This window comes from Perissodus microlepis, chromosome 12 (genome assembly GCF_051167445.1).
Source record: "Perissodus microlepis isolate ML-2025 ecotype Zambia chromosome 12, ASM5116744v1, whole genome shotgun sequence".
NCBI lineage: Eukaryota > Metazoa > Chordata > Actinopteri > Cichliformes > Cichlidae > Perissodus > Perissodus microlepis.
In genome coordinates this window covers 18,435,109-18,550,771 of record NC_140472.1, presented here as the reverse complement: position 1 = coordinate 18,550,771, position 115,663 = coordinate 18,435,109, and the positions used below count along the sequence as shown (strand labels likewise).

Below are 115,663 nucleotides of genomic sequence, written 5' to 3'. Positions count from 1 at the left end.
TCTCAGTGCTTGGGCTAACCTTGAATGCTAAAGCTTTTTTACATTATGTGGGGGTCAGTGATAAACTATACACAGTGAAGCAGCTTTAAAAGCAGTAAATGACAACATCAAAAGAAGTGGCTCTTTGTTTTGATAACTGCTCAGACATTCTTATTCTTTTGTATAGCGCCTCATGTTCCTTTTGTTGGGCTTGCCACACCCTCCTCATAGGAATTTAGTAAACTCTTCTCCGCTCCATTGTGCGAGTTTGAAGAGTGGAATAGAGTGTCAGAATCTGACAAACTGCTGCTGTGTGAAGGTATGTTGTTTCAGCAGTGCATTCATGTGTTTTTGGCACAGAAAACCAGGTTAACAATGAACTTAACTTTCAATCTCTGCTTTGGTTTAGCATAAAATTAGATGTCTTCAAAATAAAATGAAAATTCCAGAATAGTGTCGTGCAAAAGAAAACAAGTGCAGTGATTTATTGAACCATGTGCAAATATTCATGGAAATACAGCATATAAGGCAAAAAACAGACTTTGCACAATTCTATCAAATTTACATTTTTCATCATTGACATGCTGAAAATTGAAGCTGTTGCCAATCAGATGCTTTCCAGATGGTTTTGCAGGGTGGATCAAAGTCTGACTGCACTTTTTTGCTTTCATAATTCATCAGTTTTGACAAGATTACAACATCCCAGCCTGAAACGCACCAAGTTTTTCTGTGTTTTACAGATGGGTGTAGACACTGTTGCACCTCTCTCCCCTGTACATTCTGACAATGATGATTTGAACCAAAAATATCACATTGAAATTCAGTACTCCATAAGTCCTACCCAGTCCAGTTCTTGTATGATTTGGCATACCTTAGCCTTTTTCTCTTTCTTTCCCTTCCATAAGAATGGTTTCTTGACAGCCACCCTTTCACTGAGACCACCTTGTTAGTGCAACAATACTATTTTGTGCCTGTCAAACTGTGTTATCTTGACATTTTCAATAGATTCAGCTGAGTAAATCAGCACAAATTATATGTTTTTGTGACAGGCTGCTATTAACAAAGAGACTAAAGTTAGAATTTAAAATAGTTTCTTTCCTAAGCTGTCAAACAAAACACTGGTTGATCCCTTGAGTTAGGTGTCTTTTTATGCATGGAAGGGTCATAGGTCAGTGTTAAGTGGCTCAACAAACTAAAAGCATAGCTGTGAAAATGATATGGTGCGTGGACTGGACTCAAAAAGCATCCAATGTCCAAAGAATTTTTTTAAAAAGACTTTCAGAAAGCCTGGAGAACTATTGCTCAAAACTACTTTTAAAAAATGACATGAATTCTGGCTCCATTCTTTATATTTTTGCTCACTGGAACCAAAATATAAAGAATGACTCCTGACTTTTGCACAGTAATGTTATGACAGAATGAGAGTTACTGTAGACATAAAACAAACAAACAAGGAAACAGATAACGTCAGCTCGGAACTGTTGTTTATGGCGGTACAAGAAGAGGAGAAAATTCCTGGTGCACCACAGTGGCTTGTAATGGCATGTAAATTGTGCTCAGGTGTCTTTGTAATTCCAGGAAAAATCCGGAGACTTCAGTGAAGTCAGCCTCGAGCGGCATTGGAGTCAACACCTAGCGGCCACACGTGGTACTTCACCTCAAAACTTCCGTGTTGGCTCCTGCTTTGAGGCAAGGATGTGGTCACTTTGTCCCACCCAAAGTTTGTGAAAGCGGCCGTTGTTCTGTGAGACTTTAGGGCAACTGTTTTAGGTAATTCACTTTCATCTGGATGCCTGGAGTTGCATTAAAGCTGAAGATGCATTCAAGGAGCGCACAGTAGATCAGAGAAAACACGTCCAAACGTTCATGGGATAAAGTTACGGAGCAGGCTGTAAACATTTCTAAGAAAATGAAAACTGGATTTACTGGTTAGAGGAAGGTAAGGAATATACCATACTCTTTAACGGCTTCTTCTGCTAAAGAAATAGAAATATTTTACTGTATCTGTGTTAGCTGAATAATTAATGAGAGTTGCGCACAAACTTTTTTTTAAAATAATACCTTAGTGTAGAAAAAGTGATGTGAATTTGTATGTTCATTATTCTTCTTATTAGTTTTCATCATAATTTATTTTTAGCATCGTTTTTGTGCTTTTAAAAATATAAAAACATGTTCTTTTATTTTCTCACTTATGAATAAATATAAATGAGATGTTTGTATTTTTTTACGCTATTATCTTTCGAACTCTTAAAATCTATTTCAACTAAAGACTTACTCAAAATCATAATTCTAATCTTGTTCTTTTGCTTGCTCTTCTTTCCTGCGCTCGTTTGGCACAGTCGTCACGCTCTGTGGCTCTGGATAATGTCACGTTAGCTCTGGCAAAGCAGGAAATCCCACATCCCTGAGGGGACCCTCAGCGTCACTCACACTGAGAAACTTTCAAAAGTGAATTTCTACTTCTCGACCCCATTAATGGATAATATGAGCCTTGGATCAACTTGATGTTTTATGATCCCATCCTATCACTCTGATCCAGAAACCCTTAGTAAAGCAGTCTTTGCTCTTCGTGTTTCAGTCTTCTTATAATCAGGGGCAGCCTTTTGTTATGCCTGTCTTTTTACCATCAAATGCCCACTGAGGTGTAAAGGCATGATAATCCAGTGTGTCAAAAGGGGCTGTGAGTCATTTCTCTTGCTTCAGTGGGACCCCAGGTTTCTTGTTTGTATTGCTTCTTTTACAGCAGAGTTTGGCTTAGATTGATTGGCTGTCTTGAGCAAATTCAGAAAGACCTGTTTTTTTAAAAAAAAAAAAAGTCCATGCTGCACAAAGTGTGAGAGTATGCTGCAGCTGTTTTGTGTGTGTGCGTGTGTTTTGCGTAGAGATACTATAATATACGCATCTGTAATAGGAAAACATTCAGAGCATTCATTTAGTAAATATCCTGTGTTAAACAGGAAGGTGGTGTGATTCTGCCTTCTAGAGAAAACACGCTCAACCGACCAATGGGAGTCAAGACTCGTACTGATGTTGGCATTGCTCCTTTTTTAAAGTTTTCCATACATTCCTCCTCTAAACACAGACACTCTTGTTGTATCACTAGGGACATACCGATGTTTCATCTGTACTCTTGTGCCACTGTTTCACTTGATGCTTACTTTTCTTTGCTCTGCACAGAGCCCACATGCTTTAGCATCATTTCCAGTTTCCCCCCGAAGAGGAATTTGGCACATCATTGTGATAAAAGGGATGAATGAGGTACAGAGCACTCCTAAATGCATGATGTTAAATCTACTTTACACTTTAAATGTGGATTTCAAGTGCCACTGTGGTAATTGCAGTCTTAATACATCTTCTCTTTAGTCAGAATAATGTGTTGCTGAGTGCAGCTTGCTCATCATATTGTCTAATGTTAAAAGCACTGCTGTGCAGCGTTAAATAAAACTGGCATATTACAGTTTAATTTAACCCTGCACAGCAAATGCCATATAAAGTATTTAATCTGGTTTTTATAAATGTATTGATCAGTATCTTGGGATTTTTACCAACTTGTTTTTTAAAATTGCATGTCTAATACCATTTCATACAGACAGCATATAAATGGGAGTCACTGACGCCTTTCTAAGGCTTTTACCCTTCAGCAAGCAGCTTGGCGGTGGTGACCACTGGAGACTGTGCTTGTGTCTTATATCCTCCTTCCTAATGTGACCTGAGAAAATGATCAGGTCCACTATAATTAAATACAGCTCAGCTCTCTCTCTTGTAATAGCAAGCAAGAGCTTGAAATAAAATAATAGTAATAATGAAATGACCAAAGATCCTTATCAAATATTCTAGCTGGCACTTTCTTTATTAATATATTAGAAAAAGTTATTTTTCTACATAAATAAACAGATTTAATATTTATCTTTTTGTTTTAAACAAGACCTTTGTGACATTTAAAGAACCTGCTGCTTCCTCACAACATTTTTATCATTTGTATTCAAGGGGCGATCTGCTATCTTCAAAAGGCGGCACCTTGCCTTGCCCAAGGCCAACACCATCAGCTCTGAACCAACCAGAGACACTCTCTCGGTGGATTTGGGAGACAGTGAGGCTGCTCAGCCTGAGGGTGATGGAGCCTTCCCTTTATCTGAGCTCTCACACCTGTTCGAGAGCCAGGATGGATCCCCAGCAACTCAGGACTCGAGTCAGGAGTCAATTCTGGAGCCGGCCCAGCCGGGCCACCCCGCAGACAGCAGACAGTACCTACGGATGAAGTTCCACGGTGCTTTCAAGAAGGGCATAACCAACCCAATGGACCTCCTGGAATCCACCATATATGAGTCAAATGTGGTTCCTGCTCCCAAGAAAGCACCCATGGACTCACTCTTTGACTATGGCACCTACGGAAGCTCAAGCAACCAGAAGAGACGCAGAAAGAAGCTCCCAAGAGGGTGAGAGAAAAGATCTAAGCTGTTCTCAAACTGCAGCACTTGTGTGCTTCCAGGAAACATGGAAAATGATTCAAATGATTCAAACATCTCGCCTTAGGCGTTTACCTTTCTGTCGTTAAAATATACTGGATTTTTATCCGTGGACAAAAGGGCTAGTTTGGAAAAGTTTTGTCATTAAAAACAAAATCCTCCCACATTCGCCACTCTGCAGACAGAGGTGTGCCACATGAAGTGGTGCAGTTTGAACACATAGAGACGCACTGTGTGTGAAGCACAGTCCCTAAAAGCCAACAGAGAGCATGTTGTTGTTTCCCCTGCAGCCGCTGAGGTAATATTAAGGCTGCTGTCTGTTCCTGGCTGCCCTACCTGCCCCATACGCACAGAGGTCTATTTATTGGAGCAGTGAAGGCTGTTTGATTGTTTATATAGTTTGTAAGTAAAAAAAAAAAATCTTAATGTTCTATCAGTGAAATATTAAAAATTCACTGGTTCACAGGGAGTTCCTGTTCTTGTTGGATCATCAGTTCAGTTGGAACATGTAACGCAACGTAAATCCTGTTTCTGTGTCATCTCAGTAAAACAGAGGCATCCTGTGACGAGAGCCAGAGCTCTGATCCTCCAAAAGTCGTGAAAGTATTCAACCGCTGGCTTCTCTTCGACTGTGTGTCACGTGGAGACCCCGTGGAACTCGAGGGCCTGTTGGAGTACCTGCAAAGTAACAACAAGAGGTTAACCGATGAGGAATTCAGAGGTACGTTTTAAGATGCAGGTGATTCATATTTGTTTCCTACTCTTTCTAATGTTTTTTTTTTTTTTTTAAGTTTTGTCAGCTCTGCGCTCAGCTTTGTCCTCCGGCTCCTTTGACCTTTTGCACTTCCCCGCCTCTCTCTGTCTCTATCTGGTTTTGACTCCGACGATATTAAGAGGAAAAGGTGGAATGACGTTAGAGTCTTTGTCTGACCCAGTGCAAAGCTTCCTGTGTGTGTCTGAGGAGCTTTATGTCAGGCAGCAGAGAGAAATCACAGCAAACTGTGGCCTCTGTGAGAGAGTTTAAATAGTGCTTTATTTTTAGGCTCAGAATCTCATAATAGCTTGTTTAAAAGGGCTTGTTTGATCCCTGTCTTTAACAGCCTGTTACTGTAAATCCCAAATACTGATTTATTTCCAGCAATTCCCAAGACTTGGGCTAATTTATTGTGTACATGTTCTGGGGTGTACTACAGTACATCTGATAGGATTGGGGTAGCCTTGGATGCTGGAGGCCTAAAGGGGTATTGGAAGCTTTTGTATCACACTTAGATTAGATTAAATAAAGAAATAAAATCCCTTTCTAAAAAAAATATGTCTGGATTAAAGTCTTTTCTTTTTCTTTCTGGTGAATTTTTTTCTTTCTACCAGAGCCATACACAGGTAAGACATGTCTGCCAAAAGCTTTGATGAACCTTTATGGCCGTCAGAACAACACCATCCCAGTGCTGGTGGACATAGCAGAGAAGAATGGGAGTCTCAGAGAGTTCATAAATACGCCCTTCAGGGACGTATACTACAGAGGTATGAAAATAATCCCAAAACGACCACATGCAGTTGCAGAAAATGCATTTGTGCTTTAAATTAATGTGATTTTGCGGTTAGTATATAGGGCTGCTGTCCCTTCTTCTTGCCCTGAGTTACAGCTGGCAGTGGAAAATGTGTTTATAGTTAATATGTTTGCAATGTCTTGGAACCCTGAATTGGAGAAATGGTGAAGAAAACAACAACTGTTTACAGTCCAGACACCATTTGTTTGGCTTTCACTCCTTACACTGTTAGCTGTGAGACAGTAGCACCTTGTGACAAAAAATGAGTTGTTAGGTCACTCAGTGTAACCTCTGAGCTTTTACTCCTTTTTGCACTTTTGGGAATTATTGTAGAAGACAGTTACTAAAACTTTGAGCTCCTGAAAACCTGTCCACAAACCCGACCCTTACTCCACATTGATTTAATTAACACAAAGCAGTGATATGACATAACGTAATATTTCTTCTGCTGGGTTCGGTGGCGTTCTCAGGCCAGACAGCGCTCCACATTGCCATCGAACGACGCTGTAAGCAGTATGTGAAGCTGCTGGTGGAAAAGGGAGCTGACGTTCATGCCCAGGCGAGGGGACGCTTCTTCCAGCCCAAAGACGAGGGTGGTTACTTCTACTTTGGTAAAGACCTTTGTAAGCACATAAAAACTTATGTGCTTCTGTTTTTCTACTTTTAGCACACCTATTCCCAGTCCCAGTCAGCCACACATACAGAGTCCTGGAAATGCATATAATATTTATATAATTGGGTGGTTTGTTTGAGGTTTGTATGACTTCACATTTTCAATTTCCACTCTCACTGCTTTGCTCATAAGCGGTTATTCAGCTTTTTTACAATGCAGAATTCACATCAGCGCAACGCAGGAGCTGCCAAGATCAAGTAGTTAACGCATGGAGTATTTTTCTGGCAAATAAACAGCTGTTTCCATGGAAAAATGAAGTGACATTTTGTCAGAGCCAATACACTCAGGGCACTGCTGTGGTCCAGTGGTGAGCTCCACCTTTACCTCTACCCAGATTTTTTTGACATATTGAGGAACTTTCATTAGTGACGCTCTGAAAACACATGAAAAGACGAACCTTATGTCAGCTGTTCAAGGACTGCATCCAGTGAAAGGTGTCTGTGTCCTGCATTTGAGAAATGTAAACATCCTCTGCTGGTGCAAAGCACCTCATTGACCTGCTAACAGCAGTAGGGGAACTACATCAGAGCCGGTAAAGTAAACCCAACACTGCCCTCTGCTGGGTAATGTTCAGATTTTACTAAGGGACAGTATATAACAGGTTTGACATCAGCTGTGTGAAGTACCCAGAAAAAAATGTCTTTATATACATGTTTTAATTTTTAATTGCAATCGAACAATATAAATGATGCACATTGTTTTTCTCCTAAAACGTCAAAAGAAAAGTAGATTTGCTACATTATGGGCTCTATTTTTAATTTTATTAAAAAATGTTATTGTATTTTTTACCCAAACCAAATTTTAAAATTGTCTGTATGGTCACAATCGAGCATCACACTCCTTACTCATCAAACAGGGGATGATTTCTATTTGCACTTAGCATGGCTGTCATTCCCAAATCCCAGCGTGTCCGGGCACTGTGTGAGTAATTTGCTGCGGAGCTTTGCAGTGAGGTGTACAGGAACCTGGCAGGGCTGATGGCTAATGGGATTTAGACTCACGCTAACACTCTGCATGCACCCGTGCAAATCCATGAAGAGGAGCGTTTCTATGCGGGGTGACAAAGTAATCTGTCACCCATGGCAACGGCTCATTTTCAGCAGCTGCTTTTGGCACTCTGGCCCCATTGCGCCCCTCCCTCAAACAACTGCTAATTGTGCTGTTTTCATAGGGGGGATTTAAGTCAGATCTTTGATCCATGTTTTGTATGCTTTGCAGGGACATACAGACACCAGCTACAGTTCCTAATTAACCCTCCTGTTGGTTTGCTTATTTTTAATCTGAAATGCAGCTTTCCTAATAATCTCCTGTGATTTCAGAATTAAGTGAACACACACACTCTCTCTGTCTGTTTGCCCAGGTGAGCTGCCTCTCTCTCTGGCTGCCTGCACGAACCAGCCTGACATAGTGCACTACCTGACGGAGAATCCGCACAAGAAAGCTGACCTGCGACGCCAGGATTCACGTGGAAACACGGTGCTGCACGCGCTGGTGCACATTGCAGACAACACCAAGGACAACACGCGTTTCCTCACAAAGATGTACGACCTGCTGCTAATCAAGACTGCCAAGCTTTACCCAGACTGCAACCTGGAGACAGTGCCGAACAATGATGGCATGTCGCCTCTCATGATGGCTGCCAGATTGGGCAAGATAGGGGTAGATAAAATGTTTTAAGCATCACTTTCACTTATTATAGAAAGTCCAGATCAAAGACGCTTAGGCCACCTTGTTCATGTTCCTCCAGATTTTTCAACACATTATCCGACGTGAGATCAAAGACGAGGAAGTTCGTCATCTGTCCCGTAAGTTTAAGGACTGGGCCTATGGTCCAGTGTACTCCTCCCTCTATGATCTCTCTTCACTGGATACATGTGGCGAGGAGCCATCTGTGCTGGAAATCCTTGTCTACACCAGTCACAATGAGGTAAACAAAGAGAATATTTTCTTAGTTTTTTTTCTTTCAAAACTTGAAATTAAGGTTATTGAGCCCACCGTTTGATTATTAAAACATCTAAACTAAGCATAAAAAAATACACGGGAAACCTGGCACATTGTATACATATACAAATATCAGGATTTATTTATGTTTTTATGTTTTCATCACATCTATTAGCATCATGTTTTTGGTCCTCTGTTGTCAGAACCGCCATGAGATGCTGGCAGTGGAGCCCATCAATGAGCTGTTGAGGGCCAAATGGAAAAGGTTTGCTGCTGTCACTTTTTACATCAGTGTGTTCTCCTACCTCATCACCATGATCATATTCACCCTGGTGGCTTATTACCAACCAACAGATGGAAAGGTAGGTGTGAAATGACTGAAAATGACTTTTCAAGACACCACTTGAATATTTTCATTTATCATTGCAGGGATTTAATTTTATGTTCTGTCTCATGTATAAAATACAATGCATCCTCTGCTATAGCAGCAATTTTATGTTCCATATTTGCTCCAGTTCTGCACTAACAGGAGTTCAGTGCTCTACATTATAAGAATATTTACTTTTTTGGGGGTGCAGGGGATCTGCTTCCCTGCCAAGAGGCAGATAAGGAGATTGATGGCATTCTCATATCTTTACAATAAATATTAAGCTACAGGCAGCTGACAGTTATCTTTGTTTAGCATAAGCAGGAGGGAAACAGTGAGCATACCTCTATCCAAACTTTGAAATGTGAAACTCCAGAGTAAAATGTGACAAATTGACATCTTACGGGGGATTACATGCTAATACTAAACTAAGATAAAAGCTGCAGGCTTGGGGTTTATTTTGATAGATATAAGATTGATAGCAATCTTCTCATCCAACTCTCAGCGAGGAAGTGAAGACACATAGGCCTCCAAAATGATAAACTAATCCTTTAATTTACCGTTTGGTCATAGTCACTTTTTTCCTTATAAACATTCTGCATATGATGCTTTTCGTGTGTTTTGCTAAGATGTTCAGATGTTCTTCCTTCCAGCCTCCATACCCACGTACCACATCGTCTGACTACTGGCGGATGGCCGGGGAGATTGTCACACTGGCATCAGGAATCTTCTTCTTCCTCACAAATGTTAGTGTGTGCCCTCCGACCTCTTGTTATATTCTGACCATCGCTTGGTTGATGCTTTCTCCCAGTCTCTTTTAGCCTGTTCAGCAGTGTTGTTGTCACTGTGGAAATGTTTCTCTCACTTTTTTTCTTTTTGCAGATTAAGGACCTCTTCCTGAAAAAGTGCCCTGGGGTGAAGTCTTTATTTATTGATGGATCCTTTCAACTGCTGTAGTAAGTCTCCATCCTCTGTACTCGCAGGCTCTGATCCTCACCTCCGCTATATCGTTGGCTGGCTTTTACCCGAGGCAAATTTCGCATCCTTTTAATTGAGTCATCTAATTAATTTGTCAGCCTCCTTGCTGGCATGTTTTATATTTTGAATCTTTAATTAAACCCATGATCCAAACACAGAGCAGAGGATGTCGAGCATCCTCTCTGAACTGTGTTGATTTAGATCATTAGCCGTGATGTATACATTCTGTTAAAATGCCAAATGCCAGCAGTCGTATCTTCCTGCCATCCTCCCTACTTCAGTATTACACAATTCACCAGTGATACTGGTTTACTGACAAAGTTATTCTCTGTCCTCTCTAGCTTCATCTACTCTGTATTGATTATAGTCACAGCTGCTCTCTACTTGTCTGGCATTAAGGCCTACGTCTCTGTCATGGTGTTTGCACTCGCCCTGGGCTGGATGAACACACTTTACTTCACCAGGGGCCTGAAGCTCACGGGCACCTACAGCATCATGATACAAAAGGTTAGACTGTGAAAATGGACAGCTAATTAAAAAAATGCAAGAAATCCAAAGGCTTGTGTGTGTCTTAACATTTGTTTTCTTCTTAGATTCTTATCAAGGACCTTTTCAGGTTTCTGCTGGTGTATGTGCTCTTCATGATCGGTTTTGCATCAGGTTAGCTGTTTTTATGTTTGTCTAATGAGGCCACTGGCGCTGGCTCTAAAGAAAGACAACAGCACCTTGAAAAAAATTATACAATCGTCACACTTTTAATAACTGTTTTCAATCTTTATGATAATCACACATTCTGCTGGCTGTAGCATCATATTTATAATAATCAGACTGGTAGAACTTGCCTCTCAGGTGAATGTTCATGTAAGTGCTCACAGACTCTTAGCCAACCTGCCTTTTGTTTCCATCCCACAGCCTTGGTATCTCTGCTGACAGTGTGCCCAGTGTGTAACGGTAGTTGCCCAACCGACCAAACAACCTACCCTGCATGCAGGGACAATAACACTTTCAGCACTTTCCTTCTGGACCTCTTCAAGCTCACCATTGGGATGGGAGACCTGGACATGATCTACAGTGCACAGGATCCAGTCGTCTTTCTCATCCTGTTAGTTACTTACATCATTCTCACCTTCGTGCTGCTACTCAACATGTTGATCGCTTTGATGGGGGAGACAGTGGGTCAGGTCTCCAAGGAAAGCAAAAAAATCTGGAAGCTTCAGGTGAGTCAGTTGTTTGTGGAAGCCGACGAAAAACGAGGCTCATTTAAACATATAATTTAAATGGAAAAGAAATGAAAGCCTTATAACTGTCAGCAGGGGGCGACGCTTCTGCTAGCATAAACGAGTTTGATTACATAGAAGCCAATGAGAAAATAAACTTCCTGCACACTGGATTTTTGACTTTCCTAACACATTTGTGGTCTCAGTGTCTACTGACAAGTTTTATTTTAAAGAGCATGATGATTATTTAAAATTATAGAACCATAACTTACTGTAATACAAAGCACCTCTGTCTGTGTCTTTGTTTTTTTTTATTTTGTCTGCCCGCTCCTCCTACATGATCAACCAGACTTGAGCACAGGTGCATCTTAGGCCCCTGAAGGTTCTTATCTAACTCAGCTATTAGCACAGCATCATGTTGCCTAGTATCTGCCTAGCAACAGACTAAAATGATTTTTTTTTCTTCACGTTTTTTTTATTTCTTCCTGTTTGGACTACTGTAGCTCACTTTATGTGGGGGTCAGTCAGTCGTTGCTCTCACGTCTGCAGCTGGTTCAAAATCCTGCTGCACAACTCATAACAGGAACTCGTAAAAGAGAACACATAACAAAGTACTGAGATCCAGGAGGAAGCTCAGAGAGGGCAGAGCCTTTTCTATTGTTGCTCCTAAATTATGGAAAAACTTTCCCTTGCACATTAGAGAGGCCCCTTCACTGTCCACTTTTAAAACATGTCTTAAAACCCATTTTTATTCTTTGGCTTTTGACCGTAGTGAGACTTAGTTGTTTTTTTTTTAAATTTAATTAAACCGTTTATTAACTAACTAGTTAATTATTTTACTTTTTTTCTTCTTTTATTTGACTTTTATTTATATCTTATGTAATTGTATTATTTAGTTATTTAGTACAGCACTTTGTGTCAGCTGTGGTTGTTTTTAAAGTGCTTTATAAATAAAGATGATGATGATGATGATAAAATAACCTGTTTTTAGCATTTAGGCACCTATAACACCTTATATGACCGTTGTATCATTTTTCATTTCACCAAACTAACGTCATATTTAAATCCAGAAAAGTTGAATTATGTGTGATATATTATTACACCATCACTTTACCTGGCAACCACCTAGCAACAAGCTCACACCTGTTTTTTTGGCTTTAATGCACCTACAACACTTGATGAAAGCACTGAATCGTATTAAATTAACACAGTAACGTCTCATTCATATCCAGAGAAGTTGAATTATACATGCATAACAACCACCTAACAACGGCCTAAAATGACCCATGTTTAGTGTATGAACACCTGCCACCCGTATTTGGTTACTTTCCTCGTTGTGATTAAACATATCAGTATGCCAACAGCACAAACGGATAAAACGACACGGTAGCATGGGCATACACTGGTGGAGTCAAATAGATGACAGAGTTCAGAATATGACTATGTTGTGATTAAGAGGGCTGCAGCATCCCTCAAACGTGTCAGTGAGATCAGGCTGCAGTTCATCCTGTGGAAATCTTCAGTTTGTGAAGCATATAGTTGCCAGAGATTCATTCTCTAGACATAATGATAATAACATGTACAATTTTTTTATGGAAAACTATCATGAACTTCTTGATATTTATTTATTTATGTATACATAAAACAGGGACAATAGATATTAACATTGCTTTAAACAAAAATGCAGCTGATGCAGGAGTTCGCTAATTTGCAGACCTTGTCCCTGGTTAGACACAATATGTCAATACAAATATAACTCAAAAAGCAGCAAATAATAATAATGATGATAATAATAACAGACAGCATCTACTACAAGTAAATCCAACATTTAAGAACAATTTAGAGTGATAGAAGACCCATTTCTGGGATCCAAAATTTACTTTTTTTAGGCTAAAACTTATGAGATCAGTTCATGTTGTTATTTCTGGTGGCAAAGTGCTCCAAATCTGTGAGTATTTAACTGTAAAAGAGCACTGACAAAATGTTGTGTTATATTTCCCCAACTTACAACCACCAGTAATTAAGCTGCCCTTGTGGTTACACCTTTACTGCTGAATTTCAAAATCTGCTTTTTTTACTTCAAATCTTTTTCATAATTTGTACTCCCAGTGGGCAACGACTATCTTGGACATCGAGCGCTCGTTCCCGGTCTGTCTTCGCAAGTCTTTTCGAGTTGGAGAGATGGTGACGGTGGGGAAGAACTATGATGGCACACCTGATCGGCGCTGGTGTTTCAGGTGATCTGTCTGATTCGTAATCTGTGCCACCCAACAGCGCCGGCGCTACATCTAAGAAATCTCATTGCTAATGGGGTCCTTTTATGTAATCAGGGTGGACGAGGTTAACTGGTGTCACTGGAATCAGAACCTGGCGATAATTAACGAGGATCCGGGAAAGAGTGATACCATCCAAGCCAACGGGTTGCAGCAGGGCGTTAGAGCTTTGAGGAGAGGTGAGAGATTCTCGTTGCATTCTCGTGGTTAAGTAAACAGACAGACACAATGTACACTCATCTGGACCACACACTCATTTAATCTTCCTTGTTATCGACCTTAGATCGCTGGTCCACAGTGGTCCCGCGGGCGGTGGAGTTGAGCAAAGGTTCTCAGTCTCATGATCTCGCGGTGGAGATGGAGCCGCTGTCACCCAGGCACTGATTCCCGCAGATGATGAGTGCTGTCCTTGTGATGAGGAGACAGCAGAAAGCCATCAGCATCAGTGAAATCACTCTGCAGGGAACGATTTGGCCAATAAGTGTACTAATTTGCACGCGTCTCCTGTGCCTTTTGTTCAGAAAAGCTGTCGCGAATATAAAAGCAGCACACTCTGTGTAACAGGACAGACGACATGCAGAGACACTGGATAAAGAATTGCCGAGTTAAAGACATTAAATGCTGTTAGAAACTAACCCTGAGACCAAAAAAGGATAACAAAAAATGTGTTTTGTAAGCAGGGAGCTGTAATTTGTTTTGTACTTCTCACATAAGAATGGAAAATCTCACAAAAATGTACTGTACCTCCACTTTTCAGACATTAGTGTCAGAATACTCAGGGATATAAGAAAGCGAGAATATTTCAGCATTTACAGTGCCATATACTTTCGAAAACACAATCGTAGCAGGCTAGCAGAAGCATAATTACAATATTATTGCAATTTTTATGCTAGTAATAAAACTTTGCGCCTATATTTACAATAAGAGATACTTCTTTATGAAAACATATCAATAAATATTTATAGACTTATAGAATTTATAGAACTTTTTCACTTTTAATTTTCTTACTTTGTGTTTTGCAAAGTCCTCCCCCGTGTGTTCTTAATTACGCTCCACATGCTGATTTAAATGTTCATTTTCTAAAGTGTAGGGGAGCAGTGTCTGCAAAGAGGACAGATCTATTATAGAAAGTCTATTTCTTTCCATTTTTATATGATATTAATTAAATAGTTTCCAAACTTTGATAATCTCAGGCTAGGAATTCCAGCTTAGGCAGACACAGCCCTCATTTGGACTGAAACACTATTTACATTATTACACATATACAGAGACATTATTCTGAACATGGTGAGCATGATGAGCAGGTTATAGTTGTCAAGCAAGTATGCAAATGGAAGACAATAGCCTTCCGTGTTCTTTTGCAGCTGGGGTATTTGCATAATCAACTCTCAGTCCCTCCATTATGTACTTCCCCTTATTTGCTGCAGTGTTTTCATTGCAATTGGCTCCTTGCCCTATATAGCTTGTTTTTAAAAACACTGCTTGTTTGTGTTACTGCATTACACAACAGCTGATGGGCAGTACATTTCATTTTCACTTATTCATTACTGTTAAAAGTCACATATTATGTTTACATTTCCAATCTATGACTGTTCATCTTTATACTGTTTGTACGTTGCTGCACAGAACAGTAAACACTGACTGTATTTTATATGTTTTTTGTCTTTTGGGTGCTTTTTCTACAGAAAATACTTTCCAGTTAGGTTTTGAATGATTAAAAATCCACGTTGCTATTTTACTCCCAAAGGTAAATAAAACCTGACATTAGACCACAGTGAGTGAGACGACGGTCTAATGTGGTTTAATCCATCCGAGGAAATGCTGAAAGGATTCCTTTTCTTCTGTGTCAATAATTGCTATCAGTTTATGACTTCTATTGTTTAGTTTACATTTAATAATAGTCCCCAGCCACTTTATTAGTTACACCTTGCCAGTACCTGATTGGACCTCTTATGTCTTCAGAACTGCCTTAATTTGTAATGCGCAGTTTCAAGAAGGTAATCTTCAGAGATTTTGGTCCATGTTGATATGATAGCATCACACAGCTGCTGCAGATTTGCCAGCCGCACATCCATGATGCAAATCTCCCAAAGGTTCTCTATTAGATTGAGATCTGGTGACTGTGGAAGCAGTCAGTAGCATAGTGAGCTCATTTTAATCCTCAAGAAACCATTTTGAAATGATTTGAACTTCATGACATGGTGCGTTATCTCGCCGGAAGCAACCATTAAAAGATGGGTACACTTTGGTCATAGAGGGATACAGAGGGTCAGCAATAATACCAAGGTAAATTGTGAGGTTTGAACAATGATAAGGAGTTCAAAGCATGCCAAGAATATGTCCCCACCCCATTACACCACCAGCATCAGCATGAACCATTGATACAAGGCAGGATGGAGCCACACGTTCATGCTGTTTATGGTAAACTCTTATCCTACTATTCAAAGGTTGCTGCATAAATTCAGACTCATCTGTTTTTGCAATCTTCTTTTGTCCAAATTTGGTGAGCCTGTGCAAATTGTAGCCTTGGTTTCCTGTTCTTAAGCTGACAGGAGTGGCACAGAATGCGGTCTTTTGCTGCTGTAGCCCCTCTGCGTCAAGGTTTGACGTGTTGCACATTCAGAGATGGTATTCTGCATAGCTTGGTTGTAATGAGTGGTTATTTGAGATAGTGTTGCCTTGCTATCAGCAGGAAGCAGTTTGGCCTCCTCTGATCTCTGACTTCAAAAAGGCATTTTCACCCATAGAACTGCCACTCAGTGGATATTTTCTTTTTTCTCTTTCCATTCTCTCTAAACTCCAGAGACGGTTGTGTGGGTTAATCCTGGTGGATCAGCAGTTTCTGAAATACTCAGACCAGCCCGCCTGGTACCAACAACCATGCAATGTTCAAAGTCACTTAAAGCACCTTTCTTCCCCATTCAGATGCTCAGTTTGAACTTCAGCAGGTCATCCTGACCATGTCTGCATGTCTAAATGCAGTGAGGTGCCGGGAGGTGACTGACTGATTTGCATTAATAAGCAATTGAACATATGTACCTAACAAAGTGGCCAGTGAGCGTATGTAGTTAGGCTATTATCATAATAGTTATAAAGAATATTCCCTTTCTTTCCATGAAAAAATAAAATTCTACAATCTAAGATCTGCATTATCTACAGTGTTTTAAAATTACATAAAATGTATACAAAAGTCAAAATTAACCTTAATTTTCATAAACTCATGCAGTATTCCTGACCTCTGCAATCCTCATCTGCATCACTTGCAGTTCCTTCTCTGGCCTGCTGATGGCTGCAGAGCTCTAAATTCCTCTACCGCTGTTGCAAGTTGAGATTCCAGTTGACAGAGTGTTAGCCATGTCTACCGTTGTGACCCTAGGGCATCTATATATAGTATATTTTAATTATAGCTGTAAATAATCAATTGTGAGGGCTAACTGTTATAAAAACATGCGGTAAAGTGAACAGAATGCGGTTCGCCAATGAAATATATTTTCCCACTGGACCTCAGGTCTTATTGATGCCCTTGGAAACACCTGGCCAGTGATTATGGGCTTTTGCCTTCCTAATGAAAGCACAAGCTGGCAACAATTTATGGACTGGTTCATTGCCTTTCACATTTCATCGTTACACCTCACCTTTCCCTATTTAAAGAGGAGCTGGAATGGCAATTCTCACTAATGATAACCAAAGCCTGACTGGACACCTCTTGTCCTTCTCCTCTCTCTCCTCGCTCACTGAGGCCAGCAGCGCTGAAGGACACAGGGAATCTCTCGCCACCTCAGAGAAGAGGCTAATCCTCTTTGCCCCAACTTTAACTGGGCCACTAATCCTCCAGGTTTATCTAAGCAGTGAGCACCTAGCGCTGCTGACAACTTGGCCTTCCCTCCTCTCTGTAGCCTGTTAAGTAGGGCAGGACTCGGTCCTGCGAGTGTCACTGTCAGCAACTCTAGAACCCGCACACTTACACAGGAAGTGTGAACTGTTAACAAAATGGCTCACTCCCTTGCAGCATGTGCATGCTTGCTGCCACAAATGTGTCTCAACAAACCAAGTGACAGCCAAGAAGGATCATGTCGTAACTGCCCTTCATTTAGTAACCACACAAAAGGAAAAGTTGCCAGTCTCAGCAAAGTTTAAGTAAACTAACCACCTTAGATACTGGCAGAACAAATTGTTCCGCTATTGTCTGGCCAGTTAAGCTTTAAGGTGTTCAGGCTGATGAGTGGATACTGAACTGGACTTGGGCCAGCTCATTCTTTAATCACCAAACAACAGCCCAGACTGTCTGATGACTTAAAGTACAACATTAATTGTCTGCCTGAGGTCCAGCAGACCAGCACAGAGAAGAAAGCTCATATTGGTGACACTCCCACTAATCATTTCTCCAACTTTCATTGCAAAAGAGATGATAAATCGTTACTGAATGATGCTCTACAAGGGAAGATTATGTCAGGCTCAGACCTGAGAGATAACTCCAGGAGCATATTTTCTGCTGTATTCAGCCAGTGCTAATTGTCTTTTCGAAATAATTCCTTCCATGATCCCAAGTGAAATATTTCACCGCAGTGGGGTGCTTCTAAACGTAGCGAGCAATCACTTGAAGCACCGGGCGATGAAGAGGAGGAGCCAGGAACATACTGGTTAGGCGGCGTGTGAGATGACCTTTCAGTTCATCTAAGATGAAACGAGGCCGCTGAACCCGAAATGATTCAGAGTGTCTAAACTGACAGGCGAGGGCATGGCCATGGCAGAGTTTCAGCCGGCTGCCCGGCCTCCACAGGCATCTCTCATGATTTATTGTGAAATTGCCAGGGACTCAATGTGGCGTGCAGGTGAATGAGTTTTGCTAATAAGAGAAGCATTTCTGCTCCACAGAGCTCTTTTTCTATCTGAGCAAGCGTGTATGAAATCAGTGTGCAGTCTCCCACTACCACACGCTCTGGTGGAGGCAGCTGGCTCATCAGTCTACGACTTATCTGATGTTTTAGGTGGGTGGAGAGGCTGGCAGTGAGGAGAGAAAAGAGAAGAAAAGTGTCAATATTGAGGTGTTGAAGGTACCTGTGTTGTTCAACATTTAGATTAAGTGTATGCTGAGTTACTTCGAGTGCTGGAAAATTCTCAACACACAATTCCTATAGATGAGTTGATATTAGATTGTTATATAATATAAGCGATGGAGTTAAATATAGTGAAAAAAACAAGTATAAATGGTTTTTGGTGTTTTAACTGGAGGGAATTTTTCAGTGGTTATTTTATAGGTCTGTTCTTTCATTATGCCGCAGCTTGTGTGTCCAACCATCAAAGGAGATGCTTTCACTTTGAAAATTTGTGTATACTGTGACTTAGCCTGCATTTGTCTCTGCTTGAGAGCAAAAAAATAAGAAAAAAAATCAGGCAATCCCACATTATTAAATTACTGTTTCCTTTGTGTCCCAAAGCTTGCCTGGCAACAAAAGCACAAACCACACATGCGTCATGAACAGCGAGGCCTTACCGATGCTGCAATAGACTGCTGTAAAGGTGAAAAGGATTGTCACCGCGGCATATGGCGGTGATGCACAAAGTGAATCCTAAGACTAATATGCTTATCTTCATTACAGGAAGGTCTTCTTCAGGGATTTTAAAAATTGTTTAAGAAAGAAGGAAAGAAAGTAAGGAGTAATGCGGATAACAGGACAGACATAGAAGTCATCTGCTTTATTTACTTATGTCAAACAATAATACATAAGAGACGAGAGGTCAAAAGAAAACCAACCATCTACATTTAAAATAAAGAAATTTCAGTCCTGAGATTGACAAAAAACAGGGAGAACAGACAAAATATCTACTGTGATCGTTGGGATGGAGGAGGGACAGTGGCAGTTTCAGCAAATTGAAGATGATGGTTGTGGGGAGATTAGGGGGAGATTGCAGAACTGGAGAGGGTAAGCAATCACTGGGATGCTTGGCTGTAGGCACATTCAAAAGTTGAAAACCCCACGACTAAAGGATTTTACAGCTTTTTTTTGCTTTTTTTTTCTTTTCTTTTAAATATTCAGACTTCTTAGTTCAAAATCTGAGTCTCATATATTATAATTTTTCCAAAAAAGAAAAAAGGAAGATATTCTTTACATATTTTCATCCTGAGGAGACAAAATCATTTTTAAACATAAATACAACACTGCAGGGAGAACAATAAGAGAGATGCTTTATAGATTTCCCATTTCCATATATATTATTTTCTCAAGGTTGCGGTACCCTCAGACTTTGGCAGCGTTGGTGCATTTGAGATCGTTCGGGAAAAACAGCCCTGTTTGTCCACAGGAACATTCGGAGAGCCTCACAAACAGTGAAAGGAATCAGGAAGAAAATAAGCAAAATCCCCAGACTTTTGAGTTTTGATTGGATACAGCAATATCCCCACAGCGTAAACAAGATGAATATTTGGAGGCCATAAGCTTTCTCAGCTGAACATACATACTTGTGGCGCTGAAGAAATAAAAACGCTCTTGGAATTATGCCCCGCTGCATTGCCTTTCAGAAAAGGGCTCCGAGGCTGTGCCTTTTGGGATAAAGATCCTGATTTATTTCTTCATCTGTGCTGATCTTTTACCTTGCGGTGCATTTAACAGGTGCTGAAAACAAAATTTAAATTCTACGGCGCTCACATGTGACCCATCCAGTTCTATCAGACAGCACTAAAGAGACAGCAGTGTGCTCAACGTTTGTGACAAAACACAGAAAAATCTTTTAATGGTATTGTGCAATACAGCAATAAGGCTGGTGGATTAACTATACAAGCCTCCTCAGAACCATCTGAACTATTGATTAAGGTATTTTCTTGCTAGGTAGGAGCCAAATGGAGAGGAATGGCCTTGTGGATGTAACGTTAAGGAGGGATGCTGGGAAGAACTCTGAGATGAGAGCCCCAGGGGCCCAAGGGCAGCCAGGGGACATGACTGAGGTTGACCAAATCATTGTGGAAGTAAGGGGGCGGGGGGAGCTTGGGCCTTCTCCCCCTCCTGTCATCTGTAGATTAGAGCAGCGCCAAGACTCTACAGAGTGAGCAGCTGCCTATATATTTTTTTTGTCCTTCCCTCCCCTCCCGTTCCCTCTCTTCCGAGAGTGAAAGAGCTGACCCTGCTTTGAACGACCCCGTCTGCTCTCCTTTCTTCTCAGCAGTATTTAAGGCGCATAATATGCAACTAGACCTTTACACTGGGTAAAGGTCCTCGTGGACTTATTGGGATTTACTAAGGGATTTTTACAACCAGCATAAGTCATTTCACCTTCGTTCTGCCCTCGGGCCATCCTTGAGAGCATCTCACTGCCCTTGAAAATGTGTTAACAGTCAATATCTGTCTGTTGCTACAGCGATAAATTACAGATCCAAATGTCCTCATTCAGACTGGGATTTCTGTGTCATTAATAATTTCCTGGACAAAATATTTGTTGAAGTGTTAAAAAGCTTAAAGTGAAGTTTTTGTTTGTTTGTTTTTTTACTTAGGAAAATCAGATTGAGGCTCAATAAGTCTTTCAGCCAGAGAGGTGATTTCAGTTGGCCTTCAATCTGATATGTGACCGCAGAGCCAAATAGGGGAAGCTTCAACCAGCACCAGGAATATGGCAATTATCCTGATTACTGATGCTTCGAGGCTTCTCTGACCCCCAAATCCTTGCCCACATCCTTTCCTCTCTCCAACCCCCCCTTTTTTGTTTTTTTGCTGAGACCTGTCACATTGCACAGGACCCATCAGCCAGGCAGAGAACAACCATATAACCATATATAATCCAACAGAAAACAAATCCCCTCGATCAAACACAGCCCAGCCTTTAAAGCAGGCCTCTGAGCCCAGGTGCCAGGGTGCAGTGCTGAGGCCCTCAGAGAAGCCGCGGAGGCTGTGATTTAGCAGCCTCCCCCCACCCACTCACCCACAGAAAACAGTTCTATCCTCCTCTTTAACGCCAGCCAGCCAGCCAGCCCTAACCTTCAGTTTGTTTAAGCACTGCTGAACCCAGTTGGCCCCGGACAGGGGGAGGGTGGGCTTAGATAATGACATGCCATATGCCACTCTGCCTCTGCAGCTGAGTGAGCCGTGGCTGGATCAGCCCAGGCACAAATCTATTTGAAATTTAATTCTATTATCCTAATATGGGCTAAGCGTCCATTGTCCAAATCAGGAACAGAGGAATGGACCACAGTTCCAGGGATAAGATGCATCCCATCAATAGAAGCTCATTAACGTGTGTAAAGGACCAAGGGGACAGACAGTTTGGAGCCTGTACATAATGAACGGTGGCCACAAAGGCACAGAGTCACCTTACGCTAAATAAAACTGTTGTTGTTTTTAACTTGTATTTTTCTAAATGACAAATGATCGTATTCACGTGGATTTTTGCTGTTTATTCGGCTGAAGTTGGCTTCAAATGGCCAGATTTCTCTCAGTATCTAAGAGGAAATCCTTTACTATTTGAAAGGTGTTTGATTTCAACCCTTTGACTGAATGAATACTCTCTGCTGGCTGTGTCCTGTAGCCAGACGTCACCCAATATTCCCATTAGTAGAGAGGCCTGGTGCCTCAGACCTCCACTGGTGGGAAAGGCCAGACACTAGAAGCTCCACTGCCTCAAGTGTCTCCTCTTCACTTCAACATCATGTGACAGGGTTTAATGCTTGGATGCCGAAGCCAAACGGAAGGGATTTTGGGAAGGGATGTATCTGTAAATCTGTCAAAATATTTCTACAAGACAGAAAATATGCTGGAATCAGACCGCGGCTGGGGCATTAAGCTGTTGAAACAACATGAAAAATTTCACTGGAATGTTAAAGAGGCTTACTGTGCAAATTTAAGCCAAGGGGCTTGGTACTCTTTAGACTGGAATCTCTGTCAGCTTTCAGATACAGTGGCATGCCTACGAACACCATTACCTCAAAATTTAAGGCTCATCGTTAATAATTAAGGGAAAAGATCAAATCATAACGATGCTTTTTCTTCTTTTAAATATCCGTCGCATTTCAGTATTAACGGTTAATGTTTTCCAGCAGTGATGTCTGTCCTGTATCTTTGGATGGCCAAAGTGTAAACATTTAAAAGACGATCATCTAAATGCACTACTACTACTACGTTTATCATTACAGCACATTATCCGAGCGATATCACACACCGTATTCCACTCTGGGTCTCACAGAGCTGCTGTAACAATATCCCAAGCTTCCCACTGCCTTTTAGAGGTCACATGTTAAAAAATAATCACAGACTTCAAAGCCGAAATGTGGCTTCTGAATAAATTTTTAAAGAAATTTATTTTACACCTCAAAACAAAAGATGGATAAGGATTAGGGATGTGGTACATTGGGAATGTATTGACAACTGTAGTTTACATTTTTTTTTGGTGTAAGCTCAGAGAAAAAAAATGTTAATACAGTCATAATAATTGCACTTCATAAATCTAGACTAATGCCAGTATTTCCCCACAACAAAGCTCTGGTTCTTTCTCCCTCTGCAGTTAATAAATTCAATTTACTACTCAAATTTGACTGACAAAAGAAATGCTAATTTAAGACCAGAGGACTGCTGCACTGATCCAATTTTTCTCTTTCACTTGAGTCCCACAAGGCAATAAAACATCGCAGTAATTTAAGTGCAGTACATTCAAGGGAATCTCACAGTCATAATAAATATTTCACTGCTCTGAATCATCAAGTTAAGACTGGCCTCGGCTAAACGCATCCCAACCAGGGGCTGAAATGGACAATGAAAAGCAGTGAGCTTTGAGTCTCATTTCATCTGATGCCAGAGGACAGGGCATGATTGTTTTCATTTGTTTTTGTTTGCAGGATTAGGGGTGAATAGCACCCCGAAGATATGATCTCCATTTGTTTCCACCACTTTCTCATGATGATAGCACCTGACAGATGAAGAGGCTGTAGTGCTGTAAATACAGTCATAAAGGAGTCACGTGAGAAAATGCTCTCTAGCTCCACTGAAAATCTAAAGCCTCCAAAAATAAAAATTTAATAAGAGGGGTTGGATTTGCAAACCATCTCCCGTACATTATGCAGATATAATGTTTATGGGACCGGTGACTCAGTCTTTCGGTCTTGGTGGTAAAAATCTTGTAATGACAGAATTTGAGAAGAAGAAAAAAAAAGTCTGAGGATTTTGAAGAACACAAATTTAAAAAAGAAAAAGACAAAGCACGCACACATGCACTCAGCCACATACACGCATTAACATACATGTGAGGTTATGCAGATAACCTCCCAGTCACATTCTTCATTGTAACAATTCTTTTTCTTGTAATGTTTTTTTTTTCTTTTTTGCAATGTTTTCTTTTTAAATAAGTATTTATTGTATTGTATGATTCCAGTGTTGGTTAGGAAAAAAAACAGCTCTCCAAACAGGTTCTTACAGAACCAAAGCAGCAACTATGCCTCACACCAGGACATAAGAAACTGCACGTCAGCCAGAGGAGAAATTATTAAGTCATCAAAACAAAAAGTGGAAAATAATAAAATTAAATTGAAAAAAAAAAAAAAGCATTTGAGACACTTTTCCCCATAGCAGCCCAATACATATAATATACCTACAAATATATCAAACAACAAAAAATAGGTTCAAGTTTTTCAAGTTTCTTAAATATATCATATCCAAACTACCCAATTCCAAACTTCAAAGTTAACAAAATTCAAGCAGTGCAATTTATGTATCAATTATTATAACAGCAATAATAACTAATATCGTACTAGCCTTTTAATTCAACCTTATGATCCTTGTACATAACACCCGAGTACAGCCTATAATCTTCTCACTTGTCAGTACATGTTTTGTTTTTTTGTCTTTTGTACGTGTTCACGTGTGTGTACTGTTACAGAGTTTGGATTTTGAGAGCAGCCCTAAATATTGGCCCTTTTGTGACCATTTCAGTGACAACCTACACAGTAGCTTCATCCTTAGTATTTAGAATGGGGATACAAGTGGCTTATGCACTTCATGTCAAGCTATGATTCTGGTCAAAACAGGTTCAGGCATGAGAAAAAAAAAACAAGAAACAAAACAAAAACAGGAGACCAAAAAATATAATTAATTCAAAATCCTATTGGCAAACCACAAGCTGGAACATCAGGAGAATCATGAAATCCCTTTTCATTCCCACTGGCAATCACTACCACTTTTTGTATTTGGGATTTCCACAGCCTACCTTGAAACCACCAAACCTAGGGCCACACAGCACGACAACTGCTCTTCTCTAAGCACCCACACTAGTTAAAGCAGTGGCACTCGCATCAACCCCCTGTCCCCCCCTCCCAAAAAAAACATCTGGTTTTTTTTTTGTTTTTTTAAACTTTGAGATTCTTCACAAATTCACAACTCTTGATTCGTTTCCTTTACTTCCCCCTCTATCTGTAAACAGGGAGGCGGATGTGTGCATGCTGGTGGTCTAAGAGACGTGGCACAGACACAGTCTCGTAGCCTTTGCCAAGCATCTGCTCCTTGATGCAGGGTGGGTGGATGTCGTTGATCAGGTACTCCAGAGACTGCAAGCTGCTGCTCAGCACAGACGTGTTGCACAAGCTTTTGCTGGGCAGGCTGCAACACAAACCTCCCCCGCTGTCTATAGCAGGGTGGTGATGGTGATAGTGGTGATGGTGGTGAGGGTAGCCCATCTCTCTGTGCCCTGTGGCCGGCCCTCCAGTGGAGGTGCCCAAAAGCTCCTGGGGATTGTAGCAGTCACTGTCAGGTGTCACCAGCACGCTGTTCCACGGCGGCGCAAAGTACTGACCCACTGAGAAGTTTCCGTGCATACCCACGCAGTTCAAAGGGGAAGAGCTGACTTTGTCCAGCCCGCCTCCTCCACTGGCACTGGCAGTCAGGTGGTAAGGTCTAGAAGAAGAGGAGGACACCTGGGCACCCATAATCCCTCCTCCTGGAACACAAGTTTCCGGGGACTTGCTGATGGCGCCCCCTCCTCCACTGCCTCCACTGTACATGCGGAGCACAGCCTGTTGCTGCTGCTGTTGCTGCTGATGTTGCTGCTGCTTCTGCCATAGTATGTAGTCCATACCATCTGCGTACACACCAGTCTTCATCGCCTCTGAGTTCTGAGCCGGCAGCCCCTGACCTGTATATACCATGTTAGCCTGGGGACCCATTCCTACCACATAGCCTCCACCGGAGGAGTTAGAAGAGACCCCCATGACAGCCGCGCCCTGCTTGGAAGGGCTGGAATTCGATGGTGCGGTGGCAGCCCCTTGACACACCTGCTGCAGAGCCTGGGCCTGGCAATGTTGGTTGATCTGATAGATGATGCTCTGAATGGAGGGAAGGTTGGATTGCGTGGGCAAGGCCAGGCCTCGGCCCCCCGTTACAGGGATCACTGAGCCAGCTACAGTGACATTTGGGGGCACTGACAGTCTGGGGCCTTCTGGAGGCTTTGAGGGCCCAGTGTGGTATACCATTTGGCCATGGCCACTGGCTAAAGTGCTACTACTAGGGGGCGGGTATGGGGCAACAGCTATGTGGGCTGGAGAGAGCTTAGTCCGTCTGCCTTCGGAGTTCTTGAGAACACCTTTTGAAGAGACGAAGGTGGATGTTGACGATGATGACGATGACGAGGAGGAGGACTTAACAATAGCAAGGAGACCCTGGTAGCCCCCTGTGTGGAGGTGTGGGTAGGGACTATAGCGTTGGCCTGTGGTGTCATATCCATTTACAGTCCGGTTAAGGTGCTTGTGCTGGGGAACCCTGATGTTGGTGGGGAAGATCTTGATGGACAGCGGGCTGTTGGCTGTCTTCTGAGCATAGGCATCAAGTTCTGCCGCAGTGGGGTAGCGAGGGGAGTGTGTGGGCACTACTAGTTCACCTGCAAGACACAAAAAAGAAGAAAAAAAAGAATGACTGAAATGAACAAATGCCTGTAGAAGAAGCAAAAGGCAGACCTGGGGTTTAATTACCAGAAATATCAAAGAGCCTGACAGCAATGGCATTCACAAAGCCGGGTCAATCAATTGTAATAACCACTGTTCTCCTGGAATAGTAAGATCTGGCAGCAGCGCCACGGCTACATTGAAAGCAGGTTAAAAGATGTCATCGTGACACAAGAGCAGGCGAATAACACAAGATTACAAACAGCAGAAACACTTCAGAGCAAACCCACACAGAGTTTGAAAATTGTAAATGAGGGCTGGCATTCATTTGCGTTCTCTCTCTCGTCCTCCATCTGAGCTTTCCTTCCATCTCATTTTCTCACCCTCCTGTGGAAGTTCATCCCTAGACAAATGGATCTTTTTAAAAACTCATTCTGTCAAAGCCTGGTACCTTAGGCGCTGTTAAATCAGTGCATTGTGAAATTAATTCGGACTCTCTTTAGCATTGAATTGGGTTAGCCTTGGATACCAGGCAAGGAGGGATGAAGGGGAGGGGATAAAAGCCTGTTTAATTGCAGTGGCACATTTGAGATTTATAAGTGCTATCACTTACTGGGTCTTACCCTTGGCCACAGAATTTTCACGTTTTTTATTCAGTCCAGGAGTACATGAGAGGCCCTAGCAAAAACCTATTAAAAATCCATGGGGAATTAGTAGCCTGGTTAAGGTGAACTATATGAGTCCAGAATACTTGAGTGATGTTTTTTTTTTTTTGCTGAAAGTATTTGTTAAAAAGGCAGAAAACATAAACTCAGTGATGAAATAAATCAAACATTAGTTATACAAATGGTATGCTCATATGTGACAATGAAATATTTCCAGTATGAGGTTAGAGAAGTAAAAAGCTGGCCTCCGTATCCTTGTAATATAAATTGATGTTACAAAAACTATACAAAAATGCTTGATTGAACAGGAAAAAAAGATAAATAGACACCAGTATAGCAAATGTTTTCCTCTCACTTTACGTCCAAATTCTCTCTAAGGTTTGACCAGTGAAACCACTCATTTCAAAAATCAATTGGACACTGGTGTTGAGTGAGACTGGCGATGGTCCTCGTCGTTGAACCAAGGGTTGGTCATTGTGAACTGAGGTGACAAACAGGAAAAAATGCAATTTCTAAAAACCCCACCATGTGTCATTGTTTGGGGGGGCTAGGCACGGAGGTGAGGCACTGCAGTGAGATTGGATTTAAACAACATTATTCAGGCAATTTCATGGCTACTTAGCTCAGTGCAACAAAAAGGGTATGGGGGTGGGAAAAGAACTCAATTTACAAGCAATATATCAGCTGCCACAAATGACTTGCAACCCCTTCAAAAATGACTTTTTTATGCAAAAGCTAACAAAATGCACAAAAATTTAACTGCCATAACTGTGCCGTCAGCAAATGTCCTGGCGACCCAAGGCAGTCTGCGGGGTGCAGGCTGTGACTAGGACTCACTCCATTTGCTTTCCGATTGCAAAATCATTTTAAAGAGACTCCACAGCCAAGTAGTCACAATTCTCATTTCTTTGCTCCCATTACAGAAAGCATGGGGAGTTCATTTCAACAACCCTATGGGTCTCCAACTGTGAAAATGATTAAATCTACAAGATCCATATCATAAAAGAAATAAATTGGGAATTTAACAGCAGACTGGAGAAACTGTGAATATTCCAAGCCAAATTTAGTGCCTGAACTATTATATGCGTGTTGTTTCATCCGACAGGCAACATGCTTTCCAGATCAGAAACTCTACGGCATCAAATTAGGCTTTAAATTTTGTAAAAGAAAGAAAAAAAATGTGCTGACATTAATTATTTAATTTTAATTTAGGGTGTCATTCTAATGGGCTTGTCTGAGTATGCCAGGCTAGCCTATCTAAGATCTAACCAACCTTACTGAGGCAAAGCCCTGCTTCCCTGGTGACAGCAGTGCCATTTGCTTTGATGTTCTGACTTGCAGAGGGAAACTGACAGAAGACTTATTTGCTCAGAAGAAAAAAACATGCTCATTTCAAAGCACATTGCTGGTCCACATGCAAATGGAATGGCAGCATTTTTTCAGATCATCTTTACATGGGGGCAAAAAAAACATCTTTGATCATCACATGGTCTAAATGAGGAAAGATACTTGGCTTTCAGGCATATCAAGGGCCTGTGCCCTGCCGCCCCTATAAGCCCCCAGCTGCAGTATGCCCATCATTCCACCTAATTACTGCCACATGAGGAAAAAAACTATAAAAACAGCCAGGAAATTCATTAAAGGGTGGCTAATTCTATTCCTTCTCACTGACTGAGCCCATATTTTCCATGCCTGAGCCTGCATTTCTTCTGAGAGAGAGAGAGAGGAGAAAGCCTTCTCCCTCCGTCTTTTCCCAGCTTGGCCCTTGTTTGTCAATAGGCAGAGCCTTTGGCACACCAACCTGGCATCAAAGGGTTTCACACTTCACAGGCCACAGGGATTAGAGGCCTTTCAGGCCTACAAAACCCATCTCAGCTCCACAAAGGCTTCCGGTTATTAGAACCCATGGGCATAAAGGAAGAAGAGGAGGAGGAGGAGGCAAATGAGCATCTGGATGCTTCTGATTCTGGCTTCCTCTTTAAAAAGTTCCACGGTAAAAATTTTATAGCAAAGTTGATTACAGTAGCCTAAGTATGGCCACAAACCAGAGCATATTTCACTCTCATACACACATTGTTATTCACACTGTGTGTTTGATGTGCGGGGTCTCTACATTTCTCTCCTCCAGAGCAGTAAGTCTATAAGTGAGGACATGGAGGTTAAAGGAGTGAGTCTCTTTTTAGGCTGGCGCTCTGTGACTTATTGGTTTAGGCTGCAGTAGATCATAGCAATGAGCAGCAGCATACAGATGGTGCGGGCTGATAAACACCCTCTGAGGCCGCCAGTACTGCCTCCTTTGTGCGAGCCCTTACCTCCTCATAAGGTGGGAGGGGGGGTTTCCTGCACCTGTGCACACTCTCTAGCGTGGTCGTGCATGCAAACATCATGCAGAAAAACAGGAAAAAAAAATGGGGGGAGGCACATTCGCATGCATACACACACCTGCATCGGCAGTTGTGTGTCTCATTTGCCATCAGTGGAGCATGTTGTTATCCTCTGCTCAGCGCTCTCTCATGAAATGTAGGGCAGGGACAACAACAGGTGCCTGTGCGGGCGACAGCCTGCAATGCCTCCTGGGCTAAATGCTTCACACTCGCTTCATTTCAACATGCGACAGCCTTGTAAGGATTAATTATTTCCCCTGGGGATGGAAGAATATGCTATTTCCCTTCCTGAGAGCAGGAGGCTATGTGCACTCACAAGCACATGAAATAGCTCACAGTAAATGAACAGCAAAACCTGGGCAAGCGCTGCTTTGAAAAGAAGTAAGAGCGGAAAAAAAACTTTCACATGAAAGTAATGTAAACAAACCAAGCATAGTGTGATTGAACTGCATTGGAGATTAGATAAAAGCTCAGGCAAACACATGCATTAGTACTGAGAGATCACGCGCCAGGGAGCGGAGATGGCAGGGAGGCAATTAATGGGCTGACCTTCGTCCTTAATCACCCAGTGCCTGGCACACAATGCCCATGTGTCAGAGCAGCACATCTCTAAATGCCACCCCTCATTAGCACGATGCACGCCGTGAGAGAGGGGCTATCTGTGCAGTGCTCCACTCTCCAGCGGTCAGACAGAGATAGCAAGGCAGGGATTGGATAACATGGCAGCACAGCACTGAATTGAGCTGCAATAGGCCATGATATGATCTAGAAATCCCATTTCACTTGGAGGATGGGCACTCTCCTTTCTCTCCATTTTTGATTGGCATGAAACTCCCCAAGCGCAACGTCCTTGGTGTACCCGGTGCTGTCACTGTGATTGCGTGTGTGCTTTTTGTGTGATTGCTCTGTGTGTGTGTGTCTGTGTGCATTTGGTGAAGGGGGTACCCAATTCTGAACACTCAATTAACACTCCTTTAATTAGCCAGCAGTACATTTTGAATTCTGATGAACTAATTTTCTTGGTGTGACGGTGGAAGAGGCGGCAGAGGGGGGAGGCCTGGTAAAGATGAGGTCCACTGGGTACAAAACAGCAATAAAGAGGGAACTGGTTAGATTAGACTGTAAAAAATCCATTAAATTCTGTGCACTTCTTCCAAGTGAGAGGTCAAATTGTGTTGATCACAAGAAGCAAAGGCAGACAGAGAGAGTATGAGAGCATGGAGTTAGGTGAGGTGGAAAGAGGAGGGGTAGCAGGGGAGAGGAGCAAAAAAAAGGAGAGGAGATAGGGAGTCAGAGGCTGTGCGAGAGTGCAGCACCAAATCCAGAGGACCACGAGAATGCTTTGCATTTTAATTAGAGGTTTAAATGAATAAGCGGAGGAAAAAGTCTGAGAGAACTGCCTGAAATGCCCTTGCTCCCATTTATTAGTGTTCCAAGTGTTCTAAAATTATGAGCAGGTTGGAGAAGTTTCTTCTTATTAGCGGAGAAAACGCTCCAAAACATCAAAAAGCCCTCAGCATTTCCTCACTCACTCCTGCAAAGTCTACGTCCCTACTTACCACACGCTTTGATCCCCTCTGACCATGCACACTGGTGAGCAGGGGAGAAGAGCGCTTGTTTAGATGAAGGAAGAGGACCATTTGGTTGAACTGCAATTAGGTTTTCACAGAACAACGAGTGTGTAATACACTCTGACTACGGCCAAACAAACAGAGCAGCCTGTGATGAGGTTAGGGCAAACTACAGGAACAGAGATGACCAGGGAGATGAAAGAAAGCGAGAGGTCAGTCTTAGTTCAGCACCCGCTACTTTCGCTGGGAACCATTTCCCCTCATAAAGGCAGACCTCTTTTCTACGCCTTTGCTCTTCATTTATCTGGGTTCTTTTTGAGGACTGGGCTGGCGGGATGCTCCTTTTCCACACTCTCGCAGCCCATTCCTGCACTAATGTACAGTCAGCCATTAATCTCACTGTAATAAATTTATTCAAATTAATAATTCATGACAATTCAAATCCTTCACATCACAATCTCCCAGCTTGGAAAAGGTTTGACCTGTCAAGCACGGGGCAGGCTGAACAGCATTGTCCCTTGAAGGAACCCTTGACCTGTGGCTATTGTTTATCTCTTAGCAGATAGAATCAGCGTCCCTTAACTTGCTGTAAAAGGATGGGCAGGCAGGGGAAAGCCAGAGGCAGCTTCACGTCCTGAACAATACCTGCCTTGTGCTAATGGAGGTGTCATCTGGCACAAGGCTGATTAGTCAGCGATTACAGCCAGGCCTCAATTGCCGTGACAACTGCTGCAAACACAATGGGCCCTGATAGAGCCAGCTGTTTGGTCCTCTGCAATTAACCCTGCATCCCACTCGTCTCCGGCAGAGCGCTGCCTCTAATTGACTATCGGGCACACAAAGCAGGGGCTTTCGTCCAGACCCCCTGGACATAGACCCCCGCCCCTCTGCCGAGGTAGAGATGATAATAATAGAGGCGTCCTGTGGACTCAGCCGCCAGTCAATCAAAGCCTCGGTGCCCCACAGGAGCTTCCTGAGGAGAGGGAGAGAGCAGAGGAAGCTCATGTATGAGCCACTGATCAACAGGGTAGAGCAGCCTTGCAGGGGGGCAGACATGTTGAATATGCCCTCAACCAAAGTACTAATCAATTCAAGTGCACGTGTGGGGAAAGGAAACCCTGCTGCTTGCTTGATATCAAAAAAGCATTTTTTTTTTTACAAGCACTCATCTCTCTCTGTTCATCTCAAGGTTGATTTTCTGTGCAACAACACAGGGAAGGAAAAAAAATCCAGGCAATTATTTGTCAGGCCTCTGCTATCTATAATTGCAAAGATAAAAATCAATCACTGCAATGATTTCTCAGAGGATAGAGCTGTCTGAATTCAGCAGCTGCTTGTGTCATCACAATCATCAAACAAATGCATATTGTGAGGCAGTGGAAACAAAAATGTGCTCACCAGATAACTCTTTTCTAAATACTTCATGACTTATTGATTGGATTTTTTTTTAATACGACTTTGTTGAATCAAAACCGGTTTATTTAACGCATCTTTTTGTTTCCAGTTGCCGTCACTTTATCAAACATCGCACACAAACTTACAAGAAAATTATTTCTCTAATCAAATTAATTGCTATGTAAATAAAAGCAGTAGCTGGACAAGATATTTCAACAGGGGATACCATACTGCACTGCATATTGGGCTTTTAACCTGCCAACATGTTTCACAAATAGCAAAGCGGATAATGAGAATGTTAAAGCAATCTGCACACTGATCCTTCACAGGCACGCAGGCATGGCACCATGTCAAAAATGGATTTAATTGTTAAAATAGATTTAAGCAAAACTTGGACAAAACTCCCACATTTAATCTTTCATTTCATTAAAGACAATCTCATCCAAGATTTAATCTATCTATTTTCCACACAAGCAGATGGAAGAAATACTAAACTTCCTCCTCACTGCAGCATGAGGTCATTTGTTTAGCCTACAGTGAAGCGGCACACGTGTGCGGTAAATACAGTACGCTGATACAGAGATGGGGTCCACAGGTACTGGATAACAGTGAAAAGGAGCAGCAGAAAAACAGAAATGTTTTTCACTTTCTGTTCCGAATGTCTGCATGTTATTACACGTCTTTTAATGTTTTACATATGCGGCTAACGTGTCCAAATCAAAACTGCTAATTGGATTTCTATTATAAAGGTTTCTACCAAAGAAATGTGAAATATTATACCATCAGGACACTGTCGTGTTTACATTTTCTCATTAGAATTTATCTCCAAAGCCAGATGTTACTGAATCAGCTATGAAAATTAATTAGCTGGTTTGATGTGGCAGCCTCATGCTCCTTCTAGACAGACCTGGCTTTTATGGGCTGTAGGGGAAATTACTGAGAACTGATTGATCCTGAAGGACTCCTCTGTACACATGGCCTGCCAGCCAGACACACACACACACACACACACACACAGATCCCACTAACAACTAATTCTAATATTTTACCCTCCCGATGAAACTGATGTTTTTTCTCTTTAATAACATAAATAGCAATTCATCAATAAAATCCATAAATCAGAATTAGCTGCAAGCTAATTGATTTCTTATTAAAAAACCACCAAACAGGTGAATAAACACAATTTAGTCTGAAAAAAGGACAACTCTCAGCCTGAGTGTGTTGACCTCTAAAACCCACCACTCTCTGAAATAATAGCGTTGCCCTCTGACCCATAAAAAAACATTGACTCTCCCTCTGCATGTCTTTGGATCTTTTTTTCACCGCTTTCTCTTGTTTTTCCCCATCCTTTTCATTTCTTTGTGCTCCTCTCACGCTTCATCCCCCTCTCTGTCTTTTCATCCTCCTCTCCGTCTCCTCTGTCTCTTCATCCCCCTCTCAGTCTCTTCTGTCTCCCTCTCTGAGTAAGTGAGTTTCATCTGGGGTGCTTGCCGGGCGAAATCACCTCAGGGCGAACACTTTATTATCTGTAGTCAAAGCGTCACCACAAATACCATTCTACACACACAAGTGTCACTTTCCATTTGTCTGCACTCTGGCTGCATTAGCAGAGCCTTGCCAGCCCAGAGCCTCATCTCAAACGCACCCAGCAGAAGAAAACTAACAGCGTGGGAAAGCACTCGCCCTGCATTCCTGCCCCATTAACACCACTGGCAGCACCAGAGCAGACCTCAAAGGAATTAAGACATTATTATCAACACTGACCTTTCTGAAATATCTTACAATATGACAAGCTATTTAGGCAGGAGCCTTAGAGTCTAGGGGAAGATATCTTAATGTGCATGAAATGGAACTAAGCAGATGAGCCTCCCTTTAATTCAGGAGATCACTGCGCATGTTAATTACTAATGATCTAGCTGAGAGTCTGGTCAACACAACACCAGTGGGTAGTTTAGTCCTCTTTGAGCCGCAAAGGAATGCAGGCTGGCAGCAGCCGTGTCAGGCCTTTTGTAGGACACCCGTGCACCAAACAAACAGAAAAACTGGGGCAACATGTTTACCTCACACTACACGCTGAATTTCATAAACAACAACAACAACAAAATTAATTTAAAAAAAAAAAACACCCAAACAAAAAGAACAAGCTCCGTGTTTGTTCCCATGACAGCCAACACCAAAAAAAAAAAAGAAAAAAAAAGGCATTTCAATGGAAAAATAACCGTCCTGAATATTTCACACTGTGAAGAGAGCTGCTCACAGTCACAGCGTCATTTCAGGCACAAGTTTCACCAGGCTCTTTCCATTTGCAATAATTTATGGGGCTGGATGGGCAACATAATAGATTAATGGAAAAAATAACTATATTCATCGCAAAAATTGCTTTCTGTTTAATAATCAAGGCCTGCCAAAGGGCTTAGTTGAGTGCACGGTTCTGTATAGAAGCAGGTTCTGTGATGAGCCAGCCCTCAGGCCTGCCTGGGCCACCCTCATTGTGCATACAGCATGGTCTAGAAAGCAGAGCTTTATCAGCAAATACCCCGAGTCAGCACAAGCAGCGGGGTGGTTATGTGCTGCGACTGGCACACCAGCCGATATTGTCATGTGCGATTAGGCCTGTGCTCATGAGCCTGTGAACTCATTCCTATGGCATCAAAGTCAACTCCACCTCCTACTCTCCTCCATTTACATCCATTCCTCTCTGCTGCCCTCTCCTCCTTCCTTCCCCAGGTTCTTCCCATTTTACATTCAGCCCTGCCACTTCATAGTGTACCTTCAGTGAACCTTGTGAAAAGCTGTGCTCTGCTGAAAACAGATAGAGAGGGAGAATAAAACAGCAGGTCAAACTGGTTTGATTTCCAAAACAAATCTCGACAGCTTAATTAACTCCATCCAAAAGGGTCATCCACAAGTTAGAGCCAGCCAGCGCAACAAAGGAGCAGACGGCTCCAGTTGTTTTGTTTTGTTTTGTCTTGGTACACCTCTCCAGATGACAAGGCTGATAGAGAGGAACAAAGCACAGCTCACGGAAGACAGAAAGACAAACTATGAGGCCCGTTATGGGGAGACATCAGGAAGAGGAAACAGAGATTAAACCATTCAGCGAAGAGCAATGCAGGACACAGAGCCAAGAAAAAAAACCCAACAAGCTAAAAACCTGACCTGAAAGATTTATGTCAGGCCCTCCTTGTTCTGTCTTTAAGAGAATATGCCACGCTGTGACACCATTTTCTCAAAGGGCTACATGTACAGCAAAGAGCCAGCAGCATTCAGAGTCATGCACAAACGCAAATGGACACAGCAACAACACACACACAGTTTTGGAGTAAAAAAAAAGAAAAACCCAGAGGTAAAGATCGTAAGCACATAAGCACAAGAAAAGGAACCAGTGCACAGAGCAGAGGAGACGGGGAGGTAAGGGAGAGAGAGCGGGAGAGAGATGGAGAGATGAAGGAAGGCTGGAGGGGCCTGGGCAGGCCTGTCAGACTGGAGAAGTGCTGGTGCGCAGGCCTGCAGGTAAATGGAAGAAGAAAGGCGCCTGCAGGCTGCCTGAGGCAAGCCTGGGCCCTTCTGTTCTATCATTTAGGAGACAAGTCCTCCACTGATTCCCAATTAATATTTAACACTGCACAGACAACAAGGCAGTACACATGCCGAGGAGAGGAGAGGAGAAGAGAGGAGAGGAGAGGAGAGGAGAGGAGAGGAGAGGAGAGGAGAGGAGAGGAGAGGAGAGAGCCATTGAAAGGACATGCATAAATGAGAACGTTGTCAAAAAGATTAATCAAAATTTGGAAAAGATTTAATGTCAGTGGAGTTTTTGAAGGAAGGATTTAATAGATGCAATGTTCTATAATGTTAACCATCGCTTAAAGCTGAATGTTTTAATGTTTATTTTTCATCAATAAGGCTCCATCTTATCCAACTATGGGACTGTGGTCAAACTTAAAAACTTGTTTTAAGTATTAAAGTTCAGTTCAACTGAATTCAGTATGCTTTATTGGCATGAATGATGCACAACTGTGTCAAGGAACCCCGTCACCAAAGCGACAAAATTAGGTTATATAGTTTATGTGGTAAGTTAGATCGATGACACCTTAAAGTTAACAGAGAAAATGAGATACAAATGTATTACAAGAACATTGTGAGTAGATCGTCACCCACTATCTTGCTGGGGAGATTCACCAAGCAGTCTGAGTGCAAGTGAAAGCACCATTAGATTATGTAACAGGTAGTGTAGAAGCAACATACTGACAGCTGTATGGTCTTCGCAGACCCATGGCTCTTATTCATTATTATTTAATAGATTCATTTTTATTGCATAAAAAGAACTGACTATAGGCCAGTACAAACTATTACTGATATCAAATTTGAGTTGTATTCTTGCAAGTAAATGTTTTGTTTCTTACTCAATGCACTCCTCTAAATGAAACCTGTATATTTGTATCACTGGCACCATCTGGTCACTGCCATGATCAATTTCCTGAGAAGCCACTTTCATTTGAAGGCCAATCTGACAATCTGAGTTTGCAGATTGTCCTTTGAATTGTGATTGGTTAGGGGAAACTGATTCTTGGGGATAGTCTCTAAAGTCTTTAAGGAACCATGGAAGAGGGTTGTAGCAAGAGGTCTAGGATAAAACGTTAGGGTCAAACCATGGCCTCAAATCTTTAACTATGTAAGTAAATATTCAGATATGAACATCCTAAAATGACAAAAATGGGCTTCATTAGAATGAGCAAACAGCAGACTGCAGTTAAATGTCCCAGTGGATCAATGATTTGATTATTGTGCTGTGGTCAGTTTGGACTCCCATGCTCTCTCTGCCAAAACCTCTGCACTGCTTAGGCAGAAAGAAAAACCAAAGGCAGGAGTGGTATTAAAAGTGCATTGCTGGTTCAAACCAAAACTACACACTGCTACTGGCTCTCTAATTTCAAATTGCTCACACATGACTTCTTGTGCATTTTCTAATCATGTTTACACCCTTCAAAGAACTCGTGCAACAACATACTGATCAATATGTACTCTGTGAATCTGAATAATAGCTATGAGGTTAAAATGCGTTGGCTAATTCACTTAAAACCAAATGCTGCTGAATCCTCCAAAGAGGACTACTTTTATGCAAAATATTGCCAGTTTAGTAGAATTTAAGAGGGTAAATAATAATATCTTGATTTAAACTTTCAAATCTGCTGTAGTATTTTCATTTGGATGAAGCGACTAGACAGAAATAGAGCAATTAATGGCTTGAAGTCTGGTTAAAAAAACTCAAACTTTTCTTCCAACTCGCACACTTTTAAAGTCCAATTACTGGACCAAAATTCCGTTTTTATTTTAAGTTTTGTTAAGACGTGCATGCTCAAAAACAAAATATCCTGCCAGGAGTGTGCCAAACCTCCTGAACGCCTCTCACAGCCAGGCTGTGCTGGGTTTAGCTTTATGAAGACACGATCATTTCCTGTGGGACAGCTAGAGACTGCAGACACTCTCTGTACCCTCGCTCAGATCCTCCAACCCACCCCCACTTTCTGGCAGGCGAAGACAGAGGGTGTCGATGCCTTGCACCTGGGACGCCCAAATGCCAGCTCGGAGGCTTTGGAACAAGGAACCTGTTTTTGAACCCAAGTCCTGCTGCGACCAAAACTACACCAGAGTCCCTTTTCCTCAAGCTCACCTCTCAAGGCAATAAGATTGCTTCACCCCCTGTGTTCACAGCAGAAGGCAGAGGGCAGAGGGAAGGCATGGCTCTGCTGGATGCCACCATCCGGAAATGATTCTCTGTGTGCCAGCAATCAGACGCCAACACGACAGAAGAGGCTGTGGTATGCATGAGGTAAGATATGCACAACTAATATCATATGGCTCTCTCTCTGAAATAAACTGCGACTCAAAATTCTCCGCTTTTCACAATCTAGCAATATTACAGAAGTGCAAATTACACAATCAGTGCAGCTATGCAAAGCCAGCGATTCCTCAAAATGAAACTGCATAAATAGGAATCGAGGATGAGTTATGGAGGAAGACGTGGATAGCTGTCAATCACCTTGCACTGTAAAAAACACCTCGTGACCTCTGCTTCCTTGCTGCAGACAGTGGAATAATGACAGTCTCTGTGGACCCTCTGTGGAATTCCAAATGGGAGTTAGAAATGAGGTAGTTCAATCAGCGGGAAAAGGTCAAGTGCATGCAGATTTGCTCTCCCTTGCAGTCTCCATTCCTTTTTTCCCAGTTTCGCTTTACACCCTCCAGCCCCCGCCACCTCCAGGGTACTGAGGCAATCAGGGTAAAGGCTGTTATTTCTGCTGCTGCAAGTGACCACATTTAAATATTCAACTAAAAAAGTCCCTTCCCTCCCCTTTCTTGCCAACTCCCCCTTTTCCCCCTTGGATAGTAGTTGTTGAAGTATTGTGGTGCAATTTGATACGGCCAGCTAATTCCACTGTTATGTCTCGTACTGCCTCAGACAAGTGTGGAGGAGAGGTGGCAGCAGGTCATTACCTGAGCATATTTCCCTCCCAATGGCAGTGTGGCTTAGGAAGAGAAGCAGCTAAAAGCAAAGAAAACTAATGGCTTTGGCAGCTCTGCCTGCAAAAGCATGGGGCTATTAGGAAAACTACAATCCCCAGGTGTACCTCTATGTCATGTCCTAAGGCTGTATGTGACAAGGCCAGGTTGTCTCTGTCGATCAAGCTGGAAGAGGGCCGAACCTGGCCTGACATAGCATGAACCTGGGATACCAAGCCTTCTGGGAATTTTTCATCTACACCTGGCTGATTGGCACCCCCGGGCCTCCCGGGTGGTGTCACACAGGGTTATGGTTGCAGGTGTGCTTGTGTAAATGTGTGTGTACACATCTCTGCTACAAGAAAAATTCTGGGTTGTACAACAGTTGATTGAAGAGTGGCTTTAGCTTTAAATAATAATTAAAAAAAAGTAGCTTTATGTGTTTGACATAAGTAGAATTGCGTTCATCTTTAAAGGAAAACATTTTTGTTTTAATTAGGCTTAGGTGCAGTGACACCAAAAGTAATTATAAATCACCATTGTGTGCTCATGAGTTGCAACCAGGCCCTGTTGAGGTTAGAGACACAAGGGAACACCCAGGTTTAGCCCAAAGTCTGATCCAATCATTGGACAAATATGGGAGTGGCAGTAAGCTGTTTTGTTAACAAGGGTACTGTAGTATTGACAGCATGCCTGGACAAAATGTGCAAATATGCACACCCATTTTGACAACTGCATCATTACAAAATGTCATGCTGGCACAAACGCAACTGCTAAGGAATGAATAAACAAATTAAAACCTGCTGAAATTTGAAAAGATATTATTTTGGAAAATAGCCAGCAGAAATACCCCCATCAACTACTCAAGTGAAGGATTCTGGACCTGTTATTCTCTAGCGGACATACGACAGAGTAATTGCTGTCTGGGCAAGAGGGGAGGCAGGGTAGTGGTGGGGGCTGCTGGGCCTCCTGTCCAGCCATCTCAGTGTTCACTGGACTGGTCCGCCTCCCCCGTTCCCCTCCGAGAGCGGGGCTTTAACGCTCACCCGTGTTCCCTGGACCTTCCGGACCACATCGAAGGATGATCAAGGAAAGGGATGGGTGGAGAGGGAGGTCACCACCGGCTGAGGGTGGCCAGGGTCAGTGGCATCCATTCACCCCTCTCCCCCTGCAGGGCCTTTCTCTCTCATCTGCCTGGATGGGTGCCCTCTCTGTGGGGCACAACACGATGAGAGGTCCTGGCTCCGCTGCCGTCTCTGCCTTTCATGTCTCCATATAGGGCAGTGGTAGATAGACGTGGAGGGGGAGGACGAAGGAGGGGGCAAGCTACAAATGTCACCCATAAGGGGGGATTTAATTAAAAATGACAGGGGCTGGCGCTGGAGAGTGCAGCCACATATGTGTGGAATTTGGGCGCAGTGAAAGCAAGTGCCTATGATTTATAATTCAAGTAATGCTCCGCACTCCTTTTAATTCTACGGCCAAAGAAAAAAACTATCAAAAGGCTGCCCTGTGAGGCTAATCCAATATGATATTTTTAAGGGCAGGCGGTCAATAGCTTTTTGAAAAGCCAGCTTCTCTGTCTCCCTTTCTGCTTCTCTCTCTCTCTCTTCTCTACTTGTCTGTCTTTCCCCGTGTCTCTCTCTGCTCCTGCCTCCTTTCTCTCCCCGCTCTACAGTACCTCACCCCACCCTCCTGAGCACAGACACAGAGCGGGCTGTGATAATGGAAACATCCCGCTCTCCGCCTCCTGTTTCTCCTGCTAAGCTCTGTGCGCTTGGGGGAAATTGATTGTCTGGCGAGCCGATCTGAACGCTTCCAGCTGATGGTAGAGCCAGTTAAGTCCTTTTTTATTGAGGGTATGAGGGATTTTTAATGGGATTCAATGGGAGTCGCATCAATGAACTGTGCAGCCACTCGGCATCTGCATGCAGGGGCTTTTTCTAAAACCCTCCTCGCGCTCTTATCCCAATGCTCTGCCACCCCACCTCCACTTTCTCTGACACACACACCCACACATACACATGCAGACAGGTTTTTGTGTAAAGGAAAGCAGATGCAAATGACAGAGCTCACCTCTACCTTCGCTGCCACGTAATCCCCCTCCTGCACTTTTACTTACTGTCCATTTCAAGGGTGTATTCTTATATTCAGCTTCCTGTTGAGAGCCCTGTCATTTTACCCACAAACCCATTCCATTCTGGCACAAACTTGGCCACGACCAATCAGTCATGGGACCTGCTCAGCATGGTGACCTGAGTGTGCCCACTTCTGCAGCCAGACCCACTGTCTGCTTTTCTGCAGCCTTTCTAGGCCCGGACAAACAATTGCCTTATTGAGGCCAAGTGGTGCACGATGGTGGAAATCCAACACTTGCCTCCCCCTCCCTCCAGTCCAAGGACAGAAAGGAGGTTATTATGTTCAAACATCCTCATTATGAACCTCAAGTCAGTCACTGCGGTAGTCCTTCAATCAAAGGGTTTAACAGGTGGAGAAGGAGAGGGAGTGACAGGGAGAGTTAGACAGAGAGGGTCAGCGAGAGGGAGGGCAAAGGGAAAGCTGGAGACTGTTCTTTTTCTCTATTGATTTGAGTCCTGACTCCCACTGGCTGCTCTTCAATAAAGGACCTTGAGAGGAAGTGGGCTAATCCTGCAAAATTGGAAGTAGGGAATCGATTAAGAAGACTGCTGAAGACTCCTTCCATTTCTCTCCCTTCCTCTTCATCTTTACCTTCACTAATTTTATTTTCACAATTTCTCCTTCCCCCTCCCCCTTTCACTGTGCCTCTTTCTCTAAAACCTCATTAGCGATTTGTGGTTGGTTCACTAATCTAAAGAGCTAACCCTTCCAAATGCACCCAAGGCTTTGTTTATCTCTCTGTTCCTCCCTGTTTCACGCACACCTATACACCTCCATATCCACACAGACTAGAAAAAACAACAAAAAAAGTCTGAGTACATATATTATACAGTCACCTTTTTGTTTATGATTCTTCTCTCCTCTGCATAAGGAATTTGGAAAGTGACGCTGAGCTGAAGAGTAGCTAATTGGACAGTGAGGAGCTGAAAAAGAATTTGGGCAGTGCTTCATTTCTTCACCAATCAAGAGTTTCAAGCCTTTCACAGGGCTAGTTAAAGGCTTGATACAATGCTCCTCTGATGAAGAAGCCCAGATCCTTCTATTTCCACTAAGCCTTTGTAAGCTTGGGTAAAAACTGCAAGGTTAGTACTCCCCTGCTCTCCATCCGCCAGCCCTTTTAATCAGCTTGAGGTAGCTCGTAGCCCTGCCATGTAAACAAAGGCCAATAAAGAGTCTAGGAGTGTTAAATAAGCAGGAAAGACCTTTCCTCCACTTGTCAGACAAAAAAGGCTTATCCAAAGCTTCAGCAAAGTTAACGAGAAGTTCACCTTCCAGAGGCCTGACCGCTGCAGCTCTCTTTAATCCCAAACTGGTTAGAGCTAGTTTCGCCAGCACTCTTAGCGGTTTTCAGCCCTGGCTCATCTCTGTCCCTTTACACCATTTTGTGGGTGGACAGAGGGTGGTGCTCGGGAGCAAACAGAGCAGCTGTCACACTTTACATGCGGCCGGCACAACCAGGGCCAGACACTGTAAATGTTTACAGACCCTCAGGGTCACCCAGGGCCACTGAGGCACGTTAAACACTGTCTGTTCGGCCCTGTTGCCACGACTGCACAATCAGCACTGCTAAACAGCCTCCCTCACAATGAGTAGCCAAACAACATAGCATTCCAAGGTCTAAGTGCAAAGTGAATGAAAGTGTTTAGAATTCCTCAGAGTATTGAGAGAAAATAGTGCCAACAACAGAAACTGAAAAGTCTATTTTTCGTAACTTCTCAGTTAGGGTTAACAACAAGTTTCTGTCCTTCAGCATGAAGATCAAACACAAACGTCGTTCTCATTCCACTGCTTCAGGCAAGAACTCCTGACCTCCATCGCACCCTCTCTTTGTTAACTTACATTTCCGTCCAAGGGCTTGTGGTGGCTCCAGGGTCTTGCTGGCACACACTGGGTGCTGGGGTTGAGGGTTTTGCCTCCTCTGCAAACAGGCCAGCATGGCGAGGTGGGCACAGTACAACAGCCGGGGGAGTTCTGCGGCCAACCTAGAGTAGAAAAGGGGCAAGAGAAAGAGAAAAAGAGGAACACTGCAGTGAATTAAGCAGGATGATTCGAGGTCAGAGCTCCATGGCCGTGTCTCGTAAGGCTGCAGGAACTCACTCTGGGCTAGATGGGCTAGGTTTCTCACTCACGATTTAATTGGTAAAGCATGCCTACGGCTGCCTGCCCCTCAGCTGTGTGTTGAATGATAAACACACACCTGCATCGGGGCACCACAGTTGACACGGGTTCAGAGCACAGTCCAGGCCAGTCACTCTGCAGCTTCAAACAGCACATCCACAAAGCCATTCAACTGCATCTCCTGTCCATGAAACCATCGTCAAAACAAACACACGGGCTCACACACAAAGTAGCAATACTCAGGCACACTGAGACACATTCTTTCCAGGCCAGTGTGTACGTGGTGATTGATGGCGTTATCTATGGACAGCTAAAAAAAAAAAAAAAAAAAAAAAAATGGGAATGCTGAGAAAACAGCAGTCTGCCTGCAACAACTTAACATGCAACAGCTCTGGGGGACTGTCAGGAAAGGCCTGGGGGGGACTGAGTGGTGTATGCATGTATGTGTAGCCGTGTGTTGAACCGTATGGTTGCATGTGTGTGTGTGTGAGCAAATGCGATGGGCTGGGAGGGGGAGACTGCCAACCGTACATCAGGGCTAGTGACGGCACTAATCAATCTCCCTCTAGGCTATAAATCTCCAGCTCTACACTTCCATTTTTCCCCCACAGCCACCTTCACTCAGGAACAGGGAAGCAGTTGCTGCTAGTTTCTCCTGAAAAAGCCCATCCTAGTCCTAGTGGAAAGCACAGGACACAGTTTTACATATATTATGCAGATACAGGTTATCATTCATTAGAAACTTATGAGTGTCACGTAGCACAATGATGCCTGATTACTTCTACTGGTTTTATAGGCCAGATGAAAACAGCTAAAGCAAACCGCTGAGGTTCCAGAAGTGATTTTATATGATAAGGATCGAGATTCACTTCACCATTGTTTACTCAGCGGATACCGTTCATTTCCTGGAACCACACGCTCTCGCTGTATTGAACACTTTTGCAGCCCAGTCTCACCTACAATGGATAATGGCTGTGTCTATAAAAAGGATTGTGGCCTTAATCTTAGCTCAGCCTGTGTTTGAATGTCTTGTCCAAAATGCATCAATATGAAACACTATTGTTTCCATCTGGGCTGGTCTCCTCCCATATTAAAACAAAGAACAGAGGCAAATATTTCATCTATGCTGTCAGCGCCAGCGTCTCCCGCCATGATGCGTGGCAGATTATTGAAAAATGATTTCTCATGCGCCTGTCACAGGCTTGTCCCCTGTTATTTATTTTCTCAGTGAATCACTAAATGAACATTTAGCCACCTGCCATCAGTCCATTACTTAGTTTTATAGATTATCATTTTAATATGAAAGAATGCAATTACAATGATTACAAGATAAATTAATGGCAGCAAAGCGCCGGCTCCTGTCTCATTCATTTAAAGAATAAAGCAAAACACAGACCAGCAGTGAAAATCGTCAAAATATTAAACCAGTCATTGAAGAATCCAAACAAATCAAGCTTGTAAATGACCAAATGTTCCTGTAATATTTGACCAAAGTGAAAAACCATCATCTAAAGCAGGCTACGTTATGACTTACAAACACTTACAAAGTAAATTTTGTAACTTTTATTGAATATCTGTGACAATGACTTCCAAATGCATAAATACAAATTTGTGCTACGTCATCTGGCCTTAAAACAGAACATCCCCGGCACAGTTTAGGTGAAAAAGAGGAAAATTATAGACAAAATCCTTCCTCTGAGTTTGGCAGTAATTAACTTTCGATTTGTATTTACAGGTGTATTTGTATAAACTTGTGAAATTCCCCACATATATTTTACCTTTTAAAAAAAGGAGATTTAAGAAGTGCATCCAAATGTTCTACAGCCATTTAGCTTTTCGAATGATTCAAGCAAAATTTGATTAGAAGTGTGAGGGTGGAAAATGCAGAAAGGAACTACGATACGCAAACACATCTAGCTGCCTGTAATTAACACTGAATGACTTCCCTGGTTTGAATAGGCAATGATCAGAAACAGGTGTTAAATGCATCCTCCCCGCCCAGAATGCAGTCTTTCACCCATAAAAAGCCTTTTAAAAAAATAAAAAATAAAACAGTTTTAAAGAAATTACATTTGACCTCAGACCCCGAGGCTTGTATAATGCACTTAACACTCGCAGTCACATGTATTTTTAAAGCCTTTTAGAAGCAGCACAAAACAACTCTTTTAGCCTGTCGGTGTGAAAAGGATGTTCACTACAAATGCATCTCTCTAATAAATATGAGTAAACTGCATCTTTAGACTCCGAAGACTCTACTCCCTCTTCCTCTCTCACACACATTTGCAGTGAAGAGAGGGGCCACTCTCTGTCTCGCCAGGTGCTTGAGCAAAAAAAGGTCGCTTGCAGTGCCATTTCCTCTCACACACAGGCAGGCCTGGCCTAAACACACTGGCACTTTGAGCTCATTACTGGCTATTCACATAATCCTTTCTCTGTGTCCTCGCTGTGAGGATACTAATTTCACAACAAGCCCATCCTCACAGTCCATTTGTTCAAAGATAGTGGTTGAGAGAGTGGAAAGGGACACATGGTGTAGATTGAGACTAAAAGCTAGTCTTAACGGGGGATACCGCCGCCGCTTTCCCCTCTCTGAAATAAAAGACAGTCGTCTAACTACCCTCCATTTTTCTCCATTTGCTGCTCACCAAATGTATTCGGAGGCATTATACTTGCTGAAAGAGACCCTCTTTTTTTCAATTCAATTTCAAGAACCAATTTTCCCCTATTATTGCCGTTAAGAGAGAAGCCGAAGGTGCAAGTCTTCAGCTTGTTTGTCATGTCCCTCTTTTCCCCTCATCTCCTCCCATTAGGTTATTGTACTACTTAGCAGATGTCTATCAGTGGCAGGAAATAATCTCCAAACTAAAACCCTGTCATCCATCGTCCAGCTGCCCAAAAAAACAGCCTGTCTTCCTGAGGTCAAATCCCGTGGAGCTGCTGAAGAATGTGCGAGCACACACACTCACTGCCCCCCCCCCCCCCCCCCCCCCCCTCCCAAAAAAAAAAAAACCCCACCTGCACTTCACTCACTCATCAAATCCACTCACAGGTCTCCTATTACACCAGTGCAGGGATATCTCAAAAGCCAGGATGTCTATCGGCTCTTTCTCGTTCTGCTAACGCTGCTGCAGGGTTTGCAATGGGGGCGGAAGATCAGTCCCATGAGATGAGGGAATAAGCCGGAATCAAGAGGCGGTGGGCTTGGCAGAGGGCTATTTCTTAGTTAAAAGGTTCTTAAACTGCAGAGGAGATCAGAAGAGATGGCTCCCTGCGCCCAAAGCTGTCTGCTCAGATAAGCATCCTGCCAAGTGCGGGGTGTAACAGGGTGGTCATGGATGAATGAACGGTGTGTGCGTGTGTTTTTTGAGGTATACATGTTCCAGGTGAAAGAGAGAGTGAGGCAGCTGATACCCAGGACATGTCCATACTAACAGGTTTTCATCTTAAAATTAAAATGGAAAACTTTTGCTCCTTTTTGCCTAACATCCAAACTACTTTACCTTTTTTGGGGGGGCACTGAAAACAGAGATTTTATTTTAATTTAAAAACTCTCCGACTGTGTTTTAGTCTGAAGTAGAGAAACAATGTTGGAGACAACATGTGCAGTTTGATTTGAGTCCTCGTCTGATTCATCACGCTGCTGTCACATTACGCTTTTCATTCGTCTTGACTACCAGCGGTTATTTTAACACGGTACTTCAGGTGTTGCTGACCTTGATTTCTGTACCATCAGAAATCAAGATCAGCAATGTGCTTATCATGCTGGCTCTATGTGCCGGTGGCATGCAGTGTTCATTTTTTCAGGAGTTTATTTATGAACAAAGGTTATTTCTTTGCTGGTGCTAAAATGCTGATCTGGTTATAAATATAAATACATTAAAGTTAAAGTAGCCTCGGGGCCAGGTACTTATGGCTCTAAAAATATATCTCAAGCAGCAAAAACTATCCAAATTAAATGCATGTCCAACCTGAACTGTTGGCTTACTGTGTAATCAGATGGGTGCTGGTTTAAAATACGTTTGCATTAAATGTGAACCGCACTTCTGCAGCTGTTTGTGTTTAAACAGCATTTATCATGTGTAAACTCTTATTTACTGCTATATGAAAAGTTTATCAGTATCACAGGATTTACGCTCATATAAGCCAGTCTGCATCTCCAGCAGCAACATTCTGTATTAATACAGGGCACGCGTATCAAGACTGAAAGCTAACATCTGGCTGTTGGGGTGATTAACAGGTTTGACTGCCATTTCCAAAACCTAACTAAACTAGTCCGTAGCTCCTATAACTGTAACCGCTTTCTTGTAACAATTGATTGGAATAATTAACAATGTATTGATTGGATATCAGCCTGATTCTGACAAAAAGCTGCACTGGTTACAGCCATAATGGCTCCAATCAATCACTCGAGTTCTATTTTGTCCAGTGTTTACTACACTACGCTTCAGCTGCAGCGCACTCGCTCTCACTCACTTACGTTCAGTGTAACACTTGCTGGGAGCTTTTATTGCGCCTACAGCAACATAACTTCTTGTTGTCAACTCTGCTTCTATTATTTCACTTCACCTGTGTAGAGTGAAACTGCTTCCTTCCTTCCCTGAAGAAACAGGTGAAGTCGTAAGTGATAGCCATATTGTTCTCATTTTAATACTTTATTCCCACTGGGTTATTATTATTATGGTCATTGTTTTACTAAGAAATACTGAAACAGTAAATTTATATTCTTGGATGTATCTTATTTAATTTTCTTGTATTCAGTGTGTTGCAAAATAAAGGTTTGTAGTATGATACAACATCAGCACCGCTATCTGCGAGAAGCTGATTTCATGTTTTGCCAGTGTTAGCGGGAAAAATAAACTATTTTCCAGCTCTAGTTAATGTTGCTGTTGTTGCGGTTGTTACCAGTTTACAGAAAACTTCTCATCAAGCTTCTACAGTTAATCGTCTTAAGCGTCAGCAGTGAAAATTTCCCCTCCCATCAGTGGTTCGGGAGCCTGGCAGACAGCCTCGACAATAAGCGGGGGGCGTGGCTTCAGCCTAATTGAATGGTGACCCTGCAGTCTCACTATGGGATGCCCCATGCAGTGCTTTTAACAAGCTGCTGTGTCTCCCCTCTTAATAAGCCCAAACAAGTTAATCCAATCGACACACTCAAACCCTTTCTTTTTCTTTAACAAGGCACTGCCTCTACCCCGTTAATCCCTGGCTCCCCCCTTCTCCGTCACCATACCGTCACATGAATGGAGGGAGAGTGAAAGGCTCCATTAGGGAGGACTGGCAGTAAACCCCTTTCGGCTCGGCACTTTCCACACACCAGCATTAAATTATTTGCACTCATACTGTATATTCAAACACCCACTCACTAATGCTCACATGTATCCGACAAAAAAAAAAAAAGGGTCTATTTGGATGTGGCACACAATGAGAGGGTTATGTTCGCCGACCCTGATCCACATAGACAAGCCAACAACAAAACCACACACAAACAAAAATTCTGAGGGGACGTTTGCCGAAAGGCACGCACTCTGGGACATGAAAAAGGCATTGTTAACAAACCCTCCCATCTCCACAAACAACAGCCACTGATTCCCTAACAATACAAGCCCCTGGATGCACTCACCCACCAGCTCAGTACAACCTCACACCAGCGCGATAAATAACCTGCACAACAAAAGGCCATTGTGTGTAAAAGCCAACAGTTTGGGCATTATTGCCATGATATACAGTGTTGGAATAACATATTGGCAGCAGAGCCTTATATATATAATGCAGCATGTCACTGTTATTGGGGCTTATACGGCCTTGTATGCCGAGCAGTCATATTTATAAGAGGTTTCCCTGCAGATGAAGGGCAACTTGGCAAAAACACTCAGCTGTTAGCTTTCCATATTCCAGTCAGCTTCAATAGCTTCGCCCATGGGATGAAGGGTGAGGAATGTCTGGCAGTCCAATAGCAGCGAGTCGTCTGTCATCTCTAATCAAAACACGCATGCCTAGACTAATGTCAAGCCTATAATAGCAATGAGGACTAATTGACTTCACAGCCAACTACTGCATCTTTGTGCTGAGCTACGTTTCATTAGTGCTAAATAACAGCCTCACAAAGCATTGAGCTGTTACGTGGCAACTAAACTCCAGTGTTTAAAAAAGAGGAAAAGAGACTGAAGTTCAGAAGATAGTAAATGTATGTCCACACAGACTAAGGAGCATCTAAACCAGTTATGAGTGGACATATTAAAAATACTCTCATTTCTCCAAATGAACTGCAATACGAGAGTAAAATCTGAAGGTGGTTCGAGTTGACTTGTCAGGCAGTGTTTCCACCAGTTTGCGCTCCTATTCTAGGAAGGTTCACTGACAGACACCTGCCTAGAGGTTGTTAATGTTTACCCATTTGCTGGGTTTAATGTCAATTATTTTGTGGAAGATTGGAGCCCAAGTATGAGATCTAACCAAGCCTTGCAATCTTATAATCAAGCTGTAAATTCTTCCTGATCTTGTTCTGAGAATATTACACAGCAGGCTGTAAAAGATTATTAAGACTTTTTTAAGAATGTGTCTATTTTCCTGACTTATTTGGCAAATCCCGTTTAGTCATTTTGCATGCACATCAAGCTTCATTTGTCTTTTCAGACTGTTTGTAGCTGCAAGAACTTGTTTTGTGCATCCCTCATAGTAATTGCTTAATAATCACACTTGATTTGGTAAGTCACATTAGTATTCCAAATACTGGTGTTGTGTCAACATCAGCACGTTAATTTGCAAAAGGCAACACGCTCCCTCAAAAACCTTACCCAGTATAGTTATTATTTTCTATTTTTAACAAAATCCTCAAGGTTGTTTTATCTTAAAACATAAATATTTAACATTTCTGGATAAGAGGATCCACTAGCCTTTAAACATACATCAACTCAAAGATGAGATGTGAAACAATATAATCAACAACAGACCAAATGCTCAAAGGAAGGCACCGTTTGCACTGGTGACATTTTATAGATGGACTTCTTACCATAATTCTGACAATAATTCATGTTACAGTGTTGGACGGTATTGATCCCCCCTCACAACTTTTGTTTTTCGCTACAATGCACTCCACACTTGTCACGTTAAAGACGGTAACATTGTATTGATTGCAACACGGTATATTAAACTCTTGTAGAGAGATTTATTCACTAACTGTAGGGTTGGCGGTTTGATCCCTGATCACTTGCTATAATGTGTTGTTTTTCACTTACACCTCACAGAGAAAATCTCCGGTTTCAAGAGATTTTCACTCTCATAAAAGAAAGTAACCATCAATAAAAGAACTGACATTCATCTTACATTTATTTGACTTAATACAGTGCTTGGGATGCATGCCAGTGCTTTGTATTGACTTGAATTGTTATATCACTAATCTCAAGAAATTTCTCACTTTTCTGACGCCTACATATTTTTTCTTGTTTCAAGAAACCTTGCTAAAGCATCTGTACTGGCAGATAATTAGACTTATTTCTAGTGGGAATTCTTCTCTAATCAAGAATTAAATTCTTATATTTAGTTATTTATTTTTTTGTTGTTGCCGCGAGCAGACCAGCTCGCATAGTTCGGCTCACTCTTTGCACCTGCAGCTGTTCCTGCACATGGAGTTCATAACATGCTCCGCTGCCTTGTAAGGTTTCGAAATAAAAAATGTCCCCACATATCCGAAACATTGTAAAGCACGGCCAATCAGAGCTAGTGAGGAAAACAATGTATAGTGCGCCGCAGTACTAGGAAGCAATCAGTCTCCAGTTCTCCGAGGCATTACCTGTGCAGCTTTCGGTGGGACTTACCAAAGCATTAGTCATGTAAGGCTTAACATTACTGCTCTTTTTACACCTACAGAATGAGTGATCACCGCGGAGCTGTTACAGCAAGCCAAGCACGATGAGTATGACCTTCACATCACATGTGACAGTGAAGGGGCCTTGAGCACCGAGGGGTTAAGGACATTGTTCTTGACAGAGTCTGCCAACTTGCGAAACGGTTTTCTTTTCAACAGGCCTGAGAGCTGAGACAGTTTCTTCACCCTCGATAAACATGAAGCAATATTTCTGAGTAAAATGTAACTGAAATATATCTAATCAAAGGTTAATGTATTCAAATAATAAATCATTAAGGGAAATGTGAATATATACCAATCAGATACATTTCATTTGAACAGATTTTATTAAATTTAGCATTTTACTACACAGGAACTGTAATTTTGGGCATAATTTGAGTTTAACGACTTTTGACCGCTCTTACTGATCAAACAGTAAGAGTTTATGTGTTGATTGAAGGGTTTGTTTATTTTGTGTAAACAACAGTACAAACAGAATACCGTTTTAGCCTTTAGAAAAGCGTCCTTTGCACTGATAGCCGACCGGGAACCTGCCCTCATTCATTTCAACCAATGTACTCTTCCAAAACAGAGTCCCTGCGCTCCTGCTCAAGCCTGTGGGGGACTTTGAGCAATGAGAGTGTGGCTTAAGATTGTCAGACAAACCACAGTGGAAACACATCCTGTTCCCCTCTTATTGTCTCAGCCTTTGTTGTTTTTTGTTATATTGTTTTACAAAGCAAAAGGATCAGTTGTTGTTTCATACCACTTTCACACACAGACCCAGCTAAATGATTATCGAACAATGTAGAGGCCGACTGTAAAGTTTATCCTGAAAAACACAGGGCAACTGAAAGGGATGATCTTTAATTAACTAAAGTTTAATCACACATTCAAACTGCATATCAATCCAAAACAAACAAACAGAATGCTTCTCCATGCAAAACCCAGGAAGCCAAATATAAACCAGCTCCCTCCCTGCTAACTTCAGCAATATGTGAAAAAAATAACGATTTTTTGGTTTTAATGCTGGGATTTCTGTTTTCCTCCATAAACCTTATTACACACTGTTTGTAAAGCATTGTTGATGTTGCAAAATTTCTTATCCCAATGTGACACAATCCTTTATTGTCCCAGACAGGTCCATTCATGGCTTAACACAACAACAATAAAACAAGGGCTCTTTTTCCCCCCCCTTTCTAACCATCCTATAGTGGCTCACTTGAATATTCAAATGTTCATTGTCTTTTCTGCGTTTTGTTCATTGTTTGTTGTGCTGTCATTCCTCAGCTTGGCTCCTGAACTTCAAAGAAAGGCTTATGTCAATTTATGATGAAATGGAGTGAGCAGGCGAGAGGCAAGACGGAGAGGGAACGAGCGAGAGAGAGAACCTTCATGCAATACGGCCCTGCCTCAGAATGTATGCTTATTAATGGGTGTTCAATAAATCAATGGAATATAATTAAATTCAAACAGTGTGATTTCTTCTCCGACTCCAAATATCACTCTCTCTGCAGGGCCTAAGGTGACCCCAATTCCCATGGTCCAAAGGACAACTCCGCTGTCTTTCACTGGAGGGTGTCACAGATCCAATACTAAGTCATGCATAACATTAGCGTGTTTTGAAGCCCACAAGGCAATCAAATAGTGCACCGTTGAAATGTTGACACTGATCTCATTTGATATATCTCAAGTGTGGCAAAGCCATTTTTGCTCTGCTGGATATTAAAGACTTTAAAAGAGAGGATGACACGAGTGCTCACAGCTAGTTTGGAAAAGGAAACAGGCAGTTTTCGCCACATATTTTCTCCGTATTGCAGTTTATATCGCTGAGACTCAGCAGTCTCTCTTTTACTCCATAATGTGTGCCATCCAGCTGTTGTCATCTTTTCCCTCTCGAAGCTGGCCCCGACCATGCCAGCAAAGGGAATCCAATTGGACAGAGTGGGAGGTGAGTCTGCGGTTGGTAATCACCTGCTGGCTAAAGGCACAGATGGCACAAACATCAGCAAGATGTTTATGCAGCAGCGATCCAAGAAGTCTTTCTGACAGGCTGACAAACAAATACAGAAACCTGAGAAACCCACAGGAAGCTGAGGAAGCACTGCAAGCAGGTTTGATGCAGAAAGTTGGCAACCTGGGAGTAAGTGAGCAACCTGAGGTGCCAAGAACTGATCCCTGTGCTGTTTTCACAGGCAAGATGCTGATTGCAGATTGTAATGATTTAAAAATTTAGACTCTTTGCTCAACAAGAGTAGCCTAATAACGTACTGTGCTATGAGCCGATGGCAGAGTTAGCAGCACTCATGCAGGCTGACTTCTTCTTCCTCTGTGATTTTATTTAGCAGACCAAACACTTGCATTCTGTTTCAGGTTTTAGGACTGCACTTCAACGAGAACACGACTGTTGTACATCTGTTAAGATTTTTCCCTGAGCTGCCATGACTTCTTCTGACACGCTGGAGAGAGCCCATTTAAGTTTTCACTAGGATTAACAGGCGATATATTTAACTACAACAGTTTGCACAAGCATGCAGCTATCGCTCCAATCAGGTGTAAAGCCTGTTAGCTCTTCTCTCTCAGCTCTGGATGAAGGAAGTTAGACGAAGTCATTTAGTTTATTGATGTTGCTGGCAGAGTTTTTTTATTTTATTTTATGGTAGTCAAGGCTCCCAACACATCAAACATATCAGAGTAAAAAGGCCCCAGAGACATCCCTCTTCTTGAAGACTCCCCAGCAGATGAGCTCCTTCTGCTCTCTGTGTTACTGCTTGGTGCCGTGGTTTGTCCTTCACAAGAGACAGGTAACACTGCCAAGACCCAGTAATTAGTGCAGATGGAGACTGTAATACTCTCTTCCCCTCCCTGCAGAAATGCCAAGGGAGGCAATCTATAAATTCCTGCATATTAATGCAATTTAAAACCACTCCAGACACCTTGCTGGAGGCATGTGATAAAAAGGGTGAAAGCCAGACTATGGCACAGAGCTGCGGATATGTCGCTGACATCAGTACTGTCTCAGCAACTTTGTGACCTAACACAAACCGGAATCGAGTCCCAATCTGTCTCCTTTCTTGGAAAATGCTTTCCAAATCCTGACCTTAGGCCTTACAACTGGGTCTCTATCAATAATTAAATGGTAATCTAAAAACCCATTTTAGTTAGGTCATCTTTCTGCGCCATTGTCCCCGCTTCTCTTCTTCCTCCGTCTATTTTTTCCCGTCTTTCCGTAAGATCTAGTTAGAGATTCCATTAGCATGAGAAAGCAGGCTGGTAATTGTCTTCACCCTACTGAGTGATCCCTGGATAGAGGATTAGGCAGTGAGAAAGCCCTATTTCAACTTGGAGCACAGATGCTGCCCACAGCCAACCCACTCCAGATTAGATTAGACTGTGGAAGGATGAAACCAACTGGTAACTTCAAGTAGCATTAAACAAAAAGCGTGGACAGGAGGTTAAAACCAAACTTTTGTTCACCTTTCAGCACCAGCTGTGGCCACCTTGTTTCCTTTTCTCTCTCTGTGTCTCTCTCTCAGTCTAGTCTTTTTCAAAATTTCTCTTTTAATCTACTAATATGCTTTTCTGTTGAAAATGGGGATTGTGGGAAAGGCAGCTTATAGTTCCTCTCTCTGATATACACAGAGTATTTAGAGCTGAATCTCCCTAAATCATCCCCCTGGGCCACCCTGTCCGTCACTAATCTGCACGCCACCACCCACTCATAAGGAGGTGTCACATTTCTGGCACTCCTCCATGCGATATAAGCACTTCAAACACCACAGCTTCTCCACTTGACCTTTCCACGGAGATGATCGATTAAGCCAGTTGGATTTATTCCATAAACAGGCAACCATTACATCAGAAAGGCGAGGAATTTACCTCTGAGGCAAAACTTAAAATCCATATAAGCTTCATGAGGATTCCAATTTTTATTGGCTTTTTCAATCCACGTCTTGGAGAACATTAATAACCACTGAGCTTTTTCGGGAGGCTGTTACCTTATCCGAACCGCAGCAGTTCTCCGGCTGTAATTATCGAAGCAAATCACAATGACAACAGAGTGAAATTCAACCGCTATCTGTACTCCATAAACCTGATGATGCAGGAAAACGATTGAGCTCACTGCACTGCCGGGGTAGTACGAGGCGCATTATAAAACAAGGGGAAATTTAGCCCTGAAAAATTCAACGCTGCAAATGTGGCTTCCTTCTTTTAAAAACTTAACAAAAAAACAGAAAAAGGAAACAAAACACAAATTGATAAACTAAAGAAATTGATAATTCTTTAGTTTGCTGTTTAGGAGGCTCTGCAGGGTAAACAAAGGAGTATAAGCAACAATAAAAGCTTTATTACACTCAGCAGAAACTTTATTAGGTACACCTGTGAAATCTAATGCAACAGCTCTGCCATAAATTTGTCTGGAGACTCTATTATGTTGCACCCCTCACATTAACCGGACTGAAAGCATATAAGGAACACTTTAAAATGTAGTCTAGCTCAGGTGTTGGGCTACATCAAAAAAGTGTAAAAGTAGACTTAAGGGTGGAGCTGCTGAACTGCATTGCATAAGATTTCATTGTCTCTAGTGAAGATGAGCTACAACCCTGTAGCTTTCTTGTTTTTATGCTTGAATACCTTTTGTATGCTTTCAGTACAGACAAGAAACAATCTGAAGTGAATCAACAGGGTGAAGACACCCAGTAAGATGAAAAGTATTTCGGTGGCAGTACGCTCGAGTTAACAAGCTCAAATTTCATTTGTGAAAGTTAAAACAGGAAATCTAAAACCGCTTTCATTTAGCCAGAAAAGCAGAGACCTCCATCGAGGAGCTGGACTCCTCCTGTTAGTGATCACAGTAGGCAGAGAGCTCTGCTTCAGCTCTGAGGGACTCCTGCTCTATGGTAATCATATCCTATTTGAATAATGAGGCAATACCACCACTCCTGCTGCCCATTCCCCCTGCATCCTTGACTGGAGTCTTTGATAGACACTAATTCTAGCTCCATCTATAAAGCTCCTCTCATGCATTTTTAATAGAATCTATTACTTTAGGATTAAATTATAAAAGACTGTCCTCCTTAAATTTTTAATAGTTTGCATAATTGGTATCAGGGCCTGAATGCGGACCATAAAAACCCAGTTTGTACAGGGCTAAGCTGCAGAACGAGTTAGACGAAAGCACAAAACACTGTTGCACAAAAAGTGCATGGCTATATGACACTATTGCATGCAAGCACACATCTGCACACACATCTCAGCGTGCATGTGAGCGAGGCTTTTACAGCTTTGGTTTCACTGTCGCTGTGAATACGATGGCGCGACCTCTGAGGGAAGGGTACAATAAGGTCAGGGACCACGAGAGATACTCTTGGCTGCTGAGCTCCTGAAGCAGCCTGAGGCAGGAGGAGTCACTTGAAGGAAACTGGAGACATGAACCAGGTGTCCACAGACACCTGCTGCCAAAGATGTGACCACAACACTCACCAGGGCAAACAGCAAAAACTACTTAGCAGGTTTACAACCTCCCTTTGTCCCCACAGTCACTGATAAGTGTGTTCAGTCAGCGTAAATGGAAATGTATTTCCCCTCTCTGTTCCTCGTCGCAGGCAGATCAGCCACAAGTTAAATGTCATCTGCGCTCTCTTACTCTCTACATCTCTAGCTCGGCTCCTTCCAATAGCAGACAGAGCATACAGGAGAGCAAATGTGGCTGAGACATCGCCTCCAAACTAAAGCCCCCTTAGAAATCTATGCACGTCACCAGTCCCCAAATTAGCACCACAGGGACACCCTCCTCACCGCCCCCGCATGCTAGCGGCAGCTCTTTGGCATATCTGTACTGGGGAAAATATTTCACACTGTATGAATTATTAAGTGAGGGGCCAGTGCTAAGCAGTGTGGAGATAGACCAGTTATTCACAGCTCTATTGGGACGGCTGCGTCGGAAACCCGGGCCGCTCGCCTATCAGATCGTTTGTCACGAGCAATAGACAATTTACAATGAGAGAATTTTTCAATTTATTCCTTCTGCTGTCACTGCACTTTTCCACCTCCACTCATTCCACTCGACAACCCCCCCTCCTTTAGTTCAGTCTCTTCTGGTTGAGGGGGCTCCATGCCCGAACCACCCGCGCGCTTCTCAGTCTGATACTGTTGCTCACTTTGTCTTCTGCGAGGGGAAGTCTGGGAGTGTAACACATGCGTAGAAGGCACGAGGAGAGGGACTCTGCTGCTTTAATCATCTTAACTGAAGTAAAGGTGTGTTAAGGACATGCTGTGTTACCTGAGGGCTCTAGGTGATGAAGCTGATCTGTGGCTCTGTGACAGGGAAAAGAACAGGAAACTAGGGGGGAAGATGCTTGGCTGTGCCTCTTCAGAACTTTTTGAGTACTTCAGTACTTTTTTTTGTCCCTGTGTGATAGAGGCAAAAGAAAGAGTTAACTGAACCAAACTGCAAGTCAACAGAAAAGAACCTTACAGAATGCATAGATGAAAAAACACATCCAGAAGGATTTTTTTTTAAGTTAATGAGAATCTTCTTCAGGAGAAAGAAGAGGATCCCACCAGGCATTTCCCCTTTCACTTAAGTGGAAATGCCAAATAACAACTCCCACACAGAAAGACAGAAGACCTCAGCACAAACGTCTGGCAGAATGCAATTTTACCATTAATTACCGAAGGTGAACCAGCTGTCAAAACAGCCACACATTTCGTTTTTGTTCACAAATACCCTCCGTTAAAGAGGATGAACTGCAGAACAGACCATGCCCGAAAGCCCAAAGCAGTACTCTACCACCATTTCATGTTTCCAAACCTTTTTAAAAAAAAAAATAGATTCTGTCTCTCTAAGCTGAATATACAAGAGAAACAGAACATTACATGAGCAGCTTTGTTGGTCTAAATGCTTACGGAGTGCAGAGAGCAGCAAAGCAGCCCAGAGTGTTTCTTTATCGGTGATGTCCTTTGAAAACCTGATGCAGACGGGTTGCACTGAATAGGTCTTGATGTGAAAGGCAGAGATGTTAGATAAATGTGCTCATAGCCAAGGCCTTTGCCCTCTTCCTGATGACGCGTTCTTTTACTCAAATACCTACTCCCCCTTTACATGGAAGCACACACACACACACACACACACACACACACACACACGCAAACACAGACGAACAGTGCCAATAATCCCACTGAGGGCAGCATTTGTTTGGGGACAAGGTGACCCTGTTGCCTTGGGGCCTGTGAACAGGCACAATGAAGGCCTCTCATCCTGCACACACCCAGCTGGCTGTGTTGGGCTGACGATGGGTGGAGAGGTGAAGGGGAGAAGGGTGGGGTTGTGAGAGGCATCACAACACCCTTCGTCTGCAGTTTTAAAACTCCATTCAGGAAGCCCCCCTGAGATAGCTCTTTTCACACCCTTCACAGACGGAGCAAAATCCCCGCTTGTAACCCAGAGTCACGCAGTCAACAGATGGAGCTGCTATTGAGTGAAGGATCGCGGCAGCAGAGGCGGCTCCCCATCCATCCCCGCTGGAAACAATGGGGCAGCAGGTCAAGAGTGCCGTCTCCAGGAGGAGGGGTCAGGGAGGAGGGGCGTGCTTCGACACAGTTGAGCTATGCGAGCGCTTTGAAACTGGAGGAACTGAGAATCTTTTGGGGTAACGGACAGAGGGGAGGAGGCTCGCGGCTACGTGCAAGTCGCCAAGTTCCCGGGGATCAGGCTCAGGTGGAGGAGGATTGCGTGTGAATCTGGGACAGCAGTGTTTGTGTTTAACCTGCAAACAAGAACAAAAAGACATCTCTATGCACACACATTTGCCTGTTCAGAAGAAAACACAGACTTACGGTTTAACACACATTCCAAGGACTCGCACTTATACTCGCTCATCTCGGCGCAAACACAGCCACGCGTAAAGAAAAGCGGACCTCATTTTTGATCAAAAAAGAAAAGGAAATACAGAAAAATAACCTTTATAGACAGAAAAGCGAGAAAACGATTGAAGTGCCCCGAAGACATTTTTTTCTATAAAATACTAATGTGTATACTTTTAAAGTTCGTGTCAAGTATTACAAAAGTGGGTCAGAGATCTTTCTAGTTTTGAAAGCACACAATTAAAAAGCAAACACTTCTATTCAACTATTCCTTATTGTTCAAGCTCTCAATTTCCTCACAGAAGCATCACATAAGATCAAAGTTCCAGACTAAAGCTTATATAAATAGTGACACTAAAGTGCTCTGAATTTATTAATGTTTTGTGTGTGTGCGCTTTTCAAATGTACCGAGTTAACTGTGTGAACCACAGAGGAAAACTATGAATAGCTACATGCTGAATCGCTCATGTGTGCGTGCATGCACAGGTGCATGACCACACAGATCATAACAAAGCACTCGTGGCTTGCTTTACAGGGGAAAGTATATCCATTTTCATTGACCAGAACTCTGGCTATTATGTTGCTCTGACCTGGAAGTCAATTAGTCAGCTAGGTTGCACTGCCTCGCTGGATTTCTATGACTGGAGCAGAGACAAAGACACAATCAAGGTATACAGTGATCCCACAATTTCAGTCTCTTTTATACGGCATGAACATTTCTGAGGGAGCGAGAAGCGAAAATACTGCTGCCACATGCTCCTCATCCTTGAAAGGTTTGGTTTATGGGGCCATTTTGCACAGGAAGGAACTCATTATAAAGCAGAGGGTGTCAAGAGCATTGCAGCAATTCTCCATTAACATCCACTTGACAAGAAAGTGCAAAAAAAAGAAAAAAAAAGAAGACTTCCTATCACTCGGGATGTTCACAAATCGCACCTAATTAAACACAAAAGCCTAAGTCCATGAAATCAGAGTGCAGAAAGCCATTTGAAGACAGAGGTGAGAGAGAGCGTTTTCTTGGTGGCAAGAAACATACATCGCAAGGAGGCCACAATTTCATTCATGTTTGTGTCTCCTTCAAACAAATTGTCAGCTAAGTACACTGGGACAAAGGGCTGAACTGTTATTCTACCTTTGCTAGGTCACATCACAATACATCAATGGTTTGCCATTTCAGAATATGCTGCTGTTATGCTATTTGAGCCCAGAATTGAAAAAAATAAAGACTATTCCAACCATGCTGAAAAGGATCAATAAGCGCATAGAAAAAGAAAATGGCCATAAACACAGAGGCTTTTATTCAGAGTGCCACAATGTAGATGAAAGCACAGAATGCACCTGGAGAGCGAAGCTGAAAGAGGCAGAAGACAACAGAGCCCACAGAGTTATCAGGTGGGTCCAGAGAGCGTTATCTATATTCAGACCTCGGGATCATCTATCTCCGCAGCACCTATTAGAGTTCTAATATTGTAGGTTTTAAGGAGGCTCGGCTTTCCTGCCACAGTGAGACAGATTCAGCACTGTTGCCCCCTTTCCCTTTTCAGTGTGGTCTCACAAGGTCCTCTTGGTTTTCTACAAACAATACTGCTGGGCTGCGGCCCTTATTTAAAAGATTAATAGGATGCTGTCTTGGCAGAGAAGCAATCAGTGAGGTTTCTGTGACAGCAGAAAATGTGTGAAAACAAGGGAAAGAGGAGAGACCATTGTCACGGTTACCAACTGGCTGCTGGAGCTCAATTGAGATAGCTGTGGCTTTCAAGCCCAGCTGTCAATCACAGCAGCGAGCATCAATGGGGTAAATTTAAATGATAAAACGATAAGTCATGAGCAGGCGATTTCGCTGTCATCAGGACGGGGGCTGCTTCAGAGTAACTCACTATGGGTGCAGAGATTTCACTGCAGCCATATGGAATTTGGTTTTGCATCGAGTTGCTGGCTTCACCCCTCAATCATGACAGAATGTGTAATCACCAAATGTCTTCCTCTCAATCCCTGTTACAATTGGCAGCACAGTGCTGCCACTAGAGATGGGGGAACAAAATGGAAAGCTGACTAAATGACAAGCTTTAAGTGACACTTAATTTGAGATACCCCGGCATTCTCTCAGCTCCAGTAAACAGGATCTATCAAACTTCGCCCACAGACTGTATGACTCCGCAGCTGTCTGTGGGGAGAGGCACAGTATGCCTGAGAGGCCCCCAGCTACCAAGAGTGATGATAAAGAAATCAAATCCTTAATAGTTCCTAAAACACTCCAGAAGAGCTATAGGAACAATTAGCACACTTTCAAAATGTGTACATTTGCATTGGCTGTGTGTCTCAAGGATTTTCGACCTCTGACGATAAGCATAGACTGTATAAAAAAGATGAACAAGGCCACTGGTTTGTGCACTCCCTAAATGCTGACCATATCATTTTTTTGAAATCAGATATTACATATAAGATGTGGATCTGAGTGAAAAATCCAGGGACACTGCTGGCCACCATGAAGCATAAACTTGACGATAAAGCACGCTAAGTTTAACGGAGCTGCAACGTATAAAATTCACATCTTCTTGTATAAATAAGATTTGAAACCAGCGACTGACACCAAAAAACAGCTGGAAAACTGCTAATCATGGTCACAGATCAAGTGAGAAGTCGGTTTGTTTACCCACAGACTTTATACAAACAGACTTATTTTTCCACCCCGAGAAGTCGCCCCCTGCTGGCCATTAGAAAGAACGTAGAGTTAGAGCAACTCTGCATTGGCCTCACTTTTCAGACGCAGAGACTATGTCCATCTTTTATTTACATTCTGTGCGACAAACCCGTTAAAAAAAAATTAAATAAAACAAAAAACAAAAAAACAATACTTGGAGGTCATATCACATAACGTACAAGGCACATCTATAACCACACATAGACACACAGAGATACACAGAACCTCTACTGTTATCAAATGCCCCCAACTGTTCAAAAAGTTATTTAAAACCCGTGTAACAGAAGCTAATGACAGCCTTAGAGGAAATGACAGAGTAGGGAAAAACACAAGTGAGCTGGTGAAGAAGTGAGAGAAAAACACTTAACAGCTGTTTTCTCCCTTCTTCCCTTTGCTCATCCCAGGAGAGAGTTCCACACGATCTCCCTGATCCTAGTTTGTGGCTGACAGAGGGGACCGCAGATCTGTTCATCTCCCCACTCACATGGCTCTGTGCGTCCCCCCACCCCCCCACCCCCATCCGCCTCGCCATCGTGCTCTGATGCCAAGAGGGAAAGATGGTAGAGAATGAGGAGGGGAAGCGGGAGTGGGGGGGGGGGGGGTTCTACATCAAGGAGAGACTCTCCCAGTGGGTTCTCGTCAGTTCCAGGCCATTGCACCTTGTTCGCTGGGATTTTGTTTACACACACACGCACGCACACGTGTGCACAAGAACTCACACACACATACATGCAGAGGCAGATGACTATTAATGGATACAATAATGCAGAGTCGCTTTTCAGTTTTTTTGGGCTGCACAGTCACATGTTTTGTTTTTAACTACTGTTGTGACAACAGGAAGCTTCAGCGGCAGATCACTGTAAGTTACTGACAAAGAAAAAAAAAATACAACAGTCTGAAGCCTCGCAGAGCTCATTTAAGTGGCACAGAAGCAGATGACATTCAATCAAAACCCAGTGATACGGTTGATGTGGTCAGCGGTAATGTGTAGCCAAAAGGCCTGACACACTTCCACGGTCTTCGGGGACAAGCGGGGAACGGCAGGCTGCCCTTGTGTGTTCAGTCTCTACAGATGTTGCCTTGGAGAGCGGCTGACTGGTGGGCTGCCGTGACAGCTGGACAGCTGTTCTATAGATGCAGCTACAGAAGCATGGCACTGAGATTGGAGGGGGAGGATAGGGACGTATGTTTAGTTTATCTGTATGAAGTTCCCAGGACATACGAAGCTGTCAATTTTAGCATTGGTGCATGAGCCTGGATAAGAAAAGATGGCACCGAAGAGGATATGGAGAAAGAGCACAGATGGGCAAATATCAGACGCGGCTGACGATCTTTAAAGAAGCTCCAATAACAAAACAGATTTTTTTTTTTAAGTGTAGATATAATTCGTCAATCCAGAAATGAACAAATACACCACCAACTGGCTACGCGAGCGCAAGACAAAGCATTTAATTTGATCCACAAGGTCTGTTTAAGCAGCCGTGACTTTTTATCGTCATAAACAAGTAAAAGTTTAATATGAACTTCACAGGCATGTTCAAATGAATTTTTTTACTATCTCATGAAAGAGGAAAGGAAAGAAAAAAACTGTGAAGATTAAAAAAAGAAGAAAGAAACAGAAACAGAGAGAATAACTGGCAGATAATTTAAAGGACTCTGGAATTTGTGCCAACACCGAGGCTGCTGGTGATGAAAGGCAGCTTAAATTGGGGGTCATGTTCAGATATTACACCTTTATTCTGCCACTTAAAAATCCAGTAACCTAAATTCAGACCTGCAAGAGAACAGTGCGAGTAGACTGTATCTATTACAACAGAACTGCTTCAGACTAAGATCTGAAAAAAAGAACAGATGAAAAAAAAAGAGCTGAAATGTTGGGAAACACTCCACTGTATTAAATGTTGTCACCTGCTGAATAAACACGCTGTAAATCATGAGTTAAATAGCTGGGACGGGTGCCAGTCACCACTGCCAAAGCTCGAATTTGTCCTTAGCGGGCCAGACTTTTCATTATACCATAAAAGGTCAGCAATTTGTTCAACTCAATAAAAAATGTTAATAAAACTAAGAGCTCACATGAAGCAGCCCTTGATAGCTTCTGGTCGCTCATCAGAAAACATGAAAGTGTGTGTCTGTGTATTTGTGCATCTGCACCGTCACCAGTGTGGCATTATGTCGGTCAAAGGTCGTACAGCGGCAGGAAATATAGCTTTGGCCTAGTCGTAATCCAGGCCAAACTCCAACAGCAAAAGCACATACAAACACTTTCCTACAAACACACATGAATGCAAGTGCAATTTTGCATTGCACAAAAGCCGGGAGTGGATAAGCACCACCACGCAAAAATCCCCAATTCCAGCTCACACCCTCCACCCTACTGTGCTAAATAAATGAAAAGCCCCATTATAATTATATATGAAATCTTTTAGAGGAAAAAAGTGATTACTGTGGATGCAAGTCTGGAAGTGGGTGGGGGTGGGTCATTGCTAAGCAACCAGTCATTATCCTCCAGAGTAGAGAGCGAGGTGACTGGCCATCCATCTAACTCCGGTGGCTTGCCTGGCTCCTGTGTACCCCCCCTCGCCCACACCACAAACACCTTCTCTTCCCCTTCTTTCCTCCGCCACTCACCCTCTCTGGCTCTCCCTCTTCCTTGCTCCCTCACTCTCTCTCTGCCGTCTCCCCGTCCGAATACAAACAGAGATAAAGAACGCTGCAATCGCTCTTGACACACAAATAGGTTAACACAATAAAGCCGGCTTTGCCTGGCTCACTCGAGGGAGGAAAGCAATTCCAGCAGCAGGCAGGAGGTAATAAAACAGGGCTAGGAGTGTGTGTATGTGTGCGTGTGTCCATACATGTCCTCATGTCAATGTTCCTGTGTTTTTGTATGTGAATGGAAGCAGGCACACAGAAGCTCTTTGGCCCCAGGGCCTAATATCCCAAGGATTTTCAACCCTTTCTTGACACAAATAATACCGGGAGAGAAAATGACAGAAATTCCAGGGTGCTCTGCCATTTAGATTAAAGGAATGGTGGTTTGATATTAACAGTATAGCTGACCTGCATTATCCCTATAAAAACATTCTCCTACGGGTCATATGGCGGCTCTTTTGCAAATGGTCTCTGCCTCGCATGGTTAAAATTCAACAAGTAAATTGAATGAGTTTTATCTGTGCAAGCCTCGGCTCACTCTCCCTGATGCGGCTGCCAGGCCTGGCAATAAATGATAAAAATCTCCAGAGTTTTATTAAATCGTGTTGCATTCACGCTGAACTCGGGGAAAATGGCGAGGTGGCTTCTGCAATTACAGTGCAGACCAGACAACATTGTTTTCTCCAGTCAGTGGAAATTTCATTACCTTACAGCAACCGCCTTAGAATTGGGTAATAGCCTCTTTTTGTCACAGACGTAAGCCATCTGCGGGAGGTGTGACACCCCCTTAAGTGTTATCCATTTGCAACAATATGCACCGAGCCAGTCGCAGTCCGGATGCTGGTCAGCATAATGTACAGCGTTATTCAGTGATACGGTGGAGGAAGAGAACGGACCAAACGAAAAAAAGAAAAAGGAAAGCGGTCAATCGCTAATTCCTGAAACGACTGTGGCGTAATCAAAAGCATTGAACCTGGATACATCCATGCAGCTGACATATCTCTCCTCAGGCTACGCATGCCCCCCTTCTCTGGCGTGTCAATAAATAGAGAGAGGGCTAGCACATTTGGCTGTGGATGGACTGAACTGTGAAGAAACCCCAATTAAAGCCTCTAGAAAAGTTTCACACATTTAGGTCATACAGGACAACCATTTGTAAGCGTCAATCAATTCCCCACGTTTTTACCCGCGGCTTCTTCAACCAGCTAATCAAACAGCAGAGATGTAAAGTGGTGGCCATTGTCAACAGGGAATAAATTACCAAAGCATGAAGAGAAAACATCTTATCTGTCTGATGTATTTCCTGCTTCTGCAGAAAGCTACAAAGCCCAAGGGAGAGCAGTCAACCAAAATGCAGGGAGAGATGGAGATTAGGATGATGTGCAGTTCCTTGTTCCATTAAAGTTTGATCTTCCTCAATAGCCGAGGAAAATCAGATATCTCCCATTCAAGATTAAAGTACACCAGCAGAGAGGCAGAGATTAATCAGAGGCCTGCATGAGATAAAAACAGCCTTGCTTCTGGCATGGAAAACAGTGGCAATAAAGAGTTCAGCTGATAATATGAAACATGGCGAGGCACAATAGCAAATCAAACAGCATGTAGGGGCCTCCAAAACAAATCAAAGCGCCGACTAGACTGCGATACAGTGGCTGAAGAAGTACAGCAGGGGCTGATCTGATAGTAACCAAGGCCTTCATTTTATTACTGTTTAAGGTTGAGGAGGGCACGCTGTGGATTTTCCCATGTTGCTCTCTGTCGCCAGCCTTTCATTCCCTCTCCTCCTCTTCTCCTTGAGATCAATGGCGCTGGGGTGATTTCACAGCAGCCTGCACTGTCACCCAGAACAAATCAATGTGACCATGAGGAAGGCAAGAGCGGCATTGTTTTTAAGGAGAGCAAATTCGCTGTTGGAGAGCTTGTCAGATTTGCTTTATTCTCCTTCTTCCCCCCAAGAAGTCTTTGCAAGGAGCATGCCACCCCTCACTTTACTGCCTGTGCTGTGGAACAAACTATAAACTGCACAGTACTCTGGCTCGCCATATGACTGTACTCATTAACCACGTTTGAACCGCACAGTTCCCGCTCACGATATTGCACAAGCACAAAAAAAAGAAATAAATAAAATGGGCTGGGTGTCCCTAACCTTTAGAAATGAAAGACTAGACATTAACCTCGAGCCCTGCTGAGACGTGACTTCCATTCTGCCTGACGGAGGGGTGAGAGGGGAAAAGAGAGAGGAGGTCGGAGGATCATTGCTGTCCGTCATGCGCTAAGTGGTTGCAGATAACCCTGATGAGGAGCTGCCAAGGTCTCATGAGCAGAGTAGTGAGCAGGTAAAACTCACAAAAATAAGTGAAAATGATCAGTGGGCAGAGAACCGACACCCTTACCAGAAACACAGAAGGAGTGCACGCAATCACACTGCTGTAACTTATGTTAGAGTAGTTCTTTTGCATCACACAAAATCACACTTTCATTTAAACGCTAGAGCGCCGGTTTATAAAACCAAGAAGCTTGCACTGTATTTAAAATTTACTACCACGTCTCACTTAATGCTTTATGATGTATAAATGGAATCTCACTCTGGCATCACATTTCACACAAGTGTTGATGTCATTAGGTATAAAGTGCTGTGATTTCATTCGTTTTTACAAGGCTAGCAGCATGAAGAGGTGTTTCTCCTACCATATACTGTATTATGGAGTATATGGTTGATAAAATGAGTATTTCTTCTTCTTCTTGTTCCCATTTTTTTTATTACTGTAGTTCAGCATTTATAACCATGACAGTGTGGACACACTGGGAAGAATACTCATTTCATTTGACTTCCTCAGTACAGCTAATATAACCATGAAGGTTAATCTTTAAGCGCTGAAATAGTCATAATAATGGTCACAAAAAAGGGCGATATAGATTAGATAGCATTGACAGCTAGCAGTGTATGGGGGTGCTACCTGCACACAAATGTGCTAAATAGCTAAGTAGAAGGACTCTTATTAATCCTGCCTGCAAAGTCCCACCAACGCCACCAAGTCTGCTGGAAACTGGACATCACTTTTCACCTGTATTTGTTCACACCGAGTGGCTGAAAGGTGTCTCTGTTTCTCTAGCGCCACTTCCACGTAATGCTTTTTGTTTTCTGTTTCCCTTTTCATGTTCTGTCACTACTGTTCCAGGTACTGATGTGCAAAACAAATTTCTGTACAGGGACAATAGAGTTTATATCAAAACAAGTAAAACTGCAAAGAACAAGAAAGGGCAAAATTTGTGTTGTTTGGCTTAACATGAAAAAGCGTTAAAACAAGAACTGTTATAGACTTTCGCTGATATGAAACACTTTGATCAGGTACCTAATGAGCTGCTGTTGACGTGGCTTTGAGGGTCCGATGATGTTTCCAGGTAAGAAGCTTTGTGCTTTCCTGTGATATCAGTTAACGTAAGAGTTGTTGTCTTTTCTTTTCTTTGGCAGGAAAAGACGATGAATTTAATGGTTGTTTTCATCTAAAGTGTATTATTCTATAATTGGACTCGGTGGAAAAAAGCTATTTTAAAAAAATGATTTAATTTGCACTTTCAGTAATGAAGTCCACACAAGAATGGACATAAGCTTAGACACTTGAGGGGTCAGTAGATCTTGAGTAAGGCACACTCTCTCTCTCTCTCTCTCACACACACACACACACACACACACACACACACACACACACACACACACACACACACATCTGTATCTACTATTTTAGTCATCTTAACTGTCAAAATGAGTTTTGGTGCCTCTGGGTAGGTGTTGAGACAATCAAACCATGCAGGGATTAAAAAAGATTAATACACAGCACAGGAAATTAAACTTCAGCGACTTTAACGATATTCATGAGTGGAGCTCACTTATTCACTCCAGGCAGGCACTTTAATAAGCAAAGAATACAGCAAGGAGCCCAAATGCAATCAATCAATCAAGCTGATACGCTATTTGAGTTCCAAACTTATAAAATTTCAGGGTTATTTTGGCGTGTTTTTGTTAACGCATTGCTCAAATATGTTCACTACCTTCCAGCTGTTGGCAGCTCAATTAAGTGCAAGAGATTACATTTTACTCAAGTTGGCGACTTACGCCCGTTTCATTTTATGATCAAGTAAAAAATAATGTGGAAAACACGTGAAATTAACTTTGAGCCCACAAAGCACCGATATCCTTTTGTCAGCTACCAACGCAGAGAAAGCAGAGCAAAAGCAAATATGGTGAAAGCGAGAGGAATGAAATGTGGATAAAGTCTTGAGCTGGCAGCGGGACCCTTAAAGCTCCAGTGTTACAAAAAAAGAAAAATCGAAAAGCAAGCCAAAAAAAGCAGTCAGAACAACAACTACAATCTCAAAAAGGTAATTCAGTGACCTAAATATTAAAGCTTCCCTGCCATTCCACTCTCCCCTGCCTTGTCCAACCATCATGTTGAGTTAAGGCAAGCATTATGCTGGGGAGACTATTTGTTTAGGTGAGGAGCAGCCGCAGAGCTAATATGAGCACAATTTGCTCAGCAGGTCATAGACGCAGAGTGGAGGAAGTAAATGAGGCAGTTCTGCCCCCTCGGGTGCAGCTCCTGCCTCATACATCACTGGATGTTTTATTCAATACAGCCAGGAAGGCTCTATGTCAGGTGCCCTGACTGTGGGGGCGCCTGCCCTGCTGTAGGGGCCCATATTACATTCTGCGAGCTGCCTATCTGCAAGGCTGCTGGAGAGAGAACGACTGGAAGATAAGAATTTGAGGATGCTTGTAGTCTAACGATAAAACATACAGTGTGTGTCTTTTTCACTGCACAGTCAGCATAATGTGGAGACTCATTTGCGTGCAATGGAACTAAATATTGCAAAGCAACCTCAGCAACCAGCGAGGCTCAAAGTTCACGGGAAACAATCCAAACTTTATCAGCTAATTCACAGTCGAGTCAAATTTTCAGACTTCCTCTGGCTGCACCAGAGGCTGGGGCCGCAGAGGGCACGTGAGCTGTGGAATTCACGGGACAATGACAAATTGTCTCCCGACCTTAGTGCAGCACTGAGGATCATCCATAGCACCGAACATAAAGTGAAAACTTTTACAGCGTTAGGCACACATGCTCGTGAATTTTATGAGTCTCTCTATGAAAGCCTGTCACACCATACAGGCACACAATAAAATAAAAAAAAAGACAGAGATTGTGTATCATTAACACACCAGGGTGAAAATCTCTAATTGCAGCAGGCACTATAGTTACCCTACCCGTGCGCGGTGACGCACGGGGGCGTACAGATGAGAAATTCGCACCTTTTGCTCTGAGCCGCAACTCTTCCAGTGGCACACATCCCCGTGTCTGTGATGCCTGCCTGCAGTGCACTGGCCTCGACAATATACTTAATTGCTACCCATACTTGAAAAGACCAATATTACACATCAAAGCAGCTCCTAGAGCAATTCGGCAGCGGCTCTCTAACAAGTCGATTTTTACAACACTTCCTATGGGTCAAACAAAGGGTTTAAATCCGAGACATCATCAACCGTGTGGGCAGCATCCTGGGGGGCAAGGAGGGGGCATTTTATAAACATTCATTATTTTCAGGCGTTTCTCTGTTTCGGCGACAATCCTCCCCAAACATTGAAGCGAAGCTCTGACACAAACTACCATAATGGTTACAAATAAATGACCCGTACCATTCAGAATCTACACGACTGGGAGAGACAGACATGCAAAATATATTTACCATAAATTGCTCCGTAGTGTACACTAGAACTCCATGCAGATCGTAGCATTCACTGAGCAATCTGCCTCATACTTCTGCGGTCCAAATTAAAACGGATTCATTCTGTTGCCCCAAAATCCAGATGCTGCTTTGTCGATGTCAAATGTTGATTAAGTTTATCCTCGTCTTCCGACGGTATGCAAATGTAGCGGTAACCCTGCAAATTAGATTCCACACTCTAGCCTCTAGCATGCAAAGTTAATAAGCTTTGCCTTTTTTTCTCGATTCGGCTGCCAATTTTTGTCGAGGGCAAAAGCGCAGGTCGGCAATTTCAAGAGCGTCCTCAGAAGGATTGCGCACCAAGTGTGCTTCGGGTTTTCACCGTTTAGCCTCCGAATCGAAGTAGGTACAGGGTCCCGGTTGATCTTCCTCTCGCTTGAAGATATCTCCAAATAGCAGAACTCTTAACACACACACTGGGTAGGTTTAGCGGCTACGCAGTATTCCAAAAAAAATACCCCCGCTGTTACGCATGGGTTTCGTGGTCCGCCTGCTCAATTTTGACGACCTTATGAGAAATGTATCATTCAAATGTTTTCATCTAGGCAATATTGTGTGAAGGTACCCTGAAAGAGATCAAGGCTGGGCCAAAGTAGCTGCCTGAATATCCTAAACTGATGCGATGCGATGTAAAATCCCGGAGAGCAGGCTCTGCTCCGTCCGTCACTTTATCCGAGGTGTCGGCAGACGCTCTGAGATGTGTTGCCTCTCGATTCAGACTTAAATTTCCAGGTGAGGCTGTGGAGTAACCTTGACGGCAAAGCCCCGAAAGGCTCTCTTTGGTAATATTAACCAAACAGGAAAAGGTTACGTCTGGATAAAGAGCTAGCTACTTCTGGCAGCTCCGGGATGCGGTCCTGCCCTTCTGCCGAGCTGCCGAGACTGACAATAACCCGGAACGCTGCAGACTGTCAGGCTGCACAGACCGCCCACCGACCAATCACCGCACTGAGGGAATAGAAACATTCCCACGGGTTAGCCAATCATTGGTAATTGAGGACTGTTACCATAGAGATCCTCGGCGTCTAGGCGTCTGAAACCACGTTGTTTATACGCAGAAAAATAATAATAATAAAGAAAACGTAATTATAAATTTAACATAGCAGAATTCATATTAATATCTTAATTACTCTTTTATCCATTGTAGGGTTTCATCCATCCACCCCAGCAGTCAAAGGTTAACAGCTTTATTGGAAAACCTGGGCTCAAACCCGAAGGCATCTCTAAAGTGCCCTTGAGCAACAATGACCTCAAGCTGCAGGAAGGCCCCCCTGTAGCTGAAATTAAGTATTGTTATGCAGCTTGAATAAAATTAAGTGTGATCAGTGTGCTAAAATTACTACACTGTTCATAAACGTAAACGTTTCAAGTGCTATTTAACTCCATTGCTTTGTAAATTGCTTTGTAAATCCAATAGAACAGCTGTTACATCTTTTAAAATTCATTTTAAACATCCAAAGTTCTCTTTTTTTCTGATCGTCTACAGCCCGGGAAGCATGGAGCTTGCTGTTTTCTACATGATATATTAAGACAACACTTTTTTCCTACCAAAATTCCCATATTTCCAGTTGCTTCCCGTTTTAAATTACCCACATTTCAGCAAGAACATCTTTAAAAAAGTATGACATGTCTGTGACTGTCTGCTTAACTTTGCAGAATTCCATCACTGACACCAGAAGCTTATGAGTCACTGGAAACCTCACAAAACACCTATTTTTGCCAAAAGAAAATAAAGGGGAAGAGAAAAAGAAAAAAAAATGTCACTACAACAGTGGGGAAGTGGACAGTTTACTCTGACAGAAGCCCTTAGTATTTTTCCTCTTCTTGCCAACTGTGTCCGGTGCACACAGACCCTGGGACACACAAAGGCAGTACAAGCAATCACACATCATGGACTCTCATAATAAGCTGACGCTGGGAAGTGGGTGATGCAGCACTCAGCTTATGCCAGTGCTGATAAGAGCCTGAAAGTATTACCTCGGTCTGGCAGCCCGCTCCAAGAAATCCATCGTGAGCCAGGTCATCAATTCTGCCCTATCTGATTGCTCACCAATCCCTGGCAGCTCCATGTCGCTGTCCTGGCTTCTGCCTTTGAAATTTTCTCTATGACTTGCACTTTTGTGCTAGTTCTTTCACAGAAAAACAGGCACATACTGTATGTACACACAGGATCTTTTATGTGATCTTACACCTACATGTCAAATAATAAAGCAATGTGTGTTTGAGAGAGAAAGCAATGTAGACTTTCCAGAACAATGGATTGCCTGACTTACTCAGTCTCAATCAGATCTCCTGCTTATTGCTGCAGTGGACTTAAAAAGCATACATTTAAAACTTGTGGAGTTCATTCATATCACACATGCTGTGTGGCTGCGCAGTCAATCAAACAGATGAACAATTAATTGAAAAATACTCAAGCAGGCCTGTGCTGTGCTCCAGTGAGGCAGTCGGGCAGGCAAATAAGCCATTTGATTAGCTGATAAGCAGATGACTCAACAAACATTCAAGGCATGTTTACTGTGGTTTGATTAGAGTACGTCCAATACGCAGAAGATTGGACACAAATACGTTGTGAAAACACTCAGCTGTTCCAATCCCCAAGGCAGCATGAGGGCACATAAAAACAATGAATTATTTATGGGGGAGACTAGTGAAATATCACAGTGGATAATTTTCTGTGGGCTATATTAAATGTAGTTTTCAAAATGATATGCCTGAGTCTGTGCATTTCCCAGAAATCATGCCCTCCCAGTGACAGGATCTAGAGCCTGGAGATTGGACATGAAATCACATTAGATATTTCCCCTGCCAAGAAATCTATGAACGTTTATCTAAAACACCAAAGCAAGGGTTATTCACATGCTAATTGGGCCTCCCTCTTTCTTAGTAAATATGATCAAAGGATATTTGCTTTGTCTCTGTTTTAGGTATTAGCTCTGGTTCAAAATGAAAGACCTAGAATCAAGGCAAGCCTTTTGCATGCCACATCTGAAAGAGGGTTCACAATACCAGTAAATCCAGGTTCTGCTTCAATAGAAATCACTGCAGCATCTCTTTGAAAGGGGCATCTCATAAATAAAGCTCTTATACTCCCCATCCGGAGCTAACATTAATGTCTGTCTCAGAGCTGAAAGCCTTACGCTGTTACAATTTGTTCCTGAAAGTCAACTCAGTTTAATTGAGCAAAGTTCAAGACTCCGCAAACAGCAAAGTAACAGGAAAAAAAAATCGATGGCGGCAGAGGCATGGAAAAAAAAGATAGCATTGATTTATCTGCCATTGATTCACGAGGATCGCTGCATTGTGCCCTGCGGTTGAAATGCACGCTGTCTGCCAACTGATGGGGATGAATTTGAAAAGGTGTCAAGTGGTTGGAGGACACAGAGGTGGAGGATGAGATCGGGCGCAGCGAGCGGTGGCTGGGGAGGAAGAGTAGACTGGAGTGGGAGCAAGGGCATGAAGTATCAAACAGAAAGAAGGCGGAAGAAGAAAGGCTTGATAAGAAGGGATAATGTTGCAAGGATGACACCACTACCATGTGGGCCCCAGTCTCCATAGCGTTGTGTTAAAATGTCTGACAGAAGCGAGGAGAGATCAACTTGAAAGCAGAATACCGAGTGACCCGAAGGACCTCAAGTTAAAACCATCGCCATGACACCTGTTTAAATCCACTCTGCTCTATCCGTTTGATAATAAAAAACATCTAAGATTAAAATAACACATCAGACTCTAATATTTCAGAGTATTATAAGCAGCAGAGGCAGCAGGGCAACAACAGTTTAGTCAGTGAGAATAAAAGGTTGTTACAATAACACTGTGTGTAAGCATTTATCAAATCCCGCTGTTGCAAGTGCTTGACAAGAAAAGCAACTTTTGCAATATTTTAAGTCTCAACTATTGGCAAATAGATGCCTCCTCAGAGACTTAATACTGACAGCCATATGTTGTTGAGAAGAGGGGAAGCCAGGACAGAGATCAGAGGCCAGAGCAGCTACACAGGCAGAGAAGCATTCTTGCTCAACTTTGGTATCTTTACAACATCCCCTTTCCTCTGCTGTGACTGCTGGCAGTCTCCTGTTTATGCCGACGCTAAAAGAGAACTATTATTTTCTGCTGTTGGATGTTAATTGTATGTTTAGGGGTATTTTAGAAAAGCAGACATAGTTTCTTTTCATTGCCATTGTGACGGTGGCAGCATTTTTTAAATATTTTGTTTTACTTTCCCAAAGTCTGTGCGTCTGTGTTCAGGGTGTAGTAAAGATGTAGCTGTTCGACCAGAAGCCCGACACCTATTTGTGTTTTAAAAGGAGTCGTGTAATCATAGCGTGGCTTCAAGTGGTTCCTGAGCAGCTTTAGCTAAGAGCGAGTCTATTTTGTTTTTTTCCCTTTTTGCAAAGTGCAGTTTAAGTCAAGATGACACTGGTTTGACTTAGAAGTCTGTTTTTTTTTTCAGCGGCGTTTTGGTTCAACCCTGGAAAGCATCTTGGTTTCCTGTATGTGACCAACCAGTGATATCTTCACGAGAAACCCCCCCAGTGCCTCCGCACACACACAGGAAGCCGTTTGCAGGGAGGCTGAGTTAAGGTTATCTAATGCATGCCCTGTGTTTGGTGCAACTGTGCTGTGCGTGATGACTGTTATTATTCATGAGACCAAGATTGATTTTTCTAAAAAAAAAAAAGTAAAATCCAATTACTGTTACCACATAAGGGTGTGAAAAGCAGAAACTGTGCTGTAAATGAGAAATAACAATGTTGAGTATGAAACAGATACCCACAGATGATCAGAGACGAAATATGATGTTTGTTTCACGTAGCCAGATCCTTGCACATCTTCATTAAAGGGACTGATAAAAGCTCTTGAGTGTGGGAAGATCATTCACAGCGTGACCCCCTGTCACACCCTGTAAAATCTCACGGCATCTTGTCCTCGTCATAAAAACAAAAATCACGGGGAAGCAGATGCCCAAACTGTTTGAATTTGCTACACCTAGGAAACCAGATTCCAGTAATTGGAAGGCTTTGAAGCAGAAGTTGTTCCTTGTAGCTGTCACTGCAGTAAGAAAATAAAACAACTTTTACCACCTCCACGGGGTCTGTCAGCATCTTTATAGTAGCTGCACTACCTAGCAGGATATCAAAAAACAACAAATTTAACTATATTCTTTCATTCGTTAATCTAAATGTGGTGGATATAAATATTTTACATCTTCTTAAAGATATAAAATATAGAAATATCCGAATCTTACAAAACTGGAAGTACAAAATATTAGCAACTTACCTCACACTCTTGTCTATTAAGAGGCGCTCTTGAAATCACACATTTACAGTGTTTTCCTCCCCACAGCATCTGGTTAAGGCAGGTCTGCCAAGAACACAGCTATTCTTCCTGTCGTTTGACAGCTGCACATGCTGTATCACCTCTCCCCTCATACAATGCAATGTCACAGCAGCACCACTGTATGTAGCAGCCAAGGGGCCACTGAATGTAACCTAAGTAAAGGCCTGCTTTAGAGAAAGGGACCTAGGAACAGCAATAAGAAACATAAAGATTCATTGTTAATATGTTTGAAAAAAAAAAATCAGAAAAATACATTAAAAAAGTTGTAAATTACAATTTCCTCCATTTTACATATTAATCTTACAAGACCTCTATGTAGCACTATCATTTACTCATGAAGGTGGCAACTTGTGCATTGTTATTCATTCCTAACTCCACATAAAATCAACACCATGAAACCACTTTGCATGACATATAATACAGAAACATCAATTACAGATACATTGTATATACAAAAATACCTCTTAATCTTTGATTTCAGATGTTTTCAGTCCCAGTGCCACAGGTGCATAAAATCAAGCACAGAGTCATGTACTCTTTACAAACATTTGTGAAAGAACGCTTTGCTCTAAAGAGCTCACTGAATTTGAGTGTGGTACTGCCACGCTCAAATGCCACCATTGCAACAAGTCAGTGTGTGAAATTTGTTCTGGCCTAGATATTCCACCATAAACCACAGAGGTTACAGAGCGAGGTCACTGAGTGCATAGTGTGCACAAGTCCCCAGTGCACTGCTGACTCAATAACTGCAGAGCTTTGGCATTAATATCAGCACAAAAACTGCATGCCAGGAGCTTCATGGGATGGGTTTCCATAGTCGAGCATTATATCTGTAAGTATCATTTTCAGTTGGTCCAGTACATTTACTCAGTTTCATCTGTGTGTACATTCAAAAGCAACACTTTCTGATGGTGTTTGCACTAAAAAGTTAATTCTGTATTAAAATGATTTTGATTAGATTTGACTCATTCTAATAGCATTTCAAGTATGCAGTGTGTTCACTGAGGTGGACTCAAAATGAGCGTGTGTACATATGCTGAATTTTCCTTTTGAGTGTGGTTCTGTATGTATAATTTGCAATACAAATTTAATTTAATACAACTGCAGGAGGTTCTCCCAGTCATCAAAAACAGTAAAAGCTGCAGGAGCATCTCGAAAAAGAATTTGAATTATGTGCTTCTGCTATTCAATTGAGTTGCAATTCTCCATGTCTGCCAAGGCGTGACCTTTAACCTCATCACTAACCCATCAATTTATGCTATTAGACATTTGTGCGAAGTGCCATCATAATTAACCTATGGATCCTTGGCCTATGGCTAAAATGTGTTTTGTAAGGTCACGGTGACCTTTGACCTTTGCCCACTACACCCTAATAAGTTCATTCTTTAGTCCAGGTTGACCTCTTTGGCAGATGTAATGAAATTCCCTCCAGGTGTTTCTGAGATATTGCATTCAGAAGAATCCGATTGACTGACATACCAAAAACATAACTGCTCTGCTCACAGCTGTTGCCAACACAGATTTTGCATTTTGGGGCATTTTCAGTCATGTTCTTCAGCAACCTTTAGATGAATCTCTTGACATCCAGGCTCAGCAGTTGCTTTCCACAGTCATTATTTCCAAAGAGTACTTCGTTTTATGAACACAGCAAGTACAACCACAATTCCAAAACAGCAGGAATGCCATGTTAAACGTAAATAAAATCAGAATGCTGTCATTTGCAAGAATCATAACCCATTTTTTTATTTTTAACATAGAAAATAAATCAAATGTTTAAATTGACAAAATGTACCATTTAAAGAAAAATGTTAGCTTGTTTTGAATTTGATAGTGGCAAATTCAAAACATGTTCTTTTACCAACAGTTTATAAACATGTGGGAACTGAGGAGACCAGTTTTGGGGCTTTTCGGAGGAATGGTGTCCCATTTTTGTCTAAAACAGGATTCTAGCTGCTCAACAGTCCTGGGTCTTCTTTGTTGTATTGTTTTGAGTTGATGAAAGGTTTGAAATGCAGGCAAGCCAGTTCAGCAGCCGGATTCTTCTACCATCAAATCCTGCTGCTGCAGTATGCCGTTTAGCATTGTCCTATTGAAATACGCAGGAAAAAGACGACATCTGGATGGGAGCATATGGTGCTTTAAAACCTGTATACATCTTACAGCGTTGATGGTGCCTGTCCAGATGTGCGAGCTGCCAACTCCATTGGCAATAGCCCCATACCATCAGAGATGCAGACTTTTGAACCCAGTGCTGATAACAAGCTGGATGGTCCCTCTCTCTTTAGTCCAGAGGATGCAGCGTCCATGTTTTTCAAAAAGCATTTTAACTTTGGATTCAACTGACCACAGAATAGTTTCCCAAATCCATTTTAATGAGCTTTGACCCAGAGAAGATGCCAGGGATTCTGGACTACTTCATTTTATGATAGATCTTTTACCTGCATTTGTCGATGGCACAGCAAGTGTTCTTGAGCCCATTCAGTGATTTCCATGACAAAATCGTGCCTGTTTTTAATGCAGTCCTGCATGAAGGCCGAAGATTTCGGGCATCCAGTGCTGCACACAGAGATTCTTTTGATGATAATATACCCTGTAGATGATGACATGATGAGTTTTCACAATTTTATGTTGATGATCCTTATTCTGAAATTGTTCTGCAATTTGTAGATGTGGGTATTTATTAGTGAACTTCTGTCCTGTTGTTCCTTCAGGTGTTTCTTTTTGTGCAACTTTTCAGCTTTCCGTTGCCCCTGTCCAAACCTTTTTGAGACATCTTGCTGCAATCAAAGTCAAAATGAGCCAAAATATTATTCATTAAATAATAAATGTCTCAGGTTTAAGCATCTGATATGCTTTGTGTGTTCTACAGTAAATAAAATCTGGGTTTGTGAGTTATCCAGATCATTGTACTTGTATCTCTTTTTATTTACATTTAACACAGCATCCCAACTTTGTTTGGAATTGGGGTTGTTGAATAATGTCAATATGCTTGTAGCCCGTGCACTGCAAAGGGGACCAAATTCTTTTTAACTTAACATTTTAAAGCCATATTTAAACATGTTGTGTAATAAGTCTATTAGTGCTATCTTCTTGCCAACGCTGTTTTTCTGCTCATGAAGCTGGAGTGAGAAGTAATCTGTAAACAGATACTGAAAATAGCCATTCTGTCTATCTTATTGTGACAGCACATATTGAGTTCATTAAATATTGTGTCATGTTAAATGTACAACAGTTACAAAGAACAATCCAAGTAGGCGGAGTTGTGTGTTGTGAAGACTGTTTTTCTTTTAAGCAAAATTAGCTGTCTCCCAGCTGAAGCTGAAGGATTAACGTACAAATATGGGACTGACATTGAACTGTTCACCTAGCTCTGCAAGAAATTAATCATATCATGACTTCATTGTAAGGTCTTGTAAAGTAGCAAAGTTGTCTGTCTGTTAATATTAGTCTTGGCTGCGCTCAGTTATTTGCATTAATAGATTCACATGATTTTGTAATCCCGTTTGCCAGTTACCATATTCTGAATTTTTTGTGTCGATTTTAGAATTTCTCTGGCTTGTTCAATTCAAGTTGTGAGGTAGCTGGCAGAACACTTTCCGCGTCTCTCCATCTCAGTCAGTCAGGCTCCAGTGGACAGAGGGACCATCATCCTCTGCTTTGCGCAGTGCTCAGCTCTGCCCAATTTTGCACCTCCGTTTGCAAGTGATAGAGCACTATCAGTTCTGACAGCTCCCCAGAGCCACTGGGATTTGAGTGCTCCCTCCTTTCACCCACCCTGCACCCCAAAAACACACACGCAAGCGCACACATTTTTCTCTACTGTCTGTGTCTTAAAAGGATGACGGCTGAAAATGAAAGGCGAAACAAAAGCTGTCAAAGCATAGAAAGAAACAGAGAACTGAGGATATCTGTAGTGATGTTGAGGACAATGGGATACTTTGTCCCTAGTTTCATTATTGGCTTGTGTTTAATTTGAAACAGACAGCTAATCACATTAAAGACAACCTCTCAACAACACTGGGGCACTGCTGTCTCCTGGAAGCAATCACCACGCTGAAACTGTCTCATCAGATTCTTGGTTCAATTACTTAACTCCATACAAATTGTCCTTGATGCAACTGGAATGTGAGCTCTGATGACTGCATTTCTCTGACACTACAGGAGTTTTAGCGGCTATACAGTGATAATAATAATGATCATCATTAAAATACTATGTTTAAGTTAATTGTTCGCATTTACATTGTTTATATGATAAATTTTCACTATAACAGCTTTACAATAAACAGAAATCTGTACTTAATAACACATTCTTAAATATTTAAGGTAAACATTGCCATGTTATTGCAATGAGTAGACAACTTTGGTAAATTATAGTATATAGTATTTATGCTACTGTCACTATTCTCTTATGTGGCTTACATAATTTTCTTAAGCTGAATGTCAACGCGACATTGATGTGCATATTTTAAAGTTGATATGGCTAACTTTTTTGAAAGCTATAACTTCTGTGACTGAAAAAGAAACAACATGAAGTGCCAAAAATGGTTTTAGTCTTTATAGCTTGTATTTCTCCAGTGAAAACTGCACAGGGCATAAAATGTTATATACTAAGACTTTTTTTTAATTAACATTACGTATTTCGAGGGGTGATGCAACTGAGTGTATGCCAACATATGCAAGCTACCAGAGGTGGCATAATTACAGACATTTTTTACTTAAGTAGAAGTACAGATACCTGTGTTAAAGAAAATACTCAGTATACAGTACAGTAAAAGTTAAAGTACTGAATCAGTTTCTTTCCTCAGGTAAAAGTGAAAAGTACAGGCTCTGAAATGTACACGAGGTAAGAACTCCTTGAAGGACAATTCTATTTATTTTTATGCAAAGTTAGCTGAAATTAATATATATTAATATGAAAATAAAATTATATTAATCCATAAGAATATAAATGTGATTAAAATCTAAATTCTACTTTGAATGAATATTCTCGTCTGGAATCTGTTATGTAGGAGAAGAATTTTGAAAAATAACTTTTCTGCTGCCTACATTGTAGAGGGGGAGTTTGCCTCCACACTTAAGAAGGAAAATAAGTGCAGTGAGCAGTTAAAGTGAGATTTGGCAAGTGGGAGAACCCTGAGATCGGTGGTAATGGCTCAGCGTGGGGAAAAGAATCACAACTCACAAAAATTTCTATTGTGAGCTCCAGTCGACTTTTACATCTTTCTTCATTTCTGCGTATCTCACACTCGTTTTGCTCCCTTTTAAATACAGCAACTGAACCTTTAGCTAGCAACACAATGTGCAACAGACTGTACACAGTTTGTGTGCTTGCTGATGTTTGTTAAGCTGTTAAAAATGTTGCATTTGAAATTACCTGACAGTTTTAAAAAAGCCTTTTCTTGCTTTATGCTTGCTCCTCTTCTGTATTGCTAGCTAAATGCTAAAGTACAAAGGCCACCACTTATGGACACCGGCACTTAATCTAACTCACTTAATTTAATCCTTGAATAAAACACTATAAATGATACAGTTGAACCTAAAGTAAGGAGCCTGTTTTGAAAATCCAAGGAGTAGAAATTATAGATGTTTGTGTCAAAATGTAGGGAGTAAAATTAAAAAGTTATCCAAAAAAAATCCTTGGATAGCAAGGTTGCTATTCAGACTAGCTAACATTAGCTACAGATGGACAGTGTTAGCTGAAAATATAGCACTCTACGCTCTCTTCCATACATGGTCACTTCATGATGAAAAAACATGTAACTTAAATAATGACAAACTCAAGTCTCAAAAGGTTTGGTGAAGTTCCATACAGAGTCTATACTATTAGGAAATTTACATAGACAGCCACAGATTTTGGTTATTACCATATTCTCGCAAGCAGATTGCATGTAAATGCCAATCCATTTAATCATGACCTGATAGAAGACTGTCCATCTTATTGCTGTTTTATCACCATCTTGATGCACCAAAATCACTTGGAAGACGGCAACTGACTGGAAGTAGTAGCAGACATGGTTCCCATCACTGAACCATTTTCAACCAACGAGATCACAAGTTCATTCCAAACGTCTGCAGTTATTTTGGTGATCCAACCACTGTATGTATGACTGTAGCGTTAGCTATTGTTCTATAACAATATGTAGTAAAAAAGGCTGTTGATTATAGACACTTTAAAGCTGAACATTTCACTGTGCTATTGCGATGAGGGGCTGCTTCACAGACATAAAGATTTACTCTTTAAAAATAAGCTGAATAAACTATCAAAATATTTAGGCATAAATGAGAGAGCAGGTTGAAAGTCTGTGTTGAAAGCAGGTTAAGTCTCCCAGCAGGACATCTTAAGTCAAAGCACAAAGTATGAACAAGATCAGAGCGAAATCTCAAACTGGAGTCTTTAGAGCGGAAAGCTGGAGCAAGATAGAAACATCCACTTCACATGGGAAGAAAAACTAGCTGATATAAGCGGCATGCAATTAGCTGGACTTAGAGGATGCTTTGTAAAAATTAAATAGTCCATTTCCCATTTCACCACGACGTAATTGACTTTCAGGGTGATTTATATTTGTTCGGCTAAAATCACTCCAAAACCCCTTCCAAAGAAGCTCTCAGGAATCCAGGTGTTCATTTACATGTCCGTTTGCTACCTCGTGTCTGCATGTCAGATGATGGTTAAAAGCTGCACCGACAGTGGTGAATGCTTAAACTACACAGTCATTGCTCGATGCAGATTATAATAACACCTTGACCTCTGTCTAGCACTGCACTCTTCTTTCTTCAACTGTTCTAGTTTCCTCACTTCAGTTTCTTCACAGATTTTCCTTCAACACCCACCTGATTCATTTCTCTTTCTCAACTGCTTCTAACCTTTGACTCTTCCTACCACTCTTAATCCCTTTTTTGTTTCAAGGAAGGATCTTGACTGCATTATTCAATATTCATATTTCCATCTACATCATTCCTCCTCACTCAACTCTAACCTCAGAAAAGCTGCCTTTCTTTTGCTTGGTGAATTATTATCCCATCTTCTGTGAGACCTTGCCAATCTATTAATCTAACTTGCCATTTACTGTCTTTTCTCTCCAGCTCTGTTAAAGGTTGGCTGCCTCTCCTCTCACTCTATCTGTCAGTCAGTCTTTGTGTGCAAATCCCACATCTTTCTCCCCCAGACTGAATTATTCAATTTAGATGCCATTTGTTTCACAGTTGGCAATAGGGACTGTGTGCACTCTCCTCTGTATAAACTGTGGTTCTAATCGCCGGCTGAACCCACCCCCTTTAACTCTGAATATTCTTAAGCAATGCAGCCTCTTTTCTATTTCACATTCATTTTCTGTCCATTCCTCTGAATTAGCAGTATATATGTGTGAGGAATGTTTTAGGAGCCGTCTCGCTTTCACACATGGAAATCAATTTGTCGAGCGGAGCGTTTCACTCAAAGGTGACATCAGGATTCACTATTATGAGCAGGGAAGGGGTTGACGTGTCTGCACCCTTGACCTTACTCCTTTTAAATAGGTTGTTATTGAGGGAACACACCTTAAAAAGTTTTTTATCAGGACAAACAGAAAGATCAGTTGACACAGGATTTTAAAAGAAATATAAGAGATTACACACAAAGCAAAACTTATTCTCTCTGCAGATATGAAAATCAACTACGGGACCAAAAGAGTAATATCATTTACACATAACACTTTAGCTGCTACATCATTGGATAATGTTGTGCAGATGTCCATTGTATTACAGGACAGGAACACAGGACCTGGGTTTTGGTGTGTCTGGCTTTGGGTCGTATTGATTGTTGGGTTTACCCTCCATGGTTCTGGCACATTCTGTAAATGTTTGATTGGATCAACACCAGAAATACAGTGATTGATTTCAGAAGGAAGAGGAAGACTACACGACCCATGTCTAACCTGGAACGGGATGTTGGTGTATTGGAGGAATACAGGTAGCTGAGTATCCGCATCAACAATAGGCTGAACTGGAAAACCAACACAGAGGCTATTTACAAGAAGGGGATGAGTAGGCTCTTTTTCTGAGATCCTTCAAAATGTACAGGAAAATGTTTTTCCATCAGTCAATTGTGTTGAGTGTTGTGTTGAGTTTACTTTGCAGTGGTCTGCTAGAGGAGCAGCACTGGAGCTGGTGACACCAGCATTGGATAAGCTGATCAGGAAGGCTGGCTCTGTGATTGGCTGCAAACTGGACACCTTTAAAGCTGTGTTGGAGAGAAGGTCACCAAACAAACTTTTATCCACCATGGATTATCCTGACCACCCTCAGCACAACTTTCTCTAAGAGACTGATACAGCTCCACTGCCACAAGGACAGATACAGGAAATCTTTCATACCAAATACTATCGCCCTCTATAATACAATATATGTCTGTTATTGTTGGCATTCATCGTTTTAAATTACTATAATTGAAAAAGAAAATCCAAATATTGAATAAATAAATTCTGATGTATTTATCTGGTACCATTTCTGGTTGCATGCCTTCAGCAGGTTTCAAACCCTGACCAACTGTTCTAGATACGATAAAGTTGCTGTCCAGCTGCTATAATGACACAGAGCCTCTGATCATGGGAGCAGGAGAACAGGCCCTAAGCACCAGAGAGGTAGGGCCACAGTCAACAGGACCCAAGTTAAAGACTGCAAAGTTACCCCAGAGACAATCCAGCACATAGTAGCAGGATGTAAGATGTAAACTGGGACAGCATACACTGAGAGGAACAACCAAATGGCTGGGATAGTATACAGGAACATCTGTGCCACATATGGACTAGAAGTCCCCAGTTCCCAATGGGAAAGACCACCAAAGGTGGTTGAGAATGACAGGGCTAAGGTCCTATGGGACTTCAAGTTCCATACAGACAAGCAGCTGCTGGATAGTGGTGGTTGACAAGGAGCAGAAGACTGCAATTGTGATAAGTGTAGCAATCCCAGAAGGCACACAAGAAAATAGAGAGGTACCAAGGGCTGAAGGGACAATGGAAGCAGATATGGAAGGTAAATTCCAGAGTGGTAAGGAGCCTTAGGAGCTGTAACCCCAAAACTCTAAGAATGGGTCCAGCTGATTCCAACATCAGTGGCCTCTGTCCAGAAGAGTGCAGTCCCAGGAATGAAGATGCACACATTCCTACTCTGATGCTGTGTCTGAAATCCGTTCCAACTGACAAGTAAGAGTACTTGGTGTGAATGCTGTTATTTTAATTTATTTATTTATTTTGGATGACCAAGAAATAAATATGGAGTGAAAGTAACAAAGTAATAATTTTTGTAGGAAATTAATAAAGCAAACAAACAAAAAATTTGGCAATGCTGCTGTGATGAGTTTTATTATTCTAACATTTAACTTGTATAAATTCATATTGTTAATTATTGGAATGGAAAATGATGTAGAAAAACGTTTTGGCTTCCAAAGTAGGATATTCCAGAAAAATGATTGAGAACCACTGCGTGAGAGTTCTTGTATTGTTGTCTTCTGTGTAGAACAACAGGTCTTAAGTTAGTTTGGTCAGCTCATCATCAAGTTGTTGCATCTATATCACAGCAAATGAGACGGTGAGATGGTGTTATGCTTGTTTTTTTTGTACCAATGTTCTGACCATTTGTGTGACCTACGGAGAGCCTACAGAGAGGGGTTTTCAACCTACACTACATCCTATGCAGTCCTTTAGAAACCTAACAAGACGTAGCTCAGCTGTGTGTAGGTCGAATGCTGATTGGTTGGCAAGTGGGCGAGGAGAGGGAAGAGAGCTTCGTTTCTCCCATTCGGGAATTCGCAAGGAAGGGAAGAAGCATGATAAAACATCAAAGATCAACAAAACACAGCATGAATACTTTTGAAGTGGAAGGACGCAGCCCCGCCCACGGTTTCGCATTGGGTTAAGGATGTATTATTTCATCTTAAATTAGAGAAAATTAGGTTCGTTTTGAGAGGCTCTGTAAATACATTTAATAAAGTCTGGAAACCCTTTTTGATATTTTTTGACCAACCATCTACACAGGTTCAGGAGTGACCTTCATTTATTTATTTATTTATTTTTAATTATATTTGTTTGCTTATTTTTTTCTTCCTTCTTATTCTGTATACCTTGGCTGGTGTTATTTTGCACTGATCGAAAGTTTTTCCTTTTAAACTTTTGATTACTTGACAGCAAACAGGGGTGTTGTTTGTTAGGGTGGGTTTTTATTTTAATTTTTCTCCCCTCTTTTACTTTTATTTGACGCTTTGTAAAAATACAAAGCGTGTGAAAAATAATAAATATATTAAACACCAAAACACAGCATGAAAAGCACAGGCAGAGGCTGCGGCAGACACGTTTCAGTGTCAGCTTCAGTCAGTTTCAGTTCTGCTCTTTGTATAACTTTGCTCTTCTCTGGTACTTGCTGATCCACCAACAGCTTCATAAGGCAGACTAGCTCACGGACCAGTTGTACCACTAGCAAAAGACCTTTGTCAACATTAGGGGCAGGTAGAAGGGCAGTCATTATCTCCCTGCAGTCTGCCAATGCACTGCCAATGGAGAACCATTAGAGTTTCCTGATTTAGTATATATAAAATCTTAAATCATAGCTAGTAATTGCAACAACTAATTAGAAACAAATTTAAACTTTCATGCAACTGATTTTTCTAGAGGAAGTCAAACTATACCATTTAAATTGAAAAGTGTCAACATACCTTTCTAAACGAAAATGTCTGTGCTGATCCCTCCCTGATAAAACGGTCAACAGTGGACTTAATGCACCAGTAAAGCCTCAAAGATTCCCTGCTACAATGCCATATTTAAAATGTGAATCGATGATAGGGGCTCTTTCTGGTGCCAGTAATGCACTCTACTAGCTTAGCCCTGACAAACATGTATCCTTTGGGCCCATCTAATCTCTGATGCCATGGTTTCCAACACCTCTACTCCAACTGCAAATGGAGGCAATCCGTTTCCCGGGCAACAAACTTCTCTCCTTGCTTCTGTCATGCAAATCCCTCTGAAGAAAGGGCAAAAAGTTAAGGAAGCCCATCCAGCCACTTTGCAAAGTGGTATGACAGAGACAGGATTCAGTGAAAGTGGGGAGACTCCTTTCTCAATAGAGCTGCAGGCTTGTCTCACTCCCATTTCATTCTCTCTCCACCAATGTTCCCATCTCTTGTGGAAATAGTGTGAAAATAGTCAAAGGACTTATTAACTCACACAGACACAATAGACACATAAACCCCCACTTTTTAAGGTAAATTTCGAATAAAAAAATAAAAAAATAAATAAAATAACGATCCCCAAACGCATTGTTCTTTTATTTAAAAAAAAAAAAAAAAGACACACATACACAGAGGACCAAGGTAATAGCATTCAAAGCTGCGATAATACAGACAGGAAAAGGGAATGACTAGTCTGGTAAATTAAATCTACGAGAGCCTCTGTGTACCTTGAGACCCTCACAGGGGCATTTTCTCCTCGGTGGCCTTAGAGCACCCTTCCTCCTAATGGAAGGGAAGCAGAACAGATGGGACACAAATTGCACTTTCATACACCTCAAGGTTCAAGGCAATTTCCCCTCTGCGCCAGTGAAGTTCTCGGATTGCCTCTCCATCCTTTGAGCCTTTCACTCTTCAAAGGGGTTTGGGTTTGTTCAGTGCCCTGACTCATACACACACACACACACACACACACACACACACACACACACACACACACAGAAAACTAAAAGCACTTCTCAAATTGGTCATCCTATATGTTTTATCATCACAAAGTAATTTCTGTGAGTCATTTTAATGATGACATGATACCATCAAAAATGCTGCCTAAATAATTAGTTGAACTTTTTCTAAAAGGACCCTTTGTTTGGTCTGGCAGGCATGTATTCAGGACACTCTGATGCCCTTTACAATGCAGGCTGTGTTCTAAATCACTTGCTCCTCAATGTATAGTGGGCTCTGTGGTGGGTTTGTCATTTTTAAGTGCTGTCCAAATGTATAGTGAATATTGCTATACCCCATGTAGTGCACTCAAAATATCCTACAAAGCCTTGCAAAAGGCAGCGTAGAATCAGTTGTCATTACTCAAGCGCCGTATAACATCATGCACTGCACTAAAGGAAAAATGGCAGACAGGGAAAAAATGTATCACAGAATTGCACGGTGGAATTTATTTATTAAACCAAAGTTAATCTGTTGTGTTTAAATTATGCAATAGCAACAGCATAATTAACAGTACAAAGAAAATGAACTGTGTACTGTCCAGAGGTGTTTTTCATTTTGCCAATAAGCTCACTATGCAGTATAGCTCTCTATGACGAATCCCCTAAACAGACATTAAGGAGAAGTGAGTGAGTGTAAAACATTTTAACGGCGACCGTATTATTATTATTATTATTATTATTATTATTATTATTATTATTATTATTTGGTAATATATATTTTTATTAGAATATTGTTGCGTTAGATGGCTATCAGTCTCTATTTCCTAATCTTACATCTATGAGAGCCAGAAGAAATGCAGAGCAGATTTCCTCTCTTTCATTTGATGTTTGTGTAGTGTGCTGTTGAATGGCCCAGGTGCTAGCTGAGCTGCTGAGGAGGTAATAAAAGACCTCCAGCAGTATTGTTTACGGCACCATTAACAAACAAACATTAGGGTCCATTTGACTAAATACTGCTGACAGAGAATATGGTGATCAATCACCATGGCAACCACCCCCATTAATTAATATTGCACTTTGAGATTTAGGAATGATTGGATGGTGAGGACAGAGAGTGTGTGCAGATTTATTTATATTTTGTCTATAGGATGGGGAGGGTGGGTTGGATGTCGTGGGTGGGGTTTCCACAGCAGCATCTTTCATTTCTGGCCTTTGTCCGATGCCTGCAGAAGTAGCCTTGCTCTGCATACCAACCAAGGGGTTAACTGTGTCCCCAAAGCAATTACAGCCAATTGTGGAGCTAGTTAGCAATTAGTGGATTAAATGTAATGAGTCTGCCGTTGCCATGGCGACTGAATTTTTTCAATGATACTTGTGGAAATGAAGAGCCCTTTAAAAAAAAAAAAGACAGTGGTTTTAACAGATGTCGGCAGATAGGTGCAGTCCATTTAGTGCCTTCGTCACTTTAGTTTGTTATTGAATGTAATTAGTTGTTTTCATGTAAACCTGAAATGGAGAAAAAAAACATTGTAATTAACCTCTGGGATCAATGCAGCCAGTAAAGAAGACCAAGCATAAGAGGAGCCCTCATCTGTGCATAAGAGCACCTGGTGTGGGTGGTTTGAAGCTAATTTTCAAAGCCCCTAAATGTTTCGCTGTGTATCTGATCTTTTTCTCTCTTTTTTTTTATATCATATTTTCAAAATTAGCTGCAATCACACAAACATTGATGGATACATGGTGGGACCAGCACTGAAGATGGTTTGCATGATGAACAAGTTGTATGTACTAAGCTTGTATGTTGCTCACTCAGCTGTCAGCTATAGTTATTAGACTGTTCAGTCATATGCATATTGCACATATACCGTACCATCTGTGCTTTTGTCCCTTCAGGGCCAGAGCTGACATATTAAAGTGCGGAGACTCTTATTGAGTAGTATAATGGATTCCAAACTACAGCATTTCATATCCCATGTAATTTGATCGCTATTTAGTCTGGATATCTGATCCCCATTCCTCTGCCTTTATGAAACCGTCTGTGCAAACGGGGCCAGAATCCAAAAATGATTTATGATAGATTCATGAAGAGAGGCCAAGGGGAGAGAAACAGATTAGGTAAAAATCTGGAGAGATAAAGATGAGACGTCTGTCTGCTGCTGAGGGCAGCGAGACAAGCCCTGTCTGTATCAAGCTCAGGGAAATGTGCTCAGGGCCCTGACAGACAGCATCGAACCATCTCAGAGCTGACACAGACATCATCTTCCCTTTCTTTTCCTAGGGCAAGGGGAGAACTGTGACATTGCCAATTATAGAGTCCTTAGATGGCCGTCTTGTAGTGTTTCTGTGAATGTATAAAATCTGGTTGAAGGCTTTTGTCAGGTTTTCTTCTCAATAAACATGTCATCATGTTTCCAGCCAGCAAGTGATGCAAGAGAACGGTGTATCATGCCTTGAAGTGTGTGCAGCTGAAGCACCTGTTAGCAGCTAGAAAGGAGAGGTCTGATCCTGTCAACTGAGCACATAAGGAGTGGACAGCATGATTTATCCAGTGTGCTGCACATCTGCTAATGCCATGAAGTGACTGGAATCCACAGCCACAACTTGGTGTACAGGTGGCATAAATATATCTCTGTTAAACTAGCAAAAAGCCACTGCCTGGTTTTCGTTAAGACACTGTCTGTCCAAGTCATATCGCCGTTACATCACCCAGAACAGAGTCGGGTGGACTTTGACATCTGATCACAATGAAAGTGTTGCTGTTTTCTCACTGGGTAAACCAGCATTCGTGTGACAAATCAACAGTAAAACCGACTTGATTCAGCCCACTTCTCCACTTTTCAGCTTCCATCTCTTTTTGATTTCTCCCCTCCTCACAGGTATGATGACTGTCAGCCATAATGCCGGTCAGCATGAGCCCGGCTGCAGCAGAGCAGAGTGCTGGAAGGCCTGTGCGATTACCCCTGGCCCCCTGCTGCGAGCACTGCAGCGGTGGAGGGACTGAGTGGGAGAGTGGTGAGCTTTTAATACCATGCACAATAGGGCACCTCAACCCCAGACAGGCACCATATTTACACTGAGCTAAGGCTCTCCCTGAGCCTTATGACAGAGCAGGCAGAATGATCACCCCTCGCCTTGCAGCCAAGGATCCATAATTCATGAGAAGAGGTGGATGGGGTGCAAACAGGGCATGCTTACAGAGGGGTGGGGGGCGCTGCCTGAGGAGTGTGTCCTGAGCCCTGTGTGTCTAAGTAATTAAATGGGATTAGGTATGCGCTGAACCCATTTTCAGAGAGATTGGCTGGCAATGCCATTATTATTGGAAAGGATCAGAGGGGCTTATAGGCATTGAGGAGAAAGGTAACTGAAGAGAGAGGTTTGAGGAGATTTATTAAAAGAAAAAAAAACCCTACTTTCTCAAATGTGGGTGGCAGGTTGGAAACAATCATCTTTTACGTCCCTTTTCCCTCTTTGAGGCAGAGAGAGGTGAGACAGATTCTGTCTTGCGGTTGAGCTTCCAGTGAAGATGTGGAAGGCACATAAAATCATCAAAGAAACCAGGGCTAACTATGTCTCTGCACCTCTGCTCTGCCCAAAACATCCGTTTCTAATTTGTGTGACAATGCCAGTGTGGATGGCACCTGATTTGCAAGAGGGTGCCCGGAGCAGAACTCATTTGAATAAGCACACATTCGAGTTATCACGGATCAGGAAGAGGAGCTCAAAGACAGACAGGGCGCAATTTCTGTGCTCAGTAGCTCAACACCTCAACAAACTCAGTTAACAATAGGTCTCTGTGTGCACCTGGACTGTAAACCTAACAATAGAGCGGAAAAAAAGGTCCAAACACAATCCTGCATTGTAACCCAAATGTCTTATTCCTAATCTGAATGGATGGTAAATCCCAGCTAGTGTGCTCTACTGAGGAATGATTTCCTTTTGCCAGAAGAGCTGAAGCAACTTCTTGTTTGTGCCTCCCTTTTCCCTTACAGAGAGAACCTTTTGGCGACAGCAACCCTGGGAGAGATGCAGAAAGCACGTCCCCTGGGGAGAAAAGCTGCCTCAGGCTTCAGAAAGCCTATTTACAACAAGCTGTGCTTGTTACTTTCATCAAAATAGAGCACTGAGCTTTTCTCTTGCCTTGTTTTTTTGTGCTTTTGGCAGGAGGTTGTTATTGTAAAGCACTGACTCCATTGTGCTCAGCAGTGCGGTGAAAGTCTTGCTGTCCACAGCCATAGAGAAGACAAGACATGAGAGATGGCTAGATGGAAAGAAGGGAAGACACCCTTTCCCCTCAAGACACCACTGTTTTATAGACTTTGAAGGAGTGTCTGTGGGACGAGTAGAGAAACCTGCTATGTCACCGAATTTTCCCAACCTTTGATCCTCAGCTGTACTCCATCAAGATCAATTAGAGGATCGGTGGTCTCTGGCGGGCACGTTTGTCATAATCTATTGGGTATGGTGCATTCCACATATTGAAGGAGAGGACAGAAAATCAATAAACTGGATTGGGCTGCCAGGCCCAGGGGGAGGTCTCCTTACCCTGGCTTGCATGGCTCAGGCTCAACTCCCCTCCATCAAGCCTCTCCTTTTACTTCTGTTTGAGCCATTAAATTGAATTTCACCAAAAGGTCTCAACAAAAAAGAAAGATATATAGCATATGGCTTTTGTATTCCACAGACTCTCCATTTGCCCTGCAGGCAAATATGCAATCACATATAGTCAATGTTCAGGAAGGGCTGCTGTTTGCTTTTGATTTTATAAAAAGCAAACACCATCTGATTTATCACTCCAGTAGGCTTTACTCACTAGTAGAAGATATACCCTCGCTTTCTGTTTGTCATCGTCAAGCACTGACACATACTGCATGGAATGGATAAAACCATGAAATACTTTTAAATTGTGTTACACTTTAAATGTGTAGTGAGACAAAGGCATTGATCTGACAGATCTTTTAAACATGCACATGCTAGTTTGCTCTTATCAACCCTGAGCAGAGGGAACAGAAAGGAACTCTGGTGTGAATCAAGGTCAATGACTCCTTGACAACTGTTCCATCTGCGAGGTATTATCATTTCATTACCTGCCCACGTCAATAGCCACTGCTGTTTTCTTTTTGACTCCATTTCCATAGTAACTATTGACTCGTTGTTTTTAAGGAGCCACTCACTCTTGGACAATTGTCTCAAAAGCTCCAATTAATGGTGAAAAATCAGTTGCAGCTTACGGCTGTTTGAAAACTCTGCGTTTGCCTGTATGGGAGGATAAGGCTAAGGGCGACACATGCTGTCTATTGTTCCCGAGAGGTAATAATCATCGAAACAGTATGGCAATCTCCCACAAGGCAGAGATTTCCATATACATGACTGACTGCGTTGCTGATCTGGTTATTGTCACTGTCACCATCAGCCCCCGTGCACGCTCCCACTCCTAAATTTCACCACCTTTCCTCTCTCTTTCCTCAAGTATGTAGAACAAAAGAGAAAAGAAATATTACCCAAAGGAGGTGGTCCACCTACAAAATCTATAAAGTCCTCCATCAAAATCAGCTCCCTCGCTTTATGAGGACATTAATCTGCTGCTGCAGTGCTCTGCTCTTCAAAGCACCTTGACAGTGTGATTGTGCTTTTTCCCCCCCTTCCTCGTGGCTGCTGTTTCTTGTGTGCTTTGTTATACAAAATCTCAAAAGTTTATCAAACGGAGGTGAGGCTGTGAGAAAGAGACTGCACCTCAGAGAGAAATAAAGGATGGAGATGAAGAGAGGACAGAGATAGATGGAGAGAAAGAGAGGAGGGAGGAAAGAGCAGCACTTCTGAGTAACAGCCCTGCCAAAATAAATCCTCTACGGGAAAAACAAAACATCCTGTGAAATAAAACTCTAGCATCCCCATCCAAAAATGCTGCAACCTTCATCTATTACTCTCAAGTGTCAGATAAATGTCTGGAAGAGATGGAGAAGTTGTCCTTGCAGTTGTGCTTTCTCTGCCTAAACTCTGCATGTGCCTTCTCCCCGTCCCCCTCCACAAATATGAAACTCACGCAGCATATGCACGAACACACTCGGCTATGTACCACGGCTGGGTCGGTCAACCGAGAGCATCTAAGGTGGACTTGATACTGATTTTATTGACTGTCTTTAGGCAGGGGAATGAGCGATGTCTGTCAAACTAGTGAGCAAAAAGAGGAGACAAAGTTAAAAATCCATCATTCGGATGCTATTGTCTTTGCATTGGTCATGATAAATGCGGCTTACAGATACTCCCCATCCGCTATTACAATCAAATTCATCTCTGGCTGTGCTCACTGGCCCCAGTGAAGTCTGCCAGAGAGATTATCTACAACACACGAGAAAAGCAGTGCTCTGTTCTTTAACAGCCTTTCAGTGTGCAGAGAGTTACCAGGAACATGTGCAGAGCTGAGCCAGTGGCACTGCTCTGTTTAGTAAATAAATTAAGTCAGTAAATGGGGATGGCAAGAGTGGGACCCCCGCTCCTGTTAATTATGGCCTTGGCTGCAGCTCTGGGACTCCTGAGCTAACAGATAGGGTCTGGGATACTAAGGTTTCCAGGTGGGATTGTCAAACTAGGCCCTCCTGTCTGCTGCTGTGGCAAATGCAGGATCTCAGACACAAATTATGTGCTGTCAATGGAGAGGAGGCAAATAAAATGCGCGGAGAATAATCTTCAGTAAGAAGGCTCCACTCCAGTCGTTTCATTTAACAGCCTGTCCTTTTTTTAAGATTCACTTAGTAATCACAGATGAGATGTGCACATCAAACAAGACGAGCGACTTTGGTCTACACAGCTGCCTTATAAAAAGCAAACAAGCTATAAATAAAAGAGAATTTTATAGAGGGGTGTCTGTCGGGCATGTGTAGTTGAAATAGGGAGGAAAGGAAAGGAAAGGAAAGGAAAGGAAAGGAAAGGAAAGGAAAGGAAAGGAATAGGGCATCTGTGAGACATCAGAGACCACAGTGCATGACATTACTTATTATGAATACAATGTGATGCTATTTAAATGTGATGGTAGGAACAGGTTGGCTCAGGGTGGGGCTGGTGTCACAGCTTGTAATGAGATCCTTTGATGTGTCAGATAAGGGGGAAGTGAATAAGGGAGAGGGCCCTCTGGGGAGGAGAGGCGAGAGGACACCCAGCCACCATCACCACCACCTCCTCCAAAAGAGAGGAAAAAGGAATAAAGATGAGAAAACTGTGGGTGGAGGCAGGAAGCAGTTACACATTAACCAGACAGGACAGGGTTTTTAAATAACTAAGCCACTCCTCTTAGAGCTGCTATATACCTGACGAAACTTCTGCTGGAGTTAAAAATGGTGGATTGAGCGCTCAAAATTTTTGTTAATTTTTTACGGGGGATGTGTTTGACAAGACTGTTTAGTTATATGACTGATTGATTTTCACTCTAGGCTCATAAAATATTTTTTATGAGCTTATGGTATAATCAGACATGATTTAGGCTGTGATTACACGCAGACACATAGTCGGTAATGTTCTTTTTTCTTTCTTGTGCAACATCATAATTCTTGGACACTAACAGAAGCTCAGCAAATTGTCAGTGATTTTTTATTGATTTTATTTGATTGATCTTTTAAAATTATAATATCAATAAAGACACGTATACAGTATCAAACACTGTGCTGTTTTCTGGTAACTCAGCTCGTCAAAGCAAAACACACACACTCACAAACACATTTTTTCCTGACCTTAAGAGCGTTAAACTCACTCCAGGTGTCCCGACGGGCTCAATCTGGGACGCTCTGCCATTAGCAGATTTCTCCACCCGCTGTCTCAGTGCAGCCTGCTTTATTTTTGTCAGAAATCAATCGGCCCATCATCAGCTTTACTATGTGTTTGTGTGCACCCACTGTGCGCATAAAACCCATGCGCTCAGACAGTCTCATATACAAACAAACAGAAGCCTGGAAACAACACAGGGGCCCTGCTTGATGTTTTTGATGGCAAACAAAGTGCAAAGACAGAGAGGAATAATTTGACAGAGAAAGAGAATCTGACAGTGTGTATTCGGAGGCCTTGTACTTTTGACACCTGCAAGTGAAGCAGTGTTATTGAAGCTTACTTTGAAGGCAAGGGTGGAAGAATAATCAGGGCCTGCTTCTGAGTACACGGGGGAAGCTCGGCACAACATGCTTTTTATGATTGCAAACAAATTGGTATTATTATTAATGTCACCTCACATGAACTTACATATCAAGAGGCAAAGGTGGCTTTTGTTTTGTTTTTGGTGCACATGCCTCTTTTATCTGAAACAAGTTTGTTGTCCCTAACTATTCTACTGGCTTCTTCTTTTTTGCAGGGGTATCTTGAGATAACCAAGGCTCTTATTTTTTTTTAACTATCTCTCCATCGGGGCAGGTTTGGGGTTATCGTGAAGCTGGATGCTCAGCAGAGTTGTAATCTACCAGCCTACTGCTCAAACATCGCAATCAATTATCAGCTGTCTCAACAGAATCAGAGATGATCTCCACGCATTGTTCCATGCGGAAAGTCCAGAGCACACAAAAGAAAGGATAAAAATCTAATGAGCTGTTGCTTTGCACTGTGACAAATCTGCAAAGAAAGACTGTGAATAACACATAAGGTGAAATAACATGAAAGGACGTGAAAGGAAAGTCAAACCCTTACTTGAACGGTGTAGACAACAGTAGGTTATTTACAGTCAACGTCTGGGACGGCGACTTGCGTTTCACCTGGAGACCCATAAGCTCACAGAATCATCAAAGCAGCAACTGCCACAACCTGGCGTGTGTGGGCCCGTGTGTCACACCTCATTTCCCCCGAGTCTTCATGTCTGTTGACAAGCAAATGACTTGGGGGAAACATTCACATTTACACACCAGAGGTTACGTGCCTTACCTTTATTTCCCATCAGCAAAAGCCTGGAAATATGGAAATTTGACTCCTACATACTGGTAGTTAAAGTACTGTCAACACTGTTTTATAAAAGGTGTTGGTGATCACAATCATATATTGTCACAATAATCACAAAAGAAATCCAGGTATTTCCTTTAATCAGATTATATTAACTGGCTTTCAAGGCTGTGTTTATATTATATATCAGTTTTAATGAATAATAATAACCAAATATTACTGTAGTGAATTAGCAACTATGGTTATATGATGGCAGTGGAGGCATGTCCCATAATGAACTGTAGAAATTATAATAATACTTGAGCCAGCAGCTTATCGCCAGATTTGGAAACACAGTGAAACTATGAGGCTGGCTCCAAGGTCAAAGGTAAAAAGAATGTAGTTACAAGTAACACTAAAGCTGACAAAGCACTGTCTTATTTATTACATACAAAAACTGAAATATATGAATATAAAAAAGCACACACACGAGGACAATCTTTCTTGGTTCTTTGTTATTAAATTACTGTTTACGTGAGGTTTTTTGTCGGGTTTAAACAATTTGTCCAAAAGTGTTTGTGTTTTTTTCATCTGCAGACACACCTTTTGTTTTCCACTGCATCTGGTCTTTATAGTTAGCAAATCTCCACTAGAGAATTTCATGAAACATATTTTCTAAAATATCAACATTACTGCTTTTTGTTTGATATTTAAAAATAAATTGAGCTGGGGTATATCCAGAGGGGGGGCATGGGGTGGCACTAGCCCTCCTGTAATACGATTGGCCCTCCCTGCTGCTCCCACACCAAAGGAATTGGACTGAAAAACTGTCAATATTAGATTTACCAAAGTATTTTACTGAAGTCTAATGTACCTGCACATTATTTAAATATTACCATGTTATGCTACTTTCTGCTTTTGTTACACTATATCTTGGATATAATCTTTGTACTTTGTATTCCATACAATTTAATTATTTATTATTTTGCTGATAAACTACATCATTATAGATTATGGTACCAAGCACCACCAAGACTGAAAATCATCGAAAACTGCAACATTAAAGTTGCCACTTTAAAATGAGAGAGATTCACGCTTGAATACATCAGCAATTATGATCCAATAATACATATATCATTCTGAAAAGTACACGTACTTTAGGTACTACTTATATATTTTGAAAATACAACTTAAGCTAAATAAGTAGGATATATAGGATAGTCAAAGGAGCTTGCAAAGAAAAGCGTCTGGACTTCTTTAAGTTACTTGAAGACGTTTCACCTCTCATCCGAGAAGCTTCTTCAGTTCTAAGGTCAAATGGTGGAGAGTCCCAGATATAAACCTAGTGGGAGTATCCCCCCACAGAGGGACAAAAGGACCCCCTACGATGACCTGGATGACTGAGAACCTTCACAGACAGATATATAGGATATATGTATCATAATTTTAGATATTATATTTATCATATAGAGCAGCACAGCGGCACCCCTAACAGCAAGAAGGTCCTGAGTTTGACTCCACCATATGTGTGGAGTTTGTTTGTTCTCCTAGTGTTGGCGCGGGTTCTCTCCGGGTACTCCGGCTTTCTCCCACAGTCCAAATATATGCAATTAGTGGAGTTACATTAATCGGTCACTTGAAATTGCCTATAGGTGTGAGTGGTTGACTGTGTTAGCCCTGTGACGGACTGGCAACCAGTCCAGGATGTACTCTGACGCTTGCCATGTCAGCTGGGATAGGCTCCAGCCTATCCAGCTGTGACCCTGAAGTGGATAAGTGGAAGAAGATGGATGGATGGATGGATTTTTTTTTTCCGCTGTTTGTTTCTTTTTTTAAAGGTCTCCACAGAGATGTTGCCAAATGCTTATTTTTACAACTACAAAGTTCCTATCCAAAGCATTCTCGTGTTTTATCACTGGACTGCAAAAACCACAGAAACCTGCAGCAGAAGTCACTGGGTCATGGCAGGGGGCCTCTGCTTACAAGGTTGTTTTTGTACAAGTTTCACTTCTGGCCCTTCATCTTGACAGCAAGTCAGAGTCTCTAAATCTTTCCCTCAATAAAAACTCTCCTTTCAGGCCCAGGTTTTCACCCTGCCTGGCCTGACATCCCCCGCATGCTGCAGCTGTGACCTCAGAGCTCTTTATGCACTACAGTGGGAGGAGGTTACACAGTGGAGAGCATGGCATGTAGGGTTGGTCTCTGTAAAGTAGGCTATTTTTGTTCGTACACTCTTGATATTCCTCTGATGTTGCTGAGACCGATTAGGTTGAAATTATTGGACTCTTCCATATCACAGTTTTTGGGCTTGCATTTCCATTAAAAGCTTTTTGGGATGTCCAGAGAAACATTTTCCCCATGTGTATAAAGAAAAAGTGGTTTAGCATTCCCAAATTTGTACAGTGTACTATATATTTTTAAAGTTGCATGAATAGGGGGCACAAATTCAGGGGGACCCAACCTCAAAGCAATACATGTGCTTCTTTGTGACTACTAAATATGGTGCTAGTTTAGTTTAGTTATGATGAAAAAAAGGTCAACTCTGCACTATACATTTAATTTCTTCTTTCTAAAAGAGTCAATTACAAATTACACCGCTAATAGCATTCATCTGTTAAATTCATCTGATAAATGCTTTGCACCACATTTTTTAGCAACTGCTGTCGCTATCATGCTTTCAGAACACTTTTAGCAACCTACCACAGCTGACTGACAACTTACTTTATTATCAGTTTTATGATGAGATGGTTAACACATATCTTCACAGAAACCTCAATAATCTAATTAAAGTCCAGATCGCAGAAACCTGCCTGCTCGCGTTTTCATGAGTGTCCCTCGAGTTGATGACCTCTGTTACTAGATTTACTGTGGTGAGGTGAAAATAAGCTCCTCCGATTTCCACTGATCACCAGAGGGCACAACATGCTCCTCTCTGCTGGGTGGGGTCATAACCCGTGAATTTGAAAGTTCTTGCATAAAAAAGCACAGAAGGAAATCTGGCAATTTATCTAAAGGATCACTTAAAGGTTTTTGCATAGAGAACAAAGGGCTCTGTAAATCATTGCTAATCAGACACCGAGAAGAAAATTAAATCGGTGGGAGAATCAATTGTCTCCGATTGATCGGTGTAGAGGACAGCTGATTTGGCCCCAGAGAGTTGTGGAATTCCAGAGGCCATACACAGAGACACAGATCTGTTTCCACTTTGTAGCCACAGCTGTCAGAGCTCATTTCTTTCAAGGTGGATGACCGTTTCTGAAGGTAGCTCAGCTGGGTTTAACTAAAACAAAACCTTAGAGGGAAGAGTAATATGAACAGAAAGCAGTCTGATGGAATCTGACTGGATAGAGAGAAGATTAAGGCAAAATTGTCCTCAGTCTTTCTTTGCCTGTCTGTCTCCCTCCTTCTCCAGCTTTACTCTTGGAAGTAAACAGATCTTCAATCTACAGATGCGCAACAGATGGCTTCAAGTTTAATGATGGCTCATTTCCTGATTTTTGAGGTCACAGACACAGTGATTTACCAACAACGTGGAAATATTTATCACCTTGAACAATTACGTTGTGGTAGTAAAACTATTTGGAATGACAGTTTGGGCACACAGGGGTCAGTATAATTACACAAATTAAACTAACTAATTCTGCATCATACAAGCATCTATCTATGCAGCCATCTACATAATATGGACAGAAAATGTTGGGTCACACTTAATCTTTGAATTCAGGAGTCTTCAGTCCCATTGTCACAGGTGTCTAAACTCAAGCCCCTAAACTCACAGTCTGCCTTTACAAACATTTGTTAAAGAATGGGTCATTCTACAGAGCTCACTGAGGTTGAGTGTGGTGTTGTAATAGGATCCCACCACCGCAACAAGACAGTTTGTGAAATTTTTCCCCTCCCAGATATTCCACAATCAGAGAGCAGGGTCGCCGAGTGTTGAGGCACAAAGTGCGTACAAGTTGCCAACGGCAGCTTCAGATCTCCAAACCTCCTCTGGCATTAACATCAGCACAAAAACTGTGCACCGGGAGCTTCGTGGTATGCTTTTCCAGAGTTGAGCAGCTTCTTTAGGTATAATGTATTGGTGGCCCAGTACTTTTGTCCATGTGGTACATTTTGCATTGCGACTCTTTACTCAGTTTTTTTGCTTTGTGCTCTGGACAGGAAAGTTTAGTCTGTTGCTCCATCCATCTGCCAAAGTACATCAACAGCTTTTAGAGGGCCTGCAATCAAATTTCATGGTTTCCAGAGGACGAGGCCTACGACTTGGGTGATTCCCTGCGTTTTCTTCTGAAATCACAAGTGGGGCATCAACACCAGAACAGAATTCATTTGTTAATATTTTTAAATCCAAATACCAGCAAAAAACACCAAATTCCATCAACTTTAGCTGTACATCGCTATTTCAACATTGTATTCACTATAATTCAATACACTAAGTCAGGGGTAGGCAACCTTTCTGATGACGAGTGCCGTCTAAAATTTCCTCAGAAGTCAGTGTGCCATATGATTGCATTAGCAATAAATTTAATAACGCTCTATATTAACAGTTACACACTATATAGAACCACTTTCTAGAATTATATTTGTTCGCAGATGTTGGCAGCTATCAGCGAATAGTTATCAGCTATTTTGAAACAAAAAAAAGACACTTTTTATCAATAACAAGAACTCCATAACAGCAAATGAACTGTACAACAGAAAATACAAATGCTATTTATGGTCTCCTCACAACAATGATAAGTAAAATAAACTGGGCCAATATGGCATGTTTGTTAATACACATGTTAATGTGATCTCTGGTCTCCCACTCACAGACACAGGTCTCCAAGTGTCCAGCATTCAGACGGCTACCTGAGGACAGTCATGTGAGAGAAAATCTGCTCACACAGATATGTAGAACCAAATACTGTCAATAAGGCCTCTGCAATGTTCTGAAGACAGTTAAACTTGTCAGGTAGTGATGTCCAGCAGGTGAAAATGCAAGCTCCATGAACACGCACAGCTGTGGATTCCAGCTGCTTCGATGTTGTATTAACTGGCATTAACTCAGCCAGTTAATGTGAGACAAATCCAGCTGCTCATTAAAGATTTCTGGTTTGATCAGAAAATAAAACATTGGTCCATACACCTGAAAGTCCCAAAAACGCATTGTGAATTCTGTCTCGAGTCTACGCATGTATCTGTGTATTTCCGTGGTGCTGATGCTGTGCTGAGCGGAAAGCTCCTGAAGCATTTGAAGTGTCGGAATGTGGAAAGCTAACAACGTCCCTCTCATCAAGTTATTTTTAGCCAATTACAAGTTGAATCTGGTAGTTGGGGTTGTTAGTTAAGATACCGTCATTAAGAAGAGGCACAACTAATGTGTCTATGCGAGCTAATTTGCGATGTGCACCGCTGGCCCGGCGATTTATTTTTTAATGCACCTTCTCAGATTAATTCACTGGGTGTCGTGCCCAGGGCTGGACTGGGACAAAAAATCGGCCCGGGCATTTTGACTAGAGACCGGCCCACCAGATATTACAGGAAAAGCCATAAAGCCTTTGAATGAAAACAAACGCTGTTGTGACAGTGATGTACACTGTCTTGTTGGTATATATATGATTTCTATTCATTTTACGTCAGATGAAAACTTTGGTTGTAAGCTTCAGATAATTATTTAACACCAGACATTTTAAATGAGAATAAGAAAGTATTTCTTTGTGCCCCCCTTTCCCTGTTAATGCCCTACCTGGCCCCCCTGGCAAAGCTTTGCTAGATCCGCCCCTGCACAGTTACCAGCTGTCAGCTACTTAGAAAAGGATCCTGGTGTTATTTGTCTCTCAGAAACAGTTCATAACTTCCCTTCAACTCATTCATGTCACCTAAAAGGTAAATCTGTTTCTCCATCACCTGTTCAGCTCTGATGATTCAGTAAGGACATCTCCTGGTTTCATCTTCATGTTTCCCTCTCACCAGATATACAAACCGATATCATGACCAGCAGCTTTTACGGCTGTGGCTCCAGCAAACATCAACTGATACTATAAATTAATATTAAATAAATTCTAACAACAGCTGATCAAGCTTAAACATGCTGCTGTTGTTTAGCGCGACATCCGGCGGTTTCCTCTTTCTGGCACAAAGTGGGCGATAAACAAACAAGAGAGAAAAGCCGATCAGCTGATCATTGATCAGTTTCATGATTGAAGTAGAAACAGGAGAGACAGGAGAGAGGAGGCAGCTGTGCAGCGTAACGACAGAATAACTCCAGCTTTTCATTCTAGCTGAAGTACGGGACAAACTGTGCTCCTTTTCAGCTCACTACGAAACGCGTGATATTTTCTCTGAATACGAGACGATTGCGTCTTTTTACGCGATGGTTGGCAACTCTACTAACTAACCTTATGAATAAAATAAAGTTCACTATCAGTAACATCATAGCACCCACCCAGCTGTATAGAAACGCCATCATGCTAGCTAGCACGCAGTACGAGTTATTGTAACTGACTGTAAAAAGTCAGCACAACAAAAATAAACTCCACCTAAACTTGGTTTATATCTGACCCAGATAGACTGCAGGTCATAACTTCTTACCTGAAGTTCAGTTCACCTGACACTCGGACTGGTGCTGCCTCGGGTCTCTGCTCCTCCTGCCTCCCCTTCCCTCATCCACCTGCTGGCCTCCACCACTTGATAATGTTACTGAATCTGTGGAAGCTACGCCATAGCCACCACCAAACAACTGAGTTATTTTTACACACCGGCCAGCATCTGGCCAATCCACCACCTTTCAGTGTTTATACCGTTACATAAAAAAAAAAAAAAAATCATTGGCCCACCGAGCAAATGCCCGGTATGCCCGATGGCCAGTCCAGCTATGGTCGTGCCATCAGTTAGCCCTTCTGCACATGTGCCTAGGGTTGCCGACCCCTGCACTAAGTGATATGGTGACATGATGATGTATAATGGGCTGAGGACTTAGCCCAAAGACACAATGACTAAGAGCATGCAAAACTAAGCTGGTAGCATGGCTGTATATTCTTAGTCATTTTTTGCAGCCTTTTTTGGCTCATACCCGAGCCAACAAGTGTCATTATGAGCCATTAATATGAACCATTCAAGTCAAAAAGTGTAATACCCACTGCATTAGTTGCACTAATGCTTTGGATGTAGTTTTTAGAGTAATGAAACTACAATGACAAAAGAATTAGCAAGGATGTACATAACCTAGACTATGAGCATTTAAAATTAAAGGTTATAAAACAACAGTTATGTATTGCTAATAATCTACTGCTTCAGCATTAACCACAGGTTATGTAGGTTTATCCCCACATACACAATTCACTCAGTGCCAGCCTCTCTTTGCATGTGTCATGAAAAATATAGTTGTAAATTCCACAAATGTTTCACCTTGTTAGAGGTTTACAATTATAGCAAAGACCCCTGAGGCAAACCTAATCTCAAAGTGAAGGGAAATCTTCTATCATATCAAGTGAAATTACTGTGAGCTTTTCTCAGCCTATTCCGATAAGATACCGATCAGCCAAATAGATTGGCTTTTCCATTATCTGCTGGGAGATCTTGGAAGGCATTGGGTAGATAATTTGCTAATGTTTCCTGTGACCTCCCCAGATTCAAATTATGTCTTTGGGTACATGTCAACTCAATCCTTCTGTTTACCACGGAGTAAGCACTCAAAGAGCCATTAATATTCACTGCAACGCAACTGTCTTTCCACATATTTTTCTGCAGCATTTACAGACTCAAAGAAGGGTAGACTCCATGCTACTTGAAGGGTATGGATAGAGCTGGCTGAGTGCTTTACAGACCTTGTGGGTGGTTAGAAAAGAAATGACAAAGCCAGAGACGAAAAAAGGAAGAACAGGAAGAGTATAGAAGATGGGGACTAGGGAATAATAATATAATTTAGAAAGTGAAAAATCACCTTTAGCTGCCTCAGATGTTCCAGAGAGGCTAGACTATTCAAGTCCAACCCATATTTCAATGAACAACAGAAGCCTACTTTCATATTCCTACATTTAGAAGGAAGGGTCAATTATTCTGGGTCTAATTAACAAAATGTAATGAGCTGCTTTGATGTGGGAATTTACTGAAATGAACACGGGAAAATAATTTTAATAACAGAGGTACATTGTCAGTTTTCATTAAACACTTGCTTAATTCTGCTTTTTTTTTTTTTATCATAAATACACAGCGGCGGTCCATAAAAAAAGAAAAGAGGCTAACTGGTTAAATCTAGCGCATAAACAATTAAATTTAATTAAAAACACATAAAAGCTGGGTAGATTTGTTTTGTCATGTTCAATTGGTGCGCTCCCCCACCTCAGTATCAAAATGATATGAAAAGACTGCAAAGGATTAAATTAAACTAGTGCTCAGCATGAAGCCAGTAGAATTTACGCCATATGAACATTTTGTATCAGATCAGTAGTCTGTGTCATGAGAACAGTGTGACCTGCTATTGTTGTGAGTTTAAAGTTGTATTTGTAGCAGCTCAGCACTACTGAGAGTGAAGTCCTACCCCTGCAGACAATGTCTTCTACTCATCTAATGACACATGTTAAATCTACAAACAAATCAAATGTAGTAGATAAAGTCTGCTGTGCCAAAAAGAACCCAAGATTCCTTTTGACTTTAGTTACAAAAGGCAAAGCAAGTACAGCAAGCAAATAAAGTGCCGAATTGTTACAAATGTGAAGCTAAAATCTGAAAAACTGGCCTGATGGTGACTTAATAACAGCTCACTTTCAGCCGGACTGTGTCACACACAGCATGCAAAAGGAACACTAACCAAAAAGAAACGAGGGCAACTGCCATTTCATCTTGCAATCATATTTTAAAACCTTGCTCAAATTTTCATTTATCCCAGCACCACCCCCTCCTTCTGGAGTTATTAAATCAGCTGGAAGCAGTGCAGCTCTGTCACACATAGTATTAGAACATTCCCCCTCCCTCCTATTACCAGGTGCAGCCCTGTGATTTAAAGCTTTGATTCTGTTCAAATGACAACAAAGGTGAGCCCAGAGCTGACGCTCCTAATTCATCATTCTCTGCTTGATAAGAGCGGGATTAATGCTTTTAATGCGACGGTCGCAGGCAATCATCCATTTTAAAGCTGGCTCCCTGGAGGATGCAGCTAAAAAGGGAAAACACCTGAAACACAGGGTATGAAGAAGGCACATCACAGGGATAAACTGAGCTTTAGAAGGCCTCTTTATAGATCTTGATGGATCCAGAACTGCCCTGTGGTCTTGGCCTGCATCCCAGGAGCAGATGGCTGCAAGACCCGGGGTAAAGTTTGACCTAAATGCTGAAATCCAAAATTCAGAAAGCACAGGAATTGCCCTCCTCAAAAATCAAACCTCCCCATATCCCATCCCCTGCCAGGGTTACCGTAGGGACTATGGCTTTGAGCGAAAGTGCTTTGACCATTATGGATCTGTGTGTAAAATAGCACAATATTTAGGACATGTTTTCCTGCTTTAATAACTCCTTATGTGTTCACGCCATGCTTAATTTAACATCTACTGATGTCTCCACCCTTGCTCTATGGCCCTTAACTTGGGTAAACGCATGGGAGATGGAATGAAAATGATCCATTATCCACATGTTTCTGGGCAGAGTGAGCTCCATCGCTGCTGTTTCTCTCTGTAGCTGTAATCTCCACTATAATATGCTCTCCAAAGCAAAGAACTGGTAATCAGAAGGTTGATTTTGACAGGAAATGACCAGATGTAGTTTTCTATCACCTAAAGTTCTTTTTCCATTCTTGGTTAACCACCTGCAAACCAAGGTGCTCTCTGTAAAGTCTGGCCAAATCTGCCCCAGACAATAAAATCAAGTCATAAACCCAGGGTAGATCCCTCTAAGGAACGCAATAAAGTGTGTTATCATCCTTTAAGTAGGAAAACAAGTCCCGTCCTTCTCCTCAGGTGCTGTGTTTAACCTTGAACCTCAGTAATGAGAAATGAGTCTCAGTCAAATATGTTTTTATTGTCTTTACTGTCTTTATATGTTCCATTTGGTAGCAAGAGCAGACAAGGGAGTCCTTTGTTTTTGGTTTATTTATTTACTTTGTGAAAAACAAAGCACACAAAAGCACAGACTTGATCAGCATTTGATCCTGATGAATATGGAATATAAGGATTTTGTCTTTGGGACTGGCCAAAACACAAAAAAGCACTAAGGCTTAATACATTTGAATTATGAAATAGATTTTATGTGGATTCCAGACTTGCAAACCTAATGCTGTGCTCAACTCAAATTAAATTAAATGCAGCTGAGCTCATTTAACAGCAAGCCACTGTAAAACTTTATGGTACAGTACAGTTTGTCACTCTCGAGTCGCACTCTGTCCTGCCATTACAACATCACGTTGCATCAAGTCACAGAGAGGCTAAAGAATTAAAATCACAAGTTTATGATTTTTTAGTATTGCCACACTTTGACTTGTTTGATCTGTGCTGGCCGGCATTTATCTCCACGCTATTTATTCATTTAATTTTTAGTGCTGACTACAAGAGTGGGACAAAAGCTTCTACCACATTTCATTAAAAACAAGAATCTGAATTATGGCAGATGAGTGATCCTGTTCATCTTTATGAATAATGCTCTACAGAGCTACATTTTCAAAATACAAGAATAAACTGTAAGTGTAGATCACAAGGTCAACAGCTTAGAAACTTATGAGCCCCAACTTGTAAGAAACAGTTTTTATAGTAAGTTCACTGTAAATTAACTGTTTCGAGCTTGGAAATGTATCAGTCTGTACTTTATTTTATTTAAAGAGAAATATACCACAGACGATATGTGTATAGCTTCTTTCTGTTTCAGTATCACCTTTGTTTTTCATTAACAGTGTAACAACTATGTATCATTTATTGGGATTTATTTAGAATGAAGCAATTAAATCTATTAACTCTTTCTCCTAATCTACATTAGTATCAGTGGCGGCAGACACTCATCGTTTTACGTCTCTCCTGACCTCCTCGTACATATTGAGAGTAATTTGAAGAAAAATGTAAAATTTTTATGGAGTCATCACTCTATTAGACCTGTTGTTGCAGATTTTCAGTCCAGTTCTTGTGTAATTTGGCATACCTCAGGCTTTTCTCCCTGTTTCCTGTCCTTAAGAATGGCTTCTTGACAGCCACCCTTCCACTGAGACTATTTCTGATGAGGCTTCAGTGAACAGTTGACAATTTTATGTCATAACTGTTATTTTAGGCCTTTTTTGTAGGTTTAACTAAAGAAATGGAAACAAATGATGCATTCTTGCAACAGGGTGCAAGTAAAAAAAAATGCCTCAAGATACAATTCTAAATTGGTTCTTTGCTATTGGTTAAGTTTGCTTTAAAAAAAATTAGTCTGGCTGCTTGAAAGCAAAATATAAAAACAATGAGGAATAGTTCAAGAATTTTTCCACAGTATTGTAACTATTAAGAAACAATTTCAACCCTAATGATGCACAGCACACTATGATACCCAAAGTTAGTCCCTTAACATAAAAAGCAAAACATTGCCACTGTGGTAATACAGTTATGTGAGGTCATTTCAGCACGGATTTATCTGCTGCTTCTTTGGGTTTCAGGAACATTTTCAGAGGAGGGCCCACAGCTGATGCGCCCCAGGTGTTGGCTGACACTGGAGCTCAGAGCCTTGACACTATGTGTAAGTCAGTCATCCATTTTAATTCCATGCTGTATCACACTGTACACTTTGTTGAGCACACTGACATGTTTCAAGATGCAAGCAGTGGCATTTAGGGAAGAGTCAGGCAACCAGGATGAGTCATGGACTTTGCATGGTTTTGTGTGTAATTGGCCTGTGAGGAAAAAAGTGACCTTAGATAACTGCTCAAGTTAACGTTCATTTTTACTAACGTCCTCTCGGCCCAGCGGAGGCAGAGAGTCTGTACGTTTGCATGTTATCTGATCAAAATGTAGGACTAGCCTTTGAGTTAGCTATAGCACCTCCTGTAAATGGGGATGTACCTAACAAAACCCAACATTTGAAGGCCAGCAGTGTTGGTGTGCATTAAATCTAGAAACAACCTACATAGTGACTTTCCTCCTAATCGCGGCTCAAGGCCAAAGTATGGTGCTACAGGCCAAAGCTCTATGAGCTGTGATGTTTCATTATTATCCCCCTTTAGCTACAATGACAACACAGTAGGCTGCTTTAATTACTCTCCATCAGTAGGGGAGTCAAAGCCACTTCAGAGACACACTCTAATCCCCCTCCCTTCTTTTTCTCTGCAGGGCACACATTGTCTCCTAAATATCATTTCCCTGAGCTCTATGCACACTATTGGATTAAAATGTGGAAATTTTGCTGAAAGGAAGAGGAGGTGGGAATGGGGGGCTGGCATTTGGGTATTCGAGCTGAGCCTGAGGACCAAGCTGTCTCTGGTAACAGCGTTTTAGTTGCATCTGCTCCACAGCCCACAGAAGAGACGCAGACTTACATCACAGCTCTTGAGTTAGCCCCACAGACACATATTATGACTCTTTGTGCACAAATAATCATTATAAATAAGCTCGTTGCATTTTAAAGCCTGTGTTCGCACAGCACATTTTGGTTTTGAGCAACAACGTTCAGCGTCCTTCTCTCAGTGTGCCTGTTCAAGTCATGTACAAGTCCACATCCTTCCTACCTTATGGAATTTTTGTATATTTGCAGAATCAACCCGAATGAGAAAATTGAAGTGGAACAATTATATGGACAAAATGGCACAAAAGACTTTACTTGCTAGTAGCATCATCCTGAAAGTGTGTGAGTTGTTGTTGGCAATGTGTGAATATTTGTTTGCTGTACTGAAAGCTGGGAGCAAGGGTTGGAGTATGCAACACTCCATGCACATATAAAAGAGTATAATGTCAATATCCACAAAATATAAGCTGAATTTTAGAGTAAGTGCAGTTCACTTAGGCCAGTCAGAGCAGTTAGAGGGCTGTAGAGTGTTTGCATCTGTACTCTGAGTCTGTTAAAACTTGTAATACTAGGAAAATACTGCAGCTTTAATTCTCTATTGGTCAGTGAATACACAGTGATCTAGAGTTGTGTATGTGAAGCACTACATACAGTAAGGTCAATTAAATGCATTTACATTCACTGGCCACTTTATAAGGTACACCTTGGTAGCACCAGGATGGACCCTTTTTGGCTTTAGTTCTTCTTGGCATAGATTCAGTCAGATGATGGAAACGTTCCGCTGAGATTTCGGTCCACATTGACTTGAAAGCATCACACAGTTGCTGTTGATTTGTCGGCTGCTCATCCATGATGAGAATCCCCCCACATCCCTAAGGTGTTCTGTTGGATTAAGCTCTGGTACCTGTGAAAGGCATTTAAATACAGGGAACCCATTGTGATGTTCAAGAAACCAGTTTAACCTTCCTCTCGTGTTAGGGTCGGCACTGACCCATTTTAAATTTCAAATGCATAAAAAAATCACATACATTTGTTTATTGTATCAAGGCTTTTTGACTTTGTCAGTAACCTCTATTTCTACAAAATAAAACAAAAAAAAATATTTTCACTAAATTATAAAATGCCCTAGTTGAAATTATGACCTTTGTGTTGTTAGGGTCGGTTTCGACCCAGGTATAATATTATGAGTATAAAGCAATAATTAAAGCCAAAACTGAAATCATAAGTGCACTGTCAGCTAAAACACTTACAGCAAGCTCCTCTCCTAATGATATGAGCTTTAGGGGATTCTTATTTTGCATGTTTTTTGCAGTATACCTGCACAAAAACAAAACAAAATAAACACGGGCATGTCAAGACATGTGAGGTGAATTCACTATTTTAGTGGCCATTTGACTTCCAGAGTGCACATTTACAATTTGCAGCATACAAAAACTGAGAAGAAGATTCACAGTGAGCTAAGTTCAGGATCATATTTTTGGTAAAAGTGAAGGAGAGGACACAGAGCAGCATAGCAATTCAGATGGGCAGGTTTCTAAGGAGGAAGACAATGTGGACTATCATCCAGAAGACACAGACACATCTGATAAGAGGTGGAGGTCGCTTGTGCTGAAGCTACACCTGCTGAAAGATTCAAGTCCAAAAATGGTAAGATCTTTTGGAACTCAGTACCTCATGATGTACATGGCAGGGCAGCTGCTGCAAATGTCATCAAAATTACCCCTGGAATCACAAGGTTTTCTCTGACCAAAGTCAGTGACATCAAGAGATGTTTTGAGCTATTTATGCCATTGTCACTAAAAAGAATCATCATTACTATGATAAACCTTGAAGGAAAAAAAGTCCATGGCGACATGATGAGGAATACCTGGATGCTTTCATTGGTGTTCTTCTTGCTGGAGTGTACAGACGCTGCAATGAGGCCACTGATAGTCTATGGGCAGATCGACAGGCAGAAATATTTTCTGGGCAACAATGTCACTTCACACATTTGATATCATTTTGATTCAAGAGTCCTAAGATTTGACAACAGAGAGACCAGACCGAGGTCTGACAAGCTTGCTCCCATCAGGGATGTCTGGGAGAGATGGGTGCAGCTTCTTCCACTGATGTTCATCCCAGGGCCAGAGGTGACAGTGGATGAACGCCTTGTCCACTTTTTGAGGAAAATGCCCCTTCCGGCAATATATACCCAGTAAGCCAGGGAAATATGGCAGAAAAATCTGGGAAGCCTGTGATGCAAAAACCAACTATGCCTGGAATGTACAGATTTTCACAGTCAAAGCTGTGAGTGGCACCCCTGAGAAGAAACAATGAAAATGTGTGGTCCTCGATATGACCACTGGACTGCAGGGTCACAATATCAGCTGTGATATTTTATTTTATTTTTTACCAGATATGACCTCGGACAAGAACTTCACAAAGGAAACTTCACAAAGGTGAAGCTGTATCATTGGGAAGTGATAAAAAGCCCACAATTACCCACGACTATAACCAAAACAAAGGAGGGGTGGACTTTTTCTTTTTTTCAGTTTATATTAAAGGTCTACTGCTGAAAAAAAAAAAATTTTTTTTGTCTTTTCTTGATGTAAATGTCTATGGGTCGAAATTGACCTGTAACACCATAGATGTCATTTTAGTTATTAATCTTAAAATGAAAAAATTAATAAAACAGATTTATTTAAGAGATGTGTCCTATACCCCTCAGTAATAGTCAGGTAACACAGAAACCTTTAATTTATTAATATGATTCTCTTGAGGTTAATTTTACAATTTTTTTTAATTGAAATCGAGGGGTATAGCGACAAAAAAAGACCCAGAGGCCCACACCGAAAGTATTAAAACCAACATTTTCATGGATAAGGAAGCCTAACAAGGTAACCAAGAGATGAGAAACAAATTGGATGATAACTTATTGTTTTTAGTATATTTTATAGCTGATTTAATTCACGGGTCAAAACCGACCCGCTAACATAAGAGATGATAACAGAAAGCTAACACAAGAGGAAGGTTAAGATAATGTGAGCTTTTTGACATGGTCAATAAGGGATGGACATGGTCAGCAACAATACTCGGGTAGGCTGTGGTATTTAATTCAATTCAATTATTTATACAGCACCAAATCACAACAGCAGTTGCCTCAAGGTACTTTATATTGTAAGGTAGACCCTACAATAATACACACAGAGAAAAATCAAACAATCATATGAGCCCTATGAGCAAGCACGTTGGCAACAGTGGGAAGGAAAAACTCCCTTTTTAAAAGGAAGAAACCTCCAACAGAACCAGGCTCAGGGAGGGGCGGGGCCATCTGCCGCGACCGGTTGGGGTGAGAGAAGGAAGACAGCATAGAAGTCATAAAGTTCAGTTGATACTAAGTGGCCCAAAGTGTGTCAAGAAAATATCTGTCACTACTATAACTAACCTTAACCATTAATACAGGGAAGAATGCATCCTTGCTCTCATGTTGCTACCTTACCGTCCAAATGTAGCAGCAGAAGTCAAGATTCATCAAGCCCGGCAAGATTTTTCCAATTTTGGTGAGCCTTTGTAGCCTCAGTTTCCTATAGCTGCCATGTGATTGTTTGATTAGATATAAGTGTTAAAGAGCAGTTGAACAACTGTTGAGTGAAGAAAAATGAAAGGACTTACCTCTTTACTAATACAGGTCCTTTAGCCACCACAGCTGCCAAAGTCAGCCACACTGAAAACCTGTGAGAGATTTTAAACCTTCATGCTAGACAGCAATATCCACCTCAGTTATACCAAATGAGGGAATATATGGTGGAAGTATGGTGTTACTTTCCTCCACCAGAGTTTCAGAAACTTGAAAATCAGTGTCATTGTTCTGCTGATATGTGACGGTTCAACCACAAACAATGATTCCTTTATGCAGTTTCTTTCTGCGCATTCATATAAAGAGTTAGAGATAAATATTATGGAACTTTTTTAAAAGTGCAACCTCCAATCATTTGGTCTAGACCTCATCACTTCCATTACATCTTATTGTCCCATATGCTTGATCCACAAATTTGAGCTTAGAGTTTGCAGAATTTAGTTATTCACACATAGAGATCGACTTGTATCGTTTGCTTTATACTTTAAAGCAAATGATACTTACTTACATTTATAATTTCAAATGTACAGAGCAAATAAAATAATTGAAAAACGAACTATTTCCTCCCCCACCAAAAAACAAACATTAAAATATGTGAACTGATGAAAACTGTAGCCATTTACAAGTGTGGGAATTTGAAAATTATGCAAATCGTGTTCTATGACCTTTACAGTCTGAGGTAGATAGTAGTGATGGGACTTCTGGCTCTTTTTAGAGAACTGGCTCTTTCGGCTCGGCTCACTAAAAAGAGTCGGCTCTTTCGGCTCCGAACCGGCTCTTCAGGTTGTTTTGTTGCTTTAATTAATTTATTATTAACAATAATATAAAATTATGCACAAAAGGAATTACTAATGTAAAAAAAAGTGGTTTTATTTATATATGTTTATATATAAATATATAAATATATGCGGTGGCCCCTTGAGACAAAGCACGTACAAACTCCAAAAAGCACGTACAAACTTGGTACTTGCTGGCTTGTGTGGCCACTAGGTAACAAAAGCTCAACACTGCGCCTAACATCCTGGAGCACTTCTGTTGTCTTTTGTACATGTTTTGGAGTTTTTACGTGTTTTGGAGTTTTTACGTGCTTCTGAGTTTGTACGTGCTTTGTCTCTAGGGGCCACCATAAATATACTTTTATTTATTCACTCAACATAAAATGTAATAAATAAATCATATAATACAAAAACCAACTATTCACATTTCAACTTTTAAATATTTACATTTTCAGCTTTTTCCTTTTAAACAAATTTAAAGTGAAACAACACAAAAAACTGCAAACCACAACACAATTAAATATAAATTAAAATTTGTAAACAAAAAGAAGATGCACATTCTCTGTCATATGGACCTGCATGAATAAACTTTCTGAATCCTTTATAATCTGCAACTGAAAATAGTTGTGGATGATTACTATACCTTTCTAATGTGACGTTGTTGTCCCTGGCTCTCACAAGACTTGCATGCGGAGTGAAGCGGGAAAAAAGTGCGAGAGAGAGGGTGAGAGAAAGAAAAAAAAAACCACCTCGCGATAAGGAGCCGGCTTGCGTCGTTCACTTCAAAGATCCGGCTCTAAGAGCCGTTTCGTTCGCGACCGACACATCACTACACTTCACTAGTAGATAGTGGAGTTGCCAAAGGGTTTAAAACAGTAGACTTTTCAGTTCAAAAGCTCAGGTGCAATTAATAAAAATAACAATGGGGAAATTCCGCTTATTTGTGTTTGTTTTGAGAGCACTGGAAATCTGCATGCTCACAAGGAAACTTGAATGGAACGGCATCACAGTAAATTATTATGGGTACTGTATCGTCATAGATTCCTAAAATCCTGTTCCACCTTAATGAAGAAACTCCTTTTAAATTAAACAAAGTCACATGCAGAGCCATTTACCGCACAGTAACTGGTGTCTGAATGTAGAGATAACTGGCTTGTTAAGAAAAGGTGACTGTGGTAAGGTACCACATGACACTGCTACAGCCATTGATGAAGCCATCAGTGCTGAAACCCATTTTCACTCACTGAAAGGCATTTTGGAAAAGAAAAAAAAAATGCTTTCTCTGTAAAATGACTTACAGGGAGTGTCTCTCCACAGAAGACAGGGATACGAGTATTCACTAAACCAGTTCAGAGGGGACAGCTCGCATTGTCTTCTTTTATTGCTCACGATAAAGCAGTATTAGAATTCCCACTTCCTGCTCCTGTATGCATGCCAAGACTCTTTGTTAGGCTGAATGCGGAGCCTATTCATCTCAGAGTGCTCATCAGAACGCTGCTCTAACACAGTCATGAGTTTTGACTGATGTCGGCGAGGTGCAGGATGGCTTTGTGTAAGCAGGAGCCGGAGTTTGTATACAGACTCCCTCACCTTCTCCTCATGGGCCTCTGCTGACCTCTGCATGGCCTCACTCCAACGCTAACAATGCGGGGTCCTTTTACAGAATCAGAAGACCCCACAATAACAGCCGGGCTGTTTAATACCAAACCCAGGTTAACCTCCTGGCCCCACTTGGCCCCTGCCTTCTGTGGTTTAAGGAGGATTGGGGTTGATGTTTCTTGGAGCTATTTTTCAAAGCTAATGAAGTGGAATAATATTGCTATTACTAGTCGTGTGAAGTATCAGCAAATTCATTTTTGCACCGCAGTGTTGATTGTCACATACAAACAAAGAAATTACAGCTGCCCCAATTCCCCCTCATAAACTCTGCACTGCTGTGCATTGTAGTCTACTGTGTTTTGTTGCATGAATATGATGGTACAACAGTAAGGTAGCAGATGTTGCGAGCACCAACAATGCAGAATGGGTTAGGAGACGTCATTACATGGGAACTAGGTCACCATTCAAGCACACTCGGTTGCATTGACTGTTTCGAGTGACTATTGATTTTCTGACTAAAGCAATGACTTCATTAATATCACCATTAGTCTGCCATCTGACACAAATGGGTAGCTTGGCTGATGGATCAGACAATAATTCAAGTGGATACGAATCAGAGATTGCATGAATTAAACATACAGTACATTTCACAACAAATTTGCATTACCCAAAACAGGACAAGGTTGAAGAGCTACTTCGCTCAACCATGTTCAAACAAAATTACCACCAGAAAAAAGAAAATTTGGTGGCAACATAACCCCCGTTTTAGCGTGCACAAACATAAGCAGACATTATCAGTAAATTCCCCTTTCATCGTTCAATTTAAACTTAATCTGTGAAAGATGAGAGAAAAATCAACAGATCGCTTTTCAGCAGGTTCTCAAAACAAAAACAACAATGAAAGAAGGATTATTTTCTCTTTAATCCGGGGGCAACAGCTTAGCTAAAACAAAAGCAAGACCATGGGAACGCATAGAGGAATGAGAAGGCTTGCTCTGCCCACCAAACCCAGATCTCCAGCAAACCACAAAAGAAGAACAATGACTGTGCGAATGTGTGTGCGTGTGTGTGTGTGCAAGTAGGAGAGAAAGGGAAACGGGATTTGAGATCTATATTGAAACTGCAAATAGCTTTTAAAGATTAGTGATGGGCACAAGGAGGTGACAGCAATGGGGATGTGTGAAAAGTGGATTGCCCCTCCCTACTGTGACTATTTTGATAGCAGTAGGGTTGACAAGCATCGACTTGATTGTGAGAAGGCAATGTGCGCTGAAAAGCCTTGACAAGTTTCTTTGAGGCATGTACAGATCTTTTGGTGACTGAAAGGAACACAAATCAGGATTATGTATTACATAGCCATATTCAAACAGCTGGCATTAGGAGCTCTGAAGAATCTGTTGTTCAAGGATGCACCACCCTCTCCCTCTCCCTCTCTCCCTGTGTCTGCACTGTAATTACCCAAATCTGCGC

General features: G+C 41.8%; 2 protein-coding genes across 3 annotated transcripts; one reads left to right on the top strand and one right to left on the bottom strand.

The window, feature by feature from the left end:
• The first annotated feature begins 1,628 nt into the window (after positions 1-1,628).
• trpv4 (transient receptor potential cation channel, subfamily V, member 4) lies at positions 1,629-15,842 on the top strand. 2 transcript variants are annotated; one of them, XM_084946848.1, is made up of 17 exons: positions 1,629-1,918; positions 3,157-3,237; positions 3,967-4,415; positions 4,991-5,166; positions 5,814-5,966; positions 6,463-6,603; positions 8,026-8,324; positions 8,413-8,592; positions 8,810-8,968; positions 9,627-9,719; positions 9,856-9,929; positions 10,293-10,458; positions 10,545-10,611; positions 10,864-11,168; positions 13,278-13,405; positions 13,499-13,620; positions 13,725-15,842. In XM_084946848.1, exons 2-17 carry the CDS (start codon positions 3,229-3,231, stop codon positions 13,823-13,825), a joined length of 2,622 nt encoding a protein of 873 aa, XP_084802974.1. In that variant the 5' UTR covers positions 1,629-1,918; positions 3,157-3,228; the 3' UTR covers positions 13,826-15,842. The 2 variants fall into 2 exon arrangements, with proteins under 2 accessions (XP_084802974.1, XP_084802972.1); XM_084946846.1 differs by lacking the exon at positions 1,629-1,918 and having other exon boundaries at positions 2,198-3,237.
• Positions 15,843-19,123: 3,281 nt separating this feature from the next.
• On the bottom strand, positions 19,124-70,782 carry fam222aa (family with sequence similarity 222 member Aa). The gene is made up of 3 exons (XM_084945834.1): positions 69,866-70,782; positions 42,783-42,925; positions 19,124-26,284 (listed from the first exon to the last, which is right to left on the bottom strand). Exons 2-3 carry the CDS (start codon positions 42,877-42,879, stop codon positions 24,822-24,824), a joined length of 1,560 nt encoding a protein of 519 aa, XP_084801960.1. The 5' UTR covers positions 42,880-42,925; positions 69,866-70,782; the 3' UTR covers positions 19,124-24,821.
• Between the last annotated feature and the right edge of the window lie 44,881 nt (positions 70,783-115,663).

Coding starts and splice junctions, on each gene's coding strand:
- trpv4 (XM_084946846.1), top strand. CDS start 3,130: ATGCTTACTTTTCTTTGCTCTGCACAGAGCCCACATGCTTTAGCATCA. Junction 4,416..4,990: donor AGAAAGAAGCTCCCAAGAGG/GTGAGAGAAAAG, acceptor GTGTCATCTCAG/TAAAACAGAGGCATCCTGTG. Junction 8,593..8,809: donor TCTACACCAGTCACAATGAG/GTAAACAAAGAG, acceptor CTCTGTTGTCAG/AACCGCCATGAGATGCTGGC.
- fam222aa (XM_084945834.1), bottom strand. CDS start 42,879: ATGCTGGCCTGTTTGCAGAGGAGGCAAAACCCTCAACCCCAGCACCCA. Junction 26,285..42,782: donor ACAAGCCCTTGGACGGAAAT/GTAAGTTAACAA, acceptor TGTGTCTTGCAG/GTGAACTAGTAGTGCCCACA.